General features: G+C 37.6%; 1 protein-coding gene across 2 annotated transcripts; it reads right to left on the bottom strand.

The window, feature by feature from the left end:
• Positions 1–2,638: 2,638 nt before the first annotated feature.
• On the bottom strand, positions 2,639–106,818 carry ZDHHC14 (zinc finger DHHC-type palmitoyltransferase 14). Of its 2 annotated transcripts, none has more exons than XM_061378205.1 (9): positions 105,946–106,818; positions 46,865–47,025; positions 36,581–36,739; positions 24,020–24,157; positions 20,062–20,110; positions 16,265–16,367; positions 14,468–14,577; positions 12,716–12,818; positions 2,639–3,900 (listed from the first exon to the last, which is right to left on the bottom strand). In XM_061378205.1, exons 1-9 carry the CDS (start codon positions 106,194–106,196, stop codon positions 3,499–3,501), a joined length of 1,476 nt encoding a protein of 491 aa, XP_061234189.1. In that variant the 5' UTR covers positions 106,197–106,818; the 3' UTR covers positions 2,639–3,498. The 2 variants fall into 2 exon arrangements, with proteins under 2 accessions (XP_061234189.1, XP_061234190.1); XM_061378206.1 differs by having other exon boundaries at positions 2,639–3,855.
• Positions 106,819–108,718: the final 1,900 nt, after the last annotated feature.

Genomic DNA, 108,718 nt, shown 5'->3' with positions numbered 1-108,718 from the left:
CAAGAAGAGAAAAATGTTATTTAAAAAACCCACAGCAGAATAAATCTTTCTTTTTGGTAAACTAACCAGTTTTTACACATTTAAAGATTTTAGATTTTTAAGAAAAAAACTCTTTTCTGAAAGTATTAATTTTCACTTCAATTCTGTATTTATAAATCAGACAAACATAGAAAGAGCTATTTAGTATTAATATTCTAATTGTCAAAGGGAAAAAAAACCAGAAAAAAACCCCATGCAGCATTCACTAGGATTATCAGTTTGGATCCCTAGTATGCATGCTCTGTAATCAAAGTTCAAACAAAGTAAAATAAAATAATCAAATCTGTAGAGCAGGTGATGAAGAGTTACTTTGCTGACTCATTACAGATGTACATACAATTTCCAACGAAGGGAGCACCCACTATGAAAGACAGCAGTGATGGAGGTGAGGGGAATGGACCAAAAACCCTGTTAGAGGCACCTCTTTGATCAACCTTCTGCTAAATCACTGCCTGCTGTCAATCAAAGACTGGAATTACCACACCAGATCGGCTAATAAACTTAGTTCTGAAATCTTCCAGCAGATGTCCTCACAAGGCAGTCACCATTTAAAAACCAGACAGATGGGCAAGGAAACAGACTTAAAATAAGGCTGATATAAATATATAAACAAATTCACAGTATTTAATTTCTTCTCAAATGAAAAACTTTAAAACATAGGCAGCATGTTAAGAAACATAGGGCTCACGTTTTAAAAACTAAAGGAAGAAAAAAGTCATCTGAACAAGTACATAACTAGCACATCTGTTTGAAGCAGCACGTTTCCAATTTGTTGCGTAATTTTCACATCTTACTTATAAACAAAACAGAAGGTTGAAGAAATGATGGTGAAAAGCGTGTAGGCACAAGCAAAGTATCATAAAGACTCTAATCCTGTCCTTCTCCCTTCTGTTTCATGTTAAAACTGACACTAATTCTACTGAATGCACAGAGCTGAAGTGCAGCTTTCTGCACTACTCCCCAGTGGCAATGACATACAAATGCTGTCACGAAGTTGATATTCTTGGATGCATAAAATCTCCTGGGTATTTCAGGAAGACTTAAAAAGAACAACTTTTTAAAATAGTGATCCTCATCATTACTGCTACAACTGGAAAGGTTTGATACTACAGTTGGCTTGCCCTTCTATGTAGTGAGTAATGCATCCACAGTTAACAACCTATAAATACCTGTGAGATAATGATTCCATAAGTACTGATCTACAAACTTAAAGCACTTTACCTAGGCCTATGAGACCAGTATCTCCAGCCCTCAACTGTCATTTGCTTTAATGCAGATGTAAATGGCCTCACAAATGAGAAGACACATCAGGGAAAGATGAATTCAAGAAGATAAGCATCACTGACTCTTCAAGAGCAGAGAATTAAGTGCCAATACTTGGGGCTTACTGGGAAACCAGCCAATTGGGACACGTCAGTCACTACAGTTTTACTGTTGGAAAGAATTTGAGACTGCCCTAGCTTCAGGAAAATGCTGGGTGGGTGGCTCCAACGCTGGGACAGACTCATCTGCCAGAGCTTCTTTGGTGGACCCATTATGGCACTTACAGACAGAAAGCGTTGCTATGTTAACCACGCTTAATTAGGTCAATGCTAGCATCATCAATTATAGAAATAGATTGCTTATGAAATCTTACAGGAGCAGGGGTTTTGTCAGTATCTTTTCCGAAGCGTCAATAGCGTGGGTGACTGATTTTCTGCAGGCTGATTGCCGTCAATTGCAACAATGAAAGTAAAAACAAGAGACTTTTTAGCTTGGTGTCAGTGAATGACCATGGTGAATAACACAGAACTGTTACATTGCTTAAATGGTGAATTCTTTCATGCAGTAGAAACATCAGATAAAGCACATTCTGCATTTAGTTTGTCCTGAGAAAAGAAGAATCTAGGTTCCAGATCCTGAAAACCATGGTAAATAAAACAGTATTAAAGCTATTAAACTTTCTCATTTTAAGTAAGGTTCTCTTCAGCTGTCACAAAAAATAATTATAAAAATATTGTTAATCTTTCTATTGTGCTTTAATTAAAAACAAAACAAACAAAAAAAGCACAGGAATTCTATGAAATCAAGATTTCTATTTAAAATATTGAAGGAAAAATATTTTTCAATTAATTAAATATTGTGCTTTAACAAAATATTGTCCTTTAATTAAACAAAACAGCACAGAAAAGCACAGAATAATTCTACGAAATCAAGTTTTCTATTTAAAATAAGGGAGAAATACAAATGAAGGATGATGGCTGGGGGCAGCTACAGTCTATTGTTAGCCATTTAAGATTACTTCACTGTCCATACAGCTGTCTGTCTGTATCTTGAATCTTAAGCCCTTCACCCTTAACCATATGATAAGGAACATAAAATTACAGTCCAAGCAGTGGCTAGCTCTACTGCTTCTAAATAAAGACTTATGGGAACAAATACACATCTGAAACAAAACCATAAGCGATGCTGAAGGAATCCTAATCATAACCAGCTCTTCCTTCATAGCTCTGGTTTCATTACGTAAACATATTCCAGTCAAATTTTACAAACTATGTCAACAAGTCATTATTTTCCCCTCTTTCCCCAGGAAAACTGTGCAAGGATAACTGTACACATGTCCAAGAAATAGAGGATGTCATTTTATTGGAGGTCCACACGTAATTGTATCACATTAGGGAGTGGAAGAATTCCGTGGTATGGCACAACACAATACCTCACTCTAAACACTTAAACAGAGGGTTAAATGATATGCAACATGATCAAATCAGTAATTCTCCATCTTCTAGGCACCACTGATTAATTTAAAATAGACTTTCATAAATTGAAAAAGAAAATTCATGTAGTCCATTAATTCCTTTGTTGCACTGTCTTTAAGTGAAACAGCACTTGAAAGTCACAAATAAAAAAAAGCAGCACTTTCTTTTAATACCAACACCACTGTAACACATACTGTAGCGTGGCATGCAAATCCATATCTGCAGTCTTTTTTTTCTTTTATTAACAAATGGAATGGTAATTTTCTATCTCAAATATTAGTAGCATAACATGTAAGTGCAGATCATTCTGGCCACAAGTGTGGTAAGCCTTAACAAGTGTGTATTACAAGAGCATAGAACACAGAGCATGACACTTACATCCAAGAATCTCTCTCTTTTATACTGTATATGGTGTTTGTTATAGGCTGACTTCCAACTTGCTGTACCCAAGCTTCAGGAAACAAGATTATTGACCATTTCTGGTTTTGTTTAAAAATAAAATGCAGCCACCATCATAGCACAACTTTTAACCACCTGATCAAAAAAAAAAATGCCATAGCTCCACTGAAAAAATAACTTGTCTTTTTAGTACACTCCATTAGGCAATAAAGTTTCCATTGTAGGCATGTTATGAAGTCTTACAGTGGTACTGCAGCGTCATTCCTGTTAAGAAGATATTTATATAGCCACCAAGAAATGGTGCAGTATTCAAAAAAGCTGTTCAAACTGAGCTAAGCTTCACGAGACCACGTACTGAGTCTTCATGCAATGAATCCTGGCTGGCTAGACTCAGGACGTGCATTGTATGGCTGTGTGCAATAGGACTTCCACTTGGCAGCATCCCAGGGGGTGATGGAGCTTCTTCAGGAGTGAGAAACTGATGACCTTCGTGTTCCTCTTTTAATGGTATCATGTCTGTCAAACCTGTATCTGATGTGAGATTTGGCATAGAAGATGGTGGTGTTGGTTGCCCTAGAGTTAGAGTTGCACAAGGCCCACTGATAGAAGTCTTTCCTGGTAAAGGTAGCTCTTCACTAGTTATGCTTGGCTCACTCTGTAGTAGGGGGGTGGCAGCAGCCTGCAAAACGAATTTAGTGCTCTGAATGCACTGATCTTGGTCACACTGTAGAATGGAAGAGTGTCAAAATCATATAAGGCAAACATAACAGAGAAAAAGGGAGAATATGGACAAAAAGGTATGGAAAAGAATGGGATATGAAAAGAAAAAAAGAAAAAAAGAAAGCCATTAGTATCATTCCATGGTTAGCCACCCAAAAATCCCATTGCATGCTGCCTAGGAAAAAAATAAAATAAAATAAAATAAAAGCATGCATAACTGAGCCAGTACTTCAGATTACTATCATAGTAAATTATGATAAACATTTATGTGTTCACTTAAGGGTTTTGGTAGTCCTGAAAATAGCATTCTGTGAGTACTGTAATTCAAATGTTTTGCGTATTCTTGTTCTAAGCTATTTGGAAAATCTAGTTGCACAGACCATGTGTAACTGCATCGAGCACCTCAAAACCTCCCCAATTCCAAGTGAGCTGAATCACTTCCACACTACTCATTTTATCCTAAAGTAGACAGCAGTCCAGAGAGGTATAATCAAAGCATCTTTCCAAGTTCATAAACAGTAGGCAAGTTATCTTTTTGTAACTGGTCTTCACATGTAGGAAGTAAGGTGCTATGGAAGTTTTTCGGGAGAATCCCTTTGATGCAGGCAGTTTTATAAAGATATAGCTAACAATACAGCCTCTATGAGCAAAAATCCCCCCATTCCAATTTAATACATTATATATACACTCTAGAGAATATACCATACTATACTCAATACTCAGGAGGATGTGTAGAAATCTGGTAGCGCTTTAGATGCATTAATTTGATATCAACTTTAATGATTTTTATGCTGTTTCTTGACAATGTGAAGAATCAAGGTACAAACCACAGTTTTTCTGGCAAGCTCTTTCACAATAACAAGCCAAATTCAGCATTATACAAATCTGATTAGGCTCAATGAGTATTACCAGGAACGCTTTTCCTCTACATCATTCCTAAGAACTGTTTATACAAAATTATCAAAATTATCATTAATTCATTGAGATAACAAGATAGGTAGGTGCTTCAGTGATGTCCAGCTAGCTGAGTAGTACACCTACTGAGAGATTCAGTTTCTTTAACACAAAGTAGCATGATTTTTGAAAGCTTCCAAGGACAATATATATTTAATTCATAGCCTGATCAGTTGTAACATCTGCAGATTTTCAAAACCCTGTTACGATTCACTTGCCATACTACTGTTCTGCTGTGCAAGAGAAACACTACAGTTAATGAATACATCTATAAATTCAATGCAGCAAAGAAAATTTGGAAGCAATCAAGCAGAACAAAAAAAATAAATCCAGAGGTAAGATATGCCTATTAATGGTTGTTATTCCAAAGATTTGGTTAAGCAGCATGTTCTGTTTTTCAACTTAGTCTATATCAAATTATTGAAAGATGTTACAAATCCAACACCTGTTCAATATATTCTGAATCATTACCATTGCTACTAATATTACAGCAATTCCCCCAAAAGCCCATTTGAGTTTAACAAGCCACTGTGATATACTCTATTCAAACTCATGGGAAGACTTTTGCTTACTTCACCGCATGATGAAAACCATCACTCTGATATTTTTAGGTTCTTCCATTCCACCACTGAATAGCTTAATGACGGATGCACACACATTACATGTAGGAAGCATGCAAGCAGACTACTTGGTCACAGTAGACAGACAGTATTTTAAACATGTCTAAGCATTTTAGGACTCCCAGACCAAATACTTTGACAGGCAGAAGTCTGATCCTTACTCAATTACGTATTTTCCAACACTTACGTTTTCAATAAGATCAATGCACTGATATCCTGTTACATAAATTGAATTCATATATGTTGCAAACCATTTCCCCCTCCGCAAAATAACGTACAGCCCCAGACAAAGAATTTGGTAAGTGGTCCTGTATCATTTCAGAGGGATTACTAACAGGCTTAAAGTAAGTACCTTACTAAGAAGAAAACTGTCAGCATCTTTTAAAGTCAATCTTTCAATTAGTAATTCAGTGTGAATAACTCTTTCTTGATTAATATGCTGTTATTCACGCCTGCTTATTTCAATTAAATTATAACCCTTCAACCAGCCTTACTATGCAGACCTAAAAAAAAATCATCTTTTAACTGAGTTTTCAAACTTCAAAAAGACCAACAAAACTCATCTTCTCTGAAATGCAATAGCCAAAGAGTGTTAAATAACAAAGAAATGCCTAAACCCACCAGGGTACACTGAAAACAAATAAAATTAACATCTGACTTGTTGCCTTAGTGAAGCTTCAACACTGATCTTCATAAGGAAATCATTAATATGATCCAAGCAATACAAGTACATAGCTTTAAATGACTTGAAGATAATCTATTTGAACTCATTCTATAGCCTGAATTAATTTTCTTCTTACCAGACTCAAGTATTTTTCAACTGAATCAATATTAAAAAGACAAAGTAGCCTCATAAAGCTCCACTGAATAGAGTGCTATAAAACTGTTTCGGGCACTGCATATCTCCTCTTCATTTTGCATGCACTTGTCACCTTAAAACCTCTCCTCTTATTTAGATACATTTCAGTTTTTCTCTTTTTTTGTTCTATTTAACAGTGATCAACATGAAGTATCTTAGGAAAATACAGGCTGTAAACAGCTTTTGAAAGTGAAAAAGACTGGGGTTTGTACTAGAAAAGGCAGATGTGTTCAATGAAGCTCTCAAAAACATCTGAGAAAACCAATACAGCTAACTACTCTTGAGCTAACAGCCAACACAAAATTAAACAAGAAGAATAAAATTTGCTTATAGGGTTGGCATGGTGGTTTTCCCTTGATTCTTTATTCTGCTGTTAACTAAATGAAATTTATTAATCATGTGACTTATTCCATGCCAGCATTTCAAATTAAGTAAAAAAGCCAATAAGTGTAACAAAAAGGAAGCCAAGCACTGAAATCTAAATAGCTAAAAATCTACCATAGAAATTATTCCACCAGTATATTCTTACTTCAGATCTATTGATTTTATTTTCCACTTAAAATTTCCACTGCTTCAGAGGAACAGCAGATTCTGAAGGTAAAACAGGTTTAATAAGTTCTGCAAGCACAGAAATTCAATTATTTATTTGCATAGAAATTTAAGCCATCTCTGCATTTATTTCACATCAAAAGGCACAAATCAGAACAAATCAGACAAAACCTAAAATTCTGTGTTTATTTCACAAATAATAAATATAAACAACTAAGGAAACAGTATTTTTCAAATTTTTTCTGAAAAAATCTGATATTTTTTTTTTCTAAGCTACATAAAACATACATGTTAACATAACTGTTGTACATGGCAATATAATTTTCACATTTCTAATGCCAAAGTCAGAGATTATTTACTTTGAATTTTAAATTAACTTTGTTAAATTTTATCTCAACTCTAGTAACATTAAAGAACTGTCCTCAAAAGATAGAGAAAAGCAGTTGAACTGTCTCAGAAACCCTGAAAAAAGTACAAAACAAGAAGTTTGGAGGACAGTGTCAGTCCTGAATGACAGTGCTACAAGGTAACAGAAAGGATGCTGGAAGACCATACTAGATGGCTAAAGAGTGGAGGGATGGAGCTGTATAACTGTTCCCAACAGCTGTAGGATTTCACATTCAAAATCATGGTATTGAAAATACTGTGCAACAACTGAGCCACAAAACCCACCAAGTCAATGGCTCCACTACCAAGTGGTACAGAGCAGCAGATCTATGAAGTGAAATTTCTGAAGCCAAACAGGAAATTATACCTGTTCCAAGGATTCTACTTCTACTAGACTAGCTTCTGTCTGTTCTTATCGATTATACGTTTGTGAATAGTTAGAGCATGTTGGGTGCATTTCAGAAGCCAATCTTCTGACAGAAAACTAGTTCATGTGCTTCCATACTGCTCTGCAATGTGAGCAAATAAGCAGTAAATATGCAGTTGAAAGAACTGCTTCTAAAACATACTTCAATCTAAAGCAAAATGCTGGTTTGTTTGCTACATTTTATTTGTGTCCATTTTAACTGTGAAGTAAAATGCTTTAATGAAAAACCTCTATCAGCCTTGACTGCAGTAATGTTGAGTTGATAAGAGCACTAAGTTTTGTTTCAGGCAATGATAAATTGCATTTGTGAAGTACAGCAGCAAATACACAAGGAAACACACTCATAAAACTCCCAGCAAAGTGGGGCTCTTATGATTGCTGACCCTTTTACTGTAATGATAGAAATATTTATTCCTAATAATGACAATAGGAAAAGCAAAGGAAAAAATATACTAGGACGGTCAGAGTTAATGTTCTCTGGATCAACCAGATTCCTGCTTCCAGATCAGTGCTAGAAATACTGATGTGAACATTTGGGAGAGGGCTTCTTTGCAGCCCTTGCTGATAATGAATGTTGTGTATGCTATTACAGTTCTTACAATTTTCAGTGATACTTATAAGTAAGAAACACACACTCTTAACTAAAGAATTCATATCCAAGGAATCTGTCACACAAGGAACTACTTAAGCACTGGCGAAGAGATGCCTGGAAATGCAGGAGCACAAGCAAATTTCTTAAAAAATCAAAGAAATAAACCTGTCCTGACATAGAGAATGATAGAAGCAAAACCTGCTACTTTAGAAGGCATTAGAGAATTCCATAGTATGTCATAGTAAAAATAAACCAAACAAATTCCTCTAAAAAAAGTGCATGGAGTGAAATTCTGTGTTTCTTCATAATGGATTACTAAAGACTAAAATACCCTTTACCAAAATCCAAGAATCAGTGTAGGCTTTTAAGAGAAAGCTAAGTACTACAGAAGTGCAGATCCAGGTAATGGCAGATGATGAGTTTATGGTAAAATAATGAACTTTTTTTTCTGAATGCAAAGAATATAAGACTTAAAATGAAAGAAAAAAAAAGAAAAAAGAGAAAATTATGGTTTCATACAGGCAAAAAACTGTTTCATGTGAAAAAAATTCTTAAGAATGAGAACAGAGATACATGGGCAATCAAACTAATGAAGAGCCTATAAAAATAATAAAATGCAATAGGGAAATACTGTAGAAATATCAGGTCTACAGATCCTATGGTCCAGGTGACCATGCTTGTCATGTGTATGTGGATATTAAGAAACTGGTTAATGAATTTACCATATTAATTTCAAATGTATTGGAAAATAGATTAAAACCACAGGGAATAAGAAAAGTTGTATGTGCTTTCAACCTTCAAAAGAAGTAAATAACAACTTCAGCTTTTCATAAAATCAGGGAGATACTAAGGAAAGGAGAAAAAACTCTGTTATAAAGATTTAGAAAAAAAAATCATAGCATGGGTCTATGAAACACTGGTTATAGCAACCCTGACTTTCTGAGATTGTGAAAAACTGAGTCACTAGCATGAGTACGGTAGCTCCTCTATGAAATATTCAAAGTCTCAAAGGCAAAATTACCACATAACATGTTAAATACAAAAGCAGTGTTCCATAAATGGTATCCTGAACAAGAGGTAATGTATTGCACTAAAAAAAGTATCTGGAAAGTTTAAAGTTGGCCTGATATTTATTTTGACCTTAAAAGCGAAAACGATACTATGCTATATGATGTATTAAAATAAATGAAAGCAGGATATAATACTAAGCAACTCAGAGAGATTTTAAGAATGATGACAGGCTAGTTGGGTGAGGCACAAGAACTCTGCTTAGCACACCAGTCACTGAGTAAAAGATTTGAGGGAAGGGAAAGGATAAAGGGAGGTGAAGGAACAGGAATAAGAGAAGACAAGTGTGAGAGAAGATGCTCATTAAAATCTTCCTTTAATATTAATGGGCAGGAGAGACAGTATGCTATATGCAATAAGCAGTATAGCATCTAGACATTAAGATTCAATGTAGACATAAAATGATGTAATGCATTCTGGATTAAAATCCAATGAGACACAATATCCTGGAACACACTTCAGATATCTAATAATTTATTTCCCATACTCAAAGCATTAAACTTGCTAAACCAGTATAACTATCTCTGATGACATGCAAATAGCTAAACCTTTGCCATTTAAAAAATATTTATCAACTAAGGCCACTGTCTACACATGCTTTCAAGTCAAGCAGTTTCACCTTGGCTATCTTACCTGAAACCACAATAATACAACCTGCAGCAGCAGATACATCCCCTCCAAACTTGGCAGTTCTTTGTTGTCTACCTGCCTCAACTACAAATATGTGTTTTTAACTTTATGCCTCTGCCTTTTTCTCAAGAGGTATGCAACCTTCCAGGAGGAAAGACTGAGTCATATTCCATCTTTTGCCTAATCTTTATCAGTGAGGACACAAGATAGAAAGGAAACCTTTTCTTCCACAAAGACTTTCCCTCTACTTTTTTGCTTCCACTGGAGTCTTGGGCTTGAGATGGTCTATTATTTAATCTGTCAATCACCAAAGGAAATTTTCAGGTTTGAATCTGAAGTTCTTGCAGGATTCTCTTGAATCCCTTTTGCTGAGATTCCTCCTCTAAAAAAACCACCACCAATCAAAAATCAAACAGTGAATGCTGCAAGCCTTGTTTTACTTCTGCCATAAAGTGTACTTTACTGCCTTTCACTTAAGAACTTTCTATGGTTCTTTGTATGGGAGAGCAAGTGAATGGCTGGTGTTCCCAGCACTCCACTTCCTAGACTTCTTCAGAAGATTCTAAGACTGTGGACTGGGAAGAAAGCTGAGAGAAACAGATACCACACAGCCTGGAAGAAGTACTAGGGCACACTTCATGGGAAAAAGGTTTAAATAGAACTATGAGATTATTTCTGTCTAACTCAGAACAGAAAATCTGGTTACTGAACACAATGGTGGAAAACATATAAGATAGCAGTAAGATGAATTAATTTTGGTAGGAAAAAAGAAAGTCTGTTATGGATAAAATTGTGATAATAGGTTGATAAGATTGTGAAATAGGGATATCAGTTTTGTTGGTTGCTGCTTTATGTGACAGGAGACATGGGAACCTGAAAGGCACAGAGTCTACTAAGAAGAACAAAACCACTGAACTTAAATCACAGAAAAAGGGAAACATGAAACAAGAGCAAATCAGAGGCAAAGTTATGTCCCACTGCATTGCTGCCAGCAGGAAATGAATGTATTATTTCTTATGCTTCAAACAGCTCAGGAAAAACTGCATGATTTGAACAGCAAAGACTGAGAAAATAAGCTGGTCTTTAACAGTTTGCAACAAAACACATGGGAGAAATTTTAATGCTGATAGCCAGCTGCTACTAGAAGACAATTGGTCTTGGATACAGACCAGGATTAATACCCTGAGAAAAATGGCATCACAGTCTTAAAGATATTCCTATATATTGAACATGATTCTATTACATTTTTCAAGCTTTTCCTGAGAGATTATTTTCAGGAATGAAGTAAAGTAATACCGTAACAGATCTCTCCATTTCTAAAGACAAATTTGGTCAATTTTGTATTAAACTGGCACAAGATTTGCTCATTAATACCTAGTAATAATGATAGTATCTTCTTACAATGCAAGTGTAATTCATAAAATGCTACACTAATTTAATGCCAGCGACTTACTGCAGTTAACAATCCGCACAAATAAGAAGCCTTGACAGAATAAGAAACTTCGGCTAATGCCTTAAAATCCTCAAGCTATTTCTAAGGTTCACTTTCTTTTCCGCCTCTGTCCCCTTTTTTCTGAGTTACGTCTTTTGGGTTTTTTGAGTTAAATTTCAATGAAGCATTACTTTTCTGCTCAACTACACCTTTCAGAAGATTCAAAGTCAATACTTTGTCTCTAACACATTTTCTCACTAAGACTAACAAATCTATCTAGTCCTCAAAATAAAAACTAAAACCAGCTTAGGATCTACCGCAGAATTTTTATACCAGTTTATCAGTGACACTAAATTTAATCTGTCTGGGAAGAGTTTTTTCTTCTTTCGTTCAAAAGAAAAGCTAAATTGTCTCGTAAGGCCTTGGTGGCTGCTTGTTTTTTGGTGGAAGGAGGGCATCCATAACTCATGGTTTCTTTGACAAAGTCTTAGAACCCACATTATATGAAGATATGTGACAACAATTCAAAAATAGGCACATATGCAAGATGCTTTCCTTTGGAAAAAGTTCTCTTTCCAGTTATTCTCTTCTCCTTGGCACTGGGAATGCTATTTTCCATTATGATAGCCAATGCAATCAGCAAAAAAAAAAAAAACCCAACAGAAAAAAAACCCCAACAAAACCCAAACCAACTTAAAAAACCCAACAAACCTACCAACAAAAAGAAGTAAAAAATATTGGCACAGTTTCAAAGATGCTTGAAAACTTCTATTGTTACAATCCAGTTTCCATTTATTGTTCATTAGAAGTTCAGTGTCTTCCTGCTCTTTCTTCAAGATACTTCTCCCCTAGAACCTCCTTTGTTCATCTTTGCTTTTTAAAATGCAGTAGTCTATGCAAAACCACAGTGTACAAGCACAGAGGAAATAGGGTTTAAAGAAAGTGCCATATAAAACAAGAATTAGCTGGAAAAGGATGAACCAGAGCAAGCCCATGACACTTGAATATTCCAGTTCAAAACACAGCAGGTGTCAAGAGTACAAGTCAAATGCCAGTACCTTCAATAAATCAAGTGTAGAAAAGCCTCTCTTTTTTTAGAATCCATGAGCAATAACTATTACACTGCGTGAAACATATATTAAAAAGAACCTTGATTTTTTTCTTTACTGTTAATAAACAAGTCATTCCACCCAGAGAGCCAGCTGTATCCAGTTAGTTATTACTTGATTAGTTCACATGAAAGTGGAGAAGGAAAACATTCACAGGAATCTTGATGAACAATGCTATGGGATGATTCCTACCATGTTGCTCTGTGATTGTGTGGCCCCATACATAGTAATGCCATTTGTTGGTCCTGCTAATTGCGGTGTATCTGGCTGTATAAATCCTCTTCTGTCAATTAAGCTATGGAATAATAAAAAAAAAGTGTTAGAGATATTTCTGATCAATAACTACCTTGCCTTGATAAAAAGGCAGGAAAACTTTCTATCATACAACAGACATTGATATCTCACCAATACCTTCAAATGTCCCCTTTTACTCAACTGAAGTACAAGACTTCATTTCTATTCACCAGCAAGGTAATTGTTTCCTTGTAATACTACTGCCACATAGTCATACCCACTGCTACTTTTCTGGATTTTTATCACAGACAAAAGATTTACAAGCTTAGCAGCAGATACCACAAACCCCAAACATTCTAAACCATGGGTGTGAAAACAACTCATTGCTGCACTTTGAGTCAATATCTGTTTTCAAGGTTCTTTTGTTATCAGTTTCCACACCTCTAAATTAAAGCTACATAATCACAAAATCTAGAAAGAAGGGAAAAGGGGAAAGGGAAAAAGAAAAAAAAAAAGGAAAAGGGAGAGAGGAACTTTTATTTGAACATCTTAGTGCAAAGTAAAAATCTACATCAGATTATTAAAAAAACATAAACAGAATGGAATAACCTGACCTACCTAAAATTTTTGCTAAAATTACACATATAATTGTACTTTCAATTTGAGAACTCTAAACCTCATTTAGGTTCTGCTTACTCATAAAAAACTGAATGTGCAGACCTAAGTACTATACTCTACATGTGTATTAGCTCATATCGCTTCCGAATACTTGTTTATGCTTAAATTCATTCAAAGTTTCAGGTGGTGTTTTTTTTTGTTAATTTTTTTTTTAGTTATATCTCGCTTTCAATTATAGTTTCATACTTTTAATTATAGGTCAAAATGTCTTTTTCCTGTGACCTGAACAATGTTACTTCCCATGTAGAAAGCTATACACTTCACAGGATATAAATTGTAACTGGAGGGTTACATAGTTCCAACTACTAACACGTAATGACAGGAATACCTTAAAATGCCTGAGAGCTGAAGTCAGAACAGAACTGGTTTCATTTGCTGACTTATGTATCAAAATTCACTAAGGGTCAAGATGGCTTCAATTCCGAAAGATACGAATAGGATGCATAGAAAAATCTAAGGGGTTTCCCCTCTCAAAAGCCAATGAGGTTTTCACCACTTGGAGACTGGTTTAAGCTTTCCTCATGAACATCTGCTAAACAGGTTTTTATTTACCTTCAAAGCACTTAGAAATCCACCTGAGATTACAATCTGCCATGTGGACAGCACTCCTTCAAAAATCAGATACTTAAAAGAGTTATATGAACTCTCGTATCAGAAAACTGCTGTCCATGCCGACAAGTATGGATCAAATTAAGATTTAAAATTACTTGTTGAGGACATGTGAAATGCATCTGAATTTGCTAGCATATGTTTAAAAATGCTAAACAGTGTTTAACAAAAGGGAGAAAAGCCTGGATTATTTATAGATTCTTTCTTAGTCTTAAAAGTATTTTACAGCGTCTGTTCACTAGCTTAGTTTAACCACAATTCATCACCTTATCTCTTTACTACTGAAGAAAACTTACTTAAAGCTTCTAATGGACAGTGAAACAAAACTTTTTTTTTTTTTTATAAACTCAAGCAATTGGAGTATTTTTTTCATCAATAATCACAAAGCTTCATTTATACTAACAATACTTTTGATGTTCTTACCTTGGAGAGAGGGGCCCACAGAGTGCAGCACAGCAATTTGTAAAGATGTTGCCATAACTATATGGATTATAGTTTTCTTTACCTCTTTTATTTGACCATGATCCTTTAATCTGAAGAGATATGAACAAGACGCATCACATATAATACAATAAAGAAAATAGCTGAGACAAATTTAGGGCTAGCAAAGCAGCAATATGCTACTTACATCAGAGGCAGACCAGACAAAACCCATGATCACACTTTCCAAACAGCTTAGAGCTTTGGGCTGTAACAAAAAGCTGGACCCTAAAATCTTATAAGCAAGCACGTGCTTTACATCCATAGATTTAGACAACCCAAAACCTCAAAGGATCAATAAACTCAGGAAGTTCAGTATCTAAACATAATGGTCTAAGCTTATTTTTACAAATATTACGGCATGTTCTACAGAACAGGCTCGACTGCAACATACCATTAAAGCCAGCAACAGAGCACTTCTTTCCCATACTCTTGGGTAAGTTCTCAAGCTATGCAATACCACAAAACATTATCTTCCCTGAAGTTCACAAATGGCTTTAAAACATTATGAAGCAACTGTAGTCATTACTACATTTTAGCTCATATTACATTTCATTTTAGCTATCTTGCTTTTCTGTTTGTGAGATACTTGAAAGGACTGAGTAAAATGTCTTACTTTAATCAACTGGAAATGTGTGCTTTAAATGAAATTACTGAACAGTTTCCTTGAAATTTAGACAGGTTAGACTGCTATCTGACCTTCAACAGTCCAAAAGACACATCTATCGGAGGGGAAGAGGGACAGTGGAAGTACACTGGGTCCAACTACAGAGGGAATGTTGGCCTGAACCTAACAACTGAGGAATACCAGAGTATCTCATCTGTCTTACTAACAAGGCACTTCTTCAAAGACAGGCTACTTGCTCAGATACTCAATGCTGAGGCATAATTCATTCTGAGCATGCTTGGTAATTTTTTTCTGGTCGACTGGTATTTACTGTAAAATTCGTTATTTTAGCTATGACCTTAAACAATAACAAAACACTTTTGATGTTGCAACAGAAAATTACAGTAGCTTTAAGCCTGCAGTAATTTGTTAGATTACTTGCTAAATTCCAACAAGCTTTCTATACTATCAGCCACTTAACTTTTTACTTTCTCCTTTCATTAGTTTTGCATTTCTCCTTTTAGCGAAGGAAGGACACATGAAACCTCCACACAGTTACTCCGCACCAAAACAATGGAAACCTATGTGCAAAACTGGATGACTGTAGAGATAAGAAAGCTGGCCTTTAAATTAATGACATACTCCTTGCCAGAGGTTTTAGACCTCAGACTGGCAGAGACATTTCAAAGGAAAAATGAAGAATTAAAATTTTGTTTTGAGAATTCAATTCACTTTGCCATTTTTATAGTAAGCAATTTTTGAGTCACAGAATAATTAGGACTCCCAGTGAAGAAGAGATACTGAAGATTATGTAGTAGTTTCCTACTACACAGAATATACTTGGGTTTTTTGTCTCCTCTCTTCTATTTTCTTACTCTTTCTCTATATTTTCCTATTTCATAAAGGTCCAGTGGATGTAAATCACAGTAGACACGCTAGGCAACCAGCATATCTTCAAGAAATATAGACCAAAGATGTCTTCTGCTATTTTGAATCAAACACGACCAGGTTTCTTCTTTCTTTCCTACTGAGGGATTCACAGTATTACGTATGCAGGTGTGACTTCTTTAAGAATAACAGAGAAAAACCTCCTCTTTACTATTTACAAACATGTATGTAGAAACATATCTTACATCTTCATTTGTTGTTTGATTGGAGCTGATCAAATACGTGTGAAAACCTGAGAGGCCAACAATGGACCATACTGAGAAAAAACACACCACAGCTTCCAGGACAGTAATTGAAAGTCAAGGAAATACATATAAATGGGAAAAAAAAAAAAAAAAAGAATACAAAATCAAGTAACAAGTAGTTACAATTGCATAATTCAGGATTGTCAACTTATAGCACACAAGTCCCCTTGGGGTACTTCAGTGGGGTCAGCAAAAACTATTTTCAGTAGGCTTGAGTGTACAGGCTACTGATAGGCATCTACCCCATCAAATATTTAAGAATCTGCATATAGAAAAAGCACAGAAACTACTGATGAGTGGTTCTGATCTTTACTGCTGAAAATCAGATGTTCATGTTCACCCTGTAAAAGTCATCACACTTAATATTAAGACGTAAATTGATATGTTACAGTAAATAACAGGTCTGATGGGGTGAAGGGGAAACTAGACAGGAAACCCAAGGCTAGCTGAACAGCAAAGACTGAAGCCACTACTACGAGTTCTAGATCTGTTCTCATGCATACAGCAACAATTGAGCAAACCATCTCTGTCATAACTGCTAGACTATTCCTGTCCCTTTTTGTTACTGAAGATGCTGATAGTGTCCTAACTCTAGCATCAAAGTGCACTAGTCTGAGTAAAATATAAAGTCCACCTGCTCTCTCGGTGTGCGGTTGAATCTTCAATACTCAGCAACATTTGCCCCCAAACTTATGCTAAAAGGAAGACTATCAACTCCCAAGTCACTGTGCTGCTATTAAACAGTATCTGAGGAATTAAAAGAAGTCTTTTTGAAGGAGGCATCAACCCAAATTGTAATAAAATAACAACAACAAAAAAATGGCAGAAGAACACTTGAAGGGGAACAGCAGCAGTTAAAACTTGGTTTGGCACAGCCACAAGTCACTCTGCTGGCATCTACCTAGCCCAGAGAGAGCACCCTCCCTGTCAAATGCTGTTTGCAGACAGACAGCAAACTGCCAGTATGGGGTGCAACTTACTCGGACCCACACCTGAGGCACATATATGTGTCCTCATGGGTTGCCTTCTCACCTGCAAGTTGTAGGGAGCAGCAAGGTACACATACAGCAAGAGGGTAAACAGACACCTCCAAGAAAGTAGCGAAGGCATGCACATGCATGTGTGCGAGCACCACTAGAACTCTGTTCTCACTCCTTATAAACTGCATTACCCAAATGCCACAAAGTAACCAGGCTTTAAAAGTGAGACTGGTATACTAAGAAAGTCAGCGTTGCATCGTTATTACAGTTTACAGCATTCCTTTAACTCTAAAGGAGTCATCATTTTAGCAATAACACAAGTTGCTTCTAAACTTCAAATAAGCATAAAGAGCAACTTTCTGTAGAAGGCTCCCTGCCATAGCTTTTTATTTGCAAGTATTTTTATTTCCACCCAAATAGCCATGGACTGAAGAATGCATCAGCTTTGAGAATGCTATTTTCTACAACACTTCAACAGTAATTTTTTTTAAAGGGAACAAGAATCAACAGCAGAGAAGGTTTTGGTTCCTAGAAAAATAGATACAATAAATCAGTAGGAACAAGACAATGGGAAAAGAATACAGTAAAAAGAATCCGTATATTAACCACGTATCAACACTTAGTGAAGTCAGTTTCCAAGACAACATCAACTCAAAATATTCCAGAACAAGGACACAGCCTTAAAACATACAAAACCAGTCTAATCACTAAGCCTAACAACAGAAGAGAAATATGACAGCTTCTCACCATTACAGAGACACAGATGGGTGGACAAAGGTTTTGGTGATAAATAATCCCAGTATCAGTTAAGTTTTATATTGCAGGTATTCTCACCTAATGAACTAGCATGTTTGCTAGTCTCCCCCTTTTATCTCCTCCTCAAACTATGGGGAGTCATAGTCAAACTAACAAGACAGAAACTCAGTCTCAGTTGACTGTGCAACAGCCACAGCTAAAGCAGAGTAAATAAATAAAACAGTAGACTGTTGTTAGCAGGGGGTTCAGAAAGGTATAAAAGAAGGCAATAGCCCCAAAACATTACGCACAATAAAACCAGGTCTTTGATAGGGTACAGATATTAAAGAGAGCTGTAGATTAGCACAGTTGGGTAGAGTCTGTACATCAAGACTAAGAGGAAGAATCACAGGCCAGAAAAGGGGAACCTTAGAGGGAGAACTCCCTACAAACCCCATCGGATGACTGAGCACTAACAGGCTATTCCTTACCACGATTACACTCAAGAGGGTCCTGAGAAGCAAGTTTCTCCCTCCACACTGTAATCCCTACTGACAAAAAAGGGGAACTCCTTTCAGTTAAAGACCTCTTTCATTTCCCCACTGAAAAGGACTTCTTTCCCCAAGTAAGAGACTTCTGTTATTTCTCCACAAAAAGATCTCTAGAACAGCATGTTAGATCACCATGACTCCATTAATTAAAAACCAAACACAAAAAAAGCAATATATTCTCAACATAAAGCATAACTTACTAGCATAATATGGTATAATGCTCCCTTGGTATCCCACACAGTGTTGTTAGCAAGCTAGAAATGGCAACATTCTCTGTGCCTGAACTGACTGACTTGCTCCAAAGCAGCATTCCCAATACTACTTGGACAATTTATCTTTTTACTGTTATGAATTGTAACCAAGCTATTAAATTGTCCAACATATCACTACCAAACCCAGCCGTTTCAACAAGATGCACTCAGCCTTTCAAAGCAGCACATCACTGAATACAAATTACAAATAAGCAGCCCATTGTTCCTGTACAAGAATCCTCAATTACCTTTTGATTTAAGGAAAATTGAAAGCTATTCTCACTTTGAAAATAGCTCGAAAGAATCATCTTTTATAGGAATTGGCTACAGTTGTTTTAATTGGAAGCTACTATGCTATTTAGAGCAGTTTGGTTTTGCTTTGTAAAATTTCTTCTATGAAAAAAACCCTAAACAACGGCTTTGTTTATTTAACAAAGGAATTTACAGCTCAGTGACTCAACCTGACAAACACATATACACACAAAACTGCATTTTCAGAATTTGGAGAATCTGACACTTGGAAAAACTAGCTGGAAAGTGAGGTCTGTCTTTATGCACAACTACAAGTGACAGAGCTGTTGCTACTCTTCCGTGGAAAACAGCAGACTTTGAGGGAGAGTTTTCCCAGAGTCTTCTCTTTCCCAAGCTGAAAAACAAGAGCAGTCCCTGTGTATAGGCATGTGCATTACGTAACCTAATAGAAGCTGATACTTGAAAATGGCTTCTGTAAAATACAGTAAACTGACATAAGAATACTTCCAGAAATTGAACTCTTCAGGGACAGCTTATGGTTTCAGTTGTTCCACAACCTACTTTTTCCATCCTGACAAGAATCAGCCATTTTGGATAGTTTCTGCTGCAAAAGCAGAATAATTATTAAATATTTTAAATGAAACCACAGCAGGATAAATATATACTGTGAGATATATTTACGAATTCCATCACAAACATATGGAGCATATTTCCATCACAAATGGCAACTACAGACTTTTTGTCAAGAGTATTACTCTACAGAAGATAAAGAATAGAAAACACCCCAGGCTATAGTCTCTTTCCTACCTCCAACATGTGGCAAGAAATCCTGCTTTGCAAGGACTGATGAAATCACTACCTGATAAAAGCCCCAAATGCCCGTATCCATCAAAGCAAGAAAACAAGCAAAACACATCTCAGATATTATTTTGCAATAAGAGCTAAAATTTGTTCCACTGAAAGGATATCTTGCAGGACTGTCCTTCAAGGCATTGAGGAACCCTGTTTGTTGAGAACCTGTAGAAACAGAACCCAAAATTACCAGCTGAGTAAGAAACTGGACTTCTGGCTGCTTTCAACATAGGTAACACAAGTAATATATGAAGATAACCAAATAATCATAGATTTACTAATATGAATCTGAGAATATGTTGCTCAGCAGCAACAACATCAGAAAAAAAACTTGGGTAAGTTATCAGGTTAACATCTGCAGGGTATTTTCTCAGTCATACCACGAACTGATAAACACATACTTTCCCATGAACAAGATTTCTGATTATCCCTGCTCTTTTCAGGCCTAATATGGAAACAAAATATTATAAGCTACTTTTATATTTTGAAATACTATTTTTCAAAGTGCTTTTTTGACTTGTAAAATTTATTCTATAAACCCAGATTGTCAACCTTCCCTCCTCTGTTCTGGGAGCAGACAAATTCTATAAACTATAATCCTGCTCCTACTCCACCTGCACAGGTTTTTCTAGTAAGTGCTTGCTGCTTCTGGGCAAGTAAGAGAAAAGAGTAGCTGAAAAAAGCTCAAGAGCAGCATGATCTAGTGGACTAGAGATGCAGAAGCATCCACTTGGATTCCACAACCATGAGATATTAATCAAAAAGGATAATTCGACAATTTGCCGATTGCAACAAGTTACTTTCTAGAAACTGACTCAATGTCATACAGCTACAGCCACATAGTTTGCATTTTACTGTATAACTTAGATGATTTAAATGCATCAGGCCAAAAGTCTTTCCCTCAACAAAAAACTTCCCCTTAGCTAAATTCACCTGAAGATTTGTATGAAGAGAGAAAAATCTTGTCTTTCAAACAAAAAAAGGAAAACACGTATGTGTGTGTGTACACACATATATATTCTCTAGGCCTCCATGGTCAATTTTACTGTTTGCCATTAAAAAGTGAAAGTTACTTACCTTGTATTTCTGAGCCTTTTCAGACTCTCATAACCGATTCTTAGCCTCAAAGCACAAGACTAACGGAACTTCCCCTACCTTCTTACAATTTTTTACGATCCTTAATGGCAATGGCAGCAGGTAGGTGTGATTTCTATTCCCTAATGCTTGTCACACTCCTCCAAGCAGTTCCCAATACATCAGAAAGGGGTGGCTCCTCACTGCAACAAACAGTTGAAATACTGATACTTCAAACAGAGCTGTGTGACTGTGAAGACAGACGCCACTATTGAAAATGCCTTAAGCTTGGGAAGATGGAATAAAATCTTGCAAGACAATACCTTTAAAATATCAGATTTATATATTGGTTTTATTATCTTCAATAATAATATGTACACATATTTTTAATCCTGGAAAGGGAAGATGTCCAATGAATGCCTCAGGCGAACACACAAAACAAAAAGATGTATCCCCCATCTTGTCACCACTTAGGCCCAACAAAAATTATAAAAAAGCCAGGTTGCAAGATGTATTAAAACCAGATTTCCTATGTAATCAAAAAGGTCACAGAATGAACTTCCCTATCAGGGAATGAACCAAGCAGATTTATTTTGGGTTTTTTTTTTTTTTTGTATTTTAACATCAATACCTACAAGTTGCTATAAATATCCCTCAGTCCCTTCCTAAAAGACTATTGTCAGAAGACAAGTGTTACTAAAGGTAATCCTGCTGAGATTGTCTTTGGAAAAGCTAAACACAAGATTTCATTAAGCCTGCAGGATTTCCTCTAGAAGAATAATTTTGCCAGGACTTATGCATATACATATGGATGACTTTGAAACAGCAGTAAGATTATAGTCCCAGGATTTAAAACTGAGACTTTATTCAGACATGCTAACAGAAAGCAGTCTATGCCAAGCGCAAAGGTTCAGGTTAAAGAACTGAGGACCCTGCTTATTGGGTAGCATCAGCTGAAGAACTGCCTGGCTGGAAAACAGAACAAAAATGCTTGAGTGGTAATTACTAAAAAGGTAGATCTGAGGACTTCTAGAAGCATGGTAGGCACAGAGAGACTGGAGTGATCAATATGATAAGAAAACCTTACATGTAAAGAATTCTTTTTTTGGATATAGTCAAGATTATAGTAGACAAATTTGAAAGCCAGGCTTGAAGATCAAATGTAGCAAATAAACACTGAGGAACTAATCACAATTCATACCTGCTCCCATTGCCTTTGAGGACCAACCAGTCTATAGAACTAAAGAGGTTTCTCCTGTCTCATCCAAGGTAGATAAACCTTCACAGCAAGAATATTTTACAGGTGACAGACAATTCAGCATTTAACATTTACTATACGTTATCTGTAACACATACATAATGCTGAAGTGCTTCTCAACCACACAAAGGCACAATTAATTTCTCTGATCTTTGTCTAATTCATATTTAGAAGTAGGTATGGATATTGTAAAGTTAAAATCCACTGGATAAATGCACTTGACATACAGAACACAAAATCCCGGCATCACATTGGTAATTCATATGCTGAAAGCTAAGGAAAAAAGAACTGTAGTCTTTGTGAAATAAAGGTAGGTTAGCTTCAAAAGTAGCTTTACACTGTCAGATCGATAATGTTTTTAACTACTGAATTCTAGCAAAGTAAGATGACAGAAAAAACCCCCATGCTTCCTTCTTCAATGTAAAAGGTATGTATATATATACTCAAGTATGCCCAAATAAATGTCAAGAATTTCAGTATTAATGGAAAGAGTTCTCTTTCCAAAAATTACTTTTCCCTTTTTAAACAATATGTACATCTTATCTCTGCTCTTTTAACTGGTATTAGAAATGCTGTATCTGTCAGCGAGAACAACTTGTTCCAGACTCTGTAAGAATTAGGCGCCCGTACTTCTAGCCTAAGTGCTATGTCTCTGATCTATAGGAGAACCACTCAGTGCTTTGTATCCTCCTTTCGTGAAGCACAAATAAAAGCAGGAGTTCTAATTTTTAAATACAAATTTTCCTCTGCGCAGTGTAAGCAGTGTAGGGAATTGAGCTCTATCCAGCTTATTTTTCAGTAAATCATTTTCTAAATATTGCCGTTATCAAGTTTGCTTTATAAACGTGTTGTAAGCTGAAATTATTACTTCTATCAGGTTTCCATTATAATACAGAATACAAAGAAATAAAAAGATCACATTTCCAAAATGATTCAAGAAATACTCTTCAAAGCAATATCCTGTGTAATTAGTGAAAAGATAGAACACTTAAGCTTCCTAGAGATAAAGAGACCCCCACAACATACAAAAGGTCTTCAAAGACAAGTCTTAATCTCCACCATAAATTAGATCAATATAGCAGCTAACAAAGTTGTTAGACCTGTGGAAAGCTGTTAGACCTGTGGAAAAAATTAGACCCACAAGAGTCCTGACCTCAAATCCAAAACAGAATACAAATAAAAATCAATCTTAAACTTATGAATATTCATCTTCCAATAGCTTATTCATTCCATTTTGAATTTGTTGCTCTCAGAATGTCTATGCAAATGAAAGTAACTTGTGTTGAAAATAGGGTAGAGAAAGATGTAAAACTAAACAGCAAACAACAAAATGTGTAAAATAGCTCCAATCTATTTTCTAGTAATTTTCTTGTTTGTTCTGATGGCAAGTGACCCATGCTTACATTTTAAAAAGCACACAAAAATTCTTTGATAAAATAATATTATCTGTGTCCTTAGACATAACTATGTGTGCTGCTTTTCCATTTAGTCACCCATAAAAGGACCAAAAAAATAAAGAAAATTAACACTATATTAAGATACAGCCAGTGCCAGATCAATGACTACTATGACCAGGGTCTGCTACAGACCGGAAATGGGATTTACTGGGGATTGTGAAGCTTCAGAGAAAAGGCAAATAAATAAATAAAGAAATAAACCCTGAATGATCAAAAGATTAACTTAAAAATAAAAAACTCAAGCAAATGGCTACATACGTAATCTGATTTCACCAGCATACTTACGAAGGATGACGTGGGTGATAACGAATGCAAATATAAAGACTGTCAGAAAGGACAGAGATAAAATAAACATATAAAAAAATCTGTAGTTTCTTTTCCCCACACAGTTGCCTACCCAGGGACAGTGGTGATCAAACCGTTCTGAAATGAGAGGCAGAAGAAAAAAAAATGGAAAACGATTAATAAAATGCTCTTTATTTGGAAAAAGCTTTCTGAATACTATATTAAAACTCCTGACTTAAATGGCATTTGCAAATTAGCCACAGAGAAATTCTTATTTAGAACGGAAAAAAATAGAAAAAGAATAAAAAAAAAGGAAGTATTTTAAGGAAAACCTTACAGCTTTCAAAGAAATCAAAGCATGGCTGAGGTGAGCTCCTCTTAAACTAACAACATTATTGTGATAAATTGTGCAGACCAATAAGCATGTATTTATCCACTGTCATATTGAGTAGTACAACTACTCTGTATTTTATATTTTCAAAATAGGTTTCGTTTTTCTTCTTCCAGTGACTCTTCTACTCAAAACTGGAGGTTTTGATGTTGATTTATATCTGTCACAATCACACTTCTGACGTACGTCTACTATCATCTCATCCATCCATTATAGTATATGAAATATTTATACCCCCCCACTTCATTTTATTGCTTCACTCAAAATATTGTCCATTCCAGACCACCTATTTTTCCTCTTAAGATTTGACACTGCCACACAGAATTATTATAAACAGCAAAATAATTCACATAAACTATTTATTTATCAAATGTTAAAATTTAGGCAGTCTTGTACAATTTGCTTATGCTTTTTTTGGTTTTGAGGTTGGTTATTTCCTTAAATAATCTATTCAGTCTTGCAGGAATTTTCTGTAAACCACATGGTATAAGAAATGGTAGACGTCATCTAAATGCTCTGTTACCCTTTGTGCTATAGCCTCCCACTTTTTTAGTAGATCAAACCCTTTCCTTTTATTTGCCTGAGAGATTAACTCGTTCATGAGACAGGAAAAGGTCAGGGTAGGTCAGAAATGAGTGTTCCCAACACAGGAGAAATGGCCAAGTGCTGGAAAGCAGCAGAGGGAACAGTTCACTCTGCTTCTCCCCAGGCAGCCTGGACTCCCCCTCCCCATCCACCCCAGTATGCCGGGAAATGGAAACAAACAGGCATTTCCTAACTTTGAATTGGAGAGACTACACTGACAGAACAACAGAATTTTGAATTTTTCAATCAAATTCAAGATCATCAGACAGACAGGTGCTCTCATACTGACTCTCTCTGATCCTTGTCCAAATCCTGTTTTGTTTTCTTGACTTCTATGCTTCCACTGATGTATATCGAACTATATGTAAATCCACAGTAAAGGCAAGCTATAAATTTGAAGTCCTTAAGCCCTATGTTTAAAAGGCACATCTGTCCATGCACAGCAGTTTATTTTAGCTGTGGTTTTAGGTTAAAGACCCACATTACAGCTTTTCCTTGAAGGATGTATTTAGTATTATCTTCATTTTAAAAGGCCAAAACAACATGCACAACAGATTTCTGAGTTCACCAAGACTTTCAGGGGTATTTAAAGTGGCTTTGCATGACAGCTGTGTGGACCACATGTTTCTGCCCTAAATCCGTTTCAAATTCCAGTGGGGGTATACAAGGTGAAGTTACTGAACTTTCTTAGAATAAGACTTCAGAAATACATTGATTCAATGTGTGCTGCTAAGAATACCAAGAACTAAACACTCTGCTATGTAAAAGGTCAGGAGATACTACCTTTATTCAGTGCAATACAGTTGTATTCCAAAAATAAGTTGACATCACATTTGAACAATGCTTATTTTTAGACTTATGCTTCTGAATGAGTTCTTATATTCTGATAAATACTACACTTTATTTCATGGGCACCTAATACAACATATGAGTGAATAATGACACCAAGAAAAATACCGCTCCAGAGCCGTTTAAAAAGCATAATCCAGAATTACTGTAGTGCTTCAGAAAAAAAAAAAAAAATTATGACATGGCTTTGGATGATAAACTCTGTATATACACATTCATTCTATTTTATGCTGACATTCTGAGAATCAACAAGTTACACTGACATAAAGCTCAGTCTCTAGCCATGAAACTACTTAGATACCTTAGACATCTATTTGATGGATTCAGATAAATACAAACAGAAAAACACACACATACACACAAAGCCCTGTCTATAAAAATACAGACTCAGTTTTCTCAGTCATAAAATAGAAAGGGATGTGATATTTATGTTATATGCCTCAAAAGCATATTAAAGAGCAAGAGATTAATCTACTCAGAAGAGCATAAATATGTAAATGCAAGTTAAAGATAATAGCCTTACAGCTTGTGACCTACTCTGCTTGTTAATGCAAGAGAAAACAGCCAATCCTGGCGAAATGAACAGACAACTAAGCAGAAACTTCTAATGCTGTTAAGAAATACAAACTCTCTTAAATCTAGAGCTGTTCCTTACAACAGACATGGCTTAATAAGTCTTGATGAACAAATAATACACTAACTTAAAGTTCACCTCCAGCACTCCAGATGCCTGCAAACTGAACCACCAATGGTTTGAAAAAGGAAGTTCTGCCTGACATCTCTACTTGGCTTGGACAACGCTGGCAGCAAAATTAAGATTTACCTTCACTGAGAAATGAAAAACCTCTGATGAGGAGAAAGCCTGGCAATTACAGCCCTCCAAAATCTAAAACGCAGAGCAAATACAAATGTAGCTGATTGTTATGAAGAATAAGACTGTTACGAGGTGATGACTGCAGTTCTGGTTTAAATTCATAAGAATATAGTTAATGTATTGCTGAAATTAATCATACATTCATGACAAAGTTAATGTAAAAATATTTGAGGCAAATCAAGAGATTCAAAACATTGGTAATAGAAACTATTGATAATAAAAGCTGGATTAGAACTCTCAATCAGGGAGGAAGCAAGCTGCAAGGGCTGAAATGTTTGCCTGTGGAAGCATCCCATGGATAGAAAAGTAGCAATAGACTACCTCCTGCACTCAATTTTAAGCAAAACCAGCCAGGTATTTGTATTGCTAATGTATTTGCCTTCAGGATATGGTATGACATGACAGCTATACCTATGTAATTGAGAACTACAGCTAAAATGATGGCCCAGCTTCTCCCCTTTTAGCAGTACTGTGAACCAGTCTCTTGCCTCCATGTTTATGGCTCTCCATCCTAACACCAAGCCTGGTGTTCATTTTACCCTGTGGGGAGACAGTTGACGGAGCCAGATGAACTTAAAACTATGGTTAATTTTCTGTTGCCTAGCTCCCCGACCAGCTCATCACAGTATCAAAGATTAAAGCTGGCCCAAGTGAAGCGGTGAGAACACACTGCCAGAAAAGAGATGAAATGATCCTTTCAGACAGTTAAGTGTTAATTAGCTTAGCTGTAACACCAGCTTTACTACAGGTTAATGCTTACCAGGACTGCAGGAAAAATCCAGGTTTGATTACTTTTTCAGGGTCTGAGAAGTAAAGCTGAAGCATACCAAAAAGAATAGTACGAACAGTTTATAAAGCAAAATATCAATGAAAACAGGAGGTGCGTAAATGGAGACTAAAAATGCTATTTGTAATGACCACAGAAAACCAAAGAGGTGAGAAACCTCAAGAGCTGTTAGTAAACCTGCACCAGTGACTTTGTTCTACTAGTCTTTCCCAAGTGATCAGCAACTTCAAATTTGGGTAGTAACTCCTGAGGATAGCCAGCAGCCCCATAACCAAATCCAAAGGGTGAGGCTTCAGCAGACAACTGAGCCAATCTAAAAACTTAGCAGTGAAAGAGATGATGACATGCTGCCTTCCCTGCCACTTCATCCCACTTCCTTCAACTGTCTAAGCTGCTGATGAATCAGTCAGGTCAGTTTCCTGAGCTAGAAGGAAAGAAAAGAACATTTTTGTTCCTTGTTTAGTGAGAAAACCTGACATACCCATGGCTTTGTGTTACCAAGGGCTGTGTGAATAGGAACAAAGGAGAGAATCACACAGGTGGGGAAAAAAAAAAGAGGATAAAGTTCAAGCAGCAAACTGTCAACATGACTCACTGGTCTCATTAACAATTACCTAATAATATATGCTAAGTAGATGGCAGAATAGCATACCAGTTACATCATACCTTAGACATTTCTCAGTTTTTACCTTCCCAAAAATATCTACATTTGAAAAACTAAGAAACATTAACTGCTGGATAGCTCAGATTAAAAGAGAACATTTCCCGTTTTAATAAGGCAAGTTCTTGTATATGGAGCTTTTATAGTATTCGCTTCAGAAGCCAAACCAAATCATGTTCCTTTCTGCCCAGAACGAAAGATTCAAATCTCTACTTTCCACAGCACAGCATGTAGACTCTTAAATCCTTAAATGTTCAGCTTCCATTTTTTCAATCACTACACTCCAGGAAACCACAGACAAAATGACCCCAATGCTTCCTTTACTCTTTCAAAACATTTAGTAAAAGCTTTATAATTTACAACGAACAAAAAAGCATCTTTACATGGAACATTTTTAGGCCAGCCTGGACCTTCAGCTTACAGCTTTTCCCACCTGTTCATACTGTGATCTCAGAAACATTTGTTATTATTTAACTGCTTTCTGCTTCCTTTGCTCCACTGGATCACTGCACACCAACGTACATTTTTCTAAAGCATAATGTCAATGCAGGTCTCAAAGACTGAAAGTGTATTGGTGCAAAAATATCTAGGTCAAACTACTTGCAAACTCCAATGAGCACAGGTTAGAATTCACTTGCTAATTTTTCCAGCCCACTGAAGTAAAGCATTGTAGGGAAAAGAAAGACACAAACCTAAGGCATTCACCGAATGCTACCACCTTTACTGAGCACACAGAATCATAGAATAGTTAGGGTTGGAAAGGACCTCAAGATCATCAAGTTTCAACCTCCCTGCCATGGGCAGGGACACCTCGCCCTAAACCATATCACCCAAGGCCTCGTCCAACCTGGCCTTGAACACTGCCAGGGATGGAGCTTTCACAACCTTCTTGGGCAACCCATTCCAGTGCCTCACCACCCTAACAGGAAAGAATTTCCTCCTTATATCCAATCTAAACTTCCCCTGTTTAAGTCCTATCACTACAGTCCCTAATGAAGAGTCCATCCCCAGCATCCTTGTAGGCCCCCTTCAGATACTGGAAGGCTGCTATGAGGTCTCCACGCAGCCTTCTCTTCTCCAGGCTGAACAGCCCCAACTGTCTCAGTCGATCTTCATATGGGAGGTGCTCCAGTCCCCTGATCATTCTCATGGCCCTCCTCTGGACTTGTTCCAACAGATCCATGTACTTTTTATGCTGAGGACACCAGAACTGCACACAATACTCCAAGTGAGGTCTCACGAGAGCAGAATAAAGGGGCAGGATCACCTCCTTCAACCTGCTGGTCATGCTCCTTTTGATGCAGCCCAGGATACGGTTGGCTTTCTGGGCTGCAAGCACACACTGAAGCTGGCTCATGTTCATTTTCTCGTTGACCAACACCCCCAAGTCCTTCTCTGCAGGGCTGTTCTGAATCTCTTCTCTGCCCAACCTGTAGCTGTGTCTGGGATTGCTCCGACCCACGTGTAGGACCTTGCACTTGGCATGGTTAAACTTCATGCGGTTGGCATCAGCCCACCTCACAAGCGTGTCAAGGTTCCTCTGGATGGCATTCCTTCCCTCCAGCGTATCAACAGAACCACACAGCTTGCTGAGGGTGCGCTCAATCCCACTGTCCATGTCAGCGACAAAGATGTTGAACAAGACTGGTCCCAACACCGATCCCTGAGGGACGCCACTCGTTACTGGTCTCCAGCTGGACATTGAGCCATTGACCACAACTCTTTGTGTGCGGCCATCCAGCCAGTTCTTTATCCATTGAGTGGTCCATTCATCAAATTGATGTCTCTCCAATTTAGAGACAAGGATGTTGTGTGGGACAGTGTTGAACGCTTTACACAAATTCAGGTAGATGACATCAACTGCTCTACCGCTGTCCATCAGTTCCATGGCCCCATGAATCCCAGGACTGAAAAGAGTGAAGAACCTGCTATTCAAATCTTGTGTCAATCAAAAGAGAAATCACATTACAGCTCAACCAACTGGTCCAGCATTCCTCAAAATTACTTTTGATAGTAGCAATACAACATAGGACTACAGACTCCATTGTTGTGGATGCACACTGAACAATTATGTAGAGATACCGACACATCTGCATGGATTTGTAATGATGACAATTACAGCTTTTTGTAGGACTATGATGTCATGAGATGATCACATCTATTCAGGGTTCTTGATCTGACATTTTGTATGACAAATGGCACTTCAGAATCTGGGTGCTCTTAAAATGTTTTGGCAAACAAATGAGGTTTTTAAAGTCCATATAAGGAACACATTTTATTACAAAAAATATTTCTTTTCTTCTAAGATACAGCAGTCCAATCCAACAGCCTGCTGAGTCATGCACACATGCACAAAAGCCAATATAACTATAGCGTTAAATCCCTTACAGTCACTTCAGAATGTCTAATAATTTAACTAATTAGTAAAAAATCTTGTATCTGATATTCATGCCAAACTTCATAAAACCTATCCTTAGCTCAGATGTTCAGTTCTACTACGTAAGTCATCACTCCTCAAAAAATTATTTATTTAATCATATTTTAAAAAGCCACTGATGGGACTTGCCATCAATTGCCAACAGCAATCAAATGCATGGATCAATTGAACTTAGACATTCACCTGTGTGACAGTCATTCCCCTGAAAATACCTTTGCTGCTACTTTTGTGGAATGCCACCAGAGTAGAAATTTACATGAAAAAGAGGCTGAGTAACAAAAGACTGATTGCAAGTTACATTTATATGCATGCTGATGTTATTTTAGAACATCTGCTATAGACAATGCACAATGGACCCTTTAAATCACCACACTTGGGTACTTGTGTACTCTGATCCCAAACCAAAACACCCAAAGAAAACCAAATTGTACAGAAAGAGCTTTCTAGCCTCAAATTTACTTTTGGGAAATACTCACCAAAGGTTTACTCCAGATTACATGCTGGTCACTAATCTACAAGGTGATGTAAACTGAAATAGAGATGTAACATTGGGAAAGATGGGGCTATATTACTGAAATGAATTAATAATGTATATGGATATCTACAACAAAAGGTCAATCAGAAACACAAACACAAGGGCTACTCAACAAATATTTCACTCTTAAAATCATTTAAATACTGTCCCAAACAGCTAAGATATTTGGGTGGGGTTTATTTAAGCAAATCAGTTGCAATGTCAGCTTTTCCCATGTTCATCAGCTTAAATAGTAGCAGGCTAATGTTAATTACAAAAAGAAAATAAACATGCTTAATTTTTGAAATAAAAATAGCAATTGATTTATTAGGAGAAAATCCATCCATTGCCCTAGGATAGCTCACAGTAATTAAACTATACTGTCACATAGCCCACTTCACTGCTATCTCCAATAATAAATGTCGACTAATTAACAACAAATCCCTTTGCATGCACATTAACGGTGACATGTTCAAAGGCAGCAGCAGCAGTTTAGAATGAGTGTTCTTTGATAGGTACAAAGAGTGCACAGCAAAGGACCTCACTGCTTAACAATCTCTAGTTAAATACCTATTCTTGTCAATACTTTCACACACTGGGAACCAAGTAAGTGCCAGACACACAGCCAATCATGGAGGAAGAGAGTTAAAAATCCCAACTTGTCTCTAGGGAATGCATAGTATCCTTACCAGGTATCAGCATCCACAAAGTTTATGGACTTGTTCCTTTCTCTTCTACATGAAAGCACAGCATTTTATTCACACTTCCGTATCTGCCTTTGAATTCCTAACCCTTTTTCAAATCGGTATTGCACCAAATGTAAGTATTTTTTGTCTTAGGTTCCTAATTTTTTCTTGGTAACTACTGTCTCACATCTGTGGCTTACAACATTATTTACATAGTTGGGTATTATGATCATCTCAGCTTTTTTATATGCAGGCCACTATTATGATCATCTCTGCTTTTTTTTTTTTATATGCAGACCAGTATATAAAAGCTGCAGTCTCTCTATGAAGTAACCTATTACATTATTGTACTTTTAAAAGAGACTTTCTACCATATTTACCACTGGTTTGGCTTAGACTTAAAAACTCTTCGACAAACACAGCATGCTCCCTGAATTTCTAACGTACATCTAGTATACAGATGGCACAATCATAAAGAAATATGACTTCTGTAAGTGCTGCTGCATATTCCATTCAGCAGCATCTTGGGTGCCCAAAAAGGTAGCACAAGTAGAAAGAGCCAAAGCCATTTCCCACATGTAAAAACTTGGAAAAAAATATACAAAAGAAGAAGAAAAAATGGACATAGCAGCCAACTTTGTGGTTTTAACTCTTCAGCTAAAGAGTCACTTCTGCACATCCCAAACCAAGGTTTAACAGGTTCAAAAATCAGGCCCCAAAATGAAGTGAAAATTGTACTCTCCTCACGGCAGGTAATGTAAGGAAAGAAGGTGGCAAAAGTCATTAAAAAGAACTGAAAGCAAGAGGGGAGATAATAAGGTAATGAAAGAAGAGTGCTAACATATTGTATTTTCAAAACAATAAATTAATGTAGTCCAGCCAATACTAAAACCAAAAGACAATACCTACAATTGCCTGGTAGGAGTGCTTTACAGAAGCAATGATTTAACCAGAAAAGAGGTGTCTACTGGCTTCCAATGTAGACTATTTTCTGTCAAAATTTCTGCCAAAAACTTGACACTTGGTCTTATGTTTGGGATCTACAGAAAAGCAACCAGACTTACAAGTGAAAGGAATCCTATCTCCCACAGAAACCAAAAACATTGATATAAAATACCAGTATGGTATGTGTGCCTCAGCACTATTGGCTTCATGGTTCCCCATCGAAAGAAGTTTGTATTAGGTACAAAGAAGGCCAACTAGAATCTATCAAGGGTTATTAAAAAAAAAAAAAAGGAATGTCCCCTCAGGGTTCAAGAAGGCATATGCTGTAAATAAGAATATTCAATAGAAAGCATCCTTGAGTGCTTGCCCTCTTCTCCCATTCTTCACCAGGGATCCTCTCTGGCCATGGTGGAAAATGGGCTGCTACACAAGCTGAAACACTGGTCTAACGTAGTATGACATTCTCGTGTTCATTGGTGATCCAGAAAAATCAAACTAAACGTTTAAAAGGTTGTGACATCCAACTTCAAAAATTTGGAGAAAAGTCAGGTGTTGAAAGAAGCATAGTGGAACTGGAGAAGAGAAGCTACTTTCACCCATCAGTCACACACAAATTTACGACATACAGATTATGAAAGAAATAAAATGGCCATATTCTTTTAGATTATTATAAATGGATCACTTCTTCCATCATACAGGACTTTTGCCTCAGTCTGTATCAGTTACTTCACTTCATAAGCAAAACTGTGGCATGTGAATACCAGGAACGCGTTAGACAAGATTATTGGACTAAGCTGATTTACTGCTTGTTAATTATTATTCACTGTTTCTCATTAGTCATTTGGTACTATATTTAAACAGATCGCTTGGAAATAGTCAGATGATTTTATTATAGAAATTAAGCTAAAAAAGACAAAAGTTATTTATTAAAACCAACCAACCATCCAACCAAAAAAATTGTTGAAATGTCCATAAATAGATAAATAAAGAAATTTAAAAGTAATTTGGTCATTTCAGAACCAAAGCCAACCAATGACTTCTTACTAGCATCACACAGTGCAATCAAAACCTCTTTTTAAAACCCTGCAATAACTAGCCTGAGCTCAGAATTTGTCTGCTGTTGTTATTCTTTTATCTCATGTTTATGTGTACATTATTTTAAATTAAATTATAATCTTTAAGCGACATAATGGTACACAGAAGAACTCTGAAGGGCTGATTTCCAACTGCCAATCACTAAGGCAGTTAAAAGAAAGCATGTCAAGAATACACCCAAAGTATCTCAGTGTCTCAGGGAACATTTACTCAAATATGCAACGAATGCAAAAAAATGCAACAAACTAAATTTGTATAAAAAACTAGATTTTTCTGGATACTATTATGAATATATTGTAAAGCTAAGGGAGTTTGAAGTATTAAGAACTCAAATTAGTTTGATGTGGTTTGTTTTTTTAACAAAAAGCTATTTCTTCATGTTTTTATCTAAAAACACATGTCATTTATTAAAAGATAATAAGGAAATGAAAATTAGAAACAAGATAAGTAACAGATATGCTTACTGGACAACTAGAGTGTTAAGATCAAATCAAGAGGGAAAATGCCAACAATGAATAATTTTTGTACTCACATATTTAAAATGTTGCTAAGGATTCCTTACAGAATGAAAAGCATCAGTAGAAAATATGGAACGAAAGAACCTGTCTTTAACACTGCACTTATTTGCCCGGTACCATAAAACACCTTTGGGAAAAAATAGCATACTGCTTTTTCTAAGTAGTGAGTGCTGGTTTGAAGAAAGATTCCATTCCTGTATCACACAGTCTCTGTAGTTATCCGCAGCAAAAGCTTCCAGAACTATGTGGTAGAAAGGAATGCATAGTCATATTGGTAGTGAGTTGTAAAATTAAGTTACTTATGCTTCTGTATGTGTGTGAAGTAGGAATATTTTTTGTGTTAGTTTAGTTACACCAGCAAGGAACTAGCAAATGACAGTGGCAGAAGAACACCCATTGCTATTATAAGATTTATTCTCAAACTAAAATTAAATAAAAGCATCATATAGACAATCCTAACTTAAGAGTGGTGGTAAACTATGTAACACATTCTGATTAAGTGTATGCTGTTAGCTCTCCACAAGTATGCGAGCAAAATTATTTTCTTGACATCTATTTTTCACAGAAAATTAGCTGCAGGTACTCATAGCTTTCACTTCTTTCCTTCAAAAGACCTGAATAGTTACATGACAAATACCTGTACTGAATCAGGAAACAGAAATACTATCCAATGCACCCTGACTGTAATTCCCATCGCAGAATGAGGTGAGGAGAAAAACCACAGCAAATTCATTCCAGTAAATGAATGGATTTTTTTTTTTAACACAAATAACTTCAAAATTAAAAAATGTGCAAGAGGATATTACAATGATCATAGCTATTTTTTGAGCAGAAAAGACTAATCTTGGATACAATTATCACTCTTATGAGTCATTTGCTCAGACTTTTTTGATCTACATTCATAATAATTCACATCTGTTGCTTCAGGCACAGACATAATCGGATAGCAAGGACTGAGTTGTTTCCCTGCCATCACTAATTTTATGTTTCATGGAGTATGTTTTCCAAATTTAGTATGACAAGGACACCATCCGATTACAGAATAACCTGTAACAAAATCCTTCATAACAATTTATTAAAAAAACTGAAACATTATCTTAAAATAAGCTTCAGGATGTGTGTGTGGGAGTTGCTCTTATTTATGCACTCTTGGTGAAGACAACAACCTTCAGCTTTTATTTACTGCACTGGTCAACAACTTCATTTTCATATTATCAGGTTTGCTGAGCAATACAACACTTTTATGTCCAGGCTACATATCTGATAAAATATTTTTCTGAAAATGTGTCAACTGCAATTCATAAACATCCCTATTTGCCAAGCTCAACAGCTTTTACAACACTTACTCAATTTTAACACATCAGAAAAATGTATTTATTGAAGGAAACATCTACAGATGCCAAGCAACTGTACAGGGCCAAAAGGCTAAACCTCTCACTCTGATCTAAGTGTACTCCCTAAATGAATATCATCTAAACATGAAACCGTAATTCTTCCAATGACTGCTTTATATCTAAAAATAACGCTCCTGAATGCTGCAATTACATTTCTCAGCTGGAGACATCTTTCTGCATTATTTTCTTGAATGCGTAAGGCTCAACAGTGTGCTAATCAGCTGCACTGAACTCTAAATGTGATCTAGTTAATTAACTAGAAACTAGTCAGATTTGATTGGTGGGGGTTTTTGGTTTGCTTTTAAATCCAAGCATATCTTAATCACCTTGTCTCCCCTCAAAGAAGAGAGTAATGAAATAAGACAAGATGTTCAGAGGAAAAAATCCAACCTATCATTACAAAATATCCTGCCACATAGTTAGCCTATAATGAAGTGAAAAAAACATTTCCTTGCCCTCAGTGTAGTTTGGTGAGGAAAACAACTCTAGAGACTCCCATAAAGCTTTGTTCTCTGCACTGGAAAGTTCACCACACATACTATGCTGCTCTGTTTGAACTGTGTGTGTTCTTTGTCTGGCAGAGCAGGTTAGGAAAGATGTATGCACCAGAAGTTCTTCCTTAGCTTAGCAATAACCATCTGTTAGGCCAAGTCTCCCAACTCCTCTAAAATTCTTAACATTTAACAGAGCTTATAGGAAAGAAAGATGAACACAGCAAGTGACCTCTTGAGTAATCTTGTCACTAACTGTTTCTCATATCAAAAGTATTCATAACACTATATAAGCTACTAAATTGAACATACGCCATATCTTTTCTTCACTCACCTACGCAGTTATCACAAAGGCTGCAATGTGAGGCACGAGGTGGGCGGAAAATCTTGCAAGTAAAACAGTATTTTAATTTCACTGTCTGTCCATTGATGATCACTTCTTTTGTTCTGGGAGGGGGGCGATATCCTCCTGAACTGGAGCCATTTGCAATATCTAAACATGGAAATAGAATGCATTACATTTTTCACATGAGATTTGGTGTACACACAGAACTGTCTTTGATGGCAACCTATAGTAAGTTTTAAATTGATATCAACACACTTAAAATGAACAACTTTTTTTTCCCATTTGTATTCTCCTAAAATAACATGTAGCAAAAAGACAGTTAATTACAAATAGCATCCATAGCCAATCAATTTGAATTAAAGAAATCACCCAACCCAATTCTCAAATGCTGACATCAACCTTGATGACAAAACTCTTATACTTTCACACCACCAATAATTCATGGAGAATACATTAAAAACTACTACTACTGTAGCAGGATGCTAAAACTTGGACAAATTATCTTTAGGATTCTCATTCATTTTTTTAGAATTCCTATGAAAACAAAAAGAGTCGCTAGAAGTGATGCAGAAATTCTCCAACCTAATATAGAATCTGAACATTTACTTAAACAACAACAGATCTGTCTTTAGACCTTGGCATTTGGTAGAAATAAGATCAGTCATCACTTCGAGATCTCTTAAATGCTGTGATAAAATGGAGCACATCCAGAATAGTATTTCACAGCTCCTGCTGTTTCTAAGTTTGAATATCTAAATCCCAGTGTTACTTTTACACATCTTGAAGTTTGTTGCATAAAAATAGTTTCCAACTACCTCATTTGGTGCAAGTGGTGGGGTTTTGAGTTTTGTTTATTTGCTTACTTTTGCTTTATTTTAGAATATCAGCACTCATTTTATCCGGCAACTAAAGGACTGGTTGGGTTGAATCACTGAAGTTCGATTTTGTCCTTTAAGTGTGTGGAAGCTGAGCTATACTCTGAAAGCTGAACATGTAAAAGCGGTACCTTTTTCCCAGTTCATTGTGTAATCACAATTAAATCAAACCACAGAAGTGAAAAAAAAAACAAAAAACCCAACCCTAAATTATTACTCTTGGACAGGCTGAACAGCAAGAACAATGGGGAAGTAAAATAAATTATTTTCCAATATATGAATGAAACTACATTTCAAAGTCACAGTCACCTACAACTGTGTATCAAGTTCTCCCCCTCGCTTTCATGTTGGACAAATGTGGAGCTGTGATGACAGGTTACTGAAAGATCCATGACTTGCATTTGAGCTCAAATTGCTGGAAGTATCACTCACATTTCTGACAGGTCTGCAGACACATTTACACAGCCTACAACTACACATTTTCCAAGGGGGCAACTAGAAAGCCTCCTACCTTGTAAGGTATTCAAATCAGCAGTAACATAGCTGTGCTAGCAAAGGTGTCACTAAACAATTTGCTAGATTTGGCAGCAAATTGAGCTTAAGAAATTCCCATTTGCAACATGCTCACCACTTCATAAATATGCATCAAAAAAAGTATTTGTGGGACACCACTGTATACATGATCACTGAAACAACTGGACTTCAGAAAACTCTTGAGAAGAGGGTGGGAAGGAGGGGAGGAATAGCTGAGAATGGTAGAATCAGGGTCTGAAGTTCCTGAATGTCTCTTACGAGAACAAAATAGTGAATACTGAAGAAACAGCAGCTTAGAAGCAGCCTACTAGACCCTGATGAGCTACAGGCATTTGCTTGTGTTGTATCAAAACTACCTCCTGCAATGCTGAAAAAGGTCCTGTGATCTTCATGCAGGAGCAGAGATTACTGTATGGCTTCATAACAATACATATTACTGATTGTGACCTCAAGGCCAGTACTACTTGACAGTACTTTCGATTAAGTAAGTATTGCATTACAAGCTACTAGTGTATTAACATGCTGAAGCATAACTAGACAATCAAATTAGTTTCATGTGCAACATGGGCATTATCTTGATTTTCCTTTGTTGTTATTTTTTATAGTTATGTTACTTAAAAAAACCCTCATTGGTTTAATGATTGTGATTTTAAAGTACTCCAGCAGGTACAAGAATTTGATGAGGTAAACAGAAATAATTTGTTCAGGTTATAGTAAAAAGTGTATTTTTTTATTTACTTGCATAACAGTTTATTTGTCCTCATGACATCAGTTTGAGTTGGGTAATTTTTGATTTTTGAATTCTAATTCAGCGCTAAGCTGAAAAGATGTTCTTTGAAGGGCACAGCACAACTGTGCTTACACTATTTAAAGCTTTACAGAGACATGTATGATTCCTAAATCCAGAAAATAGGGAAGAATCTCTCATCATCCAGAGATTACATTTAAAAAAGCCTCCCTGTTTGCAGTGAAAACTTATTTTCTGTAAAACAAATTATCACAGGCTGCATGAAATGCTGAAATAAATAACTTGTACTAGTACAGATCTACCGAAGACAATGCATTTTAGGGAAGAAAATCACCATAGTAAGTTTTTGTTATTAAAAATCCTCTACAGCTGATATTAGTCACTACCACTGAAAAAGATAAACGTATTTCAATATACTGTACTTGGGTGACAACATCCGCAATAGGCTTGTAATATTCTTAGCCTTTCTATAAATTCATGTGCCTCACAAAACACACCGTTATGCCCATTTCTGACAACAGCCTGGTCAACATAGACTTAAATTGCAAACAAAAATGTAGGTTATTAGCACCAATTAGCTATTTATAAAAAAAAAACCAAACATTTAGCACACGAATGTATAGCATTCATTAATAAACCAATGATGACCAATTGATACTCATACTCAAATCAGGTGCATAATTGTAAAAAATGCACACAAAGCCTGAATTTTCTATATACATGTAGCTTTCTATACTACTACAATCAGCGAATCATTGAATTTCCTAAAATAACAGTAATATTTCACATATTCTTTTACAAAATCTTATTATTCCTGAATATGTACATAATCATTGAAACAAAACTACTTAAACCAGTCAAGGTGAATTGTTCAGAAGAAAAAAGCTCTTTTTCCCAATGAATCATTTATGCGTCCAAAATGCACAATGACTAAAACCAGTATTTTCACACTTCTTAAGACGTTCAAAAAGTGCACTGTATTTATTTTATTTTAAAATAGGCTCTGGCAAATTCTCAAAGGCAACTTCCCTCTTCTCTGGCAGAAAAGGGAGACTACTGGCCAGCCCATTATACTTATAATGGTTTCCTAAGAGGATTTCCTTCCGAACCCTTGAGGGGAAGTTCAAGTTCACAGGGAGACAGCAAATCCTAGCTCTCTGAGGAAAATTAATCTCAAAATCCGCTGAGGAAAGTTAATGAAAGTGAAACTGACAACAGCCTTGCTGACTTTCCATGGAGTCAAACTTTCAACCGCAATCCTACACTGCATGATCAAACCTGAAATCCCACTCTTTATTAACAATTTTTTGGTTTTTGAACAAAGCAACAGGGCAAGGTCAAATGTGCTTGGATTTACTCAGATTTATCTCACCTAAATGTGTTAAACATGTCCTGGTGCTTCAGTGATGTTTTCATACTGTAATTAGCCTTCACTTGGACTGCTCATACTTGGGTTCTAATGCAGTTAAATCTTTTAATATATGCACTCCCTTTAAGGCACATTAAGTTTAACGTTTACAGAACCACCTTCCCCAAGTGAACCTCCATTTAATCACTACTTTTTACACTTTTCTCTTGTAATCCATTATAATGTAATTAATGTAAGTTACTTTACAAAAAGTTAAAAATTTCCCATTAATGGGATTGCCTTTCCATCCTCTCTGCTCTGACACATTTTATAACTTCTCTAGCAGTGTTGGATGTTCATGCACTAGATGGGGCTCCATCATTTTCATTACCCTACTACAAAACCCCCAAACACACAATCCATATTCTTGCAGGACCAAGGTACCTGAACTGCTATAAGGAAGTCACCCCAAGTACTTAATGGCGATACAGCACAGTCTAGTAACCTTTCAATGTGACAACAAACTCCACCTACATTTCTCAAATTATTACATCGAAAATAAATGGGAGGTACTATTTAGATGAGACTCAGAGGCTGGCATTTGGCATAGGTGTCGCCAGGATTCTTCCACTCAATCAAGCACTTGGTTTTGGGGAGAATTTTCCTAAGATACCAATTTCTGGTTTTCAGATGCTTAAGCAAGACGATTCAACCCCTTTGGAACTCAAGACGAATTATAAACATTTTAACACCTTTATCATATTAGACAGATTTGAAGAAGGAGCTGAAACTCAGCACATGCTGTAGCCTTGATCTTAGCATGCAACTTTTTCTGCACAAACTTTGGTAGAAAAAAGATGGGCAGGGTGTTGGTATTGTCACAACTTAGCTATCCTCAGCAGCATCTTGTTAAGAGCTATAGAGTTAACTTCCATATTTCTTTACCGCAGAGCACAGATTAACCTGTTCATGAAAAGGTTATGAACACTCCATCACTGCAGAGAAACCAAGGATGACATGTTCCAGCAGAATTAGGTTATTGGAGACTGCAGCAGTCAAGCACTGAAAGGAATCAAGAGTCAAGGAATCTGACTCTACCTCCTACCACCTCTACAAGAAAGAGATGGCACCTGCCCAACCCAGAGAAAGGAAAAGCTTTGAGTAAATCCACCACAGAAACACAAGGTGAGTAAATAGCAGAGAAGAGTAGAAGGATCAGAGAAAGAGGAAGGAGTGACAGCCAATAACCAGATAGAACCAAGCAGGATCCAGCTAAGAGCCATGGAGGCAGGGCTGAACAGAAGTACAGGAAAGACAGGGCAGAACGGAAGATGTATGTACCTAGCATGCAATGCAAATAAGAGGCAGAAAAGAGCCCAGAATGGACTCTGAACACCAGAAAGCACAGGATTCTCCAGAAATACGAACCAAAACCCAAGCAAATTTCCAGAACAAACTGTAGTAACTTCTTGTGTCAAGACCACAATAACCAGAAGTACATTCTTACAGTGCTGCCTTCTGCCTTTCCTGTCCGGGTTATTACCCAAAGAACAGCTTCACTGCTCCTTTTGATTATTTTGTGTGTGGCTTTATAACCTCTGGATTATGAAAATAATGTGTCTAAGCCACTTTCTATGCCAATTAGCAAGTGTTCAAAATACCTCATCCTTCAAATGGAGCCAAGAACACACGCAGTTGATTAATAGCCTGCTTATACGTCTGCCATTCTATAAGAACAGAGAATTAAACTGTACATCTTAAACTCTAGAGAAACTATTACACCACATTCATTTCAAAAACATAGATACAATTAAAAACCACATATATGAATACTGGATTTAAAAACTGAGGAATTTGTTTGCTGTGGTTAAATTGGAGAAAATTCTTTACTAAAGGTGTATTTAAAACATGATTTAGAGAACACTCAAGATTTCACCAAGCAGTTGGATACAGTGGTGAAAAAACTGTCATAGTAAGATAACTAAATCCTAGTAACTATTCTTCAAAAGCTCACTTGCAGTATCATCTAGCAGACCATCATCACTATCATCTTTATACATAATTACTGAAAAGGTAAATTCCCATTAGAAGGACCACTGTTTTACATAAAAAGAATAAGTTATCCTAGTTTTTGTTCTGAAAATTTTTTCCCCAACTGCACTGTCATTATTAGTGGTAGATAATCAGCAAGTAAATTTCAGTACCAGCTTCAGTAATGGATTTTAATTTCATTTTCTGCCTAAGAGACTCAATAAATTCAAAGAAATGAACACAGAATTTGAAAAGTACTTACAGAGATGATAGGGAACATACGACAGTACCTAGATGGATACTACTAATCTTTTCACCATCTTAACCTCTTCTCTGTCCCTTTTCAAGTGCAGGTGTGAAAGCCTCCCAGTGTTTAGGAAGATTTTATTTGATTAATTTTCAAACAGTTTAAGGAATGAGAACTGTGATTTTCTTGTGGCTGATCTATCAGCAACCACTGGCACAATTCAAAACACCATACCTACCCTTCTGTCTAAACTGATGACTTTTTTCACTCAGCAAACTTCTTAGTAAGGGAAGCAACAAGTACATCCTTTACTTTAACGAGAGCTAAGATAACTTCCCTCAAATACATTTTTCTTCATACACAGTTATGCTTCAGATCTTGTTTACAATTATCCCACATTATAGTAGGAATAAATTATTCTCTCAATCATTAAAACTTATCCCATTACAGAGAAAAAGAAACAACATGGATTACCAGCAGTAAAAAGCCTGAAGATTTTTCTGTAAATCCTACTTCTAACCAACTTCAAAATCCTATCCTTAGCCAAAAATGGGTTTAAAGAAATCTGTTAATACAATAAGTGAAAGAAAGATGGTTGGTCAACAGGATTGGACACAAATGTCTTCTGTTTTCCTAGTTCTGTTTTAAATACGCTTCATGAATGTGATTTTTATACAGTGCCCTCCTATGGTGGCCCAGCCTTTTCCTAATGAGAACTTCTGATTAGGTACAGCAGTGACGCACACAGTGCTGTTTTTCAGAGAAGGCAGAAGACCAACTAATACAAATGGGTTGGTTCTATGCATGTAAGCAAGATGGTTTGTGTGTTGTTCTGTAGAAGTAAGTGATTATTTAAAAACAAGTTTGGTACTCATTAAACAATTGTTAAGCTTTCATTTTTAAACTACTTTAAAATGCTACATTTGTGAAAGATTAAAATTAACTAAAACATATAACACTATTTTCTTAATTTAAACTTTCTAAAGTATCATTTATGTTTTATTTTATCTAGAAAGCACTGCTTCCTTTATTAAGTGTTTTAAGTAACTCATACCACATATGATAAAGACCTACTTTTACACTTTGGAAACAGATTACATTCTGTTCTTTATCATTATGATAGCAGAGACCAGTTTGATGGCTGGCAAATTAAGACTACTTGTGTTTCACAAGAGGAGAAAAAAAATAGGTGTGCTGGGACTGCTGGAGTGAAATAGCTAGGAGAGGTCATGATGTCAGGCTTATGACACGTAAAGGTTTAACAACAATCTAAGGTCTTCAAGTAAGTCTTATGAAAGGTTACTCAATTAAAATGATAGTCTTATGATTTCAAATCTTTAAGAAATATATTTACCTTCCAATCATAAGACATTTTACTGGGACCTCCAGTACTGAAACAGACAAAAAAATGTCCTCTGCTCCTTAAATATTGCATTAATAAAATTGAAAAACCCCTCAATTAAAAAAAAAAAAAAAGCAGAATACCCTCAATTTAAAAAAACCCCAGAATACTGGCGAGCTGCCACAGTAACTACAAAAGCAATAAAACAGTTAAATGGGAATCTCTATTTTGAAACTGCTTTCTCTGGAAAACTCTTAAATTTTAAACAATTATTTATCTACAAATTGGAACACAGTTTTATGATATAAAGGAGCATTCCTTTTTGGAAACACTAAGGATACCTGTCTGAATTCCATCCTCCTCCCACACATCATTCTTACAGAAAGATTAGTTTTTTTGAGAAGGGGGCAGAAAAAGAGAAGTGAAGAGAAATTGTAACTTTTCCTGCACTTTCTCAAATAATTGTGAGATGTGTTTTTCCCCACTCTCCATCCTTTCCTTCCCAGCCATAAGAAAAATACATCATTACCCATTATAGCAACTTACACACTTCTATGCAGCATGTTACATACTCAGCATTCAATTCCGAAAAGCGTTTGCAGTGACAGCACTGGCAAAAGGTAAAACAAGCTCTAAAATCAGTCATCTTAAGAAATCTGCTGGCTTTCCCAACAAAACAAATGTGAACTTTGGCATTTGCTTTTCACAGATCTGGATTCTGTGAATATTAGGAATTCTTCTATTACACAAGCAAGGACTGAAATTATTGTGTTCAAAGAGAATTCCTTTTCCTCGGTAAAAAACATTCCATACCCATTTTTAATGGGTTTATTTAGAGTGCAGTGAGAATATGGCTTCACAACACTCCTCCATTTTGTATTAAATTTCTTTATGCCATGTAAGGGCAGGCTGACTGAAGATTACCTTTTTAAATAATCCAGAGTGCCATATCCAAAAGTAAGCAAACAGAAGAAATATGTATGAATCAAAATGCATCCATCTGGGATGGAGCTATCTGGGTCATCTAGGATCTAATAGTTTTCTTCCCTGTAGACTATGTTCGGTATGGTCCTTGCCCAAAGCTAAGCCTTGACTGACTAAATGTAACCTTCCTGTGATGGCAATGACAGCTGGCTCCCAGCTATACACAATTAATTCAAACAATGTAAAAAAGCAATGTAGGTCTTCTTTCTGAAATGTGAATGCCAGCAGAATACACTGGTTTTGGAATGCTATACCAGGTCTATAAAATTTCCTTCCCACAAAGTCTGAGGACCCTGTTCCATGGTCATACATTTCTGAAAGCCTCAAAACCTTCAGACAAAGTGCATACAGTGCAAACACAACTAGCTGCTAAATCTAGCATGTTGCAAATGCATTGATTCCACTTCAGAACTCAAACCCAAACACTTTAAAAGACACAAAATAATGCTTATTACAGACACCTTTTTAGCGGAACACATAACATAGAATAACAGCTGCGGTCAGGAACTTCCAAACCTGGTGAAAAAAAATGATCTCACTGTAGTGATGATCAATGAACTCATCACTGTATTTTGAAATCCTGCTGCTTTTTGGAGCTGTATCAAAGATAACATGGGCTTCCAGAAAATAAAACCGCCTTCAACACCAGTTTTCTGAAACTGAGTCCTTCTGAGAAGACTTTTAATCACAATTAAACCATTAGATTCGACCAACTGCTAAGGTATGTATGTGTTTAAAACCAAACTTGTTACCTTTCCTCTGCTACATGCTTATTAAGGCCTAAAACAGTGAATACAAGTAACTACTTTTTTTATTCTACCTTACCAATATTTCTTTGTCCAACAGATCTCTTAAATGGAAGATATAGCTGCATGATGTGCTGTCAGTTTCTTGACAGCTATGTAGTAATAGGTCATACTGCTGTTAACATTTTGCTATTTTGACATGAATACTTGTATCATTCCCATTTACTTGGGCATGGTTCACAGTGTGATTTTGGTGTGTACAAACTACATCTGCTTTCTGAGGAAACTAAACTAGAACTTCTGCTTCATGTGTACACCATAATATGGTGTTAGTCTAAATCAACTGCCCCTCAGACATTTTCACTAGCACTCTGTGGAGGGCATATAATCTAGAGAACCAGAAAAAAAATAGTCTGAAGTTAACTGCTCAAATTCACACTCTATAAATGCAGAAGCACCTACAACAACAGCTTTTGCTCCTACTGCATTAAATTATTTGTCACAGTAAACAAGACCTAAGACTGTACTATAGTAGTATTAAACATCAAGGACACTGAAGGTATTTCTCCTGTGACTGCATAAACCTGTTATCTGTCTTTTCAATTATATGAGTGAGTGTTTCTCTGAAATTGCTTCAGGAATGGGATTTCTATTGACTCTCATTTTAAAGCAGATGTAGTAGCCTTTAGTCAGCTTTAGTAGCTTACATAAAAATAAGCAAAAACCACTGCTGTTTATGAAGCAGTTCTGCACTCATCCTGTGTTTTCTTATCCAGGTAGCACACTTCAGCTATTCAGCATGTCTGTAGCTGTAGAAATTCCACAATTAGAATTTAGTTAACGATTCTCTTGATAAGTGGGGCTGATTAAAATCTAGTTCACTCTCCTTTAATTGTGCTGGCTTTACTCAAATAAAAATAGTAACATTTTATTACTTTTACTGAAGAAAAATCTTCCCAAGACTGCATCGACTTACAAGACTGTATATTAACACAGAGACTTATCTGACTCTTTCACAACATGAATAACAACATAATTAAATGCAGATAAGCTCTGAGGGTTCATTACATTAAAAGAGGCACAACTGTAAAACTTTCGCTATATCAACTTTCTTGCCAAAAACACTTTAGGAAGTATTCTCTTGTGCACTACAGAGACTTCTACCAGACTTGCTGAAAAGTATTTACAGTAATAACTATGATTCTCCAAGGCCAGGATTTTGTTTACTATCTTTGTTGGTGAAGAACTGATCAAGTATCTTTCCACAGGAATCACTGCAATGTCATCAGACATTTTAACCCCAGAACAACGGTCAAGATGGGAGTAACTCCTCCCACGAGCAGAGCAGCACACTGCCTTCACACAGTACATGCACCCTCGGGAGGAAAGTGAAGAGACAACAGACCTTCAGTGTTACCTATTTGTCTCTCTAGATCTGCTGCTTCATCTGGTGTTGCACGCGGGAGGACACCAGGATCACTGAAACTAGTGCGCAGCAGGGTCCCCATCACGAAAAAGAAAAGAATCCCACCAATTGCAGGTATAGCAGGTGTAATCCTCTCTGACAAATATGGGCAACTGGAAAAAGAAAAAAGATTAAACATAATCAATAACACAGTGCAACTTCCTCTCTGATTACCATTACAAATGCATGTTAGGAATTCACTTTCTTCTACTGATACACAACTTGTCTCAAAATGTTTACTGAAGCTGAAATTTCTATTTAGGTATTTACAACACTTCTGAAATGTCTTATAAGCTGTTTATTATAATAAAGGTCCAAATAGCATAATAATGAACTCAATAAATACAATATTCGTAAGAAAATATTTATTACAGCATATTATAGCTCATCTATTTGTTAATCTACTGCCCAATTAAAAAAAGTAAACTGAGGTAAGGGGAAAAGCAAAATAACCTGAAGATATTCAGCAATAAAAAGCAATGCAATTAAGTCTATAAAATGAATTTATCATCCATCACAAAGATGGTGCTCAGGAACTTGCAGCTGTGACACATGCCTTTAATAGCCTTCGTATACATCAATATTATAACACCACTGCTAATTCTTTCTTAATCAGATTTTGTTAACTTGGTATGCTTGTTAACTAATTTACAAAGATGACTGCAAAGACAATGCAGCCCATCTGGAAACAAACAACCCAGGGGGGTCTAGGGCAACACCAACAGACCTTTCCCAGCATAAAAGGCTCTGTGGTTATCAGATTTACAATATACATGCAGGGCTTAAGACTGGATCACAGTTTTAAGCAAATCTTCCATGTAATAAAATCAAAATGGACAGAAGCACTGGAATCTAAACAACACACACACACAAAAAATGTATCTCTTTATAGCTGTGCAAAAAGAAGGGATATGGACACTTGGACATTACACACTATATCACTCTTGTCAATCTGAGTCACACAATAAGCGCTGCAGGATCATCTTAGAAAATACACAGGCTGAAGACTATCTTTATAGCTCTTACATTAAGTAGAGGTGTCCAAAACACAAAGATGGTTTCATCCTTTTCTCATACGTGTCAAAAGTCCTAAAATAAGACTAAAACCAACATAAGCTGAAAACCAACAAGTTCTAGGCCTTAGGGCTTCATCTGAAGCTTCCAGGTATCAATCAAGTTTAATTAACATCATCTTCCCTGTTTCTGCTGATTGCCTTCAATGACGATTCAGATGTGCAAGCTTTTGCACTGCAAGTCAGTTAACCTCATGGGAATGTTCACTCTGAGCAAGTGATGACAATGTCAGCTTCATCATCCTTCATTTCTGCTGACAGGACAGAGAGAGAATGGAAACACTTTTCATACCAGCTACCATGTACCAAGCTTTTATCTCACTGCATAATTCTGTTAAATGTGCTTGGCTGTTTCATTGAACACCACGGGTTTCACAGATGCAGTGAGTCCAAGCACGTTACCCAGAGCATCATACCATCGCTGAGTGGAATTCTTCTGTCACCATACATGAATGTTGGTATTACAGACGTAACAAGTTATGAAAGATTAAAAAGACAACTGGGTATAAAAAATTCAACAGTGAGGGGCAAGAGAATCTGTAGTTTCATATAATGAATAAACTCTTTAAATACTAGGAAACGTACTTCAAATGCACACTTTCAGAAAACATTTCAAAGACCCAGATCTATGAAATCAGTGCTAACTAAAGGAAGCAGCAGCAAGACAGCTGGTAGACATAAGCCTTGCTCCCTTCACGTCAGAAAAGTCAGTGAGAATGAGCAACCAAAAAGAAGCTTTCATACCACATACATGTCCTACTGCTCAATTTATTTCTTGCCACAAAGGATTACTGAAATCAAAAATACTATAATATGCTCAGAGAGGAGTACAAATAGGCTGCAAGAACATATTTTTAAAAGGATTAGAGGGAACATACGTTAATGAACACTAAATATAGCACAGTTCTGTTATTCTTCTATTACATTATTCATTACACACACCGAAGAAATTGCAACTGTGATGAAGTCTGTTGACCAAACGAGCTGTATGTGTGCAAAAGGTACCATGAGATAATCTCAGGGCAGCACAGTAGGTGCAACACAGTTTAGACAGGTGCCAACACAAAAACTGCAATGGCATCTGCCTACACAAATTCTCAGTGATACTTAAGAGAATGGAAACTGAAAGGCCATCATACCAGTGACACGCTTTAACTGTAATTTTACAGGGAACCAGTAGAAAGAACAAATTTCTGTGCTGAAAAAACTGAGAAAGCCTTGCACTGCTGTAAAGTGATGACTTCACTATAGCAAAAAAGCATGAAAATGCCTCTGCCTTGCTGAACCAAGTCCATCTGTAATAAAAAACACCACCACCCAAACACTCTCAAAGCCTGTACACTGTTCACCGAAGGCAAGTGTAAGGTAATCTGCTTTACCTAAAGCTGTTTTCAGCATTTACCAACCTGTATTTTAACAACTTCAACTTGCAGCAATGTAGAAAACACTTAAGATGTCATGTTTTTGCAATAATAACCAACTAATGTTCCACCAATTAAGAAATTATTTCAAGCTGAGAAACCAGTTCTTAGAGAGATTCAGACTGTAAGCCTAGGCAGGACTATTCAATCCAGTCTGACTTATGTATGAACAGACCATATAACACTGCACCAGAGTTCAACGATCTCCATCCTTCAGAAAGGCCCAATCATTTTTTCAAAATTCTATCAATTAAATTAATAATTACAAAACCCCCAAACAGTGCACAGGACTTTTTATTTTTCATTCATGTCTGTGGGGAAAAAAAAAAGGGGGGGAGGGAAGGGAAAAAAAATCTTAGTGTCTCCTGAGTTACTAAAAAGTCCAATTAAAATGGCTTCAAATTAAAAACGTGGATGCTGGGGATGGACTCTTCATTAGGTACTGTAGTGGTAGGACAAGGGGTAATGTGTTAAAAACTTAAACAGGGGAAGTTTAGATTGGATATAAGGAGGAAATTCTTTCCTGTTAGGGTGGTGAGGCACTGGAATAGGTTGTCCAGGGAGGTTGTGAATGCTCCATCCCTGGCAGTGTTCAAGGCTAGGCTGGACGAGGCCTTGGGTAATATGGTTTAGAGCGAGGTGTCCCTGCCCATGGCAGGGGGGTTTGAACTTGATGATCTTGAGGTCCTTTCCAACCCTAACTATTCTATGATTCTATGATTTTAGCCCCAAATTGTCAACACATCTGTAGAAATACCACTGCATATTTATATAATTTATATTTTCACACTTACACAACAAATGTGTTTATACTGCTACATTAAGTCAATGTTAATATCATTTTAAACAGCTTTAGAACTGCTCCTTTTAGAATTGTCAAATACTGTACACAAAAAAAATATTCCCAATATTTGCTCAAATTCCTTAATTAATTTGCTTCGATTCAGTTTGCATCCCTTCAGGCATCAGCTTTGCTCAGATGTTACAAGAAATATATTTTCTGGATGGCACTTTCAGTGTCTTTTTAAAGTAAATATTAGCAGGTATTTCAGAACTTTCACACAGAGGGATCCCTATGAAGAGGACAGCCAATCCACAGCACAGAGCTCCAGAACAATCTCTGTCCTACTACAGAGCAAGTAGTGACAAATACCTTTAAATTAACACTTGGTAACTACTAAATGTGAATTGACATCCTCAGTTCACATCTTAACACACAGTAAAGCAAATTATCTTAATCAGTATCTGTAATGATAGCAAGTACTGACTAGGTCCATCCCAGAAAACAGTTTTTAGAAGTATTAATTGACTGTAAATCCCACTAGAAATTGTTATTGTGGAAATAGCTTCTTCAGAGAACAATGTTTGGATTTGCACACAGCAATAAGTAACACAACCTGAAGTTTTGAATTAATATAGGGGTTTTATACAAATCAGCCCTGCTTTTTGCTTGGCTTCTCAGCTGTGTTTTTGAAGCATCATGTGAAAGTCTGCATGAGCGTAGGAGGGAAATAAGTTCTAGTCTGTCGCAGCTAGATAAAAATAACAACACACTGGCATTTAAGAGATAATTATCAAGTATCATCCCTAAGAATGAAGGATGCAGAAGAACAACAAAAGTAATTCTTAACACCCAGCAGCCCTCTGAACTGTGTAACCTGCTCCGTGTGGCTAGTGAGATCAATAGAAAAATACATGTAGTAACTGTACTGAAGAGGACACAGAGAGCACACACAGTCAGAATCCTACAACTTTCAACCCCTTCATCAGAAAAGGGGAGGGGAAAAAAGAAGCCTCCTTAAGGCCTTTCCTGGAAAGATGAAGGCATTCTCAAACAGTTCACTGACAATTGTTGTTACTCAATGATGGGAGATACAATGAATGACAAACCTATCCAGTGGGGATAATGCAGATTTGGAGAGAGTCTAACCTGGAGAGAGGCTAACCCGGTAGTTACAAAAATACATTAGTAACAAACACAACCATTTACTTAAGAGTATATAAAAAAAGACAGGGTTTTATACTTGCGAGAAATTTGAGATTTCAGTATTTGCTAAGATGACAGGCAAAAAGCAATAAAAGCACAGATTTTATGCAAAGATGTAGCAGCCATCACACTTAATTACACTAATTAAAACAAACCCAAACCAACAAAAAAAACCTCTCCCCCTAACTAGCTTGGCTGTCAAGGTCGATAATAGCATACTATATGTGTTGAGGTTTTCATCACCATGAAACTCTTTGCAGCAGATACTTTTAAGACTGTACTCTACAAGTACACTTTTTGTATACTGTACTCTATGTAAGTATAGCTGAACCAAGTAACAAGGAAATTTCCCTACATCATCAATTTAATTTATGTTTCTGCAAGTATTGCCTATTTGATATACCAGTAGCTACTGGTGCACAGGTGGTGTCCAACGCTAAGAGAGAGTGCATGCACTGCAAACCTTGGATGCTTCTACATGTTACAAGTTAACACCCAAACAAGACTGTGCAACTTCCTTAAACTAAACGAATGGGCTTGCTGTTTGTCCTTCCACTCTTATCTACAGCTCCTCTCAGCTTCCCCTTCCTCTCAACTCCACTACATCACTGCTTCAAGTCATTTGGTCCCAAACTTCTGCCCTTACACCAAGAAAAATGTTCATCAGGTTCTTCTGTGAGCCAAATTAGTCTACTAAAATGTATGAAGATGACACCATTTTGTTGACTTCTCTTTCTGCCTTTTCAACAAATCAAATAGGCCCTTGGAAAGGAGCAGTGATATTAGCACAGAGCAAGAGAGACAGAGCTAGAGACAAAATCAGAGGGAGAGGGAACATGGAACAGAGGGAGGAGACCTCCACTTGAGCAGCTATCAGTAGGGCTTTCATTCAAACCACTGCCCCTTGTGAAACCACATTCTAACCTTGATCTCTTCCAATTTAGAGACAGCAGCAGAATAGCTATACAAACAGATTAAAGGCAAATCAAGATTCACAGCTAGAACAAAAATGGCTTATAATTTACTTTTCTAATGACAACTTACCAGTTTAAAGAAAGCATTTAAAAACATGCACATAGACCACAACACGCACAGTGGAAGATGCAAGGATGGGCAAAATGTGAGGGACAGCAAGAACCTTGGAGGCTGCTGCCTGACAAAGACTGCAGGAAGATAAATGGGACAAAGAGAAGGATCAGAGTGAAATAAATTTCACTGTTGTAGAGTTTGGAGGGTTGCCTCTTTTTACTTGTTTTATAACAGAATCTCAGTTGGAGAACGCTACATTTTATGCTATTTGGAAGAGTGGTAACGAAGTAATAAGGAAGTATAAAAAGAATCACAGAAGTGTTTTTATGGATTGCACCATGGATTTTCACTCTTCAACCCACTACAGATGACTTCAAAGGCACTGCATGTATGATATTAAAACATAGTTTTAATACACTCAGAATTGCAAAAAGAATGCTGTAAGTTTTCCAATTGCATAGCTACTGCAGAAATCAATGCCACAGGAATGTAAAGACTAGAAGAAAAATAGTATCAGAGAATGTTTGAATGTATCAGTTCTTCAGACGGTATTTTCCACTTCCACTCCCATATCCCACCATCCTACAACTACCTCTGAGAAGACCTTTTTTTAAAGTTAGGGTGAAGAAACTCTTAAGAAAGGTCTGACATAAGAAAAAAGTTGCAACAATAAACAACTTGCAAGTTCATCAACCAGCTGATGGCTAATTTTCCACAAGCATATCACTGGCACACAAAAATTGTGCTGTAAATATAGATTAGTCCAAGTAATGTTATATGAAATTCTTAAGATGATTAGGTAGGAAAGTTTGCATTAGTTTCCTACATCTGCCTGATTCGTTTGTACAGCCTTTAAAACGCCTATTAAAATTTTCAATAAAATTAAGGGAACCACAGACTAATTTCAATGGGATTTGAAATTTGTTTAAAAAAGAAAAAAAAAAAATTTCATTAGTCTTTTTTGTATTTTGAACTATTTTTTAACACCATACACTCCCACATTTCAGAATGGTCAGTTTCAAGAACTTATTTGATAAAATACAAAAGGCACTCTTCTAATACCTTGCTTAACTTCAAATCCAGAAGATGGGGAATGCTGCAAACACATGAAGACTATGGAAAACACAACAGCTAATTAAAAAAAAGGCAGAATGACAGCAGGAATGGAAAAAATAGGCAGGATATTACCTCCTCCTTAGTTTAATAATTGCAAATATTATGCCCTCATCATAAATACAGATTTATTGAATGGTTTCAGCATTTAACCTTGCTTAAATGCTTTACAAGTTTATCTGATGTCATCATACTATATACATATTTTTTTCTGTATTTGTTATACTTCTTGGGAATAACTGCACTTAAAATTAAGTCTAATTAAAAATAATTTTTAAGTGGGAACACATACAGAATAATAGTAATTATATTGTGTATATAAGTATCCCAGCCTCTACCAGCACTTAGAAATTATTCCTTGAAACAAAGAAGATCAATATGACAAAATCACACAGATTACAGAACAGCATGTTCTTTAAGCTTAACAAATAGTAGTACTTCAGAAGTTCTCTCAAACCTAGTACAAAGTAAAATAAGCTTGATGTTACCTTGAACAGCAAAAGCTCAACAACTGGTCTTCAAAGTTTCACGTGAAAACCTGACCAATTTGGTCTTTAAAGACAATGTCAAAACACATGAGCAACTACCAAAAATGAAAGACTGCAGGGACCTCTCTCTGCCCTGCTCAAGCCAGCAAGTGTTCAATGGAACTCCTTGCAGCGCTGATTCCATTAAACTGTAGTGCATTGCCATTGAAATCAGATTTACACCCATTGCATTTGGATGTAGGAGTGTAGATGAAGCTAAGCAAGCAGTGTTAACTGTGAAACTGTATAAAATAACCACAAATTCCCTCCCACAAGTAAAGCTCTTAAGGGCTTAATGTAACAGATATGCAACAATCAAAGTAATAGCCTTGTGTGAACCTCCCAATTTTTATTGCAACATGAATTAATTCTAATGATCCACTGTCAAACTTCAAGGTTGGGATAGATAAAATACATTATGTGAAAAGAAACCATCTGCAGGACAGATGTGGTTACTGAAATCCTACTAGGGCAACTAAATTTTGCCTTGTTATACAGAGAATGAACTTTAGTCTTAGAAAATACAATTTATAAAACTTTGACTGCATTGCCTATTGGGCAGAAATTTCCAAGCATGGTAGTGAGAAAAGGGGGAATACCTATACATCGAGAGCCTGAGTCTTACTGAATTTTCCTTCTGAAAAGCCAATGCAAGTATGACTTGCATCCTCAAAAGACAAACTCACAAAAGGCATGGCTTCCAACCACACAGCAAATTGAAGGCTTGCTTTATTGCAATTTCTGTTCACTAATTATCACTTGAAAAGCTAAAGATATATTTGTACTTTAATTCTCTGGTTTTGAACACAGTGCAAGGTCTGGGTTCCATAGTAAAAGACTACAGATTATGAATTTCACTTAAATGAATAAACTCACAACTTCTTTTCATCAGCTCATATCGAACACTTTCCTGTTCTGCTTCATATTACTTCCTTATTATTTCTTATTGTTTCCTGTTATGTGATTTTATAACTAAACTACCAGGTTAATCCCAAGTACTTATAAACAGAAATGAAAACTGGGACAAAAAAAGCAGAAATGCCTTATGGCACAAACAAGTCCCTGAAGGAGTACAAGCTTCTAGGTGATTTTCCACAGGATTCTCTGGAAATTGAAATGTATGCAAGCATGCTGCTGGCAGATAGCGGACTCTGAGCTCTCAATGAGCCATATTTTGTGTTAGCCCTGCACAGTTCGCAAGGCAAAGGGCTAGATGTAAAAGCCTAGCTTTTACTAAAGGAAAAAGGCCTGTCAATGCAATCAATATCTTCCCCTGACCACATTCTACTGTCTCTTCCCTCATATAAGCACAAGTGAGCTGGCTAACACTGAGTTAAAACAAAGGAATTGCTCTCAAATTGTTCCCTTTTCTGAAAGAGAATATTAATTCTCAGTTTCCTGAATAACTTTACTCACTGTATGATGTAATGAGACCAGTGAACAGGTAGAGGGCAGGATGAAGTTCAACTGTCACCTCCAGAGGCATTCAACTGCTATGTCGATTAGCCATAAAATGAAATCCCACATAGTCATAAAGAGTTTAGGAATAGTAGATTCAGTGTCTATAGAGATTTATATTTTCTTTACTGTGTCTTTTTCCCTCCCTAATTCTCCATATTGCAAGTCTTTAGCATAAAACACACAAATTAACTTTAATCTGAAACACAGGGGAAAAAGTATTAAAAACATTGTTTCTCCGTGGAGCCCACTACAGTACAAGCCTTTGCTTTTTCACTGAAAATCAGAGCTAAGGTTTACAGATGCAGCAGTTTCGGGGGTTTCTTTACTTACAAGAAGTGGAAAACTGATGATTCTGCCCACACTACAGCTCAAAAGTGTACATCACATTGTTACAAATATAACAATTGGGAACATAAAGCAAGCATAAAACCAAGAGTTTAACCTCCTCTTCCCCAAAAGAAGCAGAGCTGAGCACCTGCAATACAGCAACTTGATCACCCTTCTCAAAGACCTAAGGGGCCTGTTTTCAGTGACTTCACAGTTGTACCTGAAATGGCACACTTTGTTTTTTCCTACTGCCTCCTCACAGTATCATCGGAATTCTCTTATCTCAGACTAAGCATTCATCGGACAAACAGACTGACATAATGCAGGCTACTTTAGATTAAAAAAACACCCCAACAACTAATTGGCACATATCGTGCCAATGCAGTGCCAGTAATCTGTATCTAAAAACGAGTCAGTTTATGTCTAAATAAACTGCAAGATCGGCTGGGGGCAAATCTTTAATTTCATAGAGAAAAGTAAAGCACACAGTGCTTCATCCACATAGATGGCACTACCACTACAAATATTTTGGTTGGCAATGTAATTAAAACAACTAAGAATAGCCTTTCACTGTTTTGCATTAGAATTGAGATTTGGGTGCAAGTCATGTAAATCCAGGCATTAAAAGTTTAAAAAAATACCCTACACTGAAGATAGCTTCTGAATCACCCAAATTAGCAATATCATAGCATTTAATTATCTTTAGGGGTGTGCACAGAAAAGATTGTACTGTTTGAGCATTGAAAGACTTTTGCCTGAATTCCACCCCCTCTTTCTTTTTATTTTAAATGAAGACATTTAAAATGCTCTGTATACCCTTTTATGTTAAACACTTATGAAACCCAGACAAGCACATGCGAACTGGAAACAGTGGATTTATCGTATGATGCTTTTCTCTGTAGTTCCATGAATGCATCACACACAAGCGCTTTCCTCTTGAGAAAGGCCACTGACTGAAATTACTAATTCTATATTCCCTTCTTGAACACTTGTATAATTCATGAAAAATTATTTCTATCATGCATCAATTCTAAAATTTAAATAATTTGTTTAAATAAGGAAAACATACCAGCATATTTCCTCCTAAGCTAACTACATTAAGAAATATGTATTACAGAAAAATACAATTAAAGGGAAGTTATAACACGTTATTTTTAAAATTAAAAACTAAGGATGAAAAACATCCATATTAACAGTTAAAAGTTGAGAGCATCACAGAAGGTTCTGTAGGAAACTCAACAGCAAAAAAATCTTCACATTTAAGAGAATTAAGTTCTTCATACAAGTGCCAATCACTTAAAATCCACAGTTACTTTATACTTAGCTGCTGTACAGTAACTAAATATTTTGACTGTTAACGCACAAACCAGACCTGAATGGAAGGTGAACAAAGAAATGCTCAGCTTTTTACACTGTTTCTTGAAAAACATTTTATTTAAAATTTCTACTCAGTTTTAAATTTTTCATACACAAATTTCGCTTTCTCGTATTTCATTAGAATTTTCAAGCCTTTCCCCAGTTATGTTCTTACTGCAATTTTGTTCAGTAATTACCACAAACCTCGAATTTTAATATAAATTGAACCAGGATTTCAGGTAGGGGAGAATAATGAACACTGGGAACTACTGCTACCCTTCTTCGAAAGTGTAATTTACTTCTTCAGTTTAGCATCTGTCTATTTTTGTCAGACTGCCAAAGCCTTTTAAAAGAATGTCATAAGAAGGCAAAGCAAAGCAGGGAGAATGAGGTCTTTATTACATCCATTGCAACTGTAAATTTCAAACATTTTTCTCCTAAGATTTTTTTACGCAACCTGTTATGGCCTATATTATATGACTCCAAGAACCATTGAAAGATCATTTCTTTTGCTACTATTTATATGGACATCTAGTAGATGTTTTTGCAAGTGGAATAACGTGATCTCTCTCCCTAAGGCAAGCCAGACGTGAAAATCAGAGCAAAGCTCAGTTACTTCATTGTTCCCAGAATATACTCTAAGGAATTGCAACACAAGATTTGCAGTCCATCTTTCCATTGCCAAACACGTTTTGCTGTCCTCCTCCCAGTTTCAGATGCCGACATGTAAACAGCTCTCCCAGACACACTCAACTATGCAAATACCACTCTGACTGTTGGTCTGCACTTGGGCAGTTTTGCACAAACAGAAAATTAGCAGGCCATGAAGTTAAACAGAAATTGAAATATTTTGAATACATGAAACAATTGCATAGAAACTAAAATAAAACCAGAATTCCAGCAACAAACACAACATCACTACAGGACCACAACCCTAAAAAAAAAAACCAACCCAAAAAACCAACCCAAAAAGACAACAAAAAGCAAGTGGCTGAACAAAACATTTATATCTGTGTAGTGCACCACCTCTAAGTGTAAACTGGTGATGTGTAACCTATTTCATCAAGTTCTTCAAGCACTGATATCACAAGCCCCACTTTTTGCCTCAGTGTTCTGCCTTTAATCAGGTTTGCTGTTGCCTTTGGCCAGTCCTTCTCAAGTTTCTCAGGCTCTCTTCTGGCTGCATGCTGATCATCAGGGAACAGAGACTGTCCAGGCCCTCCTGCCTGCTCCAAACATACTCCCTGTTTTACAGCACCAGAGGAGAACTGTAGCCTTCACAACACCGCCAGTGTCCTGATTTATCTGAGGATATTGGCAACTAAACTTGCACTGAAAACCCAAGGCAACAGGCACATACCCCAACCAGGAAGAAGGTCTAGAGCTCAGTAATGCTCTGCAGCCTTTATTATTTTCTTCTAGCCCATCCTCTGATTTAAGTCCATTCTCCATGCAGAAGCTTTCCTTTCAGTTTTGCAGAACACACTACATTCAAGGAGAGGAGCTATATGTAAATGGAAGAGTGCTGGTATGTTATTTCAGATAGCTGCGCTAAATGAAAGGATAAATGCCCAATGTGTTCGTCCTTTTCTATGCCCTTACGAACATGACAACAAAGTTCAGATGTCAGGTATGTGATTCATTTTTCAATATTTTTCCTATACAAAGGTGCAAGGTAATGGGGTTTTCTAGCACTTTCTATCTACATGTGTTCAGAAAGGGGAGACCTCGATGTATCTTGCTCCTACTTACAAACATGAAGCTAATGCTCACAATGAATAAGTGAAAAGCCAAAGTGTATGAAAGACACACGCAACATTGCAGTAGAATAAGTAATTTCTATCTATAAATAAAAGACAGACCAGGAGCACAAGATTCTGTTTCTTAACAGGTATAGAAAAATCCTGTTCTTCTCAAAGCATGGGAGATTACTGTGCTTTACAATTGAAGTACAGAATTCTTTATTCCAATACTCTGCTTGGTTTGAAGGGGGCTGGGGAGAAAGCAATGAAGAAGACAGTATGAAAGCAATCTTAAATCAAAATACAGCTTTAAATCTAATTTCAGGTCCACTGAACTTTACATTACAAGCTTAAATAATATTATGTGCACTTACTCCTCCAAGAGCAATTATTTTCCCCTCTTACATTACAAAACAAAACTTCATTTTTCACATCCATTAAACCGTAACTTATTGCCTAGTGTTTTATTAGCCTGAAGAACATCAAACCCTCAGAGGTTCACTGGTATGAAGAACACACCAAATAATTCATCTTATCACTGTAAATAAGTTCACAAATTGAAGATGAAAAGAACTGCCAGGCAACTGAACTTATTGATGAACTAAGTATTCAATTCATGCTTGTTTATTTTTTAAAGCCCTTATTAAACTAATAAAGCAAATAATTCTCACTACTGGACCAATTCCATTCTTTTCTTACGTTTGACACTTTGTCAGATATATTTCTGTTCTGTCCAGACAGTCAAAGCTTCTTACTCATAGACAGAAGATTCTAACAAGATTTTGCTGATAGGATGAAACAGGTCTGAAGGTTAGATGGTTTATAAAGAACTGATACGATCCTAACCCATACTCTATAATCTACTTTCACACGTATGTTAATTAAAATTCTAAACATTGCATTTTGTCCTAGATTGCAAATAAACATTAATATCCTTTATGTCCTAAATACATACTAACCACCTATTGTTTAAAACATGCAGAAAATACTAGGGCTGGAGGCAAATGGAAGTAAAAATGAAAGAGTAGAGAGTACAGTTTTTCTGTTCAGAAAAGCTACAAATCTCCAAATAGCATGGCAAATACAAGCTAGTATCCATTCCCCCAAAAGATTTGTAATGCAACAATTTTTGAATTGAAATTCATAGCTATGAATGCACATGAGTCCTGTTATTGGTGTCCAACTCCTCTCAGACACTGAGAAATATTAAGATTAAGAGGTCTATGAAATGTCAGTCTGTTATAGCAGTGAACAGCCATTAAAACTTAACAGTACACATCTGTGAACCATGGGTTCCAGGCTTGTGTTTCAGGCACACTGAAGGTCTATAAACGTAATTATCTGTGTTCTTACTGTTACTTTTTAAGGAGAAGCTTCCTTTAAGTCCAGTTCCCGCTGTTACAGTCAAGAGCATCCATGCATAAACAATAATATTCACAGAAAAAACATGAAACTACATTAAAACCAACAACAGAGCAATAAATAAAACAATATTAAAATAGAAGAGTCAAAAGTGACAAGAAAGTTGTTGACTTTTTAAGAAGAAAAGGTGAACAGCAGCAAATCCTTTATTATTTTATTTATACTATTTCTTCACTGACTGCTAAATATCCAGAGCAAAGGACTTCAGTTCCTTCCTCTTTTTCCTTACTGTTCTCCTTGAAGAGCTATCACACTCCTCCTGTCAAAAACCTCTCAAGGTGTTTCTCATATGGTACCGGAGAGCTACATTAAACCTTGAATCTATAAATACAATTTAAACATTCAGAATTTGAAGGAGTGTTTCTCCTTTACTAAAGACTGAAGTGAAAAAAAATACAAATCTCTACGCTGACGAAGTCAGCAAGAGTAAATAAAGTATAAACAAAAGCCCTGGCAGCATTTCTGGCCAGAAGTGGCCTATGACGATTAAATGGGTGCAAGAAAGTGTCTAGAGTAAAAAAAAAATAAATTGAAAATATTTTGGAAATACATGGCATAACCCTCCCAGTTAAACCCCCCAGTTGTTACTACAACCCTACATCGCAATCATCTCTATTTTGTATATAACACTACAACACTCATGCTAAAATTAGCTAAAACTATATATTATTTCACAAGAACAAAGCAACATTCCTTATTTTTTGACCTACTCTGCACTCAGATGCTTGTAGCTTAGCCAACCCTCTGCAGCTGCTTCAACACCATGCCAATGCCTCAACTTCCTCAGTCTTTCTATGCTTATGAAAGAATCTCTCGAGACCTAGAGAGTATTGCACAAACAATACTGTGTCCTCCAACTGTTGCTAAATAGAAAATCCATTTTTGCTTCTTTTGTTCCTCTTGAAGGACAGTGAATGTGTGCTTCAGACTATTTTTGGTCGATGAAATAATGTTTTCTTTTCTCTCAAAAAAGGGATGGATCAGCCTAAAAGAAGCCCATTACAACAGAGGTCAGAAACAGCTCAGGGGATAGGACAGGAGACCGGAATCAGTAAAGTTGTCTTCCTGGATCAGCCAGGAATCTGTTGCATGACCTTGAGCAAAGGCAATTCACCTCTTCATTATTCCTCTGCTTTTTGGAGCGTACACATATCCAGGACACAATCAAGACAGAATAATTATGTGCCAAACTCTGTATGACTATTAAAATCCCCCCCAGTTATACACTTTCACTGGGACTTTTTTTGCTGCCAGTGAACACTAATGATAGTCTTGGATGCTCTACTGTACAAAAACACCGTCTATACAGCAAGCAAATCAGCTGGAATCTCTAGGCAATGCTGAAATACAAATAATTACTAACAGGATAGACAGCTTGGCTTACACAATACAATAGGGAAAAAAAAAAGAGGACTACTTAAAATAGTAACTCCATATGGTATTATGCTGATTATTAGTTGTCTGATTAAAAAACTACTATGATTACAAAAAATTAAAAAAAATACCAAAGCAGAGGTATTTCAGCCTCTCCTGAAGAGAATGTTTGTCCCTTATACATTTAAATCTTGTTTTCTAAAGTTACAACTTTCAGTTTTAGGTAAGAACTTAACTGGTTTTTAAAAACAGTTAGTAGGAACCTGGTGTTGACAGATACGTAGCAACGGTTTCTTTCCAAATACAGTCAAGCACATGTCTGTCAAATTTTAGACAATAACTCTGAGGAAATGACTTTAAAGTCCTGGGTAAAATATGTTTCTTGAGATACCTGAATTCCCCTTTTTTCTGTAAAATGAGTGATATTGAGAAACATGCATGCTCCAGGAAAATATCTTCAGTTAAAAAAAAAAAAAGCCTTAGACTGCCTGGATTACAGCATCTGAGCCTTGAAGCAGTTAGGTATTAACTATTTGCCACTGTGAGGAGTAACAGTAGTTCATACAGGCCAAAGTGATTTCCCCACCAACATCCTGAGAGTGAGTAACTTTTTGTTGACAGTGCCAGCCGAAGCTCCTCTTCCTATCAGACAGCCCAGTCATTTCCACCCCTGCTTGTGCTGACATAAATGTTCCAGGTAATGAGGAAACATTACGAGACTGACACCCTTCTCAGGAAAAAATGAAGAGCAAAAAACATGCTGGAGAGAGAAGTGAGATGGGGGTCTGGTTGTTTAGAAAATTGTTGTGTTTTCATTGTTCCAATATTTAAAGGGTGGCTACAAAGACTATGAAGACTCCCTTTTTACAAGGAGTCACATGGAAAAGATGAGGGGTAACAGGCACAAGTTACTCCTGGGGAGATTCCTACCGGACACAAAGTTTTTCACTATGAGAACAATCAATCATTGGAATACTCTCCCCAGGGAAGTGGCAGATTCCCCAACACTGGACATTTTTATGATTCACTGTGAAGGATGCTGGGACATCTAGTCTAGGTTTGCCTAGAAAGGTTGCACCAGATGATCCTTGAGACCCCTTCCAATTTTATGATTCATTGTTTAGATTTGTCTGTTTCTCATTTTAGATTATTAATACATAGCTGCTCACTAGCCATCAAAGTTCCAAAATCATCTTCATTTAAACTGTAAACACAGGTACAAGAGAGAAAATGTCTGAAATATTTTTAGGGAAAATCAGATGCCTCCACTTAATTTGAGAAACACCATAGGGCTGACTCCAACCTGACAGCATAAGTAGCACTGTGCATTGTAAGTTAAATCCATAATCTCAGCACTATTGTACATAAAATACTGAACCTGCATGAAATCAAATAATTTAATGAAAAACTTCAAAGGAAAACCACAGACGTTTATAGATAATATGACGAGGCATTACTAAGCAGTACTTGCTGCCCATTTGAATTGAGATGACTGATTAAAGAAACAGTCCAAAGCACCTGAAAATACCTAGCCCTTTGAACGTTTTACTGTTGAACTCCACAACATTTTACATGCTGTCATGGTTTAAAGCCTGTCAACAAGTTGGCCACGCAGTCCACACTCCCCCCACACCCCTGCTCCCAGAGGGATGGGGAGGAGAATTGAAAGAATGAACTCCCACGGGTTGAGATAAGAACAGCCCAGTAACTAAGGTATAACACGAATCACTACTGCTACCACCAATAATAATAATGATAAGAGAAATAACAAGGGAAGAGAATATGATACCACCCACTGAAACGAGCCTGATCAAGCAGAGCGTGCCCTTCCGGGTAACTCCCAGTTCCCTCCCAGGCATGTTGTGCTGTGATATGGAATACTTCTTTGGCTAGTTTGGGTCAGGTGTCCTGTCTCTGCTTCCTCCCGGCTTCCATGCCTCCCTGGCTGAGCATGAGGCTCATAAAGTCCCTGGTCAGACCAAACATTTGAGCAGTAACTAAAAACATCAGTGTTATCAGCTGTTCCCAGGCTGAAAGTCAAAACCACCATGCTGCACCAGCTACTAAGAAGGAGAAAAAATGATTGCTATTGCTAAACCCAGGACACATACAAAATGTTTTCAAAAAGAAACTCAATTCCACTCAGTCTCTTCGAAACATAATTATTTAAGTTTAAATAGGTCAGGTAATTTGCAGAGGTATGTGAACTACATTTACAAACCAAATTCTACCATTACCATCATAACAACAAAGGAAGTTTTACTTTGCCCCTTACTTTCTTTTGTTGATTGTGTTATATACAGCAGTCCTCTGATTCCTAGATATTGAAAAAAATGTTGGTGTCATAGGAGTTGTTGATAGTTAATATAAAATTTGTTTAACCTGGAATTTCCTCTTGTGTCAAGCAAAAATATTTGCTCCAAGATGAATTTACCTAGTAGAACGAAATCTTGGAGCAAAATGACAGTTAAATTAGAATTGACAGTTGGAATTGATACATATTCTCCATGCTACAGTATATCAATTATTATTGATACTTCATTAACTAGACGATTTCTAGGCCTCAGTAAATTATAAATACTATGATTCCATAGGTAAAAATAAATCAATTAAAAAATCCCTACATTGTCAAAATTCCCTTAGTTTTTTGCTTTCTTTCTTTAAACCTTGACTACGGGCATTTTGCACCTTCAATCTGCAAGGAAAGCACATCTCTAAGTCAGTCACTCTGGCATTTACTATCGGAAGTCTTTAGTTAAGAGACTGGACAAATCTGTATTTGTTCCCAATGCCTGTATGAGCTGATTAAATCAACTCCAGCAAACACAGAATGAATCACATGATCCTAATCTGAAAGCCAAACATTCCATATCATCTTTAAGATGACACAAACACCTCTGAATCAGAAAAGTATTAATACTGCAGCACTGGAGAGAACTACAAATGGAGTAAGCAGTGAAGCTTACTGATCATCTGAGGAGGAAAGCACCAAAATGCCTGCCTCCAAACCTAACTGTTGGATAATAGCTTTCCTTAGTTCAGAATCCTTTCCTGTGAACTGATCATTTCCTACTGCCAATGTTCAAGAGTCCTGAGTGTTGCCCTTCTACCCTCTGTACATACCAGCCACAACACATAGGTAGGAACTGTAACGCCAGTGCCTTGTGCTCATGGTGAAATGCATCTTCTGGAACACAGCAACAATAGAGCTGTTCAGGGAAGCATCCCCAGAATCAATTTTTACAAATAAAAATGTAACCAACCTTTTTACTTCCTAGTTAGGCAACAAGCCTGCTTCAGCAAAACGTCAGTGCTCCAACACAGCAGACTCTGGCCAGGGGACCATTCCCTCTGCTCAACAGGGAAACATCTATAGGCTACTACACCTGAGAGAGTCATTATACAGGAGGATGTCTTAACTCAGCAGTTTCAGTGATCTCAATTTGGCAAGAAAAAACTATATCCCAGTGTTATAAACCTGTAATCAAGAGAGAAGAATATTTTTCTGGAGAAGGCATTTTTGATGCAGCACTGAATGCTTCATTTTTCTTCCTTTCAGCACTGCCACTTTGTCCAACAAAAGCAAATTCTGAGTGACAGAAAAGTACATTTCCCTCTCTGCCCTGCAGCTCACTCTGTGACTGTGCAATCAATAGTGAAGTCTGAAATGGGAAAAAAAAGCAACCAAAATTCGACAGTGCAGTGAATGATGAATGCCATACAAAAATGTATGTCCTTGTATGGCCTCAAGCTTCAGAACAAGGACAGAAGGATCCCTAAAGAAATGCAAACATTCAAGAGACAGGCAATCTTTTGTTATCAAGATTCTTTTTTCTTTTAAGTATCCCTGGTAACTATCTGCACACCACCACTATCATTTTGTAAGTGACATGTTATGAGTAAATTGGGTGAACACAATGAAAATGACCAGCGAGGTCCATCTTGTTGATAAAGTGTAGAAAAATCTGCTTCATAAGCCCCCTCTCTCATACTGTGACTTACAGATGTTATACAGGTGACACCCAGACTAGCTTTATTATTTCGACTTTGGTAACAGTCCCTCTAGCACTTATTTGTTGCTTGATCTAACAAAGTAGAGTGGAAGGACACTGTCAACTGCACTTTGGATTTTAATCAGGCCTCACCCACACTCAGAGTTGCATCATCTTAATTAAAGGCAGGATTTTAAGCAAGTTGAAGCGGCTTTATACCCTATAGGTAAATCACCCCATCTAATTTATGTGCAGTAATTCTGCACACCAAAGCAAAAATGTCTAAAGAGGCATAAGGCAGGAAATATGGAAACTCCCTGTGTATGCAAGCTTAAACTTAAACCTGTTTTCGGATGAAGTCAGTACCCTAGAAATTTTGGATCCTTGCACTCTGAGAGAGTCATAAGAATTTTTTGTTTCTGTACCCAAGTAAAGTTGGATACACAGACACAGCAAAGGATTAAAGAATTCTCCAGCTACAAGGACAGCAAAGATGCGGATCTGATACGGATCTGAGCTTTAGCTACTGCAGTAGTTCATGAAAGAACTGATCCTGAACTGGTTCTTCAGGAGAGGCCAGAGAGCAACAATGGACATTTTCACCTGTATATATGAAACCTGGAAGCCACAATGTGAAAAATTAGAAATACTGGTTCAGGACCTTACATTCAGCATGTTAAAGAGACTACAAAAAAAGAATAGTGGAATATCCATGTCAAAGCTGAAGGGCAGATGGTATTCAAGAGAGTAAAACAAAAGTAAAGCCAGTTATATATTGAAGTGCATTAGTAACATCTTACCAACTAGAAACACAAGATTTCTTGGATAAAGCAGAATTACCTCTGATCATTTAGGGAAATGATTGTTTAAAGAGGTTATATTTACAGCAATAGTAAGGGTTTGCAGTAATCGGGCTGGAAAATGAATAGAGGTTCATGGAACAAAAATCTCATCATCTTGGAAACAGTATCTTCACAAATAGACCAAAAAAAACCCCAACAGTCTATATTACTTATAGACAAAGACTCTTCAGTCAAAAAAGCACTGCTCTAAGAAAGAAGCAATGTTAATTAAAACCTGGTTTTGGGTAGTAGGAAGGACTTTACAGAGGAACAGGTCATAGGAAATAAACTGGCATTAAGCTGAATTAACTTTTTAAATACTGATGTTAGATGAAAGGATAAACCAACCAGTAACTGGGTATTTTCTCACCCCTCCCTCCACCCCAACTCAGCAGAACAAAGACAGGAGTATTGGAGTACACAAGAACCTGGATCTTAAGGAGACTTTGTAATTTCTTAAGTCAAAAAAGCACAAAAATCATCTGTCTGTAGTTGGGGGCACAGACAGAAACAGGTGCCCAAAATGAACTATACAAATAAACACCTTAGGAAAATCAACAGGACTGAACAGAAGGCCAACAGAAATGCGGAGGGAAGACACACGAAAACATTTACACTCTGAAGTCAAGAATTGTTTGTGTAAGAAGATAACTACTCACACATTTGAATTAGGAAATAGTGACAAAATCATACTTTTTGTTCCACTTTTTAATCAGGGAAAACAAACAATCAACAACACCCCCACCCCCCAACAAACAGAAACCAAACCAAACTAAAAAAACCCTCAACCTCCAAAAAACAAACCCCAAGAACCATGAAAAGAAGTGCACATTAGTGCCATATAGAAATCAAAGATAATGTAAGGTCAGTACCCAAAAGGATGTTTTGCCTCTGTCTCCAAGAAACAATAGATGAGCGAAAATCAGAGGCATGGAGAGAAGGGTAACAAGACTGATGAGAAATGCAAATGCCAAAACCTTATATGAAAGAAACCCATACAGCATGCCATGCTCTGCTGTGGGGATGATAATCCAGAAAACTAAAAAAAGCAGCATATTAAAGTAGAAATTAAGTAGGAAGATTTTCTTAGTAAGACTATGAGATTAGTTATATGTTAACATATGACTAGCAAGCAGCAAATAACCACACTTGTAAAAACTATTCAGACAAACACAGAACACTGAATTTGCCTTAAGTGCCATAAAAAAAGCTTTAGAACAAGTGCGTTTGAAAGAAAGAACTGGAGAAATGGAAAGTAAACAAAGTTTTACTCACTCTCTGCCTTTGATGAACCAAAAAAAGATGAAGCAAATGCAGTCCACCTCATCTACCTGGACTTCAGTAAAGAAAACTTGAAAATGGAACTTCAGTTTATCTGAATCTTTCACTTTTCATATTTAATGTTTCCTTTAACACAATTTTATAATAAAGATTTCACCTAGGTGGAAAGGATTTGCACTAGACAGTCTGAATATTAATTAAACCTTAGAATGGTATTTGTATGACTCTGAAACCAGAAAAAGAAAGCTAACAGTTTTATCTATCTAATTAAGAAATCCTATTGTTATTATTTCAGTCACAGGCTCACCAAATTATAACAGATGGAATGTCTAATATGTACCTTATAAGAATTGAATTTTGCCTCAGGAGACATGAAATATTTTCAGAAATGCAGCCCATTTCCCAAAATCTGGAGAAAGAAGATTCTGAAGCCATTACCTGAATTATGGCTTCAGACAAACATTCACTGTAACAGAACTAGAACTAAAAAGTAGATACGAACTAACGTAAGCATATGCTGGGGTACTTTTGGTATATTTCATTATCTTGTGTTTGTGTTTGTTTTCAGGTGTGCGAGTGTTTGCCAGTCATTGTAACTGTTTAACATCTTCGAGCAAGCAAGATAGCATAATACCATGGCCATACGCACCCTGGAGAGAATGGTGTTATTGTCATTCTTTACTTAACAGATATGTGCTATTCATATTTTTTAAATTGCTGAGAGTTTGTGAAGTTCAACCTCAGAAATATCAAAATGCAAATGATCTGAGGAAGCAGGAATACATCCCTCATTTCAAGTAACCCAGTCAGTTAAAAATGTTTACCTTCATTACTGAAAGACAGTCAGACCACCCAGCTAACATCTATCAAAAGATGAACTGCTTGTCTTTGAGAGAACCTTTCAGTTCAGAACTTCATGAATACTCAGCATAAACAGACAGCAACAATACCATTGAGATAATAGTTGTTAACTGCAGAAATTCAAAATTAAAAGCTACAAGCCAAGAGGCTCTTGTTTTTATTTCTATCCGCAAGATTTTAAATATTCAGATGCTCAATAACCCAGCTGTGGATACAGAACAAGGACTTAGAGCTGAAACAAAGACTGCCAATTACTGAGAATGGTACTAATAAATGTATAATGCACCCACAGCAGCAACAAGACAATTAAAGTTTAAACTCCCACCATTACTCTTTCCATGTTTACTCAGGTGAACTAATGATCCTTAAGTAAAAGTCCAAAATCAATTACACTGAAGTGACAAACATATTAAGTCAGATTCTTTCACTATAAAAACCACCACACAAATTCCTGCTTCTTGTCCTACCCAGATTTACAGTTCACATTCACCTGACCTAGTTTAAAATCCCACATTCCTTGCAAAAACCTGCACAGTAGCCTTTTTCTGCTCAGGCTTGCCAAAAATCTCTACCTCACCTAAATCACAAGAGCTCAGAAGAGCAGAATGAGCTATTAAATAACAGAGTTTACCTGTCAGAGAAGAAGAGAATGAGAGTGAGATATTTCTGAAGAGTGTAATCCATTACTTTTGCCAACACAATCATATTTTGACCGTAGATGTTTTTGAAATTTATTTTTTTCATGCATAAGTCAAAAGCCAATGTAAAGTGCTGTCCTTCTATTTCACAGTCTGCCTCAATGATTTCTGGCTCAAATTAGTACACTTCTTAAAAGCAGATTACTGATCCTAGATTACTGCTACACTAAAGAACCCTAATTTATTAAACGGACTGTTATGAAGCAAAGTTGATTTAAACAGACACATAAATTAACATCACTGGAAACAGCTATTTAAATCTAATTTTGTGCAGAAGCAAAAAATAGATAAAAATATTTTCTCAGATTACTAAGTGATTCATAATACATATGCACGATATAAACCAAGGCATATACAAGACATACACAATAACAAACCAAGCTGTAGACTACAGAATGTGATGGATCCTGTAAATTATCCCCAAATCAACAATTATAAAAGTCAGTGTCACCGGCATATAGTAAATAAAATGATATAGGGAAGTCTAGACTTGATTACAGTTATTTAGAGTTACACTTTTTTTTTGCTAAAATACAAGAATATATTCTTGTGAATTCCTGAAAACCTGGAAGAAAACTCATGTATATTCAATAGTAATATTCTTGGTAATAATTAACTTGTATAAAAATCGCAACAGTTTCTCTGTAAGAAACTCTCAATAATAATAGTAAAGCTGCACACTTACATACTTTTATCCAAAAGAACTATCCTCTTCTAAATTGCTTAATTTATAGGAAGCTGATACTAATCCCCAGATTAACAGGGGCACATGATTAAAAAAAAAGATCAACCAGGAGTAGAGGCAGAACACTGTTAACATTTTGTACTAAAAGCTTCACAATAAAGGATTTCTGCAGCTTGTCAGAAACTCATTCAGAGGATTTAGAAGTTACAATAAACATACTGATAAGGTATGCAAAATATGAATGCTATGAAGTCCAACTCCAGTAAAACCAATCTTAAATCACTGAAATGTGCAAGTGGGAAGATACGTGTTTAAAAGGTGAGGTCTAAAATCTGCAAGTCCTAAAGAAATAAAAAGCCTATGGTAGGGCCAGAGGCCAAGGTCAATCCCTGGCAAAGCAGTTTTGGTAGGGGAAACTAGCAATATGGTCTGAAATGAGAAAAAATAGGACTTGAGTGTAGGGTGTATTTGGAAAATTACTGCTCTGTAGTATGAAAAAGCATGGTGATTACAAAGGTAGGACTCCATGCAACGGAAGGAATCAATCAGTCCTGCTCTGCCCACACACCCTGCAGCTGTACAGTCCACTGCTTACCCTGTGTCACCCTGTGCAGTTCCATCACCCAGCAAAGGGCTGGGGAAGGGCACTTTCTGCTACATTAGCAAACTGGAGGAAATCAGGGACTAGTCCATGAAGCATCAGAACTGCAGCACAGGAGAAAAAAGTCCCATACAGACAGCTGTGGGAGTGGATTAGAAAGATCTCTCTCTTCTGATAGCAGTAAATCTAACAGCAGGCTATGTCAGCTGAAGAAACTGCTCACTTACTCTTCCAAACATCTTAGATTTCCCCCAAACCTAATTGCTTTACTATTCTTTTGATACCTGTTTTCATATTTAACCTTTGCCACAGCTTTGCAAGTGGTTTTATGTACACTTATTTTGATAGTCTCTCACCAAGCATGAAAGTTGACAGCCAACACAAAGCACAAAGAGCATTTAAGAAGGCTTTTTTTTTTCTAGTACTCCACTTGCTTACTCTTATGTGAAGAAATACAGCTATAATAGCAGTCACTGTTTTAAACCAGCAAGTCATTAAGTAGTCATTTCTCAGTATTTCATTTTGATTCCTCAAAACCACTTCAAAGCATTGCTTTTACTCATGGCACTGCTAGATACAACTAGTAAGAACTTAGAAAAAATGTTTATTATAAATAATCCTAAATTTACTTTCAATAATACATTACATCATGCTACAAACAAAACAATCAGAAACCCTGACAATCACATACCACATACATTAATAGTGGACACCAAATACAGCATAACACTGTAACATAAATATCACCCAACATAACTGTAACATAAATATCACCCAACCTTGAAGAACGTCTTCAGGGCAGAAGTGCCAAGACTGGTCTTCTATGAAAGCTTCCAGAGGTGATGGCCAAGATTACAGGACTTCCAACTGTGATTAAATAACTTTCCAACTGTGATTAAATAACTGCATTATGTATAAGAAATGATAAGCATCTTGATTGCTTGTTGTAATAGGCCAGCCGCCTTGGCAAAATAGGGAATGAAAACAGATGTTTTGCACAAAAGCTCATTCCCTTATGCAAAACATGAATTAAAACCATCTCTAAACTCTTCTAAAATAGCTGCATGTGTAAATCTCATAAGAGCTCCAAAGAATTTGCTAGATAACTTTATGCCTTCAAATGTCTTGTACAAAATCCATATTTTTTCAGATCATAAGCACATATGCATATATATACATGCACAATTACTCATATGCATACATGTTTATATAGACGAGTGTATATATCCACACACGTGTATTCTGCCCCTCACTGTCCCAAGAAACTTCAAAGTGTTTCTAAGGTCACTATAACTATGGAGCGATCCAAATCTAATTCAAAGTTTTATCGCTGAAGAACAAAGAAAGATGACATAAGCATTAGGTAGTGAAGGAGAATTAGAAACATTAGAAACATTTCTGTAATTGTTTTCTTTCACCAGAACCAACTATTCCAAATCTGCAAATGGTTTAAAACCAACAAGTCTGTTGCACAGTGGCACTGATACAAGTAAGAGGAAGTAGAAATGACAGTGCAACTCCACAAGTCATAAAAGCCGTATTATTCTTTTATCAAAAAAATCCATTAAAAATAAAATGTTCTACCATTTCCATCTTTTTTTTTAAGTAACATGAATTTTAGAATCGAATTATTAAAAAGACAAAATGTATAAAAATTAATTCTGATTAGTGAATTTAAACCCATTTTTAGTTTGTAAGAGGAGAGATGCATTCCAGAACAAACCTTTTGATTTCTTTCACAGTTTTTGGAAACACCACCAGGTTGTGAAGTAATTTTTTTCGTTGGCTAAAAATGAATGTGCTGTGAATCATCAAGAAAACCGTTACACAGCACTTCCTGGGCTGTTAATTCCTTTCAGCCAAAGAACTGCAGTTTTCATCCTTTCTGAAGCCACCTTCAGCAGTCAAGGCACTCCAAAACATCATTACAATTAAACCTACCTTCTATGTATACTTACACAGCATTAACATACGACTGTAAATTCACAACTCCTCTAATAAAGCAATTCTCCAGATAAGGCTGATAAATTTGTGCTAGTCTTTTACTACAAAGTATCGGATATCAGAAACAAAGCACTATACAGGAAGAACAAGACTGCCAGGCTGCACTTCAGATTATAAAGGCAAAAAGGGAAAAATAGCACAAAGTATCACATAGAAGATGAAAATGGGTTCAGACAGATGAAATGGTTGCTCAAACAATAAAATAATTTAAAACCTTACTGCAATATTAGGTAATCCTATATATATATACATAAACAAAAAAACTCTAAACAAAACCCACCGTGTTAATACACATAGAAAAATGAAATTTTTCTTCATTGTAATCTTTATTCTCAAAATAACTAAAATTTTAACTCGTAAAACCAGTGCCTTTCCTGAAGGCTTCACATTTTTGCATGAATTATTTTAAATGCCTCCAAACATGGATGAGAGAGTATTTTAAAAGCCTTGTCACATTCTGGTTCTTTTCCAACTGTGAAAACCATAAGGAAAGACCCTAAGACGTTTCTGAATTGCCTCTGCTTTCTGCCTACCTTGTTACATCAGCCATCAACAAGGTCTTATCCAAAAAGCTAAGTAAAAAAACTTGCAGAAGGAGACCTACACAGTGCTGATCTGGAATTTGTTAGAGGTTTATTTAGGGCAGTGTTTGCTATTGCAATCAAATACTTTCCTAAAGGATTTATGTTGTACTACCAATTATCCAGCAAATGTTCCTTTATCTGACACTGCATACGTAACGTTCTATGGACCTGTATGCCACACTGATGTAAAGAAAAATAAGGAAGTGGGAAAAATACAGGGAATTTCTGCAAGAAGCTTTTTTCTGTAAAGTGAATCTTGTCCACAAGACTTCAAATTGAAGACACTTTGCTCCAATTATGCCATATCTTTTTCTGTATGAAAATGTCACATACCTCAACTTTAAAGAAAAGAAATTAAAGTTACTTCTGCTACTATTATTTTAGAAATAAGATTTATAGTCTCTGTTATTACTTGCATTAATACTGATCACAGAGAGTAGTTCAACTCTCAGGGGAATGGAGTAAAGACAGAATAAAAAGGGAATACTATTGATTCCTCCTACTAATCTCTCTGAAAGTAAAATTTTCCAAGGGCAGTTCATATGTACAATGAGCAACTGAGTATTTGGCATCCTGACATACTTAACCCAGAAAAAAGAAAACCAAAACAACAACAAATCTGAAATCTATTTCCTGTCTTACCTGCAATCATATAACATTAACAGTTTTAAGACTCAGAACTGGGGAAAAAAAAGATACTAGGAAAACCATTTTGACATAGAACATGTGTTTAGAAATAAGGACAATTATGGGCCATGAGAAAACTAAAAAGAGGTAGAAAATATCTGGAGCTACAAAAGTGAATTATTTTATGATGATATGTCTGCCTAGTGAATGGAAAAAATATTAACAGGCTGATGAATATCTTGCTATTGTGACACGTTAGGTATGTAGAGCCTTCTCAGAGAGCACAGCATGTTACAGCAGAGCTTCTGTATGAGAGATCCATTTTAAATCTTCCCAACTCAAAAACGTCCTGCTGGGAAAAACTGATCTGAAGAACTTAATTAACAGCAAGTTTAATATAAGGTCTCTGAAGTATACTGTTGGTTTTCATACAGAGTAGTAAAATCAAAACAAGACAGACATAAGCACCAAAGGGAATGAACTCTGCTTGTCACACACAAAATATATGCTTGTTACCTCCCACTTTCTTCCCACAGGGTGGAAAGGAGGGGTATGTGAAAACATACAGCTCTGCTGAACAGAACATCCATCACACAGAACTGACCCACCCCACTGCAGGATGGTATCAGATAGAGTACGGGTTCTCTCCTAAGTACTCAAGTTTCTTTTTGGATGCCAAAGGAGTTATTTCTGGAATTATGAAAATTTTACAAATCTCTTCCCATGACCTTTTTGACATTCAAACTTTGATGAATAGCTCCCACACTAGACTGCTCATTCCGAGAAGGAAATTTCATGTTCCTTTTCCTTAGTGGCAGATAAATTATGGATTGTTCACAGCAATGATTAAACACAGTTTACAAATAACACTGGCATACCAGCCATTTGTTCTTAATTCAAAACCGCCTGACTTTTTTCTGGCATGACCCTTTTCAACTCAACAATGGACCTTGTCAAAATAAACTTTTAGAAGTGGTTCTGTACCATATCTCACTTGTGTCATAGGTTCCTGTTCCTAGAGTTACACAGTTATGAACACAGACACTAGGCCCAGAGAAAAACCAAGCTGCAAAAATCAATCACTCCAAAGTCAGCAAATGTCAAAGACATTGCCAGAAACAATGGGGAAGATGCCTGGGAGACTTGATTTGCCCTTGCCCTATGTGCACGCATTATGGTCAAGTTTCTAGTTACAGGATCACATCCTACCTCACCCCACAAGGCTGTTCCCTGATTCAGTTAAAAAGAAGAATCAACACACATTTACTAAGCAAATACTCAATATTTTGTCCTCAGCATTTGAAATACACCTTGAGGGCTTCTATACTGAGCACTACTCAAGGATTTCTACAAAGGCAGACTCCTCAGTTTTCTGCTGTGGTATTCCCTAGGGCTCATTATCATATCAACTGAGTGAGCCTAAGCACTCTCCTCAAAACACATCCCTAAAATCTATAAAGTGTTACCCCAAGATCTGAGATAGAAGAATCCCAGCAAAGAAAGGCAAAAAATGTTCAAGACTTGTGGGTGCCAAACTGAAACACCTAGCAACATATTTTTCAGACTATGCAGTCTTGCATAGTATTTTCATTACACATAAAAGTCATATTTTACTTTCACTTAACAGAAAATTACCATGAATTCAATTGCATTTGAGAGCTCACAGCACTTTTCTAAGTCAAATTCCAGGTTCTTAAGTTGAACCAAAATAAAACACAAGTAGTGACTACCTACAGAAATTCTCATTTTAAGTGAATCATCAGAAGGAACCTGGGTAAGGAACACCGTCCAGCTCTCAACACAGCACTGAGCTGTACTCTAAATTCTAAAACAATGTCAATGATACAGCTGGTAGTTCCAAGCTTCTCAAATATATACTTGGATGAAAAATATAGGTCACCATACTAAAAATAAAAGGATTACATATGAAGGGCTGAATTTTTTTTTACAGCAGGAGGGACAACATGCACGACAAAGCCAACACCAAACCAACACCAAACCACACAACACAGAAAACGCTAGTCATGTATACCAAAATATACATCCTGAAAACAATTTTGCACCTCAAAGCAATAGCATGCCAAACAGCAACCTGATGAAAGAGAATGGAAAATAACACCATATTTGAAGGCCTATTAATACTATGTGGGGCAGATTCCAATAACCCAAAACCTGATGGAAAAGAACAATCTCAATAGGAAGCTGAAAAGTAATTAGGGATTTTGGCCAATGCAATGCTTTTTCAGTGCACACGCAGTGTGGGAAATGACTAGTACTGTGGGCACATACACCCGAGACAAAAACTTAAACATAAAAACGTTACTTTTGCAGAAAGTTGTCAAAAAAACTTCAGCTAGAAGAGTTCTAGATGCAATTAGCACATCCTAAAAGATAAATACCAGTCAAAAGTTATTAAAAATCAAAGGGCAAATGTTCTTGCAATCTAGTCCTGATATTGTTTAATGGAAGCTCTGTGCTGCAAATGGTTCCAGAGGCAAAGTTAGTTAAGAAAAAGCTAAAATAATAATGTTGTTATTAATTAATTTTCAGAATTTCATAAAACATTTGCATTTTATAAAAATAAAATGCAAAAAAAAAGCAAAACTTTTATGATAGTCCTCAACTTGTGATTTTTGTACTATATCTACACATCGTATGTAGATGTATGCCAAAGGGCATAACAGAATTCTCCAAAACAAGAATATATTAAATGTAATTAAGACCAAGAGTAGGGACCTATGTATGCACCACATGTACATACACATTTTTATTACAGACATGCAACTGTAAAACATGTCATCAATATGTGAAGTCAGGATCAATTTTAAGTCAACGTCACAATGAAGAAATACTTTTTTTATTTCCTTAAAAGGGAGAAGCGTAACCATCAGAACAAAAGTATCATAAAAAGTAGTGTCTTCTCTATCCATTAATATCTTTAAATGAAGATCTCCTTTCAGCAAATGCACTTTAGCCAAGCACAAACTGCATTTCAGTCAGGTAAGTCAAAAGCTTCATTATCACAAGAACTAGATGAAAGAACGACCTGCAGTATGTAAAGGATGGCAGACTAGATCATTTAATGGTTCCTTCTAGCCAGGTGCAGTATCGACAACCCTGTCAAAGGAAACCATGCAATAAACACATCATTATAATCAATAAAGTCACGCCCACACTCACTAACCTAATACTTCCTTAAAACCCTCTTTGCCAGGAGGAAAGACCACCTTTGGAGATGTTATCCACAAGGTAGAATAGCAAGAATAATCCCCTATGCATTCTCCTTCCTTATTCCTTATATTCAATCACAATTTGCTATGTACTTCTTGTTAGCCTCCCTCACGCACACTGCTCTTGCTTAAGAGAGAAATAAATTAAAGATGAACAGGTTTGGGGGTTTGGCTCAGTTACAGTATTTTCTGTCAGCAGACAACTTAACAGCAGACAACTTAATCTAATATCAAACCAGCGATACTTACCAAAGCAGTTACTGCTTCTCATAATTCCTACAGCAAAGTTACACTTAAAGAACAAAATAGCACAGAACCTTTGCAGTGAACATAAAAACTGAATTCAAATCTATATCATCATTATGAAAGACGTTTATTCTTTATGGTATTCTCTGTGATACATAGTATTATATCAATATCTCTCATAAAACAAACTTACACTTCTAAAGAATTAAGTGGTCACTTTAAAGAGAAGTTATCATTAGACCTAAAAAGCATTTGAAGTACTTGTGGTCAGGTTCAGAAACGTTATTTAAGATGTCTCTCTGAATTTCTATCAGCACGAAGCTAGGTATTTAAATACCTCTGTGGACCAGAGTCTACTTGTACACTAACACCATACAAATCAATTGTATCATGAGAAGGTTATAATAGTTTGGTTTTGTTGCTATATAAAATGAAGGAAGTAATAGTAGCACAATTTAAGAGATTATTTCTTTCAATGAAGATCTTATTAATACATCCCAACCAGGAATTTACATATCTGAAGTTACCAGAAGGACAGTCAATTATGCTAAAAATATGCACAAGCATCCTGTTTAGGCCAAGTGGATTACATGCATTTGATGAAAACAAACTTGCCCATTCCTCTGTCCTCTACAGAACTCAATACTGTTAAATCCAAGCAGCAGGCAAAAACAGCAACAAAAATCTGTATGATACATTTAAGTCAAATTTTAGATACATTTTGCATGCAAGTTCAAAGAGCTCTTGTGGTCCCCTCAAACCAAAAATGTGGCAGTTGGGAGGCATGCGTCTCAGTCAAACACACATGAAAACACATGCTGCAGACAAAGCATCGCCTGTCTCTGTACAACTCCTATACAAGGAAAATAAGAAAAACCCCAGCTAACAAACTCCAAGAAAACACTCTGTGCCAGTCAGCTGCAATAGCTACTGTCTCCAGCTGCAGATCCGCTCTTTGCAACTGCCACAGAATTCCCTGGCCAAACAGGATGGGCGATTACAGAGTTCTCTCACACATTTTGTAATAATTTAGAGTACACACAAAACAACATCCAAAAGCATACATGGATCTTTTTGAGAAAGAGGCAGGTATTAACCATTACATATGGCCTACTGCTGAGCTTTTACCAATTGCCTCAAAGTATCTCAGTTATTATCTTGCTAGCTAAATAAAAACATAACATTTGGGGACCAAAGATGTGATGAATAAAAAAATCCATTGCCTTTGAAATATCATTTTCATATAGGAAAAACAATATCACTCTTTGACTTGGATTACATTTCTCTGTTTACAGTCTGCACTTCTAAGATTTTGTGCACATTCTCTTTCCACTCACGCTGGGCCACACGCCTAAATTGAGAAAACATTACATTTGGGCTCTTACTTTTCAAAACTCTTTTTTAAAGTCTCAATGCATTATTTACCCTCCTAGAAAAGAATTGAATAGAAAGAAATTAAGGAAAACATGCAAAAAGCTCATCACTTTCATTTTACAGTAAGTATTATTTGTATATTTTCACTTCACTTGGGAGCAATCTGTTACAGTATGCACATATTCACAAAAATCACTCAAAACGCTTTGGTGGCCATTCTCCCACACAAGGAACATGAAGAAGAACTGATTTTATAGATGATGCAGAGGAAAAAAGCTTCACTACTTCCCCCTTATAAAGATCCACTTGCTGAACACAAATGCCTAAAAATACTTGGATTCTAGGCCCAAGAGAAAAACACATCTTGGGATGTGTAGTAAAATGAAGTCTTATTTTGCTCCACTGCTTTCTTGACAACACAACTGTTTCTCATATACAACCTCAGGTTTTCAAAGATTTTTTCCCCTACAGAAAAAAGGGGCACCAAAAGGCTACAAAGTTACCTCTTTAAACACCTGCGTACATCTTCAGCAGTCAATACAAAGTAACTCTCAATAATCACCATGTGTTTTTATATGTACATTTTACATTTTAATACTAAAAAGCGTAAATATCTTAAGAAGCTACCTTGAGAATAATTCAGTTCTGGTATCTATATTCATTCTTCAGTCAGGAAGGGAACAGTGTGCGTGGTTAAGGCACTACTATCCTGTTGAAAAGCAGCAAATACTTCGGCTGGAAGTCACAAGTACTATTTACAAAAACCCATTAACATTTGTTTGTTGTGTTCAACAGTCAGCCAAAGGGTACAGTTTATGAAAGACAGAGATAAAAAATAGATCCTAATTTGTCTAGATGCTTTGTTTTTAATCTCAAAAGGGAAAAACATAATAGGAAATGCTGTCAATTCCTATGAGAAAGCCTTCAACTTTTAAATCACTAGCAATATCACAACTGCATTTTTCCTCTAGCTACTGCAAATCTTTCAAATATTATGCTTGTTACATCCTGCAACTGGTCTTAGTTGTTATCAAAACTGAAAGAGTAAGTATAACTTAATAGCTCACTGTCTGAACACTGAACACAGCTTTCAAAAATGAGGTTAAACCATATCTCAAGGCAGCTGCCAATAAAAAAGGCGGAGCACATAATCCTACCCCAAAATGGTATGAATACTAAAATCTGCATACAAAATACATCATACTTCCTATTTAAGTTGAAGAGTTACAAATCATTGGAAGGCCATCTCTGCATTTGTTTGAATTTTACCATTCTCAGACAGGATCTTACTTTAAAAAAAAAAAAAAAGAATCTGTTTTGTGCAGGCAAACATCTGCTTATACAAATACTGCACTAAATGAACTCTGAAAATCATTATCATCCATCTGGGCCACTACTCAACTAATGAGACTTTGCCTAATCTCTTCTACAAATTCCATTAAAATATACAGTAAGTAATATTATTCCTTTCAATAAGCCAAATAAAAAAGTTACTGTCTTTGCTTAAAACAAACAAACAAAACCCCACAACACCCCACCCCAAAAAATCCCCAACAAACCAAACCAAAACAGACACCTTCTTGGAAGAAATGCTTCTTCAGAGTATGTGTGTTATGAGCACACACCCAAAAACATAATTTGGATTAATTTTTACTTTGACAAGAGTTGCTCACATCTCTGCTGACTAACAAAAACATTTGCTTTCCCATGCAAGCAGCTACCCAAGAGCAGATTTTAGTAATTACAGTGTTCAGAAGAACCCTTGGATTTGGACTCTTGCTCTCTGAAAAACAACACAAAAAGTTGCTCTTTTTACAAAAACTGAAAAAAATTACAACTGCTCTGCAAAATTGCTTTATCCACTCCTTTATCTTTAACTAGACTTGCTTTAACATCCTTCACTCTCCTGACTACGCACTACTGATTAACTCTGGACAGGACTCCACAACCAGATATCAGGTTCTACAGACAGTAGTCAAATAAAATATCCCAAAATTAGTTTTCTTTCGTGTTCCAAGGTGTAACCCTTACAGTCAAACTCTCAAAACCACAGTATCATCTATAAACATTTCTACAAATATAGAAAATGTCATCCAGAAAGGTCTTATTTCCTGTAGACCTTTCAATGAGTCTACTGAAAGCATTTCACAAACCCTTCTTCCTCTATAAATGTCTAAATCCCAGCAGGTTATTGGCAGGCCACCAAAAGTAAATCACTGTGCAAACAGCAAGACAGCTAGGGGCTGTATATACGAAGTGCTCAAGCAACTGAGTATTCCTCCCTGCATATACACAAGACCAAAACCTCCTGCTGTTACTGCCATCACAGATGAGAAAACGCAAGTTGAAGTGCATTTATGATATTGGAGGTCCAGTGGTGTTGAGTGATGGCCAATAAGCAAAAAATTTGTAGGAAATAGGTTTACTGCCACTACTGATCAAAGAGGAAGTGGGAAAACTAGATGGTACTTAGTTTTGGTCACAACAAGCCTGAGTTAACAGTTAAGATATTCAGACAAAAGTATCAGAGCAAGAGGCTGAGACATCACCAGAGGTCAAGATCTGCACGAGCAGATGTATCTGAATTGCCAGCACGAAGATGACAGTGGGCTTTACATAATCCTCTGTCTTCTATGACTGTATTTACTTCTAGTTGTCTGACTCATTAAAATACCTTGGTTGCTCTGTCCAGGTTTAGAAAGGAACTGTTCTTGTAGTCCTTCCCTCCCTTTTCTTTGTGTTACCCCAAAAATTGGAAACAGCATGGACAGTGCATTCAGAAGCTGCTGACAAGGTAGAAAAAACAGTTCTGAGATTTTTATTTTTTTAGTGGAGTCTTCTTAGAAACTTTTTAAAAGAGCCATGGCAGAAATGGAAGATTAATTTATGCTGCTTATATTGTAAATAGTTGGTATGAAAACAACCAATCAGAAGCCAACCTAGTTTTACACTGGCAACGAAGTTAAATATTGGACATTTGCAAAGGAGATTTTACAGTTGATTTAATATTATCCTCATTATCTGATAGAAAGGAAGGCCCAGATCTATTTAAAAAACATCCATACAACATAACCTCACTCAGCTGGCCAAGATCCAAAGTACAAGATCTCCTCAAACCCCACCTACAACACATACAACGCATGATAACATTCCATATTGCAAAAGACATCCAAAGCAGAGTTTGATTCAGATTTCCAGAACACTCTGCAGAGATCCATTCTGTTTAATTTCAAAGTCTTCACATCTTCCACTCTTAAATGCACACAAGAAAACAGAGTTATACAAAGAAAATCCTTGATTGAACCACCTTATATTTTGTTGCATGATATTGGCAACAAATTAGTAGACAACAAATCCCCCCAAAAGAACATGGAAGGAAGTTTTACTTTGTACTTGCATGTATTAACTTGGGAAAAGCAGGGAAAGAAAATCCATGGTCTCTGCAGCAGTGCTTTTATTATGCCACAAAAATTCTCAGAATTATTTAATTTGCACTTTTCAGTTATTTCGAGAGGACTATGTTACAGATGAGTATCAGAAAAAAATGTGCATTTAAAAAAAGTAATAATCTTTGGTAACATACAGAAGTGCAGGATAATGCAAAATATGTAAAGTTAGAAAAGATCCACAGGATTTCGAAAGAAGACAAGAAAAGGCAGATGGAATGAATTAATGCACTTCCTCATCAAATGATTCTGCCTTGAATATGCCAGCAATTACTCAGTGTAAACCTAATCAAAAACTTAAAAAGTTGCAATGATAAATTATAAAAAGCCAACCACCACGTATTGTTAGTTTCAGAACGTTCTGGTTTACATCAAAGGACTCATTCTCTTCTCACAAAATTCTATAACTGAAATATATCCATGAGTATTATCATATCTTTCAGTGGGAATGAAACTGACTGTTACTCAAGTGATGCTATACTGTCCCTTTCACAAGAATATAGGAACTAAGTTAGTTGCATTGTTGCGTTATTTTTTCAATCAGTGCTTCAGAAACACAAAACAGTCTAGCGCTACTCACTCTTCAGCATCAAACTATGTGCTGTTGGTGAATCTCACACACAAAATCCAAGTATGTTAAGGGCTGTCAAAGTAGGAAAATAGGTACTCTGGTGACAATATTTTTGATCTAAAATGACAGACATAATTCTTTCATTATGAAATGATACAGAAGGAGCCTATTTTCCAATGAATTTTACCAATCATGCTACACACACCTAAAATAGGGACTAAATGTAACATAAATTGATGCGAAAACACAGTTAACAAAAGAGAATAAACAAAGCTGACTTGAAGTATACCATAAGAATGTGCTGTAAATCACATGACTGTCAGAGCTATGATGGTTATTTAAATCTTACAGTACAAAAAAGAACAGGTTTTTACAAACAACTGCCTATTGGTTTAAAGGCACTGAGATACCTAACACAGGTCTCTAACACAGGGTGGAGAATTATGGCACTACCCCTTCCATTTGTTAATCCTCAAATATGTCCAAGTGGTAACTACAGAATCGATTGGAATTATATTTGTCATAAAAAATGATAAACTTCTGGAAGGACCCAGCTGAAGGTGGTCATGGTAACACTGATGCGCAGACTGACTCCACAACTCGTTAAAGTTGTAAAGTAGGTATGCTTTTTATTCAGCGCTGAGACGCACGGGGATAATTCCTCAAAGTCATGTGTGCCTCAGTGTTGTTTCCCTCTACATTTATAAGGTTGCACTATACACCTCTACATATTCATGTCCTATCCCCACTTCATATTACAATGAGCTAGAAGGTCCTTTGAGCCTGCGCAGTGCCCCCTCTGGTCATGGGCAGGGGTCTCAAGATGAAGTAAATGAGTCTTCCTCCTGTGGGTAGGGGTCTTCAAGATTAAGTAAATGAGTCTTCCTCTTCTTGAACTTTTCACCTTTTAGTCTTCACGTATGGCCGTAGGGTTTGGTCCCAGCCATAAACCATCTGCTTCTCCCCCTTAACAGTAGATTCAGGCGTCTGCGTTTTCCTTATCAATAACTGCTTATCAGTAGAATCAGGCATCTGCTTTTCCTTGTCAACAGAACCAAGTGTCTGCTTTTCCTTATCAATAGTTAGTGCCTTTGTTCTGCTTAGTAGGCATGATAGGTACAGACAATACCTTTGCTTAAGCAAGAGAATTCCTCTAACCCCCCTGTACAACCCCCCTGTACACTGGTCAACCCTCTGCATCAACACCAAGCGCTAACTGGTTTGTCCAGCACATCTAGTACACACACTGCCTCAGTAAAGCTTCCAATCAACTGCATTACCAAATCTGAAAACAGAAAACAGGTAACATTAGTTTTTGCCTTTACTAAAGTATGCCACACTTTAGAGGGAAAAAAAAACACAAACAAAACCAAACAAGAAAACTACTAACCAAAGGCAAAACAAAACAAAACAGGACAAAGACTAAATTAGTTGCAAAGTCCCAGGGTCAGAAGCCATGTTAGGCCTAAAGGTAACTTTTCAAATACATGGCAGATAAAACTAACACCAGAGGCAATGTAGGCCCGCTGATGAACGGGACGGGTGCCCTGGTGACAGAAGATACAGAGATGGCAGAGTTACTGAATGACTTCTTTGTCTCTGTCTACTCTGCCGGAGGCAGTCCTGAAGAGCCCTGTACTGCTGAGACCTCAGATGAAGATAGGTCAACGGAGCGGTCTGCCTTAGTCGATGAGGAATGGGTTAAAGACCAGTTGAGCAATCTGGACATCCATAAATCCATGGGTCCAGATGGGATGCACCTGCGGGTGCTGAGGGAACTGGCTGAGGTCATTGCTAGACCGCTCTCCATCATCTTTACCAAGTCTTGGGAAACGGGAGAGGTGCCTGAGGACTGGAGGAAAGCAAATGTCACTCCCGTCTTCAAAAAGGGCAAGAAGGAGGACCAGGGTAACTATAGACCGGTCAGCCTCACCTCCATTCCTGGGAAAGTGATGGAACACCTTATCCTTGGTGCCATCTTAAGGCATATCAAGGATAAGAGGGTTATGAGGAGCAGTCAACATGGCTTCACCAAGGGGAAGTCATGCTTGACCAATCTCGTAGCCTTTTATGAGGAAATAACACGGTGGATGGATGATGGCAGAGCGGTGGATGTGGTCTACCTTGACTTCAGCAAAGCGTTTGACACGGTCTCCCACAGCATCCTTGCGGCTAAATTGAGGAAGTGTGGTCTGGATGATCGGGTGGTGAGGTGGACTGTGAACTGGCTGAAGGAGAGAAGCCAGAGAGTTGTAGTCTATGGGGCGGAGTCTAGTTGGAGGCCTGTATCTAGTGGAGTGCCTCAAGGGTCGGTACTGGGACCAGTATTATTTAATATATTCATCAATGATTTAGATGAGGGAATTGAGTGTACTATCAGCAAGTTTGCTGATGACACTAAGCTGGGAGGAGTGGCCGACACGCCAGAAGGCTGTGCTGCCATCCAGCGAGACCTGGACAGGCTGGAGAGTTGGGCGGGGAATAACTTGATGAAATATAACAAGGGAAAGTGTAGAGTCCTGCATCTGGGCAGGAACAACCCCAGGTTCCAGTATAGATTGGGGAACGACCTGTTAGAGAGCAGTGTAGGGGAGAGGGACCTGGGGGTCCTGGTGGACGACAGGGTGACCATGGGCCGACACTGTGCCCTTGTGGCCAAGAAGGCCAATGGCATCCTGGGTTGTATTAGAAGGGGGGTGGTTAGTAGGTCGAGAGAGGTTCTCCTTTCCCTCTACTCAGCCCTGGTGAGACCTCATCTGGAATACTGTGTCCAGTTCTGGGCCCCTCAGTTTAAGAAGGACAGGGACCTGCTGGAGAGAGTCCAGCGCAGGGCAACTAAGACGATTAAGGGAGTGGAGCATCTCCCTTATGAGGAAAGACTGAGGGAGCTGGGTCTCTATAGTTTGGAGAAGAGGAGATTGAGGGGTGACCTTATTAGTGTATATAAATATATAAAGGGGGAGTGTCACGAGGATGGAGCCAGGCTCTTCTCAGTGGCAAACAATGATAGGACAAGGGGAAATGGGTACAAATTGGAACACAAGAGGTTCCACTTAAACTTGAGAAGAAACTTCTTCTCAGTGAGGGTGACGGAACACTGGAACAGGCTGCCCAGGGAGGTTGTGGAATCTCCTTCTTTGGAGACATTCAAAACCCACCTGGACATGTTCCTGTGTAACCTTATCTAGGTGTTCCTGCTCCGGCAGGGGGACTGGACTAGATGATCTTTTGAGGTCCCTTCCAATCTCTAACATACTGCAATACTGTGATACTGTGAACTCATTTTGAGCTCTCATGCATTTAAGAGAGTGCCTCAAAAGCAGTATTTTGAGTAGACACATGGTGAAGTTGTGGAGGATAAGAATATATATATTTGAACATACAATCTACAGACAGAGTCTTTGTCCCTACTCAGGCAAACGCACAATTAGTGTGAAAGCACAGAGTGGGAACATGATACCAGGCAGTTATGATCCACTCCTGTCCCACAGATTTTTAACATTCAACTATGAAAGCCTTAAAATTTGAAACTTCTGTTCCCTGCAATTGCCACATAGTCCCTTTAACATTAAATGTTAGCCTTTCTGCATAATGTAAAACATTACAGCCACAAATAGAAGCAAATAAAGACTAAAATAGCTTGGTATCCACTTATCCAAAGAGACCTCTTCTCCTCACTTTGTAATGCTTCACTACAGCTGGGGTCACAGAGAGACATGGGAGTTGACTCCAGCTGAGAGGGTAACTAACACAATCCTCTTCGTAAAGGATAACAACTCACAGTCAAGTCTGACCCGTACAAACTAGCTTGCTCACAATATAGTCTGAAGCTAAGCACAGCTTTCTCCTTTTCTAACAAAGAAACAGATAAAAAGTATGGCTGAGTGGCAAGCAGGGAAGATTCCACATGTTGGTAAACAACTTACAAATTAACTCTAATAAAATGGAGCAGGTCAGCTGTTTGCTTATTAGCTGCTGAAGAGACTGTCAACAGTAGTAACAGAGAGAACACCTAGCTACAGCAGACAAATGAGTTCTCAAAGATGTGCAAAACAACAGGTCCAGAGGTGGTTGTTATCTATCCAAATTACTTATTAGAAGACTCAAATCAAACACAGTAATTACAGCCATACCACAAGATCTAGAAGTGTTCTCTCACCGTCACATTGCTCCCACGCCAGCTTAAGAGGTTGTTTCCCATAAAAGCTCTGACAACTTGTCCCAGATATACTTCAACTGTTTGGAAGAACCAAACTCCCCTCCACTTGCCATTGTGGACTATTCAGGTAAAGTAAATTCAGCCCATTCAGGACCATTCTGGTAATTTTGTTTGCTAATGCTTTCACCACTTGTCTTTGACTACCTCAAAGTTTCCTTGTTAAATGGAGGTTTTCATTGATCATTCTAATTCCAAGGTAACACTGGACAAGTAAACCTCCTTAGACATGTTAAAAAAAATCATAAGTACTAATTCATTACACTTCAGAAGATTAGTAATGCAAACAGTAAGAATGGATTTCAGGAGCACTTATTTTATGTAGGCCAAAACAAACATTCATGTTTTCACACACTATTAATTTTTAGTATCTCTCTCACCAGTGCTGCTGATACTGGATGGTCATAACACATACTGTAAATTCACGTATTTACTCAATGTATCACATGAAAGTGCTTTGAAAGTTCTGCAAGTTTTGCATCCTACCCTTGATTTTAGTTCAATATATTTAAAATGTCAGGCCATGCTATTTCTAATAAGGTGACTGCATAAGCTTCGCCAGTGGCATTAGATGTCTACAGGCAATAGCCCTTTCCATATTTGTGTAGCAAAGACAGTTGGTAAGTGTACACACTACAGTTCCAGGGCTTCCTAGAAACTATACACTATCTGAGAATATAGGTAGGCAGAAGCTAAACACCCCTCCTGATTACTTGGTCCCATCTACTTCTAGCCATCCAAGCAGCTGTGGACATTATCAAGCAGTTTCCATCTGCCACTTTCTTCAAAGGGGACTTCAAAGAACCATCTGGTCAATTTGGTAACCTACTGAATTTTTCATGTCATACTTCATCACCTACCTTTCCTAAGACATCAGTGAGTATTTAGATTGATTTCTTCCTACATTAATATTCTACTATGATAACTAAGCTCTAGATTGTAGGTTCCTTTTAAAAGTCTTTTATATGAATCACCAGTAGTTCTCCCCTTTTCAAAAGCTCAAAAGTCCTTTCTAATATCACTTCTATGTAGCAAGTTACAAACGGATTATGTAACTAATAATTTAAGTAACTGTCCTAATCAAGTTCTGCTCAATATACAGTACACTCCTTCCTCTCCCCACCCTCAAGAGTTTCATTATTAACAAAGACAAGAAAAAGAACAGTTTCACTAAAATCCTTCTAATATCTCATAGATATATTCCTGAATAAAGGTAGTGGAACCAAGAGAAGATCAGCTCTACATGAATCAGATAAAACTGTCTAGACTGCTTTGCAAAAAACTTCTAACTATGTCAATTCCACAATCTTCCTAGGAAATTTATTTCAGTGCTTATCTATCCTTGTGCTTGGAAAGGGTTCTTTTTCCCTAACGTCTACTAACCTCTAACCTGAACACTTCCTGCTGCAGCTTAAGAGTCAGAAATTCCTGTCACATCCTAAACAATGTGGGGAAGTATTTATTATCATCCTACATACCCAAAGGCAATCACCATAAGTCACTCAGCATCATCCTCTCTGCGTAAAAGAAAACCCAACCTTTTTTAAGGTACCTGGGGTGGTGAGAGGGAAGGAGAAGGAAGAAATGGAAGAAAATGCCAGTTTTACCAATAGGTTCTCTAATTTTGAGAGATATAAAAGGCTAGAAGTTCAGAAAATTGAAATAAAAATTAAAACCAAGACATTTTTCAATTTAACAACCTAATTTACCTACTGTTAGGAAAGCGATGCTCAAGACCTCAAAACAGCACCTTTCATCACATTGCCCTTCCACATCACCCCAAGCACAATCAGGAATTTACAGATAGAGACCAGTTCTTCAGTAGAAGCAACAGAAAACCTCACATGTTCAAGTAATTAAACATGCCATCTACAGTAACAGTTTACACTGACAATAACAGCATTTAACAATTTTTTGTACACATCATAAGCATAAGATCTCTTCCAAACATATTAAGATTTCACTTCATAGAAAATGTCATTCAAATCTGAAAAGAATAATCTGGTCTCTGCATGGATTCTTAACACCGTGTCCATTATAGTTCAGTGACACTGAGAAAGAAGACCACTCACACCCAACAGACTGCTCTTCACAGAAATTGTTATTGCTCTTTTGCACAACACAGAGCATACACAATTTGTTGAATTGCTATCCTGCATCTAACCAAGCAACGCTGCAAGTAGAAATGCACTATCCTGAGGAGTTTCATTTGACTAGACTACTCTGACTACTGTAGTACAAACTGAAAACAAGAGTAGCTGAAGAACACTTTAAAGCATAAGCATATGAAGGGGGAAAAAAAAAAAAAGTCTGAAGATTGGGAAGATACCATCTTAAAAACACAGTGTTATCCAAAAGATATTTTTGGCTTAATAAACAAGATCTTAAGAGCTGGTCTTCAATTTGTAGTACGAATTGTGCTACAAACCCCATCTCTAGAACATAACTAGATTTCAGATACTGCTTGGGAAAGGATGTAGTATGTGTGTCCCCAGCAGAAAAGGAAAAAAAAGAGAGCAAGCATATCACTGGGACTGACACACCTGTCAGTGGTCATTTCCTTCTTTGGAAAGACTCCACGATGTATCAAAGTTCTCTTACAGGTATACCTTTATTAAACTGGTGACATAGTTGGGTTCACAAACCAAATATGAAATAGAAAGAAACAAACACCAAAGACTGGGTTCAAAGCTCTCCTATATCAAAGTCACAAACAGCACTCGAATGTAACTGATGTCTTACCATAAGCCAGTCCCTTTAAAACTCTGCTTTCATCAAATAGAAAAAAAAGTTTGTTTGTGGATGACTTTTTGTTTAAAGAAAATTACAGTGGAACCTGCCAGTACAAGAGTAGACTGCATTTGGCTACCTTAAGGGGACATCTTCATTCATTTCCACAGCTGCTGAAATCCCCCCAGTGTCCTGAGGGTCTCAGCTCTAAATGAGGGCAGCCAATGGCTGAAGGGTCAGTACTTCTGAAATGCATTTGCTCCCACTGCTCAGAAGGATGGCTGGACATAGTGACCTTCAGAACAGGGTTCAGCTTTTTTCCCAGGCATTGTGCAAGAAAAATAAACTTGACATGGCAGGGAGCCTTGATAACTAGCTGAGGAAGCAGCCCGTGGCAATCCTAGTGCAAAAACACTACTCCAAGTCATGGCATAATAATGTAATAATAAATTACAACAAACAGCAAAGCAAAAGTAGTTTCACTTCTCTGATCTGCCAGCCATTTAGTATTAACTAGTTTTTGTACCTGCTTTTCAACACAGCTGAGGAAAGTCTGTATAGAGCAGAAATTATCACCCTGCATGTCTGTCACACGCAGGCACAGACCTCTGGCCCTTTTATTATGACCACACACAGTTAAACAGTACTTTGAGTTATTTATAGTTTTTTCATGTGTACTAGACCAATGCTGTCTCTGAAGAACCAAGCTGATCTCCCTCAGTTTCCTCCACTGGTAAATGAACTTTAGTCCACTTTAGTCAACACAGCTATCAGAAGGTGGGGTCATCTTACAAACTGGAAATAAATTTAGAACTATAACAGATGACCAAAGCTAAAGTAGCAGTAAGTTTCCCGCACCTTCAAAACAAAAAATATTAAATATTTAATGTTAAAACATACAGAAAGCAAAACCAAAAGCTGACTGTTGGAATTAGAATACAAAAATACAAGCAATTGCAAACATAAAAAAAAAGTAGGTTCTGAGGTACTACAACAGAAAAATTAAACTCGGTCAATGCAGGGCTGGTATGCCTAATTACCAAACTATCTGCAGGACCTTACCTTGTGAAAAGCAGTGCCTTAAGTGTTAGAAGATTGTTCTTTTGAAACATAAAGAAAGCCCATGTAAAATGGTCATAAAATGAAAACTGTCTGCATTAAATACCATTACACCATGGACTCTGCCAACCCAAATTTGCTGTGAATTTCCATTTCACTGGAACCCCAGCAATTTCATTGGTCACTTTTCTATTCCACAGGTTTGACTATTCACATGTACTTAAAACCAATAGCTTCCCTTTTACAACTTGTTTAGAACTTTAACTGAAAAGCAAAATGAGTATTTAGGGTTACAAAGCAGGCTTTTTCTTATAGTAATTCCTATACAAGCAACATTTAGACCTACTTAATCAAGTATTCTGTACCATGTTAAAGACAGATTATGTATCAAGCCACCTTGGTTTATACAGCAGAGCAGGAGCCGCCCTGTGCACAAGTTTTCCCATCATGGCCTGGGCTGTCCAGTTCTGCTCATTCCTGGTTGTACCTTGTTGCCTGCAAAGACCATCTCTGAACCTTCGCCAGTTTCTCCCAGTCACCTACACTATGAGAATTGGGAAAGATAAGTGCTTCCCTCCTCAATTAGAGGCACATGGAAAAACAAAAACAACTTTAAAAGACTCATACGCAAGACTTGCAGAAATGAGAAGAAAATAGGGCAAGACTACAATACCACTACAAAATGAAGCCCCCTGCCTTTACCTCTCCCATCCCTGCAACAAGTTCAAGAGCTGTTTCAAACAGAAGAAAGAGGCAGTGCTGCCCCTGGAAAGGGCTGGAGAAAGAAGCATCAGTAAAAGGAACACAACGGTAAAGAGCAAGCATGTACAAGGTATTTGGAAAGAGAAGTGGAAACACTGATTTGAGATGAGCATGGGAAAAAGAACAGAAACAGAACCTGATAGCGAACTTAGTGGCCTAATAGTTATACACAGAACAATTCTGCTAGAACTGTAAGATTGCTACATTGAAGACTACCAAAACAAAATAAAATGCCAGCATGACCATATAAGTTCAATCTGATACCCTTCTGCCAAGCTCTCCTTCCCCTGTCATATGCCTTATGGCAGAGCTTTTAGTTTCAAGACCGCCCCCCCCCCCAACCCACCAAGGAGTCCTGTTTTACTTAAAGCTGTAGGTGAGTCTGTACTGGAGATGAACTGGGGTTTAAGTGAAGATGACTTTTGTAATACACAGAAGTAAAAGCTGTAGAAACTGGAAGATGTGGGGTGAATGAAGTCATTTCATTGTTCTTAATTTATGCTGCCTGTAGCCACCGACGAAAGCATCCCCACAGAGCAGAGCTTAGCTCCTAAAAACAGTTGTGCGACCAAACTCAGGTGTAGGCTGGTGTTGCTCAAAACTTTAATTTCAGTGAGTGTTCTGCCAAAACCTCAGAGAGGCATGCCCAGCACAGGCACAGGTTTCAGAGATTTCACATCATAAATATCAAGTTCCTAGCACACACAAAAGACAAACTTGCGCAGATACCAATACTTTTATGAAGACAACATACACCTTTGAGAGACTGTCACACTTGAAGACTCCTGCCTACATATAACATTCAGAATAACCCACTGTGTCTCCCATATGTAACCAGCAAGTCTGCCTCCTGCATATTTCCCTCACCACCATATCACTGAAAGTAAAAAAAGAGCAACTTTATCCAGAGCAACAGAGCCTTCCCATCATCAAAGATTAGCAGAAGAAAAATTAGGAACAGTAAGAAAAGGGAAAAGTACTTCATGACTGAAAACACACAAAAATATTTTGAAACCTTACAGCACTACTGGTGTTACTGTCCGTAACAGTTCTCTTTTCTGGCCTGCTCTTATAACAAATACATAAATTACCAAACTCCAAAAGGAGTCTAATAACAAGGTTTATGCACCATGCTGTCATTCCAAGAGTTCTGAATTCTGTGCTGATAAACTAGAACTGCCAGTGTATCTCCATGAGCCACTTCAACATCTCATATCTCTGCACAACTATTTTACATATGTTTATTTTTCACTTTCAGCCTCTGAAGTGAGAAAGATGTTGGTAGGACACAACACACATAAGCAACTTGGGTGTTGGAACTAAATGATCTCAAAGTCCTTTCCAACTTTACCTATTCCACAATTCTACAAACTTCGACTGCAGTCCGACTCTGTCTACAGTACTGGATACACTAATAATGGAAAAATCCAGATTGTACACCAAAAGTCATTACTAGCTTGCTTATAGGTACTAACCAAATATGGACAGAGTGCAACTGTCCCTCAAGTAACTGAAATTCATTTCCAGAAGGAAATGCTACAGCAGATAAGCGAGTTCCTCCCCACTCCTTATCACCCTGCCCCAACGCTTTTGCTTGCATTGAACAATCTTCCGAAATTGTCAGTCTTTTTATAATTCAGACTAGGAAGGCAAAGCATAGCTGGATGTACTCACTCCAGAAGAATAACAAAACTATGCAACTACAGTTGATCTGTAGGGATCAACTTCAGTGACAAGTGGTATGCTCCCTAAATCTTTGATGTCTATTTCGCAGCTAGAAAGAGTACTTGTAATAAAGCTCAAATTAAAAGCTTATTTCAGTGACATTGTTATTTCATTAATAGTAAATTGCCTTTGCAACAAGTGTCACTTCTTTCATATTGAACTAAGAAGCAACAAACTGTTCTCACAGTTTGTTGCAACAGAAAGGGTTAGTGCCAAAAACTCCTTCAAAAAAAGTTTCAGAACAGAAAATAAACTTACTTTTGCCAAGAACAGTCAACCATTGGCTAATACTGCACCTCCAGACTTCAACTGTTGGTTAAAGTTTTCTAGGATTCAATAACAGAAAGGTATGTGCATTGGGAAGGGCATGTTTACCTTTCAATCGAGCTGGATGTCAGCCCACAATAATTTCACTTACTGGGATCCTAGCATATCAGACTGTTTAGATTTTCACATTCACAGCCAGTTGCCTGTTTCCCTCTACTTTTGAGTATGAGCTGAGTAAAAAAGCAAAATTATTTTGTACAACCCAATCTCTATATGCTTTCCTCTGAAATGTCCTTCTGCCCCCAGCACACTTCTTTTGGTATACTCAAGTACTGGAAATGAGATTCCAGCTTCCAGGGAACAGCGTTTAAAAAAACCCACAATGCACAGCACGGCCTGATACTAAAAGGACCTAGGGCTCATTACATTACAGGGGGTGGAAAAAAAAAAGAAACACAACATATTTTACTCTGAAGAGGAACACTCACATCAGTGATGAGAGGTCTCAGAGCCTCCACAGCTCAAAGTAAAGAGAAAAGAGCTTTCTGAGCTTAGTATCTTGTAAAGAAGAATTATTAACCTTTCAAGGCCTTACAGTAAATTAGATTAATCTCTGTCAGATTTCAGTCCACAACTTCTTCCCAGTCTTCTGCTCTATAGACAATTCCTTCTGCTCTGATTAGCTTTAGGTGTCTTATTTAACAAAATCATTTTAAAGGCCAATTCTTTTATCACACTGTGAATAGAGACATCCACTCTAACTTCCTCTTGCATGCAGGCTGTTCAGTTTTCCATTTACTGCTTTATGATTCTTCCCAATGCTGAAACATTCAACTTTTACCATACTAACCAGCAAAGCAAAAAACCACCCTAGTGGGCAGCTGAACAGGACTGTGGAGAAACAGGCAATTTTCTTGCGCTGTTTGCTATCTCAGCTGAAGTGTGGGAGAAATGGCAAGGACTGAGAATACTCATTTCCTGGTTCAGTTCAGCGTATTTTGAGCTAACTCATCTGTTTTTATGCAAACTAAGGTGAAGAAGTATTCATAGGCCCTGTATTAGAATACATTGCCTCTGCAATCTGGATATGGGGAACACAGACTATACAGGCAAGGATGCAGGAAGAATTGCTTCAGTTACCACCCTTGTGTTGTGGTACAGAATTGGGTATAATGTCTTCATTAAAAAAATACAGAAAAACTGTAAGGCACTAACAAGTAAGGAGTACTTAATAATGGGTTATCTGGAAAATGGTGCAGTTCAAGTTCTGTAAACTACAATCCAGTTACTTTCAAAATAAAATATGGTTAAGAAGCCACAACTCTGAAGATTCTCATTAAGCAACTAAATAGTAATTCAGGTAATCCTGAAGATGTTACGTCTGTGCCCTCACAAATGCCAAACAATGAACCAAGACTATGTAACACCAAGTTTCCTCAAGTTGGGATACAATTTCAAATCACAGCTACGCTGATCTGCCAAACTCCTCCCTTTCACATCCTCCCTTGCACTATTAATAACATTTTTCTGGATTTTCAGGAATTCACTTCAGGGATCTAAAGCAGCAAAAAGTTTTTCTCTGTGCAGGAAAAGGGCAAGACTAGCTTTCAGCAGGAAGGGAACTCCCTGAAGTGGTTCACCAGTAGGTGGAAAAAACAGAGAGCCAGACAAAAGAAGCAACTTTTGAGGCCTGGGAGAAGGAAAGAGGTGGGTCCATTCTTTCCAGGAGCCTACAAGGATCAGATTAGTCTCACTGCAACTAGGCCTGATAAACAGAAAAGAAACTGGGATGTTCCTATTAAATACTCTGAAGTTTTGTTTGAATCCATGAGCAGTAATAATCCAACATCTGTCCAGGCAGGTCTACAGGCATGAAGTTCACTCTGAGAAATGGTGCTTTGAATAGGTGGTATAGGGAAATGCCCCTTCAGCTTCCACCAGCCCGAGAGAAAACTTAGCAGTGATAGCTCCTACAGGATGTAAAGGTTCAGATATATTTTACTGAAATAAAATATGCTCCACTTCATTTAAGCTTTCTCCTCTTATTTCATTTCCAAATTGTAATCCAGAACTGGAATTATTTACTTGTTTGTTTGTTTAGCAAATCAATGTTTAATAAAATGCCGCTGCTTACGTGATAAGAAAATATTAACTATAGTTCAGCAAAAACCAGACGAATAGTAGAGGGCAAAGCTTGTTTAGGAACAGCAGATAAGTGAAAGAAAGCAGAAAAAGAAACTCCAAGAAATGTTGGAAAATGTACTTTGTACTGAGAAAGCCATATTCAAAGGTGAGAAAAGGAGAGGGGACAGAAACAATAGCTATGTCTATTCCACTTGCAAATTTTTAAGTTCTGTTGGACTGAGACTTTAGGTTCAGATTCTAAGACTATGTATAACTGAAGTTCTTGTGAAATAGGTAATGTAATAAATGGGTTATTAAAACAATCTCACTAGATACACCTTTTACTATCTTATGGGAAGAAGTTCTCAGGTTTTCACATGTAACAGAATGGCTGAGGTAGAATGGGACCTCTGGAGATCGAGTCCAAAGCTAGCTCAAAGCAGAGCCAGTTAAAGGAGACTCCTCAGGTCTACATCTGGCTGGTTTTCAGAATGCCTGTAGCCTCTCTGGGCAATCTGTGCCAGTGTTCAATCATCCTCACAGCAAAAAACCCCAAACCAAATAGGCAAACAGACAAAACCAAAACAATCAAACAAAAAGCCACCCCAAGTCCTTTCTGATGTTTAAATGGCATTTCATTTTGTGCTCATTGCCTCTGGGCTCCTTTTTTTTTAATTTTTTACTCATCCTCCCCAGTCAGGTACTTCTTTAATAAGATGCCCCCTGAGCCTTCTCCAGGCCAGTTTACGGACGCAAATCAGTGAACCAGCCTGTACACTCCAATTTTCCTTATCACACCATGCAACACATTTCATGTACCAGTCTATTCAGACTAACAACAAAGTTTACTCGGATATTTCTACACCCGATGCCTGTCCAGCCCTCAACCCAACAAATCATGTTGAATAATAAAAGTATCTCAAAAGTTGCATTTTTTCACTATATAAAAGCATTATGAGCTCTAAAGAAACCAGACTCACAAGAAGCAACTTTCTTAAAGAGTTGCAATACTGATGAGAGAAAAGTCAACACTATTCTAGCTTTTACTTTTCTTCTTAGTGCTTTTAACAGCCTCAAATAGTTCCAAGTTAGGAAAAACTATAACTTCCACATTCTAATTCAATACTAGAAAGCCCTTTTGCCAATGAAACAGTATTCACTAAGGAACAGGCATAGACAGTTGTGCTACAAAAACCCACACCATGAACATGAACAAGCATACAGCAAAACTTCAGTACTGGTCTGACAACTTGCTTCTCTACCCTGAAACATGGCATTTGTAACCAATGGGGTATCTAACAAGCGCACTGAACACGTAAGACCAGGATTCCAATTTCTAGATGTCCAGACATTTAAAAAAAAAAAAAAAAAGGCACATAAAATTTATCACAATCAGAAACAAAAGTTTTGGATTACTATTTCCAATCCTGGCCAATGTTGTTTCATCTAACTTTTAGTAATATACTGACTGTTTATGCTAAAATAGCAACAAATTCTAGCATAACTGTTCCTTGCTCTTAAGAACTAATAGATATGTATAACAAACGTATGTTAGAATCATAGAATCATAGAATAGTTAGGGTTGGAAAGGACCTTAAGATCGTCTAGTTCCAAACCTCACAAATTTATTTCATACATCCACTCAGTATAGACAATGTGACAGTGTTACCCTGCACTTAAACCGTAACATGAAATTCATAAACTGCAAATTTTATGTACATTTTAACTTGAGTTTGGGTTCTCAGCTTTCAATTTAATTCTCAGCATTCTATTCAATCTCTGTTTCATGAAACATATTTTTAACAGTAAAAGTTAAAGAAGAAACTGAACCTATTGCATATTCACCACAATAAATGCATGCTGCTGGTAAGCAACTGCTTCATTGCAGTAAGCAACTTAAGGGGATGGCAGAAGGGAAAAACTATAAAACAAAACCAGCTGTGATCTCATTAGCCAAGCACATTATGTAAGACCTCATTAGCCACCATCCCACTATAACGTGAATAGACCCTACGGACACTGATGAAAAGGAAGCGATCAGTGATACAGATGCTGAATAACCATATAGCACCACACAAGGAAGCGATCAGTGATACAGATGCTGAATAACCATATAGCACCACAGCACACTGTCAATTTAGCAGTTAAAAGTTCTGGAATGCAATTGCGCAAGATCTCCACAAATGCACACTGCAGAAAGGCCATTGTCGGGCTTCACAAATACAAAGCCCGCCTAGCCTAGTAACTGAGGTATGAACAGGATTTTGACTATGAACACATACAACAGGGAAAGGGATGGGGCGAGGGTTACACGAAACTGAAACTCCAAAACAGTTCAGCCTCTTTCCCTAAATACATTTTATGTTACTAACATTCAGTACTTCAATAAATCTGAACAGAATTTTATTTCTGACTATTAAACACAGGCTTCATCTTGATTTCTTGATTTTAGTGTGTCTCTTTGGTTTGTAAAATATTTAACCACTTCAAAGTTTAGTATGAAGTTCCAAAAAAAAAAAAAAAAAAGGGCTGTGATTATATGAAATGTAATAAACTTTGGTAGTTCCAGCTGACTTCAGGGGATTTTGCCCCTTTTCTATCAGCTTTGCCAAATAAAGACAAGAAGCACTGACATGTGCAAACCTTTATTGGCAGCCTGGAACTTAAGTGATCATTAGCTACTACAGGGTCACTTAGAAGGACTGTCAATCAGGTGAGCAAAAATTTCCTAGATAAAGTTGTTATAACATTTTAAGCAATTTTTCAAGATGTTCCAGTATTTTAAGCCAGTGAAGTCTTTGGCTGGGCTATTCTGAAACAATCACGCAGCTTATAAAGTTAAAAATATTCTCAGGTTTCTCCTCCTCTTTCTTTACCTTCCCATTAATTAGTTCACATTTGAATGTTACAACTATCAGTTTAATACTGCAATAAATGGAGAGGCCATTTCTGTTAGTTTTGTCTTCTTGTTCTTAGCTACCTGAAAGGTATAACCTAACTGTTAAAAAAGAATTTCTGTATTTAATGCCCAGTTCAAATTCCAGCATTCCAGTTTCTACTGAAGCTACAAATAAGCCCAGATATTTTTAACAAAATATTCTTTTCAGCTCCATGCTTCTCCTCTCCCCCCTCCAAAAAAAAGAAAAAAAGGCGAATGAACAGAACAGTTTGGTTCAAGTTCTGTACAGACTATTTCCCCTTTTCCTTCCAAAGCAAGATAGTTTCTCAGTCATCCAGATCCACTGATAACACTGTTTCGTGTTTTGTACGAAATGCCATTTACAAATTAATACTACAATGCAGCTATGACATAAATCACGTATCAAAGGTATTTTTTGCACTATTAGTCCCAAGTTGAACACGAGTAAAAAGAATACTTTACACGAAGTTAAACATGTAACATGATTCCTGAGAATATATGTGAAAAAAAAAACCTAACATCTCCCTTTCAAACAAGTTATGAAAACTTCTGCAGGGTGACGTGAGAAGAGTTCCAGAGACAGTCACATGACAATGACCACAACTAACAGAAATTAGTTTTTCAATAGTGTAAATCTAGTTAATGTAACTCCCTTACACTAGTCTCCAGGAGATACATCTTATACTTTGGGCACACATCCATTCAGGTAAAGGGGCAAGAGTACCTACTCAGGGAAAGACAAAAGAAAACAGGCATACTATACAGATTATATCAACAATAGAAACCACAAACGTTTAAGTGATAAATTAAGATTTTATCAAACAAGTGTCACAAAATTACATGTCTAACCTCATGTTCTGGAGATATTATTCATCAGCATTTGTAAATATTTGAATGCATTTATACAGATAATAAATAAACTTTAAAAATTTCTTTTTTCCCCACTCTGGAAAGGATATCAAATATCCAAGGTTAGAATCTACACCTATCTACAAGAACCATGTTGAGCTATGATGAACATATAAAACCATCACCCATCAGGCTGTGATGAAATTTCCTCTTTCTCCAATGGGTCAGAATGACATCAAGCAAAGAAGAGCACAAACATTCACATTTCACTCTGAAGATGTGCATGTACTGATAGTCCAAAGCTACACAGGGATTTCCTCCAGGTCCTGAGAGGACATGGTATCTGAGAAGCCAACATCACTTCTTGCACTGTTCCATTCCCTGTTTTCATTGTCCCTCACCTCTGCAAAAAAAACACACCAACCAACCAACCACCAACCAACCAACCAAAAAAAAAAAAAAAAAAAAAAAAAAGAAAAAAAAGAAGTGGAAATACAAGTAGAAGTACTGGGGGAGAAAGGAGGAAATTAAAAGACAAAAACTCATGCTCAAAACTTGTCTTCTCCATGAAACAGCAGATAAAGGCCATCAATCAAGCTGAATTAAAAAAAAACAACCAACCAAAAAAACCAAACCAAAACAACACTGGGAAAAAAGCTCTTTATTTTGGAAAACAAGTGAAGTGTTACAAAACCATAAAAAGCCTCTGTAGTTTCAGGAGAAGTAAAGAAGGTTTGACTTCCAAAAGCAAGAGGTTATCCTCACAGAATTTCACCCTGAAAAACTGAAGCACTTAGTCATTATCCATTTCCACATAAATAGATCTAGCCTTGAAAAGTAGAGATGCATGACCTAATACCAAATGTTATCGGTACATCTCTGGGTGAAACAATTTCAGTTTTTATCATGCAATTCATTCAAAGCAGGTTTAAAAGTTTAAACTGAGGTACCTGCTCAGTGAAGTGCTACTTTAAGTTAGGGTAGTACAAAACTATACCCTTTCGGCCAGGGAGAAACTTCAGCAGACATGCACAGATCACTGGGAAACTTAGAAGAGATGGATTAAGTAAATTTTTTTTGTGACCAAGGAAAGTCCCTTACCAAAGGAGAAAAATATTAGATATACTTTGTACCTGAAAGATACTAGATTCTGCAGCTAACATTTTCAGGGTAATTAAAGTGCAAAGAATAAGCAACACCTGGTTGGAATGCATGCCATCCCTTAGGAATTTACCATATTATTTGGTACTTCTATATAAATTCAATACAAAAAGTAAACCCTGAAAATTAGAATTGCTTCATTCCGTGTCTTTTTCACTAAACTGTCAGAGATATATAATATGGCAAAATGAGAAATGGAAATACTGATTTGGTTTAATGTTGATGACAGATTATTTTTTTTAACAAAGAAAACTGGGGGTTGGGGGGAAACACCTATTCATCAGTGCACTTGCCCACATCACTTGCACTATTAGGCAACTACTGCCTTCCGTGTAGAAAAGGATGCGGTTCTCTTGTTAAATGATCATTCCAGTTTATATGCCACAATTTTTGCTTTGAAATCCATTTTGACATATTCAGCAGGAAATGTTTATAGCAGCCTTTAATACCGGAAGTCACATTGGTAGCACTTCTTGCTAAGGAACTCTTTGTTTAAGGACATCAAAAGATGCAAGTAAGGTACTCGTCCTAAGAGCAGAGGAAGAAAGATAAAGGAGGTTTATCAGATTAAGAACATTCCACCTAATTGGCATAGGACCTCACATTAAGAATCCACCTCTTTCAAGAGCACAGAGCATTTGCCATAAGACGATGACAATTGTTGATACCACAGTGAAGATGCTCAGCTTACTGACATAAGTGTTTACACATAGAGGTTTGTCACAGTGAGCAGTGAGTTACACCACTTTGCCATAGCGCGTGCTATAGAAGTTCAATATTGAACAATCTACACTGCATCCGATAGTGTGACTCGTAAATGTCCTTCAGTCACACTGGTTTTCAGGGTGGGAGCCATGGAGCAGGTTGCCAGTGACTGTAACGGCAGATAGAAAGCAGTGATTTGTATGCACATGCACATGAACAGTCTCAGCTTAAACAATTTTTCAGCATCCCTTTTTGAAAGACATTGCAATTACACAAAAATTAAGTGTTAACCAGCTCAAAAAAAATCCAAAACTCAAACCCTCCAGTTTGTTGAATCAGTGCAAGTGTCAAATGGTATCAGAAGTGATAGGGCTCTGACTCACATTTACAGAGAAAAAAGCTGCACTGCATCAGCCCTTCCGGCATCCCACCATCTGCTCCAACCTTCTTCCAGAACCACTCACCCTGCAACTGAGTTGACAGAAGAAAACATGACTGTGCCTGAGTCAATTCAGTTCAGCTGGCATCTTCACTTAAACCCACCTTTTATGGGAAGTTTAATTTGCCTGCCTGACCTGAAGCAGCTCAGGTGCAGACATGTTCTCTCCTGCTACCTGCACCATGAGGTCCAAGAAAAAGGGAGCTGGCACACAGAAGCAGCATTAACTCACAGTAATAATGCAGCCAAACTCATCTACCACCGCTCTGGAACCTGTGAAGCTTGTGCATTCATCTAAGATTTGCCATTTAACAAGATGTTTGTTTTACATATCCTGCTGTGATAAATATGTCATTCAGCCTCCATTTTGCTTTACTGTAACCTACAAAAATAGCATTCCAAATGACCATGGACATAAAGGGTTCTTTTATCTTTTGACTATGCATACCTAGCTGCATAAAAGCAGTATGAAGTGCCTTAGTTCTGCCTCTCTTTACTGCACCAATAAAGGACTTAAATTATGCAAATACAGTGGTTGAACTGGCTAAGTACATCAGTGAGATCTGCCCTTCAGTTATGGATGTTGTCTTTGCTCTGGGGAATTTGTTTTCCAAGCTTTCATGCAGCTACTTTTACATGCAGCTACTTTTACATGAGATAGTTTAAAAAATACGTATGTCTGTGTAATGAGGCAAGGCAAAGGAAAAAAGGGAAGTGCAACACAAAGCCAAATTTGCAAGAAAAAAGGCTAAATATCATAGGGTTAGAGTTAGGAAATATATTTCCAAAATAAAACAACATACCCAAATTTTAAAGACAAAGTAAGTAATTTGCGGTGCCTCATCTTGAGCATTTTGAAATAGACATTTTTAAGAATACCTCAAGCACAGCATCCCTCTTGGGACCCAGAAGTTCTTGCAATAATTCATGTTACATTTAATAGATAAGTTACAGAAATAAAACTGTTTGTTATTTCTATTCTCTACCTTTGGAAGGGGAGGGAGGCAGGAATTATAAATATTTTACCAGCTTGAAAGCTCCTAGTTTGTTGTTGTTTTTCTTTTAAGCAAATTCCGGCTTACCTCTTTGAAAATGAAAAAGAACAGTGAAATGACAAAAGGGAGAAATGGTGATGTATTTGGAGTATCTGAGAGATAAAAGTCAACAGAGAGAAAGGAATAAAACCAACCAACACTAGGTGCTGGGAAAAGTAGGCAGGAAAAAGCACAGGAGCATAAATACAAAAGACTGCAAAGGCATGGTTTGATGTCAAAAGCTATACAGGTCAAGATGTATGACATATGTTTGCTTTTGGAGAGCTAGGATTTGTTGATTCAGAGAGATGTATTTCTCCCCTGGACAGGATTCCACAGCATGTGAGATACAGCTCTGGATGAATGGGTGTCAACAGTAAAATAAAAGAAGGAGGGTGGGGGCGAAATCATGTTGGAAGAACAAATTAAGCCAAAAGGGTAAAAGACAACAGTTTATGTCAGCACAATGCTTCCCCAGGAATTAATTAGCTGTCAAAGTCCTAACTTTCCTACACCCCCACTTAACAGGCTGCAACTGGGGAATGACTGGGAATGTGATGAGTACCTATCTTCCAGTTTCCAAAACCAAAGGAATAAAATCATTTATTTCAACTGTAGCAAAAAGACCAAACAATTGCAAGAACATACAGTGTCTTTCCTCTTCAATGACAGTTTGACCTTACAGTTCAGATACTCGTCGCACATGCCCATTTAAAAACCACTTTGACCCACCTGTACACAAACGACTGAAACACATTTCTGTCATTCTGGTGGTTAATGAGGAGCACCATAACCAAGTCAGCCAAATAATGGAAGTGTCACTAACTCCTCGAGATGCCATCAACTGATCAATAAATAGTAACTTTAGATTATTAGAAACTGCTTAAAAAAAATGTTTTTTTAGTCAAAGATTACCTGTTTTCATTCTAAATCTTTTTTCATTGTAAAATCAACAACCTTCTGCAGTTCAAACATCACAAATGTGCTCAACACCATTCTCATAGTCTTAGGAGTTTTTTTAATTAGCCTCCAGAGGATGAGTAATAATTTTCCAGTGCAAGTGCTTTTTAAAAAACAAAGTCTACATTATTATTATAAAAATGAACTATCATTGCCACCCTCTACTTTGATTTTCCTTAAAAGGAGAGTGCAAGTGATACAAGAATGACTCAAGACCAGTACAAACACACACACAGAATTTATACAGTTATATAAAGCCAAAGATTTTTCCCTGCTTCAAGACTGCCAGTTAGAATAAGCACCAATTATATATAAATAAAATGCTGCAGCTTGACTAAAGATGTCATCCATCACTTCAAATAAGCTCAAAGACATGACAGAAGCTGTAGTGTTCAACTTTGGTAGGAACACATAACTCACAGTAGTAATGAAATTGCAAGGTGATGAACTGCTAGAAGCTCATCCTGATTTAGCAGTTCTGAATCATGCAGCTGCAGAGACTATTTCTCTCTGAAGCAACCAAGTGTTAAAACATACAAATAAGCTATAAATTGTAGCTTAATAAATAAGTTTCACAATCATGATTATAAAACATTACAGTTTTGATCCCACATTTACACTGGTATTTGCAGGCAGTCCAGCACTTCCCTTCAGAGGCTCTGCTGAAGGTGATGAGGCTGCACAGAGATGCAGATATCAGCCCCCACACAAAAGCTTTCCAAAATTAAGCCTAATCATGACACACAAAATAGAGTGGCACGCAGTCCTGATGCAATACTATCAGGTTACACCTTTAATACCCCTTTAAAACCAGGAAAGTAAACACATTTGCAGTATATGGATATCATATTGAATGTTATTTCAGCTACTCCAAGAGTATCCAAGCAGCTTTGTAATGTCTGCCTAAGATTTACAATTAAAACTCCACTCTAAAGTAACCTGAAGCCCACTGAAGACAATTCATTTGCTGAGCTCACAGATATATTTAGCAACTGGTCACCTGCTGAGCATTTTTACCTTTACTACTTTCAGTATGTTAACGTGGTCTGCATTTAACTGGTACAATTTAGGGTTTGCTAACATCACTGGCTGCTATTTAGGTACAATTTAGGGTTTGCTAACATCTTCCTGGAAGACACCAAGTAATGAATGACCTTTGTCATTCAACTGTATCACTCATCAAAGTGAACATAATTTCTGAAAGCAGCACTGAAGGTTACTTATATGTAATAGTTTCTAGTCAAGAAAATAGCAAGAGCTGTAATACATAATTTGAAGATTTTTTTCCTGCCACAAGCCAACCTACTATAGAACAGGTAAAATAGCATTAACACTTTAAAAATAATTCAATTATTACTATAGCCAGTGTTTTAGCAGTGTGAGCATCTGGGAACTCCCCACTTTAAAAAAAGTAAGCCTAAGCATATTGTTCATATCATGTGCCTAATTCTTCCTTGCCATACATATTTCATTTAACCATTCCAACATAAGCACAAAAATCAGTATATCTGATCTGCCGTCACCGTGTGTCCACTTTATATAAATGAAAAGGACTCCTGAAGACTCAGAGCAACAGAGAAAAAAAGCCCTAGGAGGACATTAAAAGCTTGCTTCAAGAAAAACCCAAACTTCCAAAACAGATACAGCTTAAACTAAGACCGAACTCACATACAAGTTATCATCACAAAGTAATGCTGTTACCTAGCGGTGGAAAGCTAGGTATATGCAAAACTGCACATGCTAGGTATATGCCCTCGGTTTTGGTTTTAGTTTTTTATTGGGTTTTGGTTTTCATTCTAAGTTAAAACCATGCCTAACCCATGAACTTGCATTTTCTGTTACAAAAGGTATTTTTGCACCTGCCAGTTTTGATTCTCAGCAGAGTAAATCCCAGACAAGAAGGTACATAACTTCCTTACCATCCCAAACCTGCTGTTTTACACTATTCTTGCATCAGCAAGAGCTGGAAACCTGTGGCATGAAAACCTACAACCTTAATCCACAAACATCAGTTTTCCACAGTGTGATAACCAAAACTGGATCCTATGCCCCCAGCACCTTATCAGGTATTTTCAATTATAGAAACCAATGTTAGCTGAATTCAGTCAGCATTCACCCATTATATCTGGCTAAACATGATTAGTTTCAGTCAGAAAACAGGTAACTAGAGGAATATAAGGAAGATACAAAGACTTTAATGTCACTTACTCAAATGCAAAGAAGAGTCCACTGGTGACCAAGATGAGAACAAGAGTCAGATAGAAGACTCCAGTCTGTCGAGCCATCATGATCCTCCCATTGCAGAAGAATTTGTTTCTTCCAGGAAAAACCTCCCATTTTCTCTTGGGAACCGATTTCTTTTTCTTATGGGGAGACTCCATGGGAGATGAAGAGCTGTGTGTGCTGATCTGACTGTATTCACAGTCTTTCATGGGCCCACTACTACCTCCAGGAGTCATCAAGGGAGAGTAAAATGTGGGGAGAACCCCACCAAAAATATAAACAATATATAAACGTGTGCAGTCTTCCGACCAAGACAGCCCTCTCCACCAGCCCCGGTTAATTAAAAAAAAGCAAATAAAAAGATGAAAAAAGTCTCTACCAGGCTAGCAATAGGTGTATCATGCAAACACCACTTAACTCCTCCGAAACCAAAGCTGTCACATCAGAAAAGCTTGAGAGGGATCCTTCCTTCAGCTTCCTCCATCAGTTACAAAACCACCATGTAAGACAATCCTTTTTAAAACAACTTATCACAAAACAAGAAAAAGGAAATAAAAAAAATTCTAAGGCAGTTAGTCTGTCCAGAAAAAAAAATAGTCTCTTTTTTTTTTCAAGTTTATTTTCAAATGGGAAGATTGTTCTTTCCTTCCCACGCACACCCCTGAGAGAGCTCTCTGAGGGTCAGAAGGTTGGTCAAGGCAAGGTTTAGCAATCGAGTTTAGCATTCATAGAGATTTGTTATAATCCTCCTTCGCGCAGCAGATTTCACTGCTAAAAATGACCATTCCTAAAACGTTCCCTCAAGAGACGCGCGGAACAGACCAGTACGGAGGAGGAAAAACGAAAAAAAAATAAAGGGGGGGAAGGAAGGAACCAGCCTGCAACTCCAGCTTCCGAGACACTTCAAGCGCTCTTCTCCCTGCAGCCGCAGTTAGTTCAGGGCGAAGCGGCCGCCGCTCGCCGCAGAGCCGGGGTCGCGGGTATCCCCGCCGCGGGCCCGCCTCCCTGTCACGGCTCCGCTGCAGGGGAGTCTCCCGAGCTCCAGGCAGCGCGGGGCAGAGCCGGTCCCCGACAGTCACCAGAGCCCGCAGAGCAGGTCCTCATCCTCTGCCCCCTCCCCGCAGAGCCGCTCCCCCGCCTCACGCTCCGCGCCGCCGCGCTTAACCCCCGCCTCCCCTACACAACAGGTCCCCGCCGCCGCCTCATGCTCCCCAGCGCCTCAGCCCCGCGAGGCGGGCGGCCGTGCGGAAGGGACGTTGGGGAAAGGAGAGGACAGGGAGGCTTCGCCGCCGGTAGGAGATCTCTGCGGAACTTCTCCCGCCCGTCACCATCCTAGCCTCCTGCCTCACGGCCGCCGCGGGCGGCCGCACGCTGCGGCAGCGCAGGCTCTCGCCCACGGCCCGCGGCGGTGCCGGGTCCCCCCCCGCATCCTGCCCCCGCCCCAGCTCGCAGGAGGGGCTTCCCGCCGGCGTCTCTGGTTCGGCTGGGCTTTCGGCCGGAGCAAGGTGAGAAAAACGCCCGGCTCCCCTCCGCGAGCTGGAGAGCGGCGGCTTTCTCTCCCCGCTTTCTCCAGAGCCTCTATCCAGGCTTCTCCCCAGCAGCCAGACCCAGAAGCAGCAGCTGCCGCCTCCTCATCTTCAGGGAGAGGCGGTAACCACCGCAGCGGCGGCCGCCCGCGGGAGGAGCGGGGGGAGGCGGCGAGGGACGGGACCACACAGGCGGGCACCCCCTGCCGCGGTCGGTCCGTCAGTCAGCTGCTTCCTGCCGAGGGGGCAGGCAGGTCACACGCACCGGCAGCGCTGGGGACGCCGCGCCGTCGACCCAGCCCGGCCCAGCCCTCCCTCCGGCTGGTGGAGCGTGGCGACCGCACTAACTATCCCCCATCGCTGCCTCCGCGACTGAGGCAGCTGCCAGCCGTGGGGGCACAGGAGTGCGGGCCGGGTGCGGTGCCTGCGCTGGAGCCCCGCTCCTGCCGCCTGAGCCCTCACGGTCCCCGGCACGCGCGCACACAGGCGCGAGCGATGCCTGCCGTCAGCCCCGGGCGGAGCCGGCCCGTCCCGGTACTCGCCCGAGCGACGCGACCTAGCGGGACCGGCCTCTCTCCCTGTGCTGGCTCGCCCACGGACGCTCGCGGAGCGCCCCTCCGCCCGCTGGGAGTTGTAGTTTCGCTCGGCAGCTTCCGTGAAGCCGCTCCGGAGGCGGGAGGGCTGTAGGAGGGACTACAAGCCCCAGCATGCCTTGCGAGCCGCCCCGACAGGGCCCGCGGCGGGGTGAGGGCAGACCCGGCGGTGTTGCTGCGGCGACTGCAGTTGCTGCCTCAGCGGGCCCGAGGTGTCTGCGCCGGGGCCCGCTGTACTCCGTTCCCTCCCACCTGCCCCCGCGGGCTGGGACGGCCGCAGCCGCAGCTTGTGTCTGTTGGGCCTGAGGCTACAGCCCCCGATCCATGCAGGCAGGCGGTGCGTTGCTCTCCGCTGCTCCCTGGTCACCCGTCAAAACCACATGTTCCTGTCTCACTCACCCAAAGTCCTCGGCTGCACTGGTGAGATGGCCAACAGGCGGATGTCCCTACTGATGCCCATACACGCAAACGTTCCACTGCTTTAGCAGTGGCATGCTCGATTACAAGCTTGTCCACCAACACTGATGTGTTTGTACAGACCCGTACTCTGTCCTGACTTCATGAGGCACAGGCCAGAAGGGTACAAGCCACGAAGGAAAAGCTGCTCAGAAACGCAGTCCTGCAGTAAGCCGTTATTGC

This window comes from Neopsephotus bourkii, unplaced genomic scaffold, assembly GCF_033783945.1.
Source record: "Neopsephotus bourkii isolate Nb327-2 ecotype Australia unplaced genomic scaffold, CSIRO-AGI_Nbou_v1 NB_1765, whole genome shotgun sequence".
Taxonomy (NCBI): domain Eukaryota; kingdom Metazoa; phylum Chordata; class Aves; order Psittaciformes; family Psittacidae; genus Neopsephotus; species Neopsephotus bourkii.
Note: the sequence above shows the minus strand (reverse complement) of the source record. Positions and strands in the feature narration are given on the sequence as shown.

What these genes read in the sequence shown, in the direction of transcription:
- ZDHHC14 (XM_061378205.1), bottom strand. Translation starts at nt 106,196, where the DNA reads ATGACTCCTGGAGGTAGTAGTGGGCCCATGAAAGACTGTGAATACAGT. An exon ending in AGATCTAGAGAGACAAATAG is followed by an intron (nt 36,740 to 46,864) that starts GTAACACTGAAG and finishes TTCCATGTTTAG; the next exon opens with ATATTGCAAATGGCTCCAGT. An exon ending in ATCAAACAACAAATGAAGAT is followed by an intron (nt 14,578 to 16,264) that starts GTAAGATATGTT and finishes ATATCTCTTCAG; the next exon opens with ATTAAAGGATCATGGTCAAA.